Source organism: Carassius auratus, chromosome 35, assembly GCF_003368295.1.
Source record: "Carassius auratus strain Wakin chromosome 35, ASM336829v1, whole genome shotgun sequence".
NCBI lineage: Eukaryota > Metazoa > Chordata > Actinopteri > Cypriniformes > Cyprinidae > Carassius > Carassius auratus.
Window position 1 is genome coordinate 8,973,509 of NC_039277.1, and position 144,179 is coordinate 9,117,687.

Genomic DNA, 144,179 nt, shown 5'->3' on the forward strand with positions numbered 1-144,179 from the left:
CAACATCACTGTATGTGTGAATCGGTTGCTAAACAAAAAGTGATACTGTACATGCAAGCTCCACATTACAAATTATATATAAACCAACAAAAAAAAAAACAGTAAAAACTTTGGCAGCTGAGGGAAGTTCTAGAAAACCTCTAAAGAATGGCAGGTCATCTCAATTATATGTAAATGTAATATATTTTGTAAAACAGCTACCTTATTTTTGCAGGTGAAGACTGTTATAGGACAGACAGCTTTCACCTGCAAAAATAAGGTAGCTGTTTTACAAAAATATATTACATTTACATATGATTTAGATGGCCATCAATCGCATAGTGCATTAATAACCATAAAAAAATCCCTTTATGTTTTGGATGGTTGTTTGCTTGATTAAATCACCTCACCCTGCTGAGATACTGAACACCAGGACCCACCACAATGCTGTTAACCTGAGGTTTGGACACAAACTCTGACCTCTGGCCTTTTTTACAGACATTCTCAGAGCATTCTGAGTGGGAAGCTGTGAGAAAGAGTTTGAGAGTGAGTGTGTATAGCTGCTGAGTGAAATGAAAGAAATAATAGAAGGACTGGGACAGAGTTTATTTTATTTATTTAAATGAAAAGGTCTAAGTGTGTGGAATATTTTTGCATAAATGTTCAAATAATATCATGAACCACCCTGTTTAAATGCATTTAAATTCTTATAGATTTTTTGAGAGCCACAAAAACTAAATAATAGACTTTTAATATTTCACTAGTAAAAATATTTTGTGAATGTGTATTTTCTATGTACAAAAAAGAAATCTAAACATCTTTGATATTCAATTCACATTTATATAGCATTTTTTTTTATCAATAACACATCGTTTCACTGCAGAAAATGTATATTGAAATGGATAATGAAATTTTGGCAAGATAGCAAAAACATAATTAATACTGATTCAGCAAATCTTAAAATCTCGACTTCATTACCATTACACTGATTCAGACATCTGCATTTTTTTTCAGTATCCATTATGTTCATGATATGAGCTTCTGATATTTAATGCCTGCAAATCATATACATACCAAACAGATTCTCATTTGATAGAACACATTTAGCAATTTGTATAAACTGAGACGATGACTGTACTTGTGTACGATGACTGTGTCTGAGTCAGTAGGCCTAAGTGAAAGTCTGAACAACAGTGCTTTAGGACAAAACACTTTCTTGTGGTCTGTTAGTGATATAAAGATGAAATGTGTCATGTTGTTTTTGTCTGCTACTGCAAAAAGATTAGGTTTATTTCACTGACTTCTCCATTCCTTGTGCTACAGGTCATCAGAAGAAATGAGTCAATAGTCATTGAAACCTTTTTTTCTTGCGCTTTTCCTCTTACTGCCCTGCCTTGTACTGCCACCCTCCGATCAACGTTGCTGGATCTAGTGGTTTCTTGTGTTATTTCTGCGGTCTTACTGTTGCGGTTTAAAAAATAAAATCTTAAATCATTAATTTTTAAGTAAATATTTTAATTAACTGTACTACAGTAGCCTTCTGCTGGGACAGGTGCATCGTCTCCTCTCTTCCCTTCTCATCATGGCTTCTTCCTCGCGCTAGCAGCGTGTTTCAGTTACACGTCGACTAAAGGAAGGTCGTCGTCTGTCGTCAGATCCGCAAAGCATTTCGGGCTACTGGAGGCTGATTCGCCCAACAATACAAACAACAAGCCGCTGGACATATAGTGGAATCCGCTGCACATGCATTGACATAAATTCACCCCCCATGAATGCATGCTTATTTCCTCACTCTTTGGGAAGTGGCAGTATATAATCGCGAATGAACTGGGATAAAATATCCATCGCGCGCGACAAATAGCTAATCCTAAAATAGGAAATACACAGGTAAGATAAACATTTATGTCTTGAATTATGTTTATGTAGTCCTTATTACTAAACATATGTTGAATTAGCGTTCATGTAGTGTATACGACGACAAAAATGTATTTGTGGCTTTAGCTTGGGATTGCTACTCAAGTGTGTGATATTTGTCTTGCATGAAAACGTGTTCGTTTTTTTTTTTTTTTTTTTTTTTTTATTGAAGGCCCACTTGGACGGATGCTGTCAGCCTGACATATTATAACAAATTTTGCGTTATGGGAAATTAAATGCGTAACTGTTTCACGGCTGAACGTGCCATAATGTGGTTGATGTAGTTAATAAACGTTTATATTTAAACGGAGTAGAAATCTCGTGCTTAAAATGAATTTGTTAGTAAAATGGAATGAAAATAGTCTCCGTTCACCTGTCCCACCTGTTCGCCCAGCAGGTAGTTAACGCCACGCATATCAACGACAGGTTCACCACTAGTTTAGACTTCTTAAGTGCGCGTTTTACTTCACCTCCATGTACTAAAACGTTTTTCTTTGAGCTCATGGCTGCATTTATATTTTCAAAACGACACGAGCCAATAAAAGAAGGCGGCACTTGTCTTCCCTAATGCTGAAATATCATCCAAATTGATCCCAGATGTCCTTCTGAATAACAGCATTTCTACATTGGATGTTGGGTGTCATCCTCACTGCATCTTTCTGTAGGTGTTGATACTGACCACCATGCAATGTATTCACCAGTAAGAGGGAATGTCATTCACATCAAAAGGTAGCTGGTAAATCAAAGGTGATACTGCAAGCCACAAATTGAAACGCTGCTTTCTGACATAAGGACTTTGCCATAGTTTGGTTCTGCTAAGTAAATGGTGCTTAAATTTATGCCTTCAATGAGGTCACATCATCCCACATCCTGTGACCATCTATCCCCTCCATTCCATTATTATAATAAAGAAGCCCTTGCACTTGCTCACCGCCATAACCACGGCTCTCTGAGTGCAAATTATTAATACCAGTTTTCCATTCCTGTGGTTTAGATTTAAGACCTGTACCATTAGCTTTTATCCTGCCCAAATTTCATGCTCTAGCACTCAGAAGAATTAAATGGCTCTTCTGTGAAGGCAGACTATGATTCCTCCGCTCAGATCAGCCCTCTGAGCACCGAGCCTCCCTCCCTGAGCTCTGTCTAAGGCTTGAGATTAGACCAACTTGCATGAGTCACATGACTCTAACATAGCTCCCAGCATTCCTATATTTTCCTCTGCCCATTGAGGAGGCTGAGCTTTATGATAAATAATAATGAAAGCCTGCTTGAGAAGTTGCACACTCAGTGTGGTGAAGTTCTGCAGGTGTGGCATTGGGCTCTGAAGGAGTAACCAAAGTAAGTATCGATGAAAACCACTGCAAGTTTCTAGATATTTTTAAGTAGTTTGAAGTGAAAGATCTACTCCTTGAACTCCATGGCAGTTCCTTTTATGGTGACGACTGGTTTGGGCACTGTCAGATGATCTGATAAGTGCGTTTGAAAAGAACATTCCTGAGTAAACGCTTTTCAATCTACAGCTTCCGGCATGTGTATGTGGAGTATAGAAGGTCTTGTAGATTTTACAATTAAAGGGATATTTATCCTAAAAATACACTGTCATCATTTATTCACCATCCCGTTTAATGCAAACGAATGTGTTGGGTAGAATGACAGCAGACCTTGGTTACCATACCAGTGACTACGTTTACAAGCTGTTAAAATTCGGGTTATGGTCGGGTTAAGGTCACTATTCGGGTTTCTGAAACATTCGGGATAACACGTTTACATGCGTGAGCAGAGAGAGTTACTCCTGTTTACATGGAATATGTAATCAGTCGCCAATATCCCGATGTAAACGGCGACGCACGGTTAGCGTCTGGACGTAAGACGCAATATGTGTCATTTCCGATTCTTCTTCCTGTATCCAAAGACTCAAAAGACCAAGATTCCTTTCGAATAGAACATGCGCAGAACACACATTTTGATGGGGATATGCCGAAACGCATTAACAAGACCAAATATTCGGGTTAGAAAAGGGTATATCCGGGTTTTTGCCGGTGTTTACATGGCTGTTATTATTGTTACACGGTGTTATTATTGCTAATATGAACGGGTTATTGGCTGCATGTAAACGTAGTCAATGTTTGTTGTCTGAATAGAGGTCTGGTCTATATTGTTAACTATCAGCAGTGCTTTTATGAATATATTATTCTGAAATGTCACAAACAACCTTTTGTAACGTATTGAAGAGCTCTATTTTATTATCTTATCTTTTTTCTTATCACACTCGCTCTTTCAGTAACACTCCAGTATGGCGGACAGTATGATGAGTAAAGCAGCCACTATGGAGATTCCTTTTAACAGTAATGGGGACTCTAGGAATCTAGCAGAAGATGACAGCCTGGAGCAGGTGAGCGATATATGGTGATTCAGGTAAATTCAGGTGCAGTTTACCTGAACTCCCCCTATTAAGTTTGTTTGCAAAACTGAAGCCATATCAAATCAATGACGTTTCAAAGCATCAAAATGTGGATGGCTGTTGTCTGGTTTTCATAGCTAGAGTAAGGTTTTAACAGAGTCTAAAATATAGCTGTCTGCCCAGTTGGTTTAGTTTTTTTTGCAGGTTTCACAATATCAGTCATGAGAAAAGATCTTAAGGTTGCACCAGGTGATGCAAACATTGCAGTTTATAATTGTTCAGCTTTTTCTTGAGGACTTGAAATCATTACAAATAAGGTTGTCAGGCATGTTAATAAGTAACAGTAATATGCATTCATTTCGTAAAAATGGCTTGTGGTGAAACTTAAGTGTAAGTCTAGTTTGTATCTTGCTTGTCTTTGCCTTTTAAGGAGTAGAAGGCTAATTCAGCCAAGCACAAAGTGTTCAAATCTCCCTATTGTTGAAACCATTGTAAAGAAAATATAATGTTGTCTCAAGACACACCTCTGTTAGACAACTAATCCGTGGCACTGGATCCGGGAGAAGAAGTGTTAGGCAAACAGACAAGCAGTGAGCTATTTGCTAGGATGTTGAATCATTCCTGTAAGGAGGTAAAGGCTCTTTGTTTTAATTTGTTTAAAATTTTCCCCCACTAATATTCTCATGTTATGTCCTATTTAAAAAGCCCATCCTAAAATAACAGTAGCTGATCTAGGGATGAAGAGTTTACTGATTTGACGATAAATCATGATAAAATTCCCCACGGTTAGTATTTCATATTTTAATTATCATTAAAACAGTTTTCGATAACTGCAATTTGAACCAATCAGGATTTAATAAATACTGTCTAGCATAAAGCAAAGTGTTTATGAATGGTCTCATGTGCGCACAGCATGCAGAGTAGTTTTGTTTTGTGTGAAAACATGGCAGGAAGCTGGGATGTTTTAAATGAGTGCTAAGGGAATTATATGAATGAATGAGTTGTATAATTGAACCTCTGAAGGTTAAAACTGTTTTCAGAAAAGATTTGATGGCATTTGGTTTTCATCTACACTCCATGTAATACCTAATAAAGAAGGGTTCTTATCGCAATGCTTTGTCCACGGAGTTCTAATTCTGCTGTTCCATCAGCGCCACCTACTGTCAGAGTGTGAATTTACATTTAGATTCAACCTGTGCAAATTTGCATGGCCTGCTGTAAATTGACCAGTTGATGGAAAAACAAGCTTGCGACCTTCAATGCATAAATAATACTTTAAATAATTTATTAATTGAATGTCATTTGGATCTAAACGTACTTGTCTTCCTTTACCAAGACAGAGAAAGAGTGGGATCACTTTTTGTAACTTTATATTTCTTTTATTGTCAAGCCTGGAAGCCTGCCTTTATTGTATTAATAGGTGCTTATCGGCCCTAAAATATGGATTCCATTGTGTTTGATAGTTTTCTTCATCATCACTGTTTTCAAGTCTGATTTTGTTTTACATTGTGCTTCATTTTCGTTCGTTTATCTTTGTTTTTGTCTTTTTGTTGTCATGTTCTTCCCTGATGTCTGTGCAGGCTGCAAAGAGTCAGTGGCGCTTAAGAGAGAAGGTAGGGAGTCCCGCAGGCCTCAGGGTGAGGAGGAACACTGGGAAGGGTGGCAGAGTGTGTGTGTACTGTATGCCTGCACGTCTATGTCTTACCATAGATAATGATTTTAGTTCTCCCCATAACCGGGTCACAATGGACAGGATGTTTTTCAAATCACATGCATTATTTTTAGGCTTTTTTAACTCAGTTAAATCAGTTTTTGAGGTAAGATACAAATCCTAATACAGATAGTGTTTGTTTATTTTGAAAAACATCCTGTTTTGTCCCTCTGTAGTATTAACCATTGGCTAGCGACCTTGTATTATCTATTAACTCTATATCGCATACAGTACAGAACTTACTGTACATCAGTATCCTATGAGCCTAAAATAGTATTCACTATCACTGATTTTTTTTTTTTTACATCAAAAGTCAGGGTTTACGATGATTGCTTTGGAAAGCGATTTAAATAATCATTAGTGATAGATCTAGTCATATACTTGAACATTACTTTCTAATTTGACTTTGTTACTGCCACATTTTAATGTACAATGATGCATTTAACTAATCTTTCTTAATTATCTTTAGTCAAAGCTGACTTAATATTTTATTTAACAAATAAATATTTTTTTTTTTTAAGAAAGTTGATCACACCATTGCAAATTTGCAGATGTGTGAAGACCCCTGTTTTATTAGCAGTTTTGTTTATTTGTGAGAAAGCTCTTTTTCTTTGTCTCAGATGACACTGGTGTTGGTTGTTGAGAGTTTTTAAAGTCACTAATGTGACTTGTTTCAGATAACATACTTTTTTTTTTTTTTTACTACATCAAGGAAACTTGGATCTTTTTCAGAGTGTTTGTTTTCACAGGAAATTAAATATGAATGTTTGTACGTTATTCATAGACACGTGATTCATAATAATTCTGGGTCTAGTGTGATTCTAACTCTTAAATGTTCTTTCTAACATTTTATGACACTTGCCATTGTATGTAGAACTTAAAGAATTGGCTCATTTTATTAAAAAGAATGCCTAGGTTATAATATTAAATTCTTAAGATCTCCTCATCACTTGTTTTTTATTTTTTTGCATTTCTGTAGGACTTACAGCAGGTCATGGTGTCCGGACCCAATCTTAATGAGACCAGCATCGTATCAGGTGGTTATGGAGGTACAACAGAAGGCATCATTCCGACAAGCTCCATCAAAGGTATTACTCGCACAGAATAACATTTCATAATTTTTCACGTTCATCTAAAACCCAAGTGCTACTGCAATGTGCAAAACTACATCATTTTTTTAATTATTAAATCAACTGGGCAAAGAAGTCTGTGTATAATTATTCTAGTTTTAGATTCACTTGAACCCAGTCCCAAGTTGTTTAGTTGTTAGTGATATATACCATGTTTGGAATGACTTTGAGGACCTCTTGTCTTTCTAAAGTAAATGCATACTAAAATTGTACAGTATGTTTTGCATAATTTCCACTATGGGTTTTCCCACTTCTTTCCTATGGTGCAATCCAAATGAGATCTAGGGCCTCCGGCGGCATTGGTCATTATCTGTATAGGTATTCTGTGAGTCATGCTAAATGGCTTTAAAGTTTGATATTAACCAGAGTGAAAAGGCCACAGATCTGAAAATGCAAATGAGCTTCAGCTTTGTTTTTTGGTTTTAATAAATCTCCTCTACAATGAAAAAGTATGCAAAGTTATCCAGCCAAAATGAACTGCTTTTGATTTGGATATGTGATTGTAAGGTGACCATCCTGGCCCCTTAAATCTATTCACTTGTGATTCAGTGAGGACTTTCTCTCTCTTACCCTTTCTCAGGCCCTGCAGTCCGTCTTAACATTGACTTTTTGGGCAACAGACGCATTCCAAATGAAGGGCAAGGTCATTCATGCCTCAGTCGTAACCCATCTCCCTTCTTTCTAGTTTTCCACCTTCACATTGGTGCCTTGAATTATAATCTTGAATTATATCCTTTTCAAAACTGTTGTTGTCTTTTCCAAGGGTATGGGATGCTGTACTACAGGAACAAATTTAATTCCCTGGCTTTTGTTTTCTCTCTTAGCAGACTGGACTTTCTCTTCTTTCTTGCAGGGTTACGGTTGCTTTTTTTCCACTAGCAGGAATTTTTTAATGGGAAACCTTTTGTCGTTTTGCTTCAGAAATCAGTTTTGAAATTGTAATCTGGCTTTAATCCTGCTGACTTTGCAGAGGAAATATTTAGAAAAATCTGCTGCAGAATGGATGGGTGTGTAATATGTTTGTTAAATCCTTTTATTATTTTTAACTTCTAGTCAGTCTTTTTCTGTGTAAATGAATATTTTACAAAAATAAATTAGCAGACATATTGGGGTTTATAATAACAGTTGTGTGATGTTAAGTGAACTGTAAAATGTCTCCATCTGTTTGTCATGAGGCAGCAGATTTAGCAAAATATCAGTTGTGGGCTTTCCTGTTTTCATTTCATCTCATTACATTATCACCTTCTCTCTCTCACCTTCCCTTTTTCCCCTTTCCCCTCCCTCTCTCCTCTTGCTCTTCCTTCACATTCACACACATATGCACTGGCATTACACACTTACATACACTTTACTTATTTGGTACAACCCATTCCATTGTTAAAAAAAATTCCACAATTGCGTAAATAATTTTAAAACTTCACACTTTCATTTATTCACTCTCATCTCATCTGCTTTACATATAGCTGATACACCTTCAGAGCTATGATGCAATTATACGAACAATATCAAAAAATGGTGAGGAAATAATGTGGAAGTACAGACAGTTGTAGACTTACTTCAAGCATTTTGCGTGTATCAGGGTCCAACATGCATCACTCCAGTAGCAATTCCTCCACGACAGCAGAAGAGGCCACAAGAGGCATTGCTGTGGAGAAGTTTGACATCATGAAGAAATGGGGTCTGAGCACGTACAAGGTTTGTCAATTAACGGTTTGTCTTTTCTAAATAGATGTCAGGTTGTCAACCACTTCTATTTTGAAGCCATTTGTGTATGTTATCTGTGTCTCCCTTAGTGCACCAAACAGATGATCTCTGAGAGGTTTGGCCGTGGCTCACGTACTGTGGATTTGGAGCTGGAGGCTCAGATTGAGGTTCTGCGGGAAACCAAACGGAAGTACGAGAATGTGCTGCGTTTAGCGCGAGCGCTAACCAACCACTTTTACAGCATGGTGCAGACCCAGCACGCCCTTGGAGACACTTTTGCCGACCTCAGTCAGAAGTCTCCAGAACTTCGGGTGAGGCAGCATGGCCGACATTTGTTGTGACTACCATGCATAATTAATTACTTGTTGAACTGCTGTAAACATACACATATATTTCATTTCATAGTTCAAACTGTCAGGGTTTACAGTGAACACTGATAGGCCATAATTGTTTTAGGGTTGTTATTGTTCAAGAATGTCTAACATTGCTGGATGGGTCTAAAACTACTTAAACATGAAGGCTGATTGTTATGATGTAGCGCTGTCACTATCACTAGAGTGTTATCTATTATAGTATTTAGTAATATTTTGAATTGGCTTTTATTTTACCTTTTTTCAGTTTTCATATTAATGTTATATTTTTATCTGTTTAAATTTATTTTAGTTTTAATCATTTCAGTACTTCAACTTATTTTATTTCAGTTAGCTGCTAAGACGAAAGTTTTTTTTTTTTCATCTAATATTTATATTTTAATTGATTTCCACTTTATTTGGTTTGTGGTATTGTTTATGCGCAGGATGAGTTCGGATACAATGCTGAAACACAGAAGTTGCTGTGCAAGAATGGAGAGACTCTGCTCGGTGCCATCAACTACTTTGTGTCCAGCATCAACACGCTGGTGAACAAAACAATGGAAGACACATTGATGACTATCAAGATGTACGAGAATGCCAGGTAAAGGCTACTCCAGCTCTGTAGTCTTTAGTATAATAGCCTTCATTTGTTTTTTGGTGCTTGAGGTGTTCCACTCCTGACTGCAGATATGCAAAATTCAAGCACTTTAATTGTGTTCTAGGTTAATTGGCCTGTGGTGCTACTGTATGTTTGAGAGTTTTCATTATACGTTACAGTTGTCTGAGTTGAATATTCCTTTATGTGCAGACGAGATGGTATTGATCGAATGAACCCCGAGCGTAGCACCAACAGGCTTTGACACTGGCTGGTCTTCTTACTCAGTCTTTTGATTGAAAAGAGAAAAAGGAGTAGCATATCCTCTATCACAGTTATTTATTTTGTGTGGTACATACTGAGATCTCTGAGAAACCTTTGATGCTTTATGCTTTTATCTGATGCAATACAAGCTTCCATTAATGTCAGATTTCATCATAAATAACTTTCAACATCACATTGTATAAAATTACGCTTATGTGCCATATTTATGGTGTTTCTCTGATCTCCTATAGGCTAGAGTTCGATGCACACAGGGCAGATCTGGAAGAGTTGAACATGGGCCCACGGGATGCTGTTACTATGGCTCGTATCGAGGCTGCTCAGCAGCAGTACCAGATCCACAAGGAAAAATATGAACGTCTCCGCAGTGATGTCAGCATCAAGCTCAAGTTCCTGGAAGAAAACAGGGTGCCCGACAACCCGCATAACTTCATCTTTAAGTCACTCAAATAGCCCTTAATCAATTTATTGTCTATATCTTGTCATCTGACACGACTTGTGTGTCTCCCCCTCACAGGTCAAAGTGATGCACAAGCAACTTCTCCTGTTCCATAATGCTATCTCTGCCTACTTTGCTGGAAACCAGCAACAGCTGGAACAGACCCTCAAGGAGTTCAACATTAAACTCAAACCACCAGGGGCCGACAAACCCTCTTGGCTGGAGGAACAGTGAAAGTGCCCGTTTACCCCTGGTTTCCTGTTATGTCTTTATCCACACAGAACAACACAGTTAGGACCACAAGAGACCAGCGTTCTGAGATGCTAGCAGAGACAGGGGCTTCAACAGGGCCTCCTTCACACTAACTCGCTCTATACTTCTCTTCCTTGATTCTTCTTTTCCTCCTCCTCATCCTGTTCTTGCTCTGAGACTGTTTTCAAGTGTCTGAATAGTCACATGTAGTATGTAACTGGTCCCAAAGGTTCCAATCAAATGTCAGTTTAAGCTTCATCCCTATAAAATCCTTCTGATGTGTCATGCAAAACAGCTGTTCTTTCCAGATTATTCTCAGTCTTACTCGCACGTTCTCTCTCTCTCTCTCACTCTCTGTGAGTGACCACATCTTGAGGAAATGTTCCTTTTGTTTTTCTGTGAAAAGCTTTTTATTTTGCTACTACTATCTTTTTTCTGTATTGTAGATTTGGTCTTGTAGCTAATGGGGGGGTCCAGATTATTCCTGTCACAGAGTGTTGGTGGTTCTAACAAAAAGTCATTTTATTTTGAAAAAAAAAAAAAAACAGATATAGTTTTATCTGATATTGGTATTGAATAAGGATGTAAATTTGTGTTTACTATTCCATGAAAGTATGGTTTAGTCAATCCTTCCAGGTGTCTTTCTTTGAAATATTTTGAATTAATGAAATATTGCATTTAATGTCTTAAAATGAGGTACTCATTTTAAGTTATTTAATCTCAAATTAATAATACTGAAACGTGATATGGACTGAATTTCATCTGATGTGGGTGTATAGTTTCCTGCCCGTTTAACAAAGCCCAGCAAGATAAATCTAAAAATCAGTTTCTTTACCGTTTTGAATTTCTGAAGCATGATTTTTTTTATTGTTTATTTTGACAATTATAGTTTGTAGTATTATGTACCAGTGCATAATGCTCCAGAAAGTTAATAGGTTTATTTTTAAGTTAAAAATAAGTTAATCAAGGAAGTGTATGTATGAGTTGTTTTTGATTGTTTTAAAACAGGCCAGTTACTAAGTCCCACCTTTATCTGCCTCTTTATCTACCAAAATTTGCACTAATATTTATGTTCTGACTTGTGTTCTGTTAACGTATATATTCTTTCATTGTTCATTCAAATTGCAATTGGTTCTGATGCACCCTGTGCTTAATTACTTTATCTGCCTCGGCAAAAAAAAAAAAAAAAAAAAAATTCCCCCAATGAAAGATTTATATTAATATCACAGTAATTGTTTTTTCTTTCTGTGCCTTTATTTGTGATAAGATGGTATCATCAGATGAGTTTTATTTCTTTTTCACTACATAATTTTTCACAGAAAATATCTACATAATGCTCACTGATAACCTTTATTTTTATTTTTATAAATTACTTTTTTTTTTTATTTCTTCAGTGAGTTCAAAACACACTTTGAAATATGCTTTTGCTGTCTTAACACATTTGATGCAGTGATAATGGGGTTAAAGCGCAGACTGTCAGATTATGGTTTATGTCAGTCTGGTTTATTTTGGTAACACTTTACAATGAGGTTCATTAGGTAACATTAACAAATTACATTACAATAAAATTACATTAACAAGAATTAATAAATTGTGTAGTAAGTGTATTGTTTATTGTTTGTTCAAGTACGTTTATACATTAACTACATGTTAACAAATGCACCTTATTGTAAAGTGTTATCTTAATTTTTTGATTTCATTATGTAAGCCTGAAATAACAACTATGATCTAATGTTCAGTACTTTTGAACATTGCACTAACTCTTTCTAAGCTTGAGACAAAGCAATACTCCAGAAGATGTTTCTAGAAAGTATATTTCATGCCTGTATTGTCTGTCCCTTGTGTGTTTCTGCATGGCAGGTCTGATAACATTAGTTGTACATTTCCATGCATTGTGATTCAATCCTTTTCAGTGTATCAGTAAAACACTACCGGGGTACTACTGCAGGAAAATGTTTCTAGAAAAAACAAAAGAGAAAGGGTTCTTCTGAATGTTAAAGGATGCTTGAAATTTAGATTGAATGTCAACTAAAGAAGACTGTACAATGTCTATTTTCTTTACTTTTTTTTAATACAAAGTATTGTGTTTTATGTCCTGGCACATTTGTCAACATGTTGAGATGGTAGGGTGTGTGTTCTTTCATCTTGAGAGATGGAGAAAGGGTTACATCTTGAGCCCCAGAGACTGAACTGATTCATGAAGTGATTGACATTTGTACCTGACCAATGGGATTTTAACTTTAGACCCTTCTGAACACACACAAATACATATATGTGTGTGTGTGTGTGTGTGTTTATTTATCCCCCCAGTAGATTTTTTTTATTTTTTTATATCAAATGCATCTATTAAGTTTTTTTTGTCGTTTTTTTCTCTGATTTTTTTTCTTGCTATTATTATTTTGATTGCTGTCAACAGAAATGTTTGGCGTTTAAATGCTTACTCCATTAATAGGCCTAGTTTTAGAGCATAGCAGAATGAAAGGGTTATAATAATGAACTTATTTATGTACAATCAATATTTAAGGCTGCTTTGTGGTATTGTAGTGTATAAATGATTGTATATATGTAAAGATAAGACAGATTTTGAAACTGGAAACCCATGATGTTAGACTTTGCTCCTGGCTTTGACCAAATGTTTGACCAACAAACGTACAAGAACCCACCAGATAAAATTTGAAAGGTTTGCAAAAATGGTCTTTGTGTCATTTGTACTTATGTTGTTTTGCTTGACTCTGCTTGTCTTTTAAATCGAACAAATACTTCCAGCAGATGAAGTCAGGCCATGCAGAATGAATGATGACCACTAGAGGGAAATGTTGAATATTGTACTACAGATGTCTCTAAAATTTGAGGGCCAGTGCTGCAGTGGTCTAATTAAATCTAATGATGATTAATAAAACTATTAATACACACCTGTTAACCTTCACACGATTTCTGTTGAATATAATTGTAACGGAAAAGATAACCAACCTTGTCCCTCAAGTCAAATGCAAAACTATTTCTACCCAAAACATTTAAATCTGTTTCTGAGCAGGAAGAACTTTCTCTCAGACTATATTCCAGTTAGATACGCTGATTATACAGACAACCAGAGAATTTGACTGGATTTAAATAACAAATTCGGACTTTGTATGTTAACTGTTTGTATCTCTTACAAGCCGATAGAGGGTAATATAACTACATTTTTAAAGATAGCTACATACTGTTTTATACATTTGCAAAAAAGATATGACTTACCTTCGACTGACAGTATGAAGCCTCGGCTTCTGTCAGTTCCCAGACAGTGTCTATCGGCACACATCTGGGCCACATCTGGCCGGCATGGATTTCACACGGGCCAGTGTTATGTTGCTGGATGGGTCACGACCGTTGCGATTCAAACTGTAGTCACATGACCTGTTTTAACCCAGCGGCGTGCCGTTATACTAAAACTAATTTAACATAAAGACCCAATGATGTGTACATTTATGTAATTATATTCTTTCTGAAGAACAAGATGCATTCTATCCATACCTGTCAAGTTTTGGATTTGAAAATAAGGGAAATTTTCCAGCGCCCATTGCGAGCAGTCCCACCACCCCAACAAAGCTCCAGTATCCCTTACATTTTAAGACAGGTGTTATAGCCCAAATTAAAACACAAAAGGGTATATATGAAGAGCATTTATTTAAAGGCTTATTTGCATATTTTCTGTTAATTTAAAATTGATGTCTTTACATTTACATTTTATTTTAATTCCACACATTCTTTTCATTTCATATTGCTTTTCTTTAACAGTTTTTCTTTTCATTTCACATAACTTTTCTTTTACTCTTTTAGTGAGTTGTTGTACCAATTTGTTGCAGACTTTGCATTCTTTAAAAAAGTAAATTCGCTGTCCCATTTATCACGGTATTTACACATGGGTTTTGGTTTTTTGGCAGGTGTGCCTTCACTCTCTATTGTAGCATCCATCATCCGTCTCTGTTTTTTCTTTTGTTGTTGTTGTTTTTCCCACGTTATAACTCATGTCATCTGACCTCACACACCCCTCGCGACAGGCTACTACAGGTGGGAGTAATCGCGAGACTAGTGACAGAGCTCAGATTGGGAATGTTTTTATTATTATTATTTTATTAATAACGCAGGTAAAAAAAAAATAAAAAATAAAAAAAAAAATACGGGAGATTTACGGGAAAATACTAATACGGGAGGACGGCGGGAAAGAAGGGTAAAATACGTGACTTTCCCGGCCAAAACGGGATACTTGACAGGTATGATTCTATCAGCCCAGGTGAGAGAGGATGCGGCTCCGGAGCGCGCATGAGGGGGTGTGGCCACTCTCATCCATTATCCAAGTGCTTGAGTTGATGGCGTTTGGCATGCGGATTGTCTGTTGACTATCTCCAGCAATGGACATCAGTTGATCAAGCGTTCATCAGCACTGACCTTATATTATTTACTTACAGGTACGTACATGCAGAAATAAATTAATTTTCTGTCACTTTCTGTTGCTTTCCTCATAGTTTTCCGATTATCATTGATGTTTGACTGGTTTTTAATTAATCCCTCGTTTGAGAGTTGCACATTTCAAAGTTTTATAACTGCCTTGTCGATATATTTTCACCATCATTTTCGGAGTTAACTATTTAGCTTAAAAAGGCAGTACTCGAATAATGTAGTGATCTCTATCATTGTATTTGTTTGTATTTGTTTGCTCGGCCTCTTTAGTAAACATAGCCTACATGTGACTGCTGTAAATAAAGCTGTAATGTACTAAGCCATTTCGTACTGTAACTGTATGCAGAATAATTATTTAGTGAATCATTTCGTATATAAAAGATTAATTATATTAATTATAGTATTAATGTTTATATTAATGACATTTGTATTTTTATATAAATTAACAGAATTATCAAATTTTTAAGCTATACATAATGATAACCAAGTCAAAAGCATTACTTTTAAATGTTGAAATAAATTAAGCAGCGTTCAAAAGTAGAGAGACCAAAGTACGTGTGATATGCAAAGTTGCCTGTATGCTTGATAATCTTAATTAAATAGTTTGTTTAACTGCCTGTTGAAGTCCCTGTGCATATTGGACTTGTAAAGTATAATCTGACTTTGTGGTTTGCTCACACAGCCACCTTTTTAAATATGCAACCTGCTCTTCCAGTGTAAGTGTTATCATTGGAAATTCATATGTTGGCTATTTAAAATTCTTGACATTTGGTTGTATCCAACAGTAAACCATAACACTTAACGAATGTTATTGATGATACAAATCTTGGATGCATTGAAGCTCAAGGTTCATTTCAACATTCTTGTTTGTGTAAGAATTCTCAGTCTGCATAACACATCATTTTGCCTCTCATTGTTTTGTATTTTTATATGTATATTTTATCCTAATATGTCTGTCAGATCCCTCCAGATTTGTCCCCTCTGTGTCCTTCAATGGATGGAGCTCCAGTTTTAACCACAGCACCTCTACCATCTTTTCGTTGTGACCCATCTGAGTGCTTTCAAAATGAGACCTCACCCCTCATTCATATTGCACAGCCCCCTCCCATGGGTCCGCCCCCTCCACTACCACTACCACCCCCACTTCCTTCATCTATGGGGGACCCTTTCACCCGGACTGTCCAACGACGCTCCAAAATGCGCAATTTCAACTGGGACGCCATCCCCAGGCACAGCGTGTTGGGAAAACGCAATGTTTGGACAGCCCAACGCAACCTCGAGAACTTTGAGTTGGACACTAAGCGAATGGAGGAGCTTTTCAGCCACAACGAGCACCACAGTTTGACTCGTCAGGGTGGGATGGTCAGAAAAAGTGTGTGGGGACTTTCGCAAATCACTACAGAATCCAAAAATGTAAGTGGTGCTGCTTAAAATTGATTCAAGCTGAACTTTGCAAAGCTGTTACAGGTCATGTAAAGTATACCTACAGCTGTACTTTCCAGTGAGGGCCTTTTCTTGAGACAGTACTACAGGATTGAAAGACAGCACAGATGACATCTCTAGTTTATTAAGATTCAAAGTGCAGGACAGGAGCAAGTGGGTGAATGAAACATTTAATCTAGTGCTCGCTAGTGGTCTATCAACCCAATCTATTGCTCATTTGTGAATCTCACTTTTTAAGCATTCTGGCTAATGATCTGGAGAGGTGACTCCGGTACCGGTGCTCTGATAAAGCTTGAGTATTGGACATACTCTCTTCTGAAACACATAGAGGTGGAAGTACAACTTCTCAAGTCTTGAAAGATCTCTAGCTTTGCTCGTTTTGTTTTCCTTCTTGTGTAACCTTCTTGTCCCAAAGGCAATAAAATGACACACTTCAAATGTCCTCAGTGAAGACATTTATATTATGTGGGGAAATCCCAGGTATTAAACATTAGTGAACACACTCACATTGTCTCTTAAAATTGCTTAAGCACATTCAATATTTTTCAGAATTATTATTTTAAATGCGCAGCATACTGTGCTCTAGGACTCCAAACATTAAAAGGAAAAAAAAAACTTAATTTTTAAGTAAATGTGACATTTAATTTAATTTTCTATCTCACTGTTAATCTTAATAAATATTTACCAGTGCTCTCTGCAAAATTCATTTTCAGGAAGACACCGTCTTTTATATTTTACTGTTAATTGCACAAACCTAAGAGTAGACAGATGATTTATGTTCTGGTATTGTCACTATTGTTATCTAAAAACATATGTTGAACTATTCGTAACCATGTAGGCATGTCTTTTTGATTCTACTTTCATCTTTTCTTATACAGAGAATGATGTACTTATCTTCATGCTTCCTAGATTTAGTTTTTAGTTGCCGTTACTGAATATATAATACATGATATTTTCAGAAGACTTTCCCAGTTTATGAGTAATTGACACTGTATGTGTATGTCTTTTTAGGTGTCAATTCTCAACTCCAAGAAAAGTATGAATATTGGGATTTTGCTAAAACAATTTAAAAGGTAATGTACACAGTATAAAATTAAATAAGTGACTATTTAAATTTTATAAATCTTTTTTTTTTTCTTAAGCGGATCCTATTTTGATTGCCTCAAATCGCAAGGCAACGAATCTTTGAGTTCGTAAAGCATTTGCGTCTGTCTTCTCAGTCGGCACTTTCATAAATAAATCTATATATCTATATATAGCCATGATTTCCTGTTTTTGTGCAGTGCTTCATTTAAAACCATTAAGTTGTTTTTTCTCTCTCAGGGCGTGAGGTTGTAATTTCCAGTAGAAAATGAAATGAAAGCATGCGGATAAAAATCTCAATCTAAATTGATTTGAGTGTCTCAAAGAACATTCAAGCACTCAATTAAGTCCATTATAAGTAATATGTGTGACAAGCTGCTGAGAGCACACAAAGTAACTCTCAGGTAGGCCATTTAAAAACATCACGTCTCTCTCATCTGTGTTTGATGCACTTTGCAGGCCACCAAAGGACATCGTGGAGGCTGTCAGGCACGGTAATCTGTGCCTTTCTTCCGGGAAACTGAAAGAGCTCAGCAAGCTGTTGCCTGATGACATGGAGGTGAACTGATTTTCTCTATATGACCTCATTGTGCTGTTCTATTGATCGGCACCATGATCAACTCTGTTTTTAATGTTCTTCTTGTTTCTACACGTTCCAGACAAAGAAGCTGATGTCATTCAATGGAGATCTATCTCCACTAAACGAGGTTGACCGTTTCATGGTGATGCTAGTTCAAGTGCCAGGGTGTGTTTTCTGGTCATGGTTCAAAGTGTTTGAAGGGCCATTTTCTGTGCAGTTTTGTATAAATGTGCTCCACAGATTTTTCCCACATGTTCAAATGTGTTAATCAGCTGACTGAAATGGGATTTGGCTAAGAAGCAGCTACAAATTCTTTCACTTTTATTTGTTTTCAGGTATAAAGTGAGGATAAAGTGCCTGCTCCTTAGAGAGGAGTTTTTTCCCTTTATTGAGGAGATCAAACACTCCATTGCTGTCATGACAACTGCTGCTAATGGTACTTTTTCCTTTTTACATAGGTTGTTATACAGTATAAACTATCAAACTTATTAACTATATATATATGCTCATTTTGTGGAAATGTTAAAATTCAATAAAGGTATCAGACAATCAGGCCTCGAGTACCTTATTGCTTTTATAAAATGGTTATCACACAATAAAAAATATTTAAACCAAAAATGTATGTATTCAAATGTTACTTTATTATGTGTTATTACAATATAAAATAATGCTTTCTATTTTACTATCCTTTAAAATATAATTTATTTCTGTGATGCAAAGCTGTATTGCCGTCAGCCATTACTCCAGTATAAAGTGGAGCATGATCTTTTAGAAATCATTCTAATATGCTAATTTATTATTAGAATTGCCAAATATATATATATATATATATATATATATATATATATATATATATACAGACATATTTATTATTAATTTTTTTTTGGAAACTGCAATAATTTTTTTCAGGACTCTCGATGAATAAAAACTGCATTTATTCAAAATATAAATAGTTTCTAACAATATAAATTTTTGCTGTCACTTCTTATCAATTTAACACATCATTGCTGAATAAAAGTATTAATTTCTTTCAAACAATAAAAGAATAAAAAATATTATGACCCCAAACTTAAATTGTTAGAAAATATTTTTTTCACAGTTTCCAATAATAATAATAATAATAATAATAATAATAATAATAATAATAATAAGCAGTTCAACAGTTTCCAACACTGTTAATAAATCAGTATATTAGAATGAGCTCTGAAGGATCATTTGACACTGAAGACTGGAGTAATTATTTGCATCACAGGAAAATTAAATTTGAATGTATGTTAAAATAGAAAAATGCTATGTAACATTGTAATAATATTTTTGATCAAAGAAACTTGATGAGCATAAGAAACACCTTTAAAACATTAAAAATAATTCTGATTCTGATTCGGACACACACACACACACACACACACACACACACACACACACACACACACATATATATATATATATATATATATATACATATTATTATTATTATTATTATTTTTTGCAAAATATAAGTATTTATTTTGTTTGTATATTTATTTTTAAATCTTACTTTCTCTACCCACAGAGTTGCTGGCATGTGATGACCTACATTCAATCATCAGACTGGTGCTGAAGGCTGGTAACTACATGAATGCTGTGAGTGTCACAATGTCTGTTTTGTTTGTTATTAATACACTATTCCAACATGTGAACTAGAGCTGAAGCAGATAAATGACTCTGGCTGTATCTTGTTCAGGGTGGCTACGCAGGGAGTGCTATTGGCTTCAGGATGACATCATTGCTCAAACTGGTGGACACTAAAGCAAATAAACCTGGCATTAACCTTATGCACTATGTGTCCATGGTAGATGAAGTGATCACTCTTTCCAGTAGTTTTTATTATTAAATGTTGATTCATGAATGTATTACTATAATTTTTTGACATTTATTATTTTCTGTTTATTATAGCAAGCCCAACAAATTGACGAAGCTTTGCTGCATGTCGCTGAACAGCTTCAACACATTGGGATTGCAGCAAGGTAGATATAATACAGGTTTTGTATTGTTTAGGAGATGCATTTAGGAGAGATAATATTCTGCTTCATCTGAAATAGGATCCAAAAGCAGGAGGTGGAGATGGACTTTCAAAGGGAGTTGGAGAAAATTAGGGAAGCAAAGATGGATGCCAGTAAACAGCCTGATTTACTACATCAGATGGAAGCATTTCTTCGTGTAAGGAAAATGCATTGAAAATCCAGTGTATTGTCTGGTGGCTGGTTTGAAAAAATATCCAGGATTAGCAGTATTCTGGGAGTAATATATGTCTGCTCCTGTACAGATGGCAGACATTAGGCTTGCAGACGTGGAGGCTTCCCTTCAGGAACTGGAAAACATCAGTACCTCTGTGGCAGAGTACTTCTGTGAAGACCCAGCCACGTTTAAGCTAGAGGAGTGTTGCTCTATCTTTCATTCCTTTTGTGAGAGGTTTGAGAGAGCTACACAGGTACATTTTCTTTTCGTATAAAGTAAAAAATGCAGGAAACTTTATAAGCAGATATAGTGTTACGGTTCAAATACTTGCATCAAATTTCTGTTCCTTTTTTCTTACAAAATGTATTTTGGTTTTATATATGAACATTTAGATAGGATTTGTTAGCCTAGGATGAATTGAAATCAATTTCACCACACATTTACCTATATTTTATTCAAACATAATGTTGCATTTCATATCAGTCATGCCTTTCAGTGACACTTATTGACTTATTGGTAAAATGGTGCATTAACAAACATTTTCAACATCAATTTTGTTATATGCAAAGTACATTTGAACAAATGTAGACAATAATAAATTAAAATACATTTGTAACGTCTAAATATTTGTATTAAGATTCAATAACTGCAACATAAACTGACATTTTTACAGACATTTGACAAAAAGAATTGGAATCAGTCCCTGAAAACAAAAACATTTTTTTAATCTGTCGCACGTCTGTGCAAAAGTTAATGAAACACCCACACCAACTTTTATGTCCTACAGGAAAACCGTGAGCGTGAAGCAGCCGAGACTCGCAAGCGACAGCGAAGAGAAAGAGAAATGCTGAACAGAATAGCCAAGCGCCGATCCACCTCCACATGCACCAGTCTGGATGTGACAGATGAAGTCTCCGCTCTGGAATCTGTCCTGACCAGCTTTCTCCACCAACGTCCTTCTCGCAGGAGGCCCGGTGGGCTCACACCTGTCACGGACGGCCCCATCAGGAACATCCGCCCTCAGGTTGAGGAGCGTGAGGGCAGAGGGGATCTGGACAGCCCTGTGGAAACCAACCAGGAAAAATTCTCAAAGTTGGAAGAACCAGAGAACACCTGCCTGAAGGAGGAGGTTCCACCCAGCACCGTTAATGACATTCAGCGGGAACGTGCCGCATCAAAAAGAGCACAATGCATTGATGATGAACTTATTCCAGAAAGCGACGACCTCAAAGAAGTTGGGCGTAGCAACATCTCAACTAAAAAAGAGTTTGAAGATGGAGAGATGAATAAAGAAGTTGAGGTGATTGGAGACATGGATAAAAGAGAACCAAGAGTGGAGGAGGACAACAAGAAAATAGCAGAAGCAGACAAAATACCCGAGCTCTCGAGCAAGAGCTACCACTTTCAGGATTGCGTTGCTGGTCTGAATGGAACGGCTACACCTGATCGTTCCCAAGGCCCTGCCGTGTGCACCTCCGCTACTCTAAAGAGGAATATAAAAGAGGTAGATCTGGCCTTGCAGGATGCACTGGGAAGTCTAGGCTCACCGTGGACCATCCTCAGCCCTAGTATCTCTCCCTGTAACACACCACACCACAGACATTCCTACTCCTTCTCCAGGGTGGACATCCTTGATGATGGGGTTTGGGCATTACCTGACACTCCTGTACGGGACAAACCCTCATTCTCCCATAATGCAGGTGTGGGGACTTCATCCTCATTACCAGACTGTCCCTCAAAGCGAATTCCAGCACAGGGGACATTTATAAGGTCTGCATCACTTGGTGATGAAAAAGACTTGGCTCCTTACTTCAAACTGGGACAGACCTTTCAGAGACGCACTGGACAGGCGCTTCCTCCAGATAAGAGAACGGAAAGCTCAGGACTTGTATCTTTCTTTCGACGCTTTGGGGAAAGAAACCGTGCAGGATCTGTTGGTTAAGATGGCATGGAATGTTCTTCAAGGATTTTACTTTGACATGAAGGGTATGATGAATGTAGACAAAAGGGAACTTGTCTTACAGCACTCCTGATGCCTTTTGAGCTCTTATGTAAATCTGGGGTGATGCATGCTGATGCTTTAAACTAGCTGATGCTAGTTTTTAGTTCAGTTATTTCTAAAAAGATGCTTTCATTGGTTCACAACATTGAATTTCAGGGACTGGAATGTCTTATTGTTGTTCTTTGTCCTTTAAGGTCTGTCTCAGTGTTATGCAATAAAGTGTGGACCCCACCTTATGAAGCATTTGTAACGCGTGTCTTTTTTTAATGTGCTTACATATACAACAGCCCCAGAAAAATTTGACATTGAAGCCTTATTTAATGCACTGTGGTTTTCTTGAAACAATGGTGAGGCGTTTTGTAACATGGGAGTGCTTATTAAAGCAAAAGTTCTGAGCTGAAGGCCTCTGTATTGTAGAGATGTAGTACAAATGCTCATTTCAAGCAAAACTTTTCACAGATGGAGGTTTGTTATGGGTTTAAATGCTGAAACAGTTTTCGCACTGTTCGAAATTAAGACAAAAGGTATCTGGACTACAACTATTCAGTTAGGAATGACAGAAAGCAAGAAGAAGTTTCCACTGAAGCATGAGGGACTGTCAGTCTGGCCAACCTGACGATTAGCCTATAGGACGGCCATGGTGTTGATGTCACTATTCAGTAATGTGGTATGATATATATATGTATGTAGGCCTATGTATCTGTGTTTCCTTTCTATATGATTTCTGCTACAGTCTGAATTGAACACATTCTCTTTGACTGCTCGTGCTCATCAAGATGGAAAAAGGAGAATTTGCCATGTTGTCTTGGTGATGGTGTATGTTTACGGTACATGATCTCACTTGGCTGGTGTCTCGGTGAAATAATACCCCCTGGAAAAAACCAGAACACAGACTCTTCTTTCATCCAGCCCTCAGCGCTCTCACTATCAAGGCTGATTTTGTTCCTGAAACTAGAACATTTTCCAAGTTCTTCTCACATATTTTTAGACTGTTTAAGAACCTATTTCCACAAGAAAGTTACAATAAATATGATCTTGAATATAAAAAATTATTTGTTCTGTTAGAGTATCCCACCATTAAGACAACTAGTTAATAATAGTATGATTTTCTATGCAATCTGTTTTTATCACAAAGTAAAGCATGTTGTGTGGAAAAGGCATGATTAGTGTGCATTTATGTTTGTGCGAGAGAGGGAGAGAAAGAGAGAGAGGATAGAAAGGAAAAAAGAAACACAGGGAAGAAACCCGAGCTTTAGAGAAGGAAAGGAGGTCAGGATCACTTTGTTGGGGACTCAACACTCTCCTTTTTGCAAAACGCACATCTGGAGTCTGAACACTACAAACGTGTGATATTTTTGAGCCATCTAAAGTAAGTAGGACTACACTATTTATTTGACAATACTTTAATTTAATATTAGAAATGGAGAGAAAGGTTTGCATATTGCATGAATCTTGAAATCATTTAAAAATTATTATGCATTATTAGATTATAAGCAAGTTTAAGATTTTACTCAGCAATATTTGAGTTTGTTAGTATGCCTAACGTCCCAATCTACGTTATGTGGACCAGCCAACAGTGTGTGTGCTTATTTCAAATTATTATAATATATTTAAAATAGCTTGAATGTATTGATATTGTGACGGAGTATAAACTCATTAACATGGAATAGCCTTATGTCTCATAGTAAGCAAGAAAAGCAGTGGAGCGAGTTATACAAGGATTGCCTTTGGGTTGTTAAACAATTAAATAGTACATCTCTGTTTACGTTTGTAATGAAATGTTTTCTTAGTGCGCTCAGTTGGGCTTTTCCCACACCAAGTCATTATTTGTGTTATCAAAGTGACCGGCAGATGTCGCTATCGTTTAGTCAATTTTGACTTCGTACTGCGTGTGAGGAAATGGGGAAAACCTAGATTAAATAACAAAAAGTTAAGTTGACTCCTTTCACTATTTCGTTATTTTTATACTCGTGGAACCGCTAGTTAACCACTCATTTCCAAAGCCTATATGTATTGTCATGTCCTGTGTTAAGAGTGATTTATTAACTTTTATTATGTTTTGTCCTTAATAGATCAGTTGGAATGATGCCACACTCTAATTCAGCTTGATCACTGAAAGCAGCAAAATGTTGTGGTGAGTTGGTTAACTCCATTATGATTGTTTGTGTTGGGAATCCTCCAGTGGATAAAACGTTGCATTTTGGGATTCAAACCTGTAATTGCGATTATCACAATTTGCTTTTGTCAATAAGACTTCTGTTTGTGGCTCAGCATGAATCCATGGTCCTTTAGGTATGCATGCGAGGAAGCTGAGTAAGATTGCAGCTGATAGCATTTCCGCGTCCATGTTTGCCGGAAACGTGTGAAAATAGATGTGACCCTGTGAAGTCATTCACCGATTATTACATGAGTCATGAGTAAAGCTGGATATTACCTGTATTTGACCCCCAACACAGATCAAAACACTAACACTAAAGACGTACTAACAATGGTGACCAAATGACTTACATTCAATATCATTCAACCTTGAGCGTCACAATGAATGGGTTTAGGATTTAAAAGAGATGTTGAGAAGCTGTCGCAGCAATGTTCTGTTTCAATAAGCCAAGAGGCAGAAAGTCTTTTGAATATTTCTTTCTTCAACAGTCTTATGTTGGCTATTGAGTGTGACAAAGAGGAAAACCATGACTCAACATTTATACGTTCATCAAATCAGGATGCGTCTATCGCATCCAGTCATAATGGCCACTCAAGATATTTGTCCATTTAAGATATCCGACTATGTCCCCTAGATGTATTAAATGCAAATAATTTTCTTAGTACCTGTGGCAATGCTGTTGTCGGGAATTTAACCCAGCGCCAACTATGGCAAGAAATATAGACTACGCCACCCCGGAAACTGGCCGGGGACCTACCGGTATACAAATGTATCACCAGCACACAGATACGTGGTGGCTGAGACAGATATCAGACACAGTACACAGAATTCAACAATTTATTCAAAATCACTAATTTATATATACACACAATTTATTATTTTAATAAGCACTAAAAAAAGGGATAGGCATGGATCTTAAAAATATGAAAGACAAACAATTTTCCGATTTCAGAACTGGGGGACTCAAGTTACTTATCCAATGAACACAGCAAACACTTGTGCTCTAACCACACAGCATCACCCACGTTGTGAACACCGCAAACCTACAGCCGCACCACCACCACACACGACACTGGCTAGGACTGGTACCCCAATTCTGAAGGGAAAGGAAACAGAACAACATAAGAGACAAAATACCCACATTCATACACAGTCACATATGCACATCAGGTTATTATTTGTCAGAAACACTTATCACTCGCTGCCTGACGGAAACAAGGACACCAGGTCACTGGCAATCCTCACTCACTGGTACTCACAGACTGTGGGCAACACAACAGGTTGTGACATGTCACAGTATGCATACAAACAAAATAAAATAAAATACAATCTTAAGTAAAGCAATTCAAAAGAAACTAGTCTGACAGAGAAACGGCAGTTAAACACAATGGTTGCGTCAAACACTTAATGATTCGTCTGTAATTACCCCCCACAAAGTTAAAGTCAAATTAGTTTGAGGGCGATGAGTCACTTCAGGCCGGGAACGCTAGCGGTTCCGGTTGTCACGGTAACCCCCCAGTGCGCTACAATTAAGTCGGTCAATTTGATCAAAGTATGCAGTACCACAACATTCACCGTCCAGTAAATGGCAGAAGAGTAGTTGAAAGAATTAGCAGGCACAATGAAGGACAGTCCACCCCGCCCAGAAGCTCTCCGGGGCCGAGACTGAAACGCGTGCAAATACTCTCAAATAGACCACAAAAGCCTGCTGCAACACCTCCTGGCCCCCCGTGTCACTGCAGATAATAACTCACACCGACCCGCGCACTCACTGGCGTACGAGTTCGAGGTTTGTAGAGAGAGAAGTTTATCCGCATCCTCAGCCACACTGCTGGACATAAACACGGCGCACACAAGATGACGTCATATCCGTGACCCCCAAATGACATGCTACCTGGATGTCAATCACATCCCCTTTTATACAGGTGGAATGTACCACTTTCCCAAAAAAATGGTTGATCATATCACTACAATCCACCCCCCCATTAGTCATCGTAGTCCCAACGATGAACAACTCTGCTAATCCCAAGGTCTAAACCAGGCCACCACGGAGTTAGCACCCACGGTAGACGTGACAGAGATTTGATTAGCCTCACTCCCTACAGCTCGTGGTAAGCGGTAGAGGTTTGAATGCTGGCCTGCCCCTACACGTCCAGTTCGTCTTGGGGCCCGTCCAGATATATTGGACATCCCCAAAGCAACGGATACGGGCTCTGGATGTAAACTTGCACTACTCTCCCCTACCCCTACTGCAGGCCTGATAGCCAAACTCTCGACTCCAGAGGCAGGAGTTAATCGCCCTTCGGAAGGAGCTCTACTCACCTCTGCACCCCTCTCACTTACTGGTGGCGCTTCCACCACATACGCTACATCGCCATCCTCCAATTCATCCTCCATTTCATCCTCCATCATCAAGGGTGCTGATCGTTCAGACTGATCCCCCAGAGATTCCGTCAGAGTCGGACTGCCACAAACACAGGGTTTTAAAGAGGTACGATGAACATGGCGGAGCTTACCAAGGTCATGTACAGGTGCTACCGTATACACGGACCCACCCCCCCGGGGTGCCCGAACTACCTGATATTTTATCGAGCTCCATAAATCCTGGATTTTATGTCGTCCCAAGAATCCATGCTCTCGCAGATAGACCAATTGGCCCTCCGCCAAAGGCTGCTCTCTAACCCTTTGATCAAACTTGGCCTTACGATTTAGAGCTGCTGCTTGCAGCCGCTCTCGGGCACCCTCAAAGGCCACTTGGAGACGAGCCTGATGCTCTTCCACCCAATGGTGGATTCTACCAGACACTGGCTCTTGCACTCGGCCAAGCAAGAAATCCACCGGCAGTCTCGGCTCCTGCCCAAACATCAAAAAGTAAGGGGTTTCACCCGTGGCCTGGTGGGGAGTTGTATTATAGCAGAATATCACCTGGGACAAACAAGAAGCCCAGTCCCTCTTTCTCCCAGTGGGCAACGTCCGCAATAAATTGTGCAAAGTCCGGTTAAACCGTTCGCACTGGCCATTACCGGCTGGATGGTATGCCGTGGTGCGAGACTTACCCACCTGATAGAGGCTACATAACTGCTGAATGAGATGGGATTCGAAGTTCCGGCCCTGATCAGAATGGATCCGCCCCGGAACTCCAAACTTATAAAACCACTCTTCCACCAAAACACGGGCCACGGTTTCTGCTCGTTGATCACGAGTAGGTATTGCCAATGTGAATTTACTAAAAACATCCGTCATAACCAGCACATTTTCGTGCCCAGAATGGGAAGGCTCCAAGACTGTGAAGTCAAGGGCCACGATCTCGTTTGGACGGGAGGACAGTAGATGTGCCATGTAACTCCGAGCAACTGGTGCAGCCTCCTTGGCTTGCTGACACCGCTCACATCGCTGTACCCAATGTGCTACATCGGCCGACATCCCTGGCCAATAGCAACGTCGTCGCACCAACTCCAGGGTTCGTTCAATGCCTTGATGCCCATGACACTGATGTAATTGGGTCAGTACCTCAGTCTGTAACACAGCAGGCAGCACCAGCTGTAGCACCTCTTCACCGCCATCGGGACGGCAAACCCGTCGATATAACAGGCCGTCCTGTTCCTCCAGACGGTCCCACTGCTGAAGCAGCACCAAGATCAGCTTGGACAATTGTCGTCGCTCTTGAGGCCCTGGGCCTCGCCCTTGACGCCAATACTTAAGGGCTGCACCAATTGTGGGATCCTCCTCTTGCAACCGCAACAGTTCGGGCCCAGATCGACTTGGCAACGCCTGCACAGCCCTCACAGTGGTGGGTAAGGCTGAACTTACAGTGGTGGTCCGCCTCAACAGTTCAGGGACTAACGTTCCTAACTGACTATTGCCTTCCAAAGGCTGCCCTCCTGAAGGCAACCGTGATAATGCATCCGCATTCCGGTTGGACATACCGGACCGGTACTGCACCTCAAAATCAAAGGCTGCCAGCTCAGCCGCCCACCGCTGTTCGGTGGCGCCCAATTTTGCGGTTACCAAATGACTCAGCGGGTTGTTATCTGTGCGTACGATACAATGATGTCCCAATAAGTATTCACGAAACTTTTCGGCCATGGCCCATTTTAAGGCCAAAAACTCCAGCCGCATGGAGCTGTATGTCGCAGTATTACGCTCCGCTGAACGAAGACTCCGGCTAGCATAAGCCACTGGTCTCACCTTGCCATCAACCTCTTGGGACAGCACCGCACCTAGCCCTACATGGCTGGCATCGATCTCCAAGATGAACGGAAGTTTAAAATCTGCATATGCAAGGATGGGTGCGGTGGTAAGTTTTTGTTTCAACGTCCGAAATGCTTGTTCACACTGTTCGGACCACAACGCCCCCAACTCCTGTCTACGATTACTCACCTTCCCTTTACCTGCCTCGGTCACTAACCGATGCAACGGCGCTGCTATCTGGGCAAACCCTTCTACAAATCGCCTATAGTAGCTAACAAAACCTAGAAAGGTCCGCAGCTGTGACACAGTTTTGGGACAGGGCCACTGAGCTACGGCCTCGACCTTACCAGGATCTGTAGCTACTCCTTGGGACGATATTACATGTCCCAAGTACTGCACCTCTTCCCTAAAGAAGGCGCACTTTTCCAGCTTAACCTTGAGGCCAGCAGCTCTTAGGCGTTCCAGTACCATCCTTAACCGTTGCAGGTGGTGTTGCACGGATGAGGAATAGACAATGATGTCATCAAGATACAACAGGACAGACTGGTGTCGCTGATCGCCAAAGAGCCGCTCCATCAAGCGCTGGAAAGTGCCTGGGGCATTGCACAGGCCGAAGGGCATACGGTTCCATTCGTATAACCCAAAAGGTGTACAAAAAGCAGTTTTATAACGATCAGATTCAGCAACAGGGACTTGATTATACCCGCTGGCCAGATCTAACGTGGTAAACCAGCGAGACCCTGTTAAAGAATCTAGTGTCTCTTCAATTCGCGGCAATGGAAAGGAGTCTTTTCGAGTCTTAGCATTTAGCTGACGGTAGTCTACGCACATGCGTAGGCTACCATCCTTCTTCTTAACCAAGACAACTGGAGAGGCATATGGACTGCAACTTTCACGAATCACTTGCGAATCTAAAAGCTGGCTGATATGGGTCTTAACCAACTCATATTCGGATGGAGGAATTCGTCTATAGCGTTGTCGGACTGGAGTCTCGTCAATTAGCGGAATTTCATGAGACAGGAGGTCAGTACCCCCGACATCCCGCTCACCAGTGGAAAACACACTCTGGAATTCCAAGAGGAGAGCCCTTACCTGTTCCTGCTCCTCGTCCGACAACCCTTGCAATTCAACATTTTTAACCTGCCCTACTTCTGACGCAACGATCGTGTCACAGGTCGTTATCTGAGCATTTGCCAGCGATACCTCGGTCAGCCCAACAGGGGAGTCAACTAGACACACTTCCCACAACCTCCCAAGAATGGTTGTGGGATATAAAACAGCATCAAGAACCCCAACATTAATGACAGGCACAGAAACTGTCCCACCCTTAACACGCACTAAGGATGGGGAGGCTAATAAGCCAGCTGGCAACCCAGTCTCAAGGGGCTCAAATAACACAATCTTATCACGAAATATGGATGAGCACGTTGCGGTTATGAACTTTAAGGTGCCGCCTGGAAGACGACACACTCTACGACCCCGGACTTTTACATTACCCCCGCAAGTGAGAACACCATCAACCCTTTGGCAAGTTTGAAAAGCCTGAGACAATTCCACCTCATTCGTCATTAATGGCAACTCAAACAGGGTGGATCCATACTGTCCGAGAAGCTCCCTGTAGCAGCGCCCAAGAACATTCATCCCCAGAATACCAGGGATGCTAGAGCTGCCACCTGGAGGATCACGAACCACAAGTATTCCACACTCTGATACCACGTGACCACACAGCTCAATGTCCAGTTCCATGTACCCAATGTAAGGAATTTCGAGTCCATTGGCGGCTCTGAGCTGCAACCAATGGCATGACTGTAATCGATCCTGGCCCCACGGTTCAAACCAAAGCCTAAAACAACTTTCTGTAATGGTTGATACCATGGAACCAGTATCTAACAAACAGGGTACTGAGACACCCCCCATGGAAACAACAAGATGTGGGCATGGGGAGACTAAACGAGACACGGATGTGTCATCCTGTAAAACACGGGAGCCACGCATACCCCCAACCGAACTGTGACTCTGCAGCACGGTGGGGGCTAGTTTCCCGACTGGTTCGGGAAACTAGACCTAACTGGCCTTGCGTCGCTGGACGAATCAGCCTGGGAACGAGTAGGCGGGCCGGGAGAATGATGTCGCCAATTACACTCACGGGCAAAATGACCGGGCTGCTGACACCGTCGACAAATCACAGAAGTGGGACGTGGCGAATGACCACGTAACTGGGTACTTTGGCTTCGGGTTATAATTTGAGTAAGCTGGTCAAGCTGCTTTTGCTGCTGATTAAACATTTCCCGTAATTCAACCAATTCAGATGGGCGATCCCCATGCTCTGAACGAACCCCAGTATCGCCTTGAACCCCACATTGAATTCCCCGCACCAGTGGAACAGATTGACTTCACCCCCTGGCACCACCCGGCATCCCCTCTCGTTCCCAGCGAATAGCTTCCCCTCGCACGTCCAACAGTGTTGCAGCAGGCTGACGTCTAACCAGTTGTTTTAATTCTCGACGTAATGCATTATCTAACACACCTTCAATGAATTGGTCTCTTACTACACTGTCTGCATTTGGGATGGTATGTGGGGCTTGTCGTTTAAGTCTATCAAATAGACCCAACAATACCAGGGAGAACTCTTGTAGTGTTTCTCCCTCCAATTGTCGGCGCGAATAAAAAACTTCCAGCAGAGCAATATAGGATTCTGCACAACCATATAACTCACGCAGTGCTGAAATAATTCTTTCTGGATCATCTTTATCAATGCTGGGTCGATATTTGATTTCATCCCGAGCCTCTCCTTCGAGATGATCAAACAAAAAGAAAGCTTGTTCAGCAACAGTCATGGTTCGCATACGCATACACGCCTGAGCTTCTTCGACCCACTCTTCAATGCCTACACCAGACCTACCATTAAATTTTGGACAACGCCGTTCACGGGGAATAAACACAAAGCGCTCAACGGTACCGACATTTAGGTCGACAGAACTAGGAGTTACCGGCCGTGACACACTACTAGAGGCTGCGCCAGGATCAAGCAACTCAACCGGTGCCCGTTCCTGTCGCAGTCTCTCATTATCAGCCTTCAACTGAGCCACTAGTTCTCTCATTTCCTGTAATTCAGCCTCCATAGCTAAATTTGATTAGGGGTACTTACCAGACGAATCTCCACTGTATTGTCACAACTAGAAAACACAAAAAAAAAAACAAAAAAAAAAAACACAATGTCTCTGAATCTGTACAGCAGCCACAATACCCTGCCGACTATACGCCAAATGTGGCAATGCTGTTGTCGGGAATTTAACCCAGCGCCAACTATGGCAAGAAATATAGACTACGCCACCCCGGAAACTGGCCGGGGACCTACCGGTATACAAATGTATCACCAGCACACAGATACGTGGTGGCTGAGACAGATATCAGACACAGTACACAGAATTCAACAATTTATTCAAAATCACTAATTTATATATACACACAATTTATTATTTTAATAAGCACTAAAAAAAGGGATAGGCATGGATCTTAAAAATATGAAAGACAAACAATTTTCCGATTTCAGAACTGGGGGACTCAAGTTACTTATCCAATGAACACAGCAAACACTTGTGCTCTAACCACACAGCATCACCCACGTTGTGAACACCGCAAACCTACAGCCGCACCACCACCACACACGACACTGGCTAGGACTGGTACCCCAATTCTGAAGGGAAAGGAAACAGAACAACATAAGAGACAAAATACCCACATTCATACACAGTCACATATGCACATCAGGTTATTATTTGTCAGAAACACTTATCACTCGCTGCCTGACGGAAACAAGGACACCAGGTCACTGGCAATCCTCACTCACTGGTACTCACAGACTGTGGGCAACACAACAGGTTGTGACATGTCACAGTATGCATACAAACAAAATAAAATAAAATACAATCTTAAGTAAAGCAATTCAAAAGAAACTAGTCTGACAGAGAAACGGCAGTTAAACACAATGGTTGCGTCAAACACTTAATGATTCGTCTGTAATTACCCCCCACAAAGTTAAAGTCAAATTAGTTTGAGGGCGATGAGTCACTTCAGGCCGGGAACGCTAGCGGTTCCGGTTGTCACGGTAACCCCCCAGTGCGCTACAATTAAGTCGGTCAATTTGATCAAAGTATGCAGTACCACAACATTCACCGTCCAGTAAATGGCAGAAGAGTAGTTGAAAGAATTAGCAGGCACAATGAAGGACAGTCCACCCCGCCCAGAAGCTCTCCGGGGCCGAGACTGAAACGCGTGCAAATACTCTCAAATAGACCACAAAAGCCTGCTGCAACACCTCCTGGCCCCCCGTGTCACTGCAGATAATAACTCACACCGACCCGCGCACTCACTGGCGTACGAGTTCGAGGTTTGTAGAGAGAGAAGTTTATCCGCATCCTCAGCCACACTGCTGGACATAAACACGGCGCACACAAGATGACGTCATATCCGTGACCCCCAAATGACATGCTACCTGGATGTCAATCACATCCCCTTTTATACAGGTGGAATGTACCACTTTCCCAAAAAAATGGTTGATCATATCACTACAGTACCTAAGAACAAAATAGCATTTCTCATGCACACACACACACACACACACACACACACATTAAATATACATCCTGTTATCTCTCAGTTTATCACAATCTTTAGCATATTGATGAAGCATTCTATAGAGGAAAGAAAACAAAGCATATCTGATTAAGAACTGAGCTTTAAAATGTTTTTTAATCCCTTTGGTTTATTCTCAGTACAATGAACTCATGAAGACAGTGGCAACTGGGAGTTAAATCTCTTTTTAACTCTAGTGAATATTAAAGTTCATTAATACCAGGCAGTTATTAATTAAGCAATGGTATTCCTTGTTTGCACATACTGTATGAGGATACTGGATATAATAAAAGACCCTGATAAATGCTGATGAGTATCACAGACATCAGACATGTAAGTGTTTGTTTACTGAGCTTAACATCATTGGTTATTAAACTTCTTTACTCTAAAAGGCCCCCCTTTGACCAGGACAGTATTTGGAGGTTCTCATATGTTCCTCTGGTACTTCTTTTGAGATAAAAATTATCAGTTTAATATTGTACATGTTTATTTTTAAGTGTCTTATATAAGCATTATATGAGGATTATGTAAATATAACTAAATGTAAATTATTGTAAGTCTTTTTGGAGCCCCCTGGAGTTTAGCTGAGGGCCCCTAATGGGGACCCTGTCCACTTGTTAAGAACCATTATTCTAGATGGTTAATGAGAAAAAGGAAAAGAAAAGGTTTTAGAATATGTTGTGGTGGACAAATATTATACAGTAAATATATCAATATTTGATTTTCCCATGAATGGGTGTTTCTTTAAGTATGTGCACTTTTATGTCTCATCGATTGATTTCAACTTTTTTTTATGTTATACAATTTTTTTTTAGAATTTTTTTTTAATTAGGACTTCATCATTTATTTATTTTTTAATTTATTATACTTTAAAAATTACATTTATTTAAAGATTTTATTTTACCTGCTACGCCTAATTTTGGATATAAATACTTTCTTAACCACAATCTACTATGAAACTATGAAAATCCATCATAAAACAGTTTCATTTTAAACTCATAATAAATGATTAAAATTATTAAAATAAGCACTTTTATTTTTTTTAAATAGTTTAAAATGATTATATTTATGCAAATTGCTGTAATTTCCAATAACAAACTTTCTTCAAAAGTTAGTATGCTTGGTTACCATGGAGACGTGAAATTTAAGACATGTAATGTGTGAAAATAAATAAATATATTTGCAATGTCATTTCCACCACACAATGCTATCAAACACAATATATCAATTGAGATATGGTGAAAATAAAATTTGTTCATAAAAATAAAGTCGGCAGCATCACCTGCCTCAGGCCTCCTGAAGAAGAGTACCACTAACAGAGCACAGATGCACACTCTCACACAGTGCTGAGTGCTGGCGTTGTGTTGCAGTCCCATGCAATTTACAATAAGAGCCCTGCAGGTCTGTACTCTTCCTGTATGAATCTACTCCAAGCTGCCGAGGAAAGAGAGAGAGAAAGAGAGGGATGAGGAGGAGGAGGGGGAATGAGGCACTCTGCCATCTGGATTCTGCTCCACTGGATGCAGTCTCCATGGTAACATCGCTCTCTCATGCAATCAAATCAAAGAATGAGATCAGGCCTGGTCCACCCCCTTTAGCATGGATGCAGTTGTCACTTTTATTAAATTAAGCCACGCCCCCAGCAATTTGTGTCCACCTATTCTAACCCTTATGTTGGTACTTGGTAGTCCTTAGATGTCACCATGTGTTTTTCTCCTTGGCTTGACATAAAGGATATTTTTAGCTTGTCTTGGAAGACTGATTTAAGTGACTTAAGTGACTCGTGTTGCCCAAGCTGGAATTTCAGCACTATTTTATTTTTTTTCCATTCTGCTCTGTTAGGTCTTATTATATGTCCTGTGTACTGAATATCTACAGTTATAGCCAGTCTCTCTCTCTGTCTCTCTCTCTCTCTCTCTTTGCCTCTGTAGTCATTAATCTTCATTAGGTCTCATGCAGTTACTCAGTCATTATCTTGTCCCCTTGATTTTTCTCCTATCATGTTGTTTCGTGCTATCTCTTTTTTTCCCATTATTTCTCCTGATTGTGAATACAAACAAGCCCTCTCCCTTACAGTGTACTGAGGGAGAAAAAAAAAGAATGCCATCATGCAATTTCGTCACACAGGATAGTCATTGGTTTTATTTTTTGCCTCTCAGATTTGAACTCTAGTTCTTTCTCTTTCAGATCATGAACATGTGACATCTATTAGTGTGCGTGTGTGTGTGTTCTGCTGCTTACTGCAAAAAGTTTTAATAAGTATTTAGTATTTTTGTTTGTTTTCCAGTAAAAATATCTATTCTAAAAACATCCTGTGTAAAGACTTCTACATTAGGAATAAAACTTGAATATAGTTTTTCTTTTTTCTTTTTTTTGATAATTTAAATAGAAATGTATTTGATTTGCCCATTTAGAAGTTTTTATGCATAAATATAATACTTCATAAATGACATACATGAGTTATATATAATTCTGAATGTGTTGTGCTAACAGATTTTTTTTAAAGAAATTCTTAATACTTTTATTCAACAGGGATTCATTCAATTGATCAAAAGTGAAAGTGAAGACTTTTTTAATGTTACAAACGATTTCTATTCCAAATAAATGCTGTTCTTTTAACCTTTCTATTCATCACAAATTCCTAAAAATCATGGTTTCCACAAAAAAAATTGTTTTCAGCATTGATAATAATAACAAATGTTTGTTGAGTACCAAATTGACTTATTATTATGTAATCATAAAATTATGTAATCATAAAAACTGTGTTTTTTTTTTCTTAGAATGTGTCAGATCAAATGTTCAGTTTGCTGAAAAATCTAATTAACTATTCGGCTATAAGTGTGATCATAATCCAATGGCCTGTGCGGCCTGAGTGGCATCAGCAGAAAATGAAAGTTGTTCCACAGGGAGAAGTCATTACATTTAATTGAAATATAATAACATGTACCAATGCATGATTCACAGTAAGATCAGAAACATGCATTAACAAAATACATTTCAGATTCATGCTGACTTTAAGTATGTTTAGATATTTACAAGACAAAAATAAGTTTTTTTTGTTTTTGTTTTTTTGCAGTGTATGTGGTACAGTGCAATACTTTACGATAGAGTAAGAGAGAATCCTCTGTATCTAAAGGATGTGTTCTTTCTCTGCCATTTTTCTGTTGCCTTGCACCTTCACTCAGAGCATAGGCTGAGCACAACCCCACCTCCCTTCCCTTCAGCCAATACACTTCCACTATCCACCCTTCCCTTCCTTCCTCATCACAGTCTCTCTCCCTTCTCTCACACACACATTATACACCCTCGCTTGCTCACGCCCTGCTGCTGCTTCTCTCCTGTCTGCTTGTCTTTCCTGCTTTCTGGATTTTCTCCTTTAATCTCCGTCTCCTTTGGGATGAGGGGCTGTAAGACTGGACGGGTCTGTGCTTGGATGCTTTGCTGAGACCTGTCCATATCTTTCTTTTTCCTTTTTCATCTCTCTATTTCTGTCAGCTGCAAGAGCCCACGTGAGTATGGCATCGGGGAGCTCCCCTTTTATCCCTCATTCTTTCTCCTTCGTGCCACCATGGCTTTCATTCTCTTCGTTTACCTCTCCATTCATCTTGTATGCCTTTGTGGGTTTAATCACAGTGTCATTCATGTAGCTTTGAGAAGGTCTTTCTGTGATGAATAATTCACTGCAGTGTCTGGCCTCTCCCTTTCAGCCAGCTGGGCATCTCTGACACACGCATGCACAAACACACACACGAGTGACCAGACATGATCAACAAACACCCGACAGGATCTCAGTGCTTATGTAAAACAATAGTGCTTGTGTGCTGAGAAATGTATAGATGTAAGATGGGTGTGTGTGTGTAAGCACAAGTATGTTAGCTGTCACCTGTGACATGTGTGCTTTGCAACCTGTACTTTGCATTGATCCGAGTCACACAGGGGAAACATTAAGATTTTAAATGGATGGCTTCATATTGAATTCATGAGTCAAATCATGATGAGTGTGTTTGGTGTGACAGCTGTATTCTGTCTCTTAGCAATGATAGGAACTGAACTGTCTGTAGATTAAAGGTGTGTGATACATCTTAATGATCCAGCAACTGATCATCTGATGTATTCTGGAATAAAATCATTTTGTTTTTCACCATTTCATGACTTAAATGCTGTACCCTATTATAGTGACATGATGTTACGGTTATAGTCATTGTAATCATCCAAGCAGGCAGCCATAAATAATGTAATAATGACAAAATAACAGCACAGTCAGGGGCATGACAGGTGACTCATTATAATATTGTTTTGTAGATGTTACTAAATTACAGCTGTTGATGTGCTATAAATGTGTGCTGTCTGTAATTATTTTAATTAGCACTGATGGTTCCCAAGAGGGAAATGCTTGTTGGTTAACCTTCATATATATATATATATATATATATATATATATATATATATATAATACAAAAGCTAATTTAAATACATTCTTTATTAGCTTATATATTTAATATATATAACATATTTTAATTTTAGCTTAATTATTGTAATTTTATAATGTTCTTTTTGGCATTTTTAGAAGTTTACATTTTTTTAAGCTTTAATTTAGTTTTATTTCAATTTTAGTAAAATTAGAACTTCATGTTATTTTCAGTTAGTTGCCAAAGCAACACTGATTCTTTTTGTTTAGAGAAAGATCTTTCAATTAATATTTGTTTAAAATCAATATTTGATATAATATATTCATATTTTATTTTAGCTTTTTAAATGAAAAAAAAAGGAAGAAAAGATAGGACTGAGGTATAAAGATCGCATCTGTGACAATGCTTTCACACAGGCAATTTCTTATAATTAAACATTCAATAGATGACACATTTTTTGCTCAACGATTTCACAGACATTAAGAGTCACAGTTTGCTATTGGAGTTATTTCTGTACTTTCCGTTCGGATCCAGCGGTTGATGTACTTTTAGAGGAACAAGATTTTAGATATTTTTAGATTTTAGATTTAACATATTTTAGATCCATATGTGCTAACACTGTACTATGGTCCAATAAAATCTGTAAAAACCACGTGAACAAGTGAATGGCAATTACATGCCATTATGTGTGCGTGTGTGTTGAAGAAAGAATTTTCAAAGAAAAACTATTCTTGTACAAAGAAGAATAACTCAGAGCTGGCATAGACGTAAAGACTCCTGAGAAAAATAAATAAGACTAGAGTGCATTCAAAAAAAAAAAAAAAATCATGAGTGATTTTTATTTTTGTTTTTGTGATAAAGCCAAATGAAATGCTTTTTTTCAGAATGATTTTACATTAGGTTTGACTGTAAAACTTCCCTTGATTGGTACTGAGAGGTCAAACAGAGATTGTCATGCTCACAAATGGTGTTTGACGTCCTTTGGTCTGAGATTACGATGGAGTGAAGGGCAGCTCAACTGACAGATGTCTCTGCTTTAGAGTAGTGACGTGAATTGCTATCCATGGCCATTGTTCATGTATGTTTGTGTGTGTGTATTCTTGTCCTCTTTCCCTTTGTAGGATCACATTAAATGCCTTGCCAGTGACATACAACCATTACTGTGTAGCTATAGCTGCCTGTGTGACCTAACCTCCCCCTTCAGGGTATTATTACGTGTTTTTGTCTGTGCATGTGAACAGGAGAGAGCAGTTCACTTGTGATGTGTGTTTCGTCTGCTGGGTGTGACATGTTTGTGATGTCATTATTACAGTCAATAGAACCAGTTTAGCTCATTCAACCTGGTTCATAGAGACCCAAGCAGGCATTCCAGTCGATAGTTTGATGTGACATTCATAATCATAATACAAAGACTGAGCAGTTTCTATTTAAAAGCCTTTGCTGATTCTTGTGTCTGCTTGTACCTACAGTATGTACACTATCTTTGTTCTTATTCAAAAGGAAAACAATTCTGCTTCCTGAAGTCTATTGAAATCAGTCCCAGTGAATGGTGGCAGATGTTATTTTAGCTTTCTTTGGCAGATGGCTTTAGATTTTTTCCCTCTATTATTCTTGAGTGTTAATATTAATAGAAAATTCAAGCATGAGAATGAAGTATAAATGACATTATGCCTATGTGATCGGACTGACTTTAAACAGAAATGTATAGCAAAGTTTAATATGCAGAAGTAGTTTGCTTGACAGGGACAAAAGAGATCAATGTCTGAACTTGTTAGTGCTAAAAATGTTAATTTTTTTTAGCCTTAGGATGGAAGGAGGTGTGATGTGAAGAACACACACCTAGATAGATTTGGCTAGGATAGTTAAGGAAATGTTGAGCAGTGCATGGATGTGTTTGCATAATGCATGTGTGTGTTTGATGTGATCAAGCATGCTATAATGCGATGAAATGAGCATGACAACGTGCACATCCTCTACAAAACAATCATTTGAAAGCATTCTCAAATCATCTTACTTATCTGCAGGCTTGTTTGGGGTTTATTTTGAATCTGAATGATTCCCAAGAGATGAGTGTGTTGTGTTATTTCTGTTAGTGTAAGGAGTATTAGGGAGAATTAGTCTTTCTTGGCTTGGTTTCAGATACTATTGACTATTGTTCCTTCATTATGAAAGTGTTTCTGAGTAAGAGGGAGTCGGAGAGAAATGGGGGAAGGAGGAATTAATGAAGGGTCAAAAGAGCTTGAAAAAATGCTGCCACACACAGCATGAACATACTGTTGAGTACAGTTTGGTAGCTCAACTCCTTTGCTAATTCATTACATTTATGCATTTGGCATATGCTTTTAAGAATTCAAAGTAAACATTAGTTCATGCATTCCCTGGGAGATGAACCTTGACATAAGTAGTGCCATGCTCTACAGTTTGAGCTAAAGGCATACTAAATCAAAGCAATTGGCCATACTTAACTTAAATAATATTTCATAAAACATGCTGACTCCCAGCTGTCAACATGAAACCACATTCGTAACAGTTTCACTTGCATAATGTGATGTATTTCCAACTTAATTTGTTATTCAATAGGAAAAAAAAGTGCAGCACCTATGAGAATTGGTTGGATTGGAATTGCACTACTAGAAAAATGAAGCCAGACCTGAAAGAGAGTTTTGTAATAATATTCTCTGAATAGCTTTCGGTTAATATATTATAATAGACTACTGTCTACAAGATGTCACTGGAATAGAAACTCATTTCAATTAATTTTGATTTGGACGAAAGATTACAAAGGCATTTCTTCTTAGGAATAACAAATTAATGAAACATAAACAATACAAACATAATGTTTTTAAAAAAAGTTTGTATTGAAAATTAGTCATCCATGCATGTTTAATTTAAGTTTTTAAAATGTTTCATCAAAACATCATAGCATGATCTTGCGTTCAGTCTCCTCTGTGATATCATCTTGTCTGTTTAAACCCCGCCTCCATCTAATCAACAACCAATAGATAGAACCAACTCCCCACCCTAATTAACTTTTTTCATTTTGGATAATGTTTTTTTTTTCTTTCTTGGATGTAAGTCACAATACAGAAGTAAAGATCTGTCACTTTTTCCGTTTCGTCATATGTGATCACCTGTGATCAAATGGAATTGCAGAAATAAAGATTCTTTCAGCTAGTCCCGACCCAAACTCACGCCATTGGTTGAGCCAGAAATTGATGTACAAGGTTTTTTGAAAGCACCACAAGCACACTATAATTGGCTTACTTAAAGCTGTGTCTGCATATTAAACTGCAAAAGCAGAAAATAAATAAATATAAATAAATATTACACACTTTAAATCCAAAGATAAACTGAATGTTTGCATTGAGCAGCATACTAATCGATGTATCTTGTAATGCCTTAAGTAGTTTTATTATTCCATATTTCCTCTGCTTTTATTATTATTTATTTATTTATTTAATTTTTTTGATGGATGTGTCAGACTCAGAACCCTCCAGAACCATTGCCCCTCTGAACTCTCTCAGAGTACAGGAGGGGTCTGCTCCTGTACTCACTATTCAGAAAACAATTGAGGACACTTCTGCATAATTTAAACTCCTGAACTGATAAACATATACTGTATAAGTGAGTTTTTCCAGTGAAGCGCAAAAGGCTGATCCGCAGGGTGACTCACTCTCCACTTTACATATGGCAAGTGCTTTATTAAATGGAGAAATATTTGACCTCTTTGTTGGCATTGTTTATATGCTTAAGGCATTAAGTGTTCTTAAGCATCTCCTCTGAAAACACACACACACAAATAAACATTAGTTATTTTAGGGATCAGATTATTTCTGACCCATCTCATGTACTGAGCTATCCATGCATTCCATCAGTACAGTACAGAGAGTGAGAGAGAAAGATAGAAAGAAATGATTAGGATATGCAAATGAGCTATTCATAGTCTACTGTCAGAATGAGGTCCAGTTAAAGGGATAGTTCACCCAAAAATGAAAATTGCATGCATGATGCATGATTTGCTTGCCCTCAAGCCATCCTAGGTGTGTATGACTGTCTTCTTTCAGATGAGTACAATCCGAGTTAAATTAAAAATGTCCTGGCTCTTCCCAGCTTTATAATGGCAGTGAATGGGGGTAGAGATTTGAAGCCCAAAAAAAGTGTATAAAAGAGAAACCACTGAGCAAAAGAAATGAATCTAGGGTGACACTAGTTTATGAATGTCAAAGTTAAAACAGTGGAACACTAAATTCCCAAATCTGTGTAATGACGACTACAAGACATAGGTAGAGCAAGATCTTTCTCTCTGTTTTGAATCCCTCTCTCTCTCTCCTGTGCCCTGCGGTATCCTGACAGCATTCTGTTGAGTCATGTTTCCTGCGGCATGATTACCTCTCCCTCTCTGCAATTGCAGTGACATGCTATATTACATAACTAGACACAGTAAGAGGACGGTGCCTGAAGGCTCCATCTGAGCCGAGTGGACTGGACATGGCATCTTATTGCACTTTATGTAAAGATTAATTAATGCAATCATCAGGAAACTTTAATTACGCTTCACTGTTTGTGCTGTGTGGGAGCGCTCCATATGTTTGGTTATTGCACAGCTGATATACTGTAAGGGAATTTGGAAATTCATTTCTCCAGCTAACTAGTATGACTGAATTTGATAGAATTTAACTGGAATAAATGGCATTGCAGAGTGGAACTAATCCTGGTTTGCTGTAGAGTTTCCCACAGCGCTATACCTATCTACTGGACACCTTTGACAGATGATATTAGCCTGCTAAGTATGTCAGGAAATTGCAGTGGATATGCATTTAGGATTTCAGTTGGCTGCCCCTCATGATCTGGTTAAAAAAATTCCCCCTTTTTTTAGTGCCAGTAAGTTCTGGGTACCTCTACATGGGAGCGAGCAAGCAATATTTATCATGTCAGCCCAGGTCATCAACCACAAAGCTACTCTGTCACAATGATCATAAATATACAAACAGGTTTCTCTGTCTTTAATTTCCCTTGCACACAAGTAACAGCATGTATTCTCCCATATACAAAAGAAATTCCATGATTAAAAAGTCCAGCTTCACTTATGCCTGCTGTGTTGGTGCAAGTTTGGAGCCGTGGCGTCAGTCAGAGGTGTGGGTGTTATCTGAAAACCAGCCACCGTGGGAGAAATCAGACAGTCAATCCTTTCAGATTAATGACTGTTGATGTTTTCCATTTAATCTCGAGCCGCTCTGTTGATGGATTAAAAATGCCATTCACTCAGAAAGTATTTTAAAATCTATCGTCAAACTAATAAATAATTACATTCAGAAATATGCAAAAGTATACGTATTAGATAGAAGTATAAGCCTTCATATTTTGATACATACATGAAAATATTGTGTATTAGTAAATATTAATGTTTTTTATTCAATGTTTGTACATTTTATTTTATTAATTGGTTTATTTGTATTAATATTTTATTTCTCATGAATCAGAGGTATTGAAATTCATAATCCTGCAATCTGGAGTCACTCCATCCAGATGTAATGACATCATCCCTTACATAACCATCAGCGATTTTTTTTATGACTTTATATGTCAGCCAGTTCACAAGCAAGCAAAAGCAGGACAGTGTCCAGAGTTAAACTAAGATTAAAATTCATTTTGATGATTTCATCATGTCAAAATAGTTGAACAATATAGGTAACATAAATAAACTTGCAGAAATTTAACACCCTACACTTTTTGTCTCAAAATAATTCACATTTACTCACTTAAAAGTGCATTTTAGAAGGTAGAAGCATTCACATAGAAGCTTTTTCCTTTAAAAGCAGTGCACTATGAACTGAACACTTTTGTGGTGCACTACAACTCGAATTATTGTCAAACTAAACAGAAAGTCTTTTTATATGATTGTTATCATGTTGTGTTTAACATAAGCTTTCACACACACTGAAGTGCTTGCAAGTAAAAAGCTAGCATTCAACTCAAATCCTCTCCCTTTCCCATCCCTCCTAATCTGTCAGAAGGAATTGTTTCTCTCTGAGGCAATCCATGCCTTTGGGAGGATAACACTGATCGGCCAATAGCAGCAGAGCTTGTGGGTGGAGCAAAGACTCTGCATTCAGCTTCAGCCAATGGTGTATCCTAGTAGACATGGTTTGGCTTTAGCCAGCCGCCCCTTTGTGACATCACAGCTGTTGCTCGGGCACTGAGAGTGCACTAGGCGTGGGGACAACGAGCGGTGCGTTCATCTGGGGAGGGGGTCTAAAGACAGAGGGAAGGGGATCTGTTATGCTATTCAGCCACCAGGCCCTGCTGAGATCTCAGAAAACAACAATGGAACCTGCCTGAGAAGCATCCACTTTGTTTTTGAGTGTAAGTGGGAGTCCCCTTTAACCCTCTAGTCTAGTGTGTTTGAGTTCTGGTGTTTGCACGTGAACGGTCGTCTGTGTGTTCACTGGAGCAGTGAAGAGCTGTGGCTATGAAAGAGAAGAATGCTTTTGTTTCTGTCTCCGGTTCCCTTTCTAAAGCTGGTCAGAGTTGGCCTGAGGTTTAGGAATGATTTCATGCTTTGGTTAGTATCATGTTCACACCTTGTCTGATTTTACCAGGTTTTTAGGAGATGATCAGTTGGAATATATGCTTTGAGGTTGTTCATGTGTAAAGCAGTATTTTTTTTGATAGGTTAAGCTCTAGTTCTGGAAGTCTATTTCATGAGTTCATTATCCCTTGGAAGCTTGATGGATGTCAGAAGCAGTTAGATTTGTGTTGAGTGAGTCTGAAAGGTGTATAGACGTGCCATGCTCACAGTGATGAGTGGGACTGCGTTGTGGGATCATTTTGTAAATGTCACAATTGTTGATTGTTGATGGCTTCATTTTTTGAACAGTGACAGCAATGACACAGTGTTTGGTTTCTCAATTATGGCTGTATCTGGGTCAGGGTTGCTGACTGCCGGCCTGACCCCTAAGGTCTTGCAGATCTCGTTTTAGTGTAACAGGTGAATTTATGTCACCCTTCAGCGTTTGGAGCAAATCATTTCACTTGTAGTGTGTTGGTTGGCATGCATCTGGTTCGATGTGAGAATATATATATATTACAGTGAAAAATACATTCAAAGTAAATATAAAGTACTCTCGAATGTGAAACTACATTTCTTTGTTTATTGACACTGTTATATGTCATTGACTGCAGGAAGGTTCTGCACTTATTTTCAAATGTGTTTCTCATTTCCAGTAAATATGCTTTACAACATGTTTATTCACATAATCATGATTCTACATTCTACATTTGAGCCCCCGTCAGCCAAGAGACCTGCTCTGGCTCCTTTTCTGTGTTGTGCAACAAGAATCTCAGGCATCCACTGCTGGACATGACCCCTTATGAAGCCTACCCCACTGAGACATACATTTAAATATAGCCCGCATTCATCAACACACCAGAGAGGGTGAGGGGGTTTGGGGGAGGAGGGTAATAGAGAATGGGCAAAGGGAACTGGTATCAGCCAGGTTTAAAGCTCTCACGCTACCATCACTCATACCTCCATGAGAGCACATGTCAGTCGTGCAGAATTATCAGAGCAGCTCTGGGACCAGAGGCACTGGAGTACTACAAGACACTCACTGTAAAAACATGGCAGAGAGCAGAAGTGAAAGACTGAAAATGCGATAATGAAACACTTCTTGGAGAACTTTCCTGAATTAAAGCGCTTATTTTGTGTTTCTGTTGAATATGACTTGGAAGGGAGAGTGGGGTAAGAAGTGTCACCGCCTTAATCTAGTAAATTATGCATAATTTTAGATGGCACTTCTTTTTTTGAACCAATAATAGAATATCGCATGGATTGAAAAAACACTTTGCAAATCAGATTTGAGAACCAGAATGAACTGTAAAAAAATGTAAAAAAAAAAATTATAAATTATGTAGACATATTAAAAAAAAATTAAAACTGCAACTAAAAGCTGTATTATTATTTTTTTTACGTTTTTATCTTTTAATCATGTATTACACTCCTGATGCAAACATATCAATCACAGCTGGCTGTGACTGACAGATACACATGAAAAAAAGGTAAAATGCTATAACTTATTTATGCTGAAAATTGCATTTTCTACATGCCAGATAAAGTTATTTGTCAATGCAAATATATCCAAAAATAAAATACCATTTGCGTGTTGGTGAATTGTACATATGAATGATTTGACTGAGTGATTTATTGAAATACCCATGAATTGTTAATTGGACTATTTGTTCAAAAATGGTAGCTGTGGGGTAAAGTGTGTCAGATATGTTGAAACATGCCATGTCAGTGGATCATAATAATTTTGCTTCCAAATGCAGGAAATACTATTACAAAATGTTAAATAATTTCACCACATTCACTTTATAATGTGCAGCAAAATGAGACTTACGGAATAAATAGTATTGGTATATTTAATGTAGATTTGTCTCATATTATTTTTACTCTTTTAAAAGGTGGTTTATTTCTATGGCCTGATGTTAGACACTTTTTAACATCCTGAAGTAGAATTTATCCTGAAATATCAGTTGTACCTCTGTCTCATGTCTCTTTGCTTAGAGGACAACTAAATTAAAAAGTGGCACAGCATGTACCACCATCATCAAGAGCCAGTAATGGCCGCAGCACAGCAGTAGTTCATGTCCTTGTATCAGTACTTATCTGTCTGCCCGCTGTTGTTGAGTCTCATCTAGAAAAGTGGCATGAAAATTGACAGCGTCTATTTGCATCCAGAACTCTTAATCCAATTGTCCATGCTCTTCTCTTCTGATGAAATGCAGTGTGTTCTCTGGCCTGCAGAAAAACAGTTATTTTCCTATTTAAGTTGATGGTTTGGTGGCAGCCCAGCAGGCGTCACCTGCCATCTCGCTCTCATGTATTCCTCTTTATATGAAAGGTTGTCTTTTCATGCCATACTATGAGTCTCTACATCATTTCAAAATTAGAATGATAAAGCATTGTGGGGTTTTCTTTTTCTGTAACAAAGAATCTACTTCATTTCAGGTTAAGGTGCATCCTGGCCCCCGGCCATCTCTGTAGATGTCTGTCACCATGGCAAAGATTGAGACCGGCCGCACAAGTCCAGTGGTCCGCCAGATAGACAAGCAGTTCCTGGTGTGTAGTATCTGTCTGGACCACTACCACAACCCCAAAGTCCTGCCCTGCCTGCACACCTTCTGCGAAAGGTCTGTATTTGTTGATAGCACAGTCCTTCATCTTGAAAAACTGACAATATGCAAGTGGTTGGAAAAAGTGGAAATCAGAATTAGGCATAAATGAATGGCTTCAGAATCATTCAATGTGGAACTGAATTTTTCTGCTGATTAATGTATGATACAAGACTTTTTCACCCTTTTTCAAAACTATTAGCACCCCAAATTAGTAAGAAACAAGCATTGGATTCCATTTAACAAAGAAGATGTGGTCATACAGTATTTGTATAATATACAATAGTTATGGTAGAGAGAGCACAGGAAATGATGCCGAGGAGATCCGGTAAAGACGTGAGACACATTTAAACTCCATTTCCCACATGAGCACCGTGGCATAACATGAGCAGCTCCAGCCTGAACATATTAAAATGAGTTAATGATTGCAGGATTGATCAGTTCTTAGCCTTTTAATAGGATTTCATATGAACTTTGTGTTCTTACTGCTGACATTCCTTGGCATAGATGTTCTGCCTTCTATCACAAACGTAGTCGTCAGTGAAACAATGAGACTCTCTGTCTTTATGTGTCTCTTTGGGTGTTTTGTGCTTTCTGTGGGGTTGTATGTCAGCGGAGTGTTTCCACTGTGATTGTTCATGTTGTGACTGAAATTTCAGCAACACTTGCCCTTCCTAGCCCTCTCATTCTCACTCTGTCTCAAAGGAGTAAATCATTTCTGGAATATGAGATACACTATCGTTCCCATGTTTGAGGTTGGTAAGATGTTCAAAAGTTTTTGAAAGAAGTCACGCAGAAGCTGCATTTATTTGATCAAAAATAGAGTGAAAACTTTTTCTCTCTCTTTTTTTAAATAGTACAATCTGTTTTCTGTTTTAATATATTTTAAAATATATTTTGTGATGGCAAAGCTGAATTGTCAGCAATCCTTAATACGGTCTTCAGTGTCACAATTCATTGCAATATGCAGATTTGGTGCCCAAGAAACATTTCTTACAATTATCAATGTTGAAAGTAGTTGTGCTGCTTAATAACTTGTGAAATTATACATTTTTCAAGGATACTTTAATGAATAGAAGGTTCACAAACAGCATTTATTTGAACAATTTATTTTGAATATTTATCTATTTGATCAATTTAATGCTTCATTGCTGAAAATAAATCTTACTGACCCCAAACTTTTGAAAGCTAGTGTATGTTAAAGGTTGCTAATATTAGTTTTTCAAGGATAATTATAAATTTTAAGATGATGTAAATTTATTTATTTATTTTTTTACGTTAAAATACATTGCCCTATGTCTGCTTAAAGGAATACTCCACCCAAAAAAACAGAAATTCTGTCATTATCTTTCACAACCTGAATGACTTTCTTTCTTCTGATGAACAAAGGAGGAGTTATTCATAGCAGAATATTCAAGCTGCTCATTTCCACAAAATGATTGTGAATGGTGATTTAAGTTTCAGTTGTTTCCTCACACAAAGCTATCGTATGACTTTAGAAGACTTGAAATATAGTGCGTGAGACATATGACTTACATTTATAATGGTTTATGGTGCTTATTTGCCCTTTTTTGAGCTTGACCATACTTGTTTCCCATCTACGGTTAGGAATATATAAGTGGGTACATTCTTTAAAGCGTTCCTTTTGTGTTCCTCACAGGTGCCTACAGAACTACATTCCTCCTCAGTCCTTGACGCTGTCCTGCCCCGTGTGTAGACAGACCTCAATATTGCCCGAGAAAGGTGTGGCGGCACTACAGAACAACTTCTTCATTACAAACCTCATGGAGGTGCTGCAGAGAGACCCAGAATGTTCTCGGCCGGAGGCCTGCAGCGTGCTGGAGTCTGTCAGCGCAGCAGCTGCTGGGAAACCGCTCTCCTGCCCCAATCACGAGGGCAAGGTAAGCCTCTTTCCATCTGATGATGGCAGCATTTGTTGAGAACATGAAAAAAAAAAAAATAATAATAATTGCAGCCAAAATGTAGAAATGTCTGAATGGGAAATTCCTTCCATCACTCAATTCTCTTCATTTGAGCCAGGTTTTCATTGGCAGAGGCTGCTGTGTGGCTTTCTCATTGTTTTTGCTCTTTCCTCTTAAACACACCTGAAAGCTGCCAGCTTCTTTCTTTTATGTGTCTTCAAAGTCATAATACATCCGCTGTTCAGGCCTGTTAGCGTACATTAGCGCCCTTTGATAATCCATTAGGATGCTGAATGAATGGGTTGCTCACTGGCGCCCCTGCAGGTGATGGAGTTTTACTGCGACTCGTGTGAGACGGCCATGTGCCTGGACTGCACGGAGGGGGAACACAGGGAGCATGTGACTGTTCCACTGCGGGATGTTCTAGAACAGCACAAAACAGAACTAAAGAACCAGCTGGATGCTATACGCAACAGGTAAACAGTAAGCTGTTTTATATACAGTTCATCACTTTATTAATAATAAAAACACTCTACATACATATATGCATACTGTATATATATCGTTTTATATGTATGTATACATATTATAAAATAAAAATATTATATATATATATATATATATATATATATATATATATATAAATGTGTATTATTTTCTTTTAAAATGTTTCATTAAATAACAGTACTAATATAATAATGATAATAAGTATAGTGAATATATCACAGTTTTATATAATTCATGTATACACATGTATATACAATATATATATATATATATATATATATATATATATATATATATATATATATATATATATATATATATATATATATATATTGTTATAAATACTCTCTCTCTCTCTCTCTCTCTCTCTCTCTCTATATATATATATATATATAAATACTGTAAATGTGTGTGTATTTTTTGTGAAACTATTATATTTGTAACATAATATATTCCTAAAATATTTATAGAAAATAATATTATGTAATAATAATTATTATTAGTCTTATTTTACTAGTGACTAAATATAGAGCAAAATATATAATTGTTATTAGTTAATTGTTGTATAATTTATATAATATATGATCATTATTAAGTCTCCTTTTAGAAGTGACTACACAGAAATAATAATATTATTGCAGACTATGCAGATTATTGCATAATATTACAGTTCCAAATTATTGATCTCTTTTTTACTTAATTATGTTTACATAATTTGTTCTTGTTTTTTGTTTGCTCAGACTGCCTCAACTAACAGCTGCCATTGAGCTGGTGAATGAAATCTCTCAACAGCTGATAGAAAGAAAGAACGAAGCCATTAATGAGATCAGCATGACATTTGAGGAGCTCGAGAGGGCATTGCACCAACGCAAAGCTGCGCTCATCACAGATCTGGAGAACATTTGTTGCACCAAGCAGAAGGTCAGAAAAAATCTCTTGATTGGTTAAAAAGGTTGTATTCCTTCTATTTCTCTAACGCTCCTTTCTGCGGTGTCCTCTGCAGGTGCTTCAGGCGCAGCTATCGTCCCTTCTGCAGGGAAAAGAGCACATCCAGAGCAGCTGCAGTTTCACTGAACAGGCCCTGAACCACGGCAGTGCCACCGAAGTCCTGCTGGTCCAAAAGCAGATGAGCGAACGTGTGAGCGCCCTCGCCTGTCACGACTTCCCCGAACGGCCGCATGAAAATGCTCACTTGGACTGCCAGATAGAGACAGAAGGCCTGCGACGCTCCATCCAGAACCTGGGCGTCCTGCTGACGACGGGTGCCGTGGGACACACCAGTGTGGCCACAGGAGAAGGCCTCAGGCATGCGCTGGTCGGACAGCATGTGACTGCAACTGTTACCACTAAAGATAAGGACAGCGAGCTTGTGCGGACTGGAAACGCCGTCCTCCGAGCAGAGATAACGGGGCAGGACGGAGTGCATGCGACAGAGGTGGAGGTCGTGGACAATAAAAACGGAACGTACGAGGTAGGATACACACTTAAGAGTGAAGGGGAGTACTCGTTCTCTCTGATGCTGTACGGACAGCCTGTGCGGGGCAGCCCATTCAGACTGCGGGCGATAAAGCCTTCGGACGTGCCTCAGTCTCCGGATGATGTGAAAAGAAGGGTAAAATCTCCCAGTGGAACAGGGGGACACATCAGACAGAAAGCCGTACGGAGACCCTCCAGCATGTACAGCACTACCAAAAAGAAGGAAAACCCCATTGAAGATGAGCTCATTCATAGAGTAGGTAAGTAACCCTGGTGTACGCAATATGTTTGACATTGAATTGTTGCGAAATATCATTTGGATTTTGAATGGCAGTGAATTTCTTTTGTCTGACCCCCCAGGCTCTCGTGGACGGGAGAAGGGAGAGTTCACCAATCTACAGGGCATCTCTGCTTCCAATAATGGGAGGGTCATTGTAGCAGACAGCAACAACCAGTGCATACAAGTTAGTCAATGCATGGAAATATGAAACAAAATTATAGACTTCATTTTATCTAAGGCATTTTAATGGATACCGATGGATATTGATGTCCCAATTGATTACCCAATGTGTCACTTGGGATCAATACAGAAACATTTTCATTGCATTTAGTGCAAAATTGGATTTGTTGGTTTTTCTGAAGGTGTTTACCAATGATGGGCAGTTCAAAGCACGCTTCGGGGTCAGGGGTCGTTCTCCGGGACAGCTGCAGAGGCCAACAGGAGTGGCAGTCGACACAAATGGAGATATTATAGTAGCTGATTATGATAATAGATGGATCAGCATCTTCTCCCCTGATGGGAAATTCAAGGTCATTTTTAGATCACAATTTACAGCTTATATATGTCTCTACACTACCGCTCAAAAGTTCGGAATATTTATGCTGTTTATCACAGCAATAAATTACATTTGAAAATATTTTTAAAAAGATTAAATAGTAATAACCATTCACAATATTATTGTTATTAACTGTAATTTATTGTGTTTGTGATTAAAAAAATGCAGCCTTAGTGAACATAAGAGAAAAAACATTGAAATATCTCTACTTAACTGAGTAAATATTAAAATTATACTATTTTCTTACTCAGTGACACGATTGAATAATCAGAATCTAGAATTTTTAAGAGGCGTTTAGTAAGGTCTTCTCTCTCTTTTTGTCTGTGCCTCATGCAGAATAAGATTGGCGCAGGCCGTCTGATGGGACCCAAAGGAGTGGCTGTGGACAGGAACGGTCATATCATTGCAGTGGACAATAAAGCCTGCTGTGTGTTCATCTTTCAATCTAATGGCAAACTAGTAACCAAGTTTGGAGCCAGAGGCACCGCAGACAGACAGTTTGCAGGTACGAGGTGTAGAAACTGCAATGCAATGCCAACAGATGAACAATGGCATGCAGTTGTGGTGGTTAACCTAAGCACTGAAGGATTGCAGAAGTGTTGTTAGCGGCCTGTGTTGTGTGCACAGTGTGACGGCTTGTCTTCTAACATCTCTTCCTAATACCTCATTTGTCAGCTCAGGAACTCTTCTTGTGACCTAAAATATTACATTTCATCAACAAAACTTAAAGAACTGTGATAAATGATGTTTTACTACAAAAGCAACAACTAAGAACCCTTCTGGGAAGACAAACACCACAAAAGGCTTGTGTGTTTTATACAGAAAAGGCCAGATTTACCCAGGCTTTCAGTTCCAGTGTCTGAAAGGATGTAAACTTGTGTCCGTTCTGTTCCTTTGTTTTGCTTTAGCAAAAGCCATATTTTCAGTTGCATTATCTGTCTGTATGATAAATAATTAAGGCCAATGCATGCACACATGGGAGAGCCTATATTCTGATAGATGCACATATATTAGTCTAGCTTTTTCTAGTTTATCAAACACTTTCCCTTCTGCTGCTTATTTTACTTTTTAAATGTATAATTTCATTTTCCTAACCCTTCTTAGGAAATTTATGAGCATGCGGACTGGTTTGAAATGCCCATCTCCATTGTTCTGGTCTGCTCCATGTTTGTTCCAGCACTTAAAGTTGCATCCTCACACTGCTTGAAATGTAGCTCCCACACTTTTTATTTGTGTGAACCCCCTCTACCCTGTCGTTTATTTGTCTCCTCTTATCCTTGTTTGTGTTTTTCCCATTCCTTTTTAGACAAAAGTGATGCAAAGTTTAGACTGGAGCAAAGGTTTAGTAAATCTGGCCCTGGGTTCAGTAAGTATTGAGTGAATTCTCATCCCGGAATGTGGTGATTTATCTTAGTGAAATGAATTAAGTTTCAGTCAAGTTGGCCAGAAATCAAATTGTCGAGCATCAATCTGAAATCTGTCTGATCAGTTTGGAGATCTTGATCACATCATCATACTCTCTTTCTCTTTATTATGTCTGAATGTTTCTTCTCCCCAACTTTTGTTTTCTCACATGCAGGTCCGCACTTTGTTGCTGTCAACAACAAGAATGAAATTGTCGTGACAGACTTTCATAACCACTCCGTCAAGGTGAGTGATGTTACAAATTTTCACCTAGTCGACAATAAAAGACCATGAAATTATTAGGAAGGGAACTGGACCATATCTGAAGATAAGAATATCTTAGAGACTTAAGGGACAGAATTATGTCACTTTCTCAAGTTGTTGTGTGTTTCCTATTTCTGTTTAGCACAAAAGAAGACATTTTGAAGAAACAGTTGATGGTAGCCATTGACTTCTACAGTATTTTTTCCAAACTATGGAAGTCAATGGCTGCCGTTATCTGTTTGGTTACCATCATTCTTTAAAATATCTTCTCTTGTGCTCAAAAGAAATAGGAAACTCACAAGTTTGGAGCAACGTGAGATATACATATTTATTTATGGATTAGCTATATCAATGGATCATTTAAAAAAATAGTTTCATTGTATTATTCATTTCTTACTTTTTAATGAGCAGAAAAATTACATGAACGTCTTGTATTTTATTGAATATGAGTGATTAAAATCGGTTTCTCCTCAGGTCTACAGTGCAGATGGGGAGTTTCTGTTTAAATTCGGGTCCCATGGAGAGGGAAACGGCCAGTTTAATGCCCCCACAGGGGTATCTGTTGATGTTAACGGCAACATCATTGTAGCAGACTGGGGCAACAGCAGAATACAGGTAATGAATCCTCTAAACGCCCACTTCCTCTTTACAAGTTCTCCAAGAAACTCAATTCAAAGTAAATTGTAATTATTTTTTTCCTCAGGTGTTTGACAGCTCAGGCTCATTCCTCTCCTACATCAACACAAGTGCTGACCCTCTGTATGGGCCGCAGGGTCTCGCTTTAACCTCCGATGGCCATGTTGTGGTGGCTGATTCTGGTAACCACTGCTTCAAAGTCTACCGGTACCTGCAGTAACAGCTCAGGTACTGTCACAAGGTGCCAAAAACTCTCCTACGACTTTGTTTCATCACATAGTCACATCAGCCAAATCCTCGGCCAAACCAGGGAGGAAGAATCGAATGAACGAAATGCACTGAAATCTGCTGATTTTCATGTTCCAAAACAAAGAACTGCTTCTCTGCTTAACCGGGAATGTCGATTGTAAATAACAGAAACCATATCAATAAGCACAGATTCTTATAAGAAAATCATGTAAGTTGTGTATAAATAAAATAAATATATATATAGCAAAACATTTTGTTAGTTGCCATCTTAAACCCTTGCAGAAAAGTCCTTTCCAAATCTCATTTCATAATGGTCGAGCTACCCATGACTGCAATATCTGTGTATTTTAATTGTTACATTCTGCATTTGTAAATCTACAAACTGTGTACATATGAACATATTTGGTGTATGCAACATGTAAATGACCCTGGCTTCTTGTATTGTCCTATGACAGCATTTGCCACTGAGATTTCACTATTCGGTGAGTGCTTTCAGTTAACTGGGTGTTCAAATCATTCAGATCGAACATCTGAGCTGATCATCCCTCACAGATATCAACATAACAGGAAGTGATGCGCATCCCTGCTGTGCTCTTTAAAAAGAAATCTAACCACTAAACAGAAGGAGCCAAAAAGGACATATTTTTTCCATTCCAAATTATTTATTTTTCTAAAGCACAAGGCTACTTTACTTGTATTAAAAATCCAACTGAACGAGGAAAGAGAAATATAATCAAACCCAAGTATTTCACGTACTGTATATTGCCTCTGATTTTTAATGTTCTCTAAAGATGATCAGCTATGAGGAATTATATCGCTTCTCTGTAAATAATCATACAGGTGTGTTGTGTTCACAGTGTAGCAACCAAATGTTGTCTTTAGTTGTCAGTATTATAGTTTATGCTTCGTCTATTTATTGAATGGTTTTTACACATTTTCCTGAATAATTCCTTTTGAGATTGTCCTCCATCACCAGCGAAAGATATCAAAAACCACTTCCCTTTAATTTTGTGGAGTTTTGTCTCTTTTTGAAGGTTATGTAACACACCACATCTCCTTAACAGCCTACTCTCTGTGATACTGTACAAGGTTAATGAACAGCAGCTCACAGTTGAAATGGTGAAAGTGTATCTTAATATCTGTGCAAAGAACACTTTTGCATGTTAATGATTTTACTAGCACTGGCACATGGTTTCTGCAGCAGCGAGATACCTGTAACGATAATGATTTGCTATCACCAGGCTGGAAATTATTATATGTAATAACCAAAAAAAAAAAATTATATACTGTATATTGATTTATAATATATGTGAATTGCAAGTTGACTTATTTAGTTGCTCCAATGGCGATAAAGGTCCGCTCACAATAAGAATAACTTTATAACAAAATTGCTAAAACGGTTGCTGTCAAGTTTACAGTTTTCGTGCGCAAAATTATTTACATTTTAAATCCACAAAATCAGGAATATTGCATGAGAGCAAAATAAATCCACATGCAGATTTCAACAATACAAGTTGGTCATAAGAATTTGGTGCGCTGACCGTCAGAAAGCTGCTTGTTTTGAAAGTGTGAACTGTGCTTCATGGATCACGAAACTATTGATAACAGACAATTAATTCCCCCCGGCAAAATTTAACTAACGTCACAACAATATCTTTGGAATCACTTTCAGAACAATTTCTCCCATCGATAAAAGCACTGTCCCCAATTATGTTTAGAATAAACAATGTTCATTGGAATAACTGCCAACATCGTTTTCATTCTTATTGTGAATGGACCTTAACTCGATCCAATGCATGATCTAGTGCTTGGACAGATGATTTAGCAAATGTGCGTCATCAGTTTAAAAACAACAAAGATCCTGTATAACCTGAAGAATCAACCATATGCTCATTCTGCTGGTCAATCATTGCAGTTTGAAATAAAACTGTAAATACAAGTCACTTGAAAATGACATTTGGTCTTTTTATTTAATTTCTAAAAATGTTATACACTGTGGATTTTTATATTTTATAAATGGAACTTGTGAAATACGAAATACTGAGGATAAAATAATCATAGGTTATTTATTTTTAATTTGACTATTACTCCACAGAAAAACATTGAACACACATCGCAGTGGTTTTTAACAAGTCTCCCAAAGATAAATGTACTTGTGGTGCCATCCAGCAGTTAGGCTCAAAGATGATGTAACCGTCCTCTCTTAAATCAGCGATTGAAAGGAATCCAAACAAATTACACATACAAAAAGTCAATGTGTTCTTAATTTCTTATGAAAAAATAGACTGCTCCTGATTATTATTAATAAAGTACTATAAATGTTAATTGAAATGTAGTTCATAGCTGGGCAACACAAAGTGTTTTGAGAGCATGTTCCTGGTCCGGCGTTTTCTTGTTCCTTCCTCAGCTCAGAAGACATTCTGTACAAATGACTGCAGTGCTTCTAGTATGTAAACTAGATCTATAAATATTAACATGAACAACAAACCATCTGACCTCAGTCTAAAGGTGCTGGAATGTCACTTTGTGCTCGCTTCAGCAAAAAAACTGAAACAAAAACGAGCATTTCCAGAAGCACTCTTTATCATCAGCCCATGAGATTAGATTAGACTACTGCTAAAACAAAAGTGATTCAACTATTTTTGAAAGTTACATAAAAATGATGCAACATGAATGGCACACAGCTTCAGGATGTACTCCTTCATAGAAAATCTCGACATAATTGAATGAACAGAAGGACGCTCCTCACAGCACATCTCATCTACTTTGTCACCGAAAACATGCGTACTCGAAGTTGCATAGCACCTATTGCAGTCTGAGCTATTATGAAATGTTCGAACATAGAGCCTTATATAACACTCTCATCACATTATGGGTTAGTTTGTCTAAAAAATACATCCCTAACAGACAACTAAATAAAAAAGTAAAATAAAGAAGAAAAAATTCAATACAGAGCAGTTAATAAAATAAAAAATTAAAATCACTTGACTAATTTTTCAATTTGAAACGTTATCAGCCATTAATCCATTCAATCCTTATTCTCACCTCTACATTGACATACAAAAGACAACACTGAGGTCTAAGACATAAGACGACACAGAGCAGCTAAAGTCGGCATGTGCGTAAAAACCTGCAATACCTCTCTACCTGAATCAGTGGGGCTACATCATAATTCAAGAGCAAGAGGAAGTCAATTCACTCCTTCAGATTATGGTGTATCAAAGCTCTACGCAACTAGTAAATTCAGATCAACTGAATCCGAAAAACCCAGCAGAGCTTAAGAACAAACATACTCCTGACTTCCAGGAGGGAAAATGCCCTGAAATGTTTACTAAAACACAAAAACAGGAGCATATCATGATTTGTTTTCTTTGTTGCAAACTGCACGTACGCATGGCTTGGTTTTCAGTAGAAATGACATATCTGTAGCCGGCTGCCCGGGTCGTTTTTTCCTGGGCTGAAGAAGGGGGAGACGGGCTCGTCGAAGTACGTGACAAAGTTATAGATGCGTTTCATTGTGACGGCGTCGAAGAACGTAACGTGCCCCCGGTCGTAATCTAAGAAGACACCGACGCGAGGAGAGTTCCAATAGTCTGCCACAGGCACGCGCGAGTCTTCCTCGTTGGCGTACAGTCGGTCTTGGAGACACAGGCTCCAGTAGCCAGCAGAGGGCGATAGGTTTACAAAACCTTTACGGTTGCTGTACTCGGTGGTGACGCCCAGATACCAGACCCCCTTGTCCCGCACGTCCACCTCCCAGTAGTGCTGGCCGCTGGAATACTGGGCGGTAGCGAGCACCCCGAAGAAACGGGTGAAACGCTGCGGCATGTCGGGCTCCTGGGAGCGCACCCGGCCCTCCTCCACCTTTGTGTCAAAGTCGCTGATGGCCAATGAGGGGTGAGCGGTGTCTAAATCCAGAGTCAGATTCTGAGGCACTGGAAAACAGGGAAGATCTGGTTAGCTGTTTAGCACATACCGTATTTTCCAGACTATAAGTCACACTTTCTTTCATAGTTTGGCTGGTCCTGCGACTTATAGTCAGCGCCCTCTCACGGCTGTAGACTATAATGTTTTCTCTTGGTTCTAAATAAATGCGACTTATAGTCTGGTGTGACTTATATATGTTTTTTTTCCTCATCATGACGTATTTTTGGACTGATGCGACTTATACTCAGGTGCGACTTATTGTCCGAAAAATACAGTAACTAAAAACTCACAAAAAGATTGTCACAAAAATTACAAATCACATGACTGGGTCCCACATATTTTACTGAAAATGTGGTCACAATAGTAGTATTTTAGCTCAATTTCTAGGGTAAAAAAAGTCCATTGTCAATAGTATAGTGACGTATGAAGCAACTTTCTTTCGTTCAATGAAACAAATTCACAATGACTAACTAAACCTGATGCAGAATCTGCATGGATAAATCTTTCCCGTTCACACAAATTCTCATAGATTCCTACTGGATTTTGCCTGTGACCACACTTAAACGCATCAACAGTACTTACTTGTGTGTAACACGTGCATCATCTTCTTCCACATGATGAGCTGAAATGGGCCTGTGAACTCCGAGAAGTCTGGAGGAGAGTTAGAGGCCTGGACGCCGAGGTTTACATGAGAGGAGCTACAAAAAAAATAAAATAAAAAAAACACATTAGAAACACAGAAACTCATAAAATATCCAGATTTGTAGCAGCGCAGATATAGCTAACAAGTTCATGAATCAAATGATTTAAATAATACAGATTCGCATACCTTAAGTATGAATTACTGATACTCTGGAAGGAAAAAAAAGTTAAACATTAATATTAAAATCAAAATAATGCAAAATATAAACAATTGAGAGATGTTGAAAGCCTGAAGAACATGGTAACAACTTCACTCTCATGTCATGTTCAAAAACAATTCCTTGTTCTTTAAAACAACAACATATGTAATAAAGAACATTTTATTTTATAATAGATGAGATGTTTCGGAATATGATTGCAGGTATGAAGTTCTTCACCTCAAAGTTAGCGCTGTCACTTAGTTGATTCTGAATTTCAGTGATGGCTTTGTCCACTTTGGCTGCCTCGCTCTCCACGCGCTTCAGGTTGGCATCGATCAGCCCGATAGTGGCCTCCGCTTCGACCTCCAGCCTTTCCAGCAGATCATCCTTCTCATCCAACAAAAACTGAACCAGAGCACCGACATCATCTTCGATCTTCTCCTTCAAGGCTTGTTTTTTGAGCTGTTGAGATGTTTGAGATTCAGCGTGAAGAGCTCCCCGTGGATAATAAATCCACAGCAGGTTATATAACCACCAATTTGGAGTCATTTGTATGTATGCAAAGTCAGCGTGGGAACAAGTGAGCTTTCATACCTTGACATCAGTTTTGGCCTGCTCGTCTGTGCTCTTTACTCGCGTACACATGGACTTCTGCCAATTCAGCTTGATGAGTCTCAGCTTCAGCTCACTCTGCATATTAAAACAAAAGAGAAACTTTCAACTTCAAGTATTAAAGCACCAATATTATGCAAAGTACAATAGAACTGGATCTTGTCAACATATATGGGTATATTACTGTAGCAGCACCAACAATGTAACCAAATAGTTAAAATACTCAAGTGCAAAAGGTTACATAATTTTTTTTAATGTGTTTATTCAACAGAATAATTTTCTAAAAACATTTTTTGTTTATTACTCTACACAAGAATCTGATGCTCACCTGTTGCTTTACGCTCCATCTAATATTTGAACATGTTTGACCTTGGGTATAAAGATAATGCAAAGGAACAGATAATTCATGCATGTGAAATGTGTCACACTTTACTTATGTGGAAGTTTCCAGAAAAGGATAAGAATTTTTTTGCCCACCAACCACAGTGACTGATGAACAATGAGCCATTTAGATTTTTTTTAATTTTGTTTTTTTAAAAGTGTTTAAATATATTCAAAATTCAAATATATCAAGTAAAATACAACACAATATAAAAATTAAAGACAGATCCACTTAACTTAATTTAGAGTTTTAATTTGGAAACCTAATTTAAGTTAACAAAAAACATTAGCCAATATATTTGGAATTATACAACTATGAAAATACATGTAACTAAAAATAATAATAAATAAAGAATAAATTTTAATAATATAATATAACCATTTAAAATATATATTATATAGTTTTAATAATATTATTTTAATAATATAAAATATAAATACCTTGAAAACGTGTTATTTATTTTTCAGTTTTGTATACAAATTATATTTAATTATATTACCCAATATATTTAGAATTACCCAAATATATTAAATGTATTACATTTAAAGTTAATAAAATTTTTTTAAATAATAATCTCTGAACACATTATTTATTACAATATATGCGTTTATTTATCAAACAGCATTTTAAATATTATTTCAATTATTATGAACAAAGTGAAAAAAAGTATTATTAATAAAAAAATAAATATAAAGAGCACTGCATTCACAATACACTTTAGATTCAAAGCTAATTAAAATTGCAAATGTTCAGGATTCATTTCTAGGACTACTCCCCTATGAGACTACAAATCTTCACACACATTTGATTATCAATCGGCCCCAGCAGTTGTTGGATGGGCAAAATTACCCACCATGGTACAATAGATACCCATATTTTTGGTGTTAACTGCAATCAAACAATGCCTACGAGTTACCTAAAGACATTTCCAAGGCTGTCTGGTAAGAAAAACACTTAACGTAAGTGCTAAATCTCACAGCAGTGTGGTGACAGATTGTTACCCCTTGTTCCAGCCCCAAGGTTAGCGGGCATTTAGACCAAGACAACAGGAAAAGAGGACAAGAAGAGAGAAAAAATAGACACCACAAAAGAGTAACAGATACAGAAAGGCTAAATCAAATCATTTACACAACAGACAAAAACCAAGCAATGTCGAACAAACCTTCATGTCTTCAACAACCTCGGGTACAGGAGCAACATCATGGTGTCTAGAAAAAAATAAATAAAACTATGTTAGATGCTTCAAGGCCATTTTAATTCATAACGCTAAGATGAAGTACACCTGGTTATAAGACAGAGGTCAAGCATTGAAACCTACTGAGCTGCAAGCATATAAGACCAAAAATGATGTCTAGGTAAGTAAATCAATAGGTTTTGATACACAACAGTTGTGTGTGAGTGTATAGACCAATTCAGAGTAAACGTCACAGTTACGTCACTTGCAGCTGCGCGCGCATACTGGTTGCAGAAAAACACTGGGAACAAGTGGAGGTAAATGGGAAAAATCCATGGAATAAGAGAAATATATATATATTTTTGTGCCTTTTGATGTCAAGATCTTAATGCAAATAAATTTTAAAGAATACTGTAGTCAAAGACGCCATTTGAAGGTAAAAGCTGATGTTTAAATGGACATTTTGGATGAAAACAGCTATGATTACTCTACTTTTAAAGCATACATTTGATTTAAACAATAGGTCTACATAATATTCAGATGCTGTTCAGTGATGTATTGTATTAACCCTACAGACCTTACTATTAACATTTTACATAACATTTATTTATTTTATCTCACAATTCTGAGTCATTTCCCTGGCAAATGGAAGTTTATATATCCAAATGAAGACTTTATAACTCGACTTAAAAAAAAAAAAAAAAGCTGAGTGGAAAAGAGAGAATGAAGAGTTGTTTTTTCTTATTAGAATTGTTAGATATAATTTCGGAACTGTGAGAATAAATTCAGAATTTTGAAATATAAAATCATTTTTTTATTTATTATTATTCTTTTATTCCAGTTGAAAACGTCATTTTCTGCCACTAGATAGTATCTGCACACAAAAAAACGCCATCCCTGTTTCGGATCTGTAAGACTATCCCACTATCTAACGTCAATTTCACTGAATAACAGCTTATCGCTGAGTGACAAGCTCTTGAAATAAGCAGAGAACATTTTGAAATTGACAACTCCTCAATATAATCGGCAATCTTTTTAAAACTAACAATTTGATTATGTATCCCTGTAATTCTCTATCCGCAAAGGCTATTCGCTCCCGGGTTTTCTGCAACCATGATGCGCGCGCATCCTGAATGTTTACAAACCTAAAAAGGTCTATTGGGGAACACGTTCAGGTGACTGCGCCTCACCTGTGGGCTCTGGACTCGCGACACACCACGCAGATGGGCTTCCTGTCCGTGTGGCAGTACAGTTTGAGCTCCTCGTGGTGTCGCTCACATTTCCCGTCCATCTTCACGGGTTTCGCGGGTGCTGAGGGCCTACACGTCTTCAGATAGTCGAAGTCGCTCAGTTTATCCACCAAGTTCTTTACTAGGTAGTTTTTGGTGAAACTCATTTTTGCGAACACCTGCAAAAAAGGACAAAGTTGCATGTACACGGCGCAGAAAAGTATCGGTGCTGTACCGACAAAAGGCTCGTGCGGTGATTTGTATCTTGTGACACAATAAACAGGTCGGAGAAATCAATCACACCTATTATCAACAACACAGTAAAGTCCGGTTGTTATTCAGACTCCCGGTTTAAGTCGCTCTGCATGATTTAGACGCGAATATATAGAAATCCCTTAAGTTAATTCAAGCAGCTGTAACCAGGCAACCCCAAAATCTAGCAACGTTTATCAAAACAAGCCACGCACCATCCTGCACTCCGGACACTGGTAACCCACATCATCGCCTCCATTTTCCTCCCAATGCATCAAAATGCACATGCGGCAGAAATTGTGGCCGCATTTTAAAATGACGGGGTCGTCGAAGTAATCGAGGCAAATAGAACAGACTAATTCCTTCTGAAGCTCTCCTCTCGAATCTCCGGCAGTGGCCATGTTTTCCCAAACAATAGTGTAACTGCTTTACTGGGCCAGAAAGGATTGTACACGGAAGAGAAAGAGCAGCCCATTCTGCACTCACTTCCTGGTTCAGTCACGTGGGGGCTTGTGGTGAATCTGATTGGTTACGTTTCGTGGGTCTCAAATCGGTTCTGTCGAACAGTTCGTTTGAAAGAATTACACTCTTCCTAAATATTATTATATTAAACTTATATATAATAATATATTTTTTTTTCTGACTCTAGTGATTTGAGCTTTCCATCTAAGTTTCTTGTTGTAAATTGATTACCATTGTTTTAGGCGGCCTGTATTATACATATTATGTTTTAAAACAGTTCTATCAAATAAAGTGGTTTTATTATGTTTATAGTGGTGAACAGCACATTTCAGGGCCAGGTCTGTCTATGTCAGGGCTTCACCATAACAGTGGACATAGGTCTTCTACATTTCGAGTGGATCTTGGTGGACTAACACAAACAAACTGTCCATCACCATCAGATAGTGATTTGATAGCAGCCAGAGGGCAAGAAGAAGGACAGGACTTCTCATTGGTTCACGCAGTTCCTGCCTTTCACCCACTTAGAGACTAATCCCTTAGGTTTTGGCCTAGCTGGCATAAAATAAAATAAAAATCCCTATACCTCCGAATGCAGCAGCACTGGGTGAAACTGAGAGAGATAAACAGATCTATCCAAATCCATTCATAACTAGGTTTTAAAATCTTAAAACTGATGCAAACTACATCACTTTCATTTTACTTATTCAGAGAAATACGCATTCTCAGTGCTGTGCAACACATAACACAAACTCAGTTCTTAACAGACAATTGAATGTATGTATGACAGTTCAATCTTTTTCCATTGTGTTCAGAAGGACTTCAGTTACATTGCCAAAGGTACTGTGATTGTGGGTTGGAAAGTGATAAATGCATTGGTAAAACTTTCAAGACTTCTGTGTTATTCATGCAAATGAGCTCCAAGGAGAAAGAAGAGTGGTCTACTCTGGGTGTGCTCTGATACCAGCTGTCCTGAAATGGAGAAGCACAAAAAATGTAATCTCTTCCCTATCCAACAGACACTTCTTGTCTCCCATCTGGTGAGACAAAAGCATATACACAGTGTTCTAAGCCTCCTAGAGACAGTAACAGATGCCCCATGCTCGGAGTCTCCAGCTTTTGACGCAGCAACAGATTCAACCACATTTTGTGCTTCAAGCCTGGAGGAAAGGGACATCAATAGATACATTAAAAGTCTTTGTACAGCGAGACATGACAGATGAAGCATGTCCCGAGTCTCTGGCCTAGAGAACCTTCACTTTAAGGTGCTTTTGTCTGTGTCCTCCTGATTGAGGAGCTTCTGCACCTGCTTCAGGGCCTCATCTGTGTGTTCCAGATGTTAGGACCCTTTGGTGCTCCAGGAGATCAACACCTCACAGCACTTCGTGTTCAAGTGTTGAAACAGATTTCGGATCCTTCTCCCACTTCATTGTTGCCTAACACGACAAATGTAAGAATTGATCGCTATCGGACTGCTGGTGTCAGTTAATTTGTTTGATGCATAATTCTTAAGCTCAATAGCTTCAGAGAAGCAACAGTTTATCTTTCCATAAGACGATGTGACTCTACCGATCTAAATCACTTGATTAACAGTTCCTGGTGGGAGTGATCTCATACTGATAAGGTACTGTAAAAGTCTGGTTTCCTGAACTCAATAGGTTGGAAAGTGGTTATCTGATGTACTCATAACTTCACCTTAAGTGACCTGTGATCCAAAAATCACATTATTGTGTTGACATGTTAACCAGGCTGTTGCAGTCTTGATTCTTGATCATTTTCATTTCATTTTGTTTACTCTATTTTGAAATGTCTGCATCGAATACAGTTCAATGAGAATCCTCAGTGACTATGAATTATCTACAACTGAACAGAACAAATGTTCAGTACACTTATAAGACATTAAAAGATTTCAAGTCTCAAGACTTAGTTTATTTTGTGCTTCAAGGCCCAGTACATAAAAATGCATTTAGTACTGTAAATATTTAGGAGTGAACCATGTACAAAAAACCCCCACAGTATCTCAACATAAATACCATTTCAAACATAATTAGTGTTTCATTGTGCCCAACATCGTGCTCATGTTTGTAACCTTTAAAATCCTCTGTGAATATGGAATCAATCCACTGATTTTATTGCATAGCACATTTCTTTTGAAAGATTATCAGCCTGATGAGGAATACATTTGTCAGGAGGTGAACTGGATTTGACTATAGGATGCTGGTTTTTCATGGATGCATAAAAAGTTTGATTTATCTAACAACAGAAGACAAAAAAGTAATAGTTGATAAACCATTGTCAGAGAAAAGTGAATCTGGTCTAAAAAAAAAAAAAGTTAGCTACAATAGTTAAACACAAATTTGGAAATCTGAAGATTTCCTGTGTCACAGTTTTTCTTATTTTAAAACGACACTCTGAGATAAGACTGCAATATTTAATACGTACAGTACAGCTCTCATGAATACAATGCTTAAATGATAATAAATAGAAACAGCGGCAGCAACATGAAATTTGACAACATCTGACAGACTGAATGTAAACTTTGTGACAACAACTGTTTGACAGTGCGATATGAAATGCATGTTCAGCATTTCTCCATTAAAAGCTTGGCACTTGCTGTTAAAAATCAGCATATCTGTAAAACACACTGAGCAACTGAGGAAAAGTCATATTCTCCAAAGCCATCACATATCCCGAAATACAGTAGCCAATACTGTAATACAAGCAAATATTAACACATTGAATTAATAAAGGGGTCAGTGTCGTGTTCAGTTCATTTGAATGCACATGACCCATATGAAACGACTTTTAACTTACTTTTCTTTTCATAATGTCTTTGTATATGCCTCTTTATTACCCATATGGTGTTACCCAGTGTTTAAAGTGATGGGCCCGTTACTTTTATTTTTAGACATTTTCTTAAGGAAACTTTTAATTACTGTACCACTTTGATTGAAATATTCTTTATTATTATTATTATTATTATTATTTTTTAAATGTATTCACAACTAAAGTTTGGAAAAAAATAAGAGTAACAACAACAATAATAAATATTAACTTAAAAAATAATATTGTTAATAATAATATTAATTGTAACCTTCTTTGATTGTTTATTATACTTTTATTCACACTATAATTCTTATTATTTTCTTTTTGTTAATCAAAACATTATTTTTGGAATTAATTTAGGAATTTAATGAAACTAAAATGGAAGCAAACGAGATCTTGTTTCTGTTAATACATCCACTAGCATAAAATAATATTAAAACTAGGGGTGCTCCGATCACGATCGGCCGATCGTTAATGCGCATCTCGTCAGTAAAGCCGGTTCTCTAATCAGTGGTTAATTCCCTCAGGGGCGTGATTTCACATAGAGCAGCTGTTACTACACAGAGCCGTTGTTAACTGAGAAGATGCGCCAAAAAACGCTGAAAATGAAGTGGATTTGCGCATCTTCTCTATTAACAACGGCTCTGTGTAGTAACAGCTGCTCAATGTGAAATCACGCACCTGATGGAATTAACCACTGAATAGAAAACCGGCTTTACTGACAAGATGCGCATAACGATCGGCCGATCATGATCGGAGCACCCCTAATTAAAACTATGAATATTTCATGTATTAAAGGATGAATTCATTTATGGTTTATTTTTTTATTTTACCGCCTTTATTCAGTCACTCATTCACTCCATTTCCAAAAAATGAGTAGGACATTGTGGGGACTCTGAGAACTCTGAACACTGGGTAGACCTCAACAATCCATTACTGGACAAGCAAAAATTACATTACAACATAAAACATCACTAAAAATGATTTCTTTGGGCTGGTGATGAACTGGGTCGTGATTTCTCTGTAAGATAAAACTTGTCAGAGGCACTTGTTTAAAACAAATAAAACAAAACAAACGGATCCAATGTATGACAAAGCAGAAGTACAGTACAGTCTCCATCCAAGTAGTCCATTAGTCCTTTAGACCTCTGAGCTGTCACCATTTCCAATGCTGCTTCTAACTATAACAGGCTGCAGGCTGGACGAGACTCTTGGGGCCTTTTTCACAGGCGTCCGCCTTGAGCGAACCATCAGTGCCAACACCATAACCATGAGGATGGTGAGAAGCAGTCCCACGACGGCTCCTGCCACAGTCACCACGTCTCCTTCTGCACCTCGTCCACTGAGCTCCCGTGGAGACAGTCTGTCTGCGAACAGTTCCTCCACAGACACAGAGTGACGATGGCGGCGGTCCAGAGCGATGTGTATGATATTCGTTCCTCGGTTGCTCTCTGGTCCGATCTCCTCCGCCAGTATCGGGACTTCTCTGATGGACCGCCGGAAGCGTCCTCTGGCCTCCGCTGGTACAAGGTCACCTGATGTTATTGAGTGGTACTCTACACTGCGTTTGCCAATGCCACGCTTGGCGTTGTCTTTTGAATGAACAGTGTAGATGGTGTGAATGAACCACTCCCTCCCTACTGCCACCTACAGACAAGAAGGATTATAGAGGGTTTTAGCAAGACTGACATTGTAAATGACAGAAATCCAGTATAGGATGTCACAGATTTGCAGTACACCACTGTATATACAGTAGTCATTCCTTTATTAATAAACCATCAAAAAGATTAGACCTGGAAAAGAGGAGTAGAATCCAGCCTGAATCCATCAGATCCTGGCTGCTTCACCAAAGATAGAGCCGAGGGGTCATCTACAGCCAGCAGGGCCTTGAAACCCACGTCCCCAAAACTCTTGACCTGAGTCTCTGGCTGGGCTTTGTCCTAGAGGATAGGTGGAGTCATGAGATTTTTTTCAGACAAACTATTATTATTATTATTAGTAGTAGTAGTAGTAGTAGCAGTAGTTATTTAAATAAATGTATAATTTATTATCAAATAAAATACAAATATTAATATAAAAATATTATGTGCTTGCATTTTATTTTTGAAAACTTATACACAGTGTCATTTTGAGTATTATTTATATAATATTATAGTTTTATATAACATTTCTTATTTTGAATTAGCATTTAGTAATTTTGTTTTTGACATTTTTATTATTTTGTCTTTTTATATTTCTATTTAGCTTTAATTTATATTAATTTAAGTTTTCATTTGAGACATTTTTAGTTTCAGTTAGTTGCCAACATTGCAACTTTTTTCTATTTATGTTATTTTTTTTTACAAAACTTTGTTTCACTTAACAATGACTTCAATTAGTATACTCACAATAATTTTGAATCGGTACAGCAGGGATGGAGAGTCTGCAAAGCATCCAAACTCAGACTTGGCGGGGTTGTATTTAGGAACATATCCATCAGCGCCGGTGCACAGATACACCTTCTCAATGTTACAGTAGAAAGAGTCACCCAAGTTCTGCACAGGGTCCACCATCACCCGTCCATAGATTGTGTCACCTTGAAGAGAACCAGCTCAGTCAAACATAAATCACAAGAATGGCAGTTCTAGAAATTACACAATGACTAGATTGTTTAACTAAGATACATCTCGACATCTGTGCAACAACAGACAACAGATTTTTATGTTCTTAAGTGATGCTTATCCATGCAAAACTTCGTCACAACGCATATTGCAATGTGATTTCCGTGCGTTGATTGTATTCACTTGTTTAAAGAAATAGCCCCTTGAACTGATTAAGTTAGGTGTTTTAGTAGATGTACCCTTAGAGAAAACCGCATCACTCTCCTGGCTGAAGCCCATAGATCCATCTGACAACCACAATGCCTTCTTAGACAACAGGAACATCTGTGTGTTCAGACTGAACTCCACCGCCACAGGGTCACTCACCTCGAAAGTAAAGACAATAATACTTTTTTAGAAGAGCTTGGTTTAACTGATCAAATATTTTATTGCATTTTGATATACAAGCAACTGATTAATTCAGCAAATCTTATTTTATTTTATTTAGAACACACACACACACACACTGGAATCTGCATTTTTCTAATTTAATAAACAGTTTTCCTATTACAAATTCTATCAATAACAAGATGAATGAACATCTGAAACGAAAAGCTAACCAAAATTTGAGAATTTATTTCACTTCTGCTTTATTGACATATTTCTTTAGTATACCTGCTGTAAGCGGATATCAAGATGAAAAGTAACGGGCTCTCTAGGGTTGCAGACTGGAGGAAAGGTGTAGTCCACATTCAGCGCTGCTGTACAGGGAATCAGCTTCACTGTGTATGTGCCTGAATAATCACGAACCTGCAGGTCACGAACACACAGGATTCATGCAAGTTAGTCTTTTGCTTTAGAACCCAGATTTTACATTGGTCATCAAGTGGCGACTCAACACTGCCAGAACTGTTTATCTCGAAAAGTAAACAGCAATGTTCTTAAAACCACAAAGTGGGGAAAGAGAGATCAACTCACAGCAAAGTCTGAGATGAACATCCATTGCTGGACAGGCTGGCTGTAGGTCGGCTCAGTCCTAACCAGAGTGAGGTTAAAGGTCAAGCCTGGGTGGTATGCACTCAATACTGTGGACTTCACAGAGGATGCTGGGTAATCAGGGAAGATAGCAAAATAGCAAGTTAATTTAATCAAATCAAAGCAAAACAAATGTTTTATTTATTATTATTTATTACTATTATTTAGCAAGCCAGTATCTACCTAAATCAGTGCTTAAAAATAAAAATGTTTGCAATTCCAGGTAATTTACTATAGAAATATGATTATTTAGTTTTTACCTGTTATAGTAATACCTATATTGCAATCTCCATAAAAAATTGCCATGCTTCTTTAGAACCATATGCTGAATATGATGAAGTTTTGAGATTTAGTTTAGCCTTTTTCTAAATGACCCTGTTACATCTATCCAAAGTGTAAAGACAAATCTTTTTGATAATTATTGACTTCGAGAGTCCAGAGAATTTTACTGCAGTGGGTTTCTGAGTGAAAAACCTAGGACTAGTTCGCAACAATAGTTTTTTTTCCTTCAATATATATATTCTCAAATATTTAATGAACAATTTGATTGACAGCAATTGCACAGTTGTTCAGATAAAGAGATGTGAAATGTTGCGCAATATAACATTTTCAAGATTAAAAAATGTGATATGGCCCCCCAGTGCCCCGATTTCTTTAAAAAATTTTAAAGACCTTTAGGGCTGTGAAACAAACAGTCTCATCGAGTTTCGTTCTGCTCGGCCTCCATTAACCCCGTCTAATAGGTGCTCAAACTTCATTAGCCATTTGGACACAGACACTGGGTGTGAATTTTCAAACATGAAGCCATTTTCAGTTTGGTATAAATGTCTCATTCCGTTAAAAAGTTTTTGTAAAATTGACCCCGCTTCTTTCAAATGTTTTGGCATTGCTTTGGAATGACGAGTAGAAACCTCAAGGTGTTTTTGATAATTATTGATAGTCACCCTCCAGAGAAATTGTTTGGTTCAGATCGGGCAAAATACCTAGGACTAAATCACAAAAGTAGGTTTTTCAAAAAAAAATCCAAAATAGCTGAACACTTCACCTAAATTTAGCATTTTTTGTTCATCATGACCCATGGATTCCGATTATATGAGACACTTAAGTCTGTGACAAGTGGTTTAGTTGCAATTTTGATGTTTTGATAGCTGTAGCGTTCCATCAGGCTGATCAGGGCAATGTTTTGGTTGTGTTGCAAACTGGGGGATTACTACCATCCCTCAAAAGTTTCAGGTCTCTACGCCTTACGGTTTGGTCTGCCTGATCACTTTTAGGTCAGAATACTGATCTTTGAAAATTGTAATTACAACAGGGTTTCAGCACTACGTACTTAAACCCCTAATTAATAAGAATGGATATAATTCATAAGATTTCATAGATGCCAAAACTTACCATAATGTTCCGCTACAAACAACCCCCTGAAGCGAGCTTCTGTGCGGAAGTTCACCACAAGCCTTCCCTGCTCATTAATCCTCATGCTGGTTGGATATAAAGTTCCTGCAGAGAAAATGTGATTATCTTTTCATTATAAATATTGTATGACTTCCCACTAATCTTCTACATGTGACACTTGTATTCCAAGAATATGGGAATATGGCAGAGAATTACTCTCCATTTCCATGACAGTCAAATATAAAAGAAAAATGACAAATTGTACACATAAATAACACAAATGTATTGAAAACAGAATTTTATATTCATAGAAAAGGCACAAAATTGCCCTGTTTTTAACTCTTCCTAAACATTTATTATGGAAGGGAAATTAGAATGCAAAAATAGAGAAATTCTGGCCAATTTAAAATCAACAATGAAAAATGAGTGGAAAAAAATTATTAAAGCATTTATTATATTTCGTTGATGTTAGTAAAAATGTAAGTGTTTGTTGTTTATGTTAATTCACAATGTGTTCATGTTAACAAATACAAGTTTTGATTTTAAAACTGTATTAGTAAATGTAGAAATTACCGTAACTAATATTAATAAATGCTGTAGAACAATTTCTTATTATTAATTCATGTTAACTTATGAAGCTAACTAATTCTAAAGTGTTACCTTTAAAGCTATGTCCTATAAAGCAAGAAAGATTTTTTTATTATAATATTTTTCTAATCCTATGGGACAGAAAAGTTCTCCTATTTAATTTCCCCAATTTAAGTTTTTAATGGAACATTCTTTAGGAGATTTTCTCAAATTCATGACTTGCCTTGCAGTTCTGCCTGAGGGGGGCTGCAGACACCATCCCTCCACAGGATGGCAGTGTCATACACAAAGGTGAGCCGCAGTTCTGAATGCAGGTCAAAGTGTTGCCAGCCTCCTGCTCCCACAGGGGAATGAAACACGTATGAGACGTGGAGAGGAACTCGCAGGGTCATATATGACTGCACCAGGTTCAGCACCTTTCAAAAACACAGTCAAATGATACTGAAGAGGAACAGCTACAAATACTGCAACAAGACTTTTTAAGATTCTCCACTAGAGGTTGCTATTAATAAGCACTGGCTGTTTGACAAAGTAAATTTCATCAATAAGCCAAGATGCATTTTGTCAGAGGAAAAGATTAGTTGTCTCAAAGCATAATCTGCTTTGATTGAAAGAAACATTCGCTCATTTACATAGTCAATTATAATCAAAATACCAGGCTATAAAAATGTGCTCCTCGTTAATGAGGCCGGTCCGAACACCTGCTGGACTGGGTTTAATCAAGACGAGAAAAATCCCCATGAACATTGTCAAATTCCCATCCTGAGGGAAAAAAGATTCAGGCTTTTCATATTCACCCGGCTCTGTTCGATATCCTCAGCAGGATCCGACCACATATCTTTTAGATGCGTTTTGAATTCATGTCTCGTTTTACGGAGCTATTGCAGACTTTAAGGCTTATTTTTGTAATAACATAGCTCATTCAGACATTTAGAGACTGGATTAGAGGGGGAGTTATTTAAACATGACCTCAAATGCTGAAATGAAATGAATAAAGAAGCCCAATGGGTTACAGTGAAGTCAATCTCCTCTTCTACTGAGAACTATGAGGAATGTGGCAGAATTAAAACCCGAAAACAGTTATGGCTGTCACTAAGTGCTGTGCATAATAGATGAAAACAAACAATAAAAAAAAAAACTAAAAGAAGAAACCTACTTATATTTAAATATACTAGTTTTCACTCTTATACATAGTTTATAGTATAGCATATGAATGGTACCAAAACACATACAGTGAAGCCAGGAAATTAAATTATGAGAGAAAAAAAATCTACTTTGGGCCACTTTTACAATGCAAGTTTTGCTGTGATCTGGCTATAGTGGTGTAAATGCATCAACAGGAGTGAAGATATGTAAACAGATAAATGAAGAATATGAATATCTATTGTCTTCTCAACCCTAGAAATTCTTTTACATGGATTCTTTTAGCTCTAGGACTAGAACAGTTGCATGTGATGAACCACTAATCAATAGAATTCAGAGGATTCTAAAAATGGTTATGACATCTCACCTGCCCATCTGTTCCGATCGTTCCTCCGCAGTCTGTGAGCAGCTCAGACATGTCATAATAACTCACAAACTCCCATAGACAGGCCTCCAAGTTCAGGTTCTTGTAGAAGCGTAGAGTGCTCTGACCTCTGAGGACGGGGCTGTACTGATAAGGCAGAGTACTTCCGACACGGTCTATATTCCGGGTGGCCTTGGTTAGAAAGCCATGTCGTGTGGACACCTCATTAAAGTCCAGCAGATTGGAGCACCTGTGGTTTCCCACGCGAGTGCCATCGGGGCTCAGAGTCAGCTCGAAACCGGACAGCGCATGAGTGGAGACCACAGGGAGCATGCCTGGACCACACCGCACAGGAAATAAATGACAATTTACAAACTTAAATCACTTTCATAATATTGCCTTGGTTAAGAAGAATATGTCATACTGCTAATAATAAGACAAATAAAATATAATAATAAAATGTGAACCTGAAAAAGAAAATATGAATCTCCTGAGGTTTCGAAGCATAACCTGATAATATTTAAAGATGTAGTTCACCCCAAAATGACAATTTCTCATCATTTGCAAAGTTATTATTTACTTTAAACACAAAAAGGAGATATTTTGAAGAATGTGCATGCTTCTCTTTTCTAACAACATATCAGCAATCAAAACAACTTAAAAAAAAACCATAGAAGTAATTAGTACAACTTTTATGCACTATTTTCCTTACTGCAGACTTTCATCTTTTTCTTACACAAAGCTACCATATGGTTTTAGATTTGGAATATAGTGTATATTTATTGTAGTTATATGGACGACTTTTATAGTGTTGTTTTTTGGACAAAATCTTAAACACAACACTATAAATGAACATTTTATAGCTTTCCATTCTTGGACAATTCAAAAGTGTATCTTTGTGTGTTCACAAAAGAAATTAAGTCATACAGGTTTGGAACAACATGCGGGTGAGTAAATGACATTAGAATATTCATTTTTATCTGGAATAATTGTTAAAATGCTAATTTTTTCTGCAGTAAAGGGAGTTATTTCGGCGTGTCACTGTATTGTGGGAAAGCTATGGAAAAGTACAGTTACAAGCAAACGGCTTTTGATGAGTTAGGAAGGTAAATTTAATGCAACCATATTTAGTCAAATGGTCTAGATTTCTTGCATGAAACTTGTGACAATATCCCCCCCAAATACTTTAAAATACTTTTCACCCTTTTAGTATTTTCTTCCCAGACATCATTTTGATGGAAAATGTTGTTGGCAAATGTGTGACATGACACTTCATGTTTATGCATCATTCAGACTTTGATTTAGGAATTTTGAACAGAGCTGTAATATTTAGTTTTGACAGCAGACACATAAATCCAGCAAGAATGCCAGCATTTTCCCCAAGGGATATGTGAGAGGGGTTTGTCTCAGAGGGGCTGAACTAAGCAAAACAACCTGGCAGCCAGAGGGGAAATAATTCTCTCACCATCTATGTGGGGCATGGTGACAGCGAGCTTGATGAGATTGGCATATTCAGGGTCTTCGGCACCTGTATAACGCAGTTTGGCAGAAAAGGGCTCAGCACCTACTGTGCCCAATTTACGTGGCTGGCACATCCCTGCCCAGGAACATCAAAGACATGTTACATTACTTGAAGCATATTACCACCTACTGACAGTCTAATTCCACATTGCAAATGGTGTATTATAACCAGCAGCTCAGCAAAAGCATAATGTCTTTGGTGCCGGTATACAAAGCAAAGCATTTTTATATGATTCCTCTTAATGTGATGGTTTTGGGCTCACCTTCCTCCATGCTAATAGACACAATGGGGCTGCTCAGCTCCAACCCCTCATCCCCATTAGAGTTCACGGCACGGGCCGCACACTGCACTCTAGAACCCGCTTGGAAGTAAATGGAGTCTAGGGTGATCATCTTGGAGGAAGTAAAGAAGGTTTCAAAGTCTGCCTCTCTCAAGGGGCTGGTGACACCATTCGGACCACTAGGGGCGCTAATGAGCCATCGGTAACGAGTCAGTGTGTCGTTGATTCGTTCGCTAATGCAGATGGAGCCTGTTTTGTCATAGTCGTGATATTTGGGATTGCAAGCCTGGATAAGTAAGAGAAATAAACAAGCAAAAGAAAGAAAATTAAAACATGAAAATGAAAATTAATGAAAATGAAAACACTACATTTTAAAATACACTACAAAATACACTACATAAAAAAAAGGAAATACAACAAGTATGCATTCAATTAATCAAAAGTAATATTACAGAATATTCATGTTTCAAATAAATGCTATTATTTCAAACTTGCATCAAGTTTTCCACAAAAATAAAGTATTTATAATAAGAAAAAGTGTTTTTTGTGTACCAAATTAGCATATTAATAAATCAGCTCAATGATTTCTGAAGGATCTTGTGACACTGATACTGGAATACTGGAGTAATGGTGGCAGAAAATTCAGCTTTTCCATCACATTAATAAATTACAGTTTAAAGTATATTCAAATGGAATGAAGTGTAATAATATTTCACAATATTACTGTTTTTACAAAAACTTAAAAAAAAAACAAAATATTTACTAAACCGACACTTTGTAATAGTAGTAATTTTAATATAATATAATATAATATAATATAATATAATATAATATAATATAATATAATATAATATAATATAATATAATATAATATAATATAATATAATATGATGGTAATCACTGAATAGCATGGTACACATCAGGGAAGAACAGTTTTACCATCACTGCTCTGTGGTACCATCACCGTACTTCCACACAACAAACTTCTGTTTAAATATTTATCACAGGAAAAAAACACGGAGGATTTGAAGCATTAAATATTGTTGTTTGTTTCTGTTGCGATCTTTCTTAAGTCCTAATGGTGTAAAAAAAAGCACAATCAATGAAGCCTAGATCGCTACAATTTATATAGCTTAAGATCTGAAAAATCTTTATAATCTTATACTGTTTTACATTAAATTGTACTTAAAGGACCTATTAAAAACAAACACATAATTACCATTAAACTGCATTTAAAATGAATATATGAATGATGCTGGTCCCAAGTAAGTTGAGAACTGTTCTGAGGACCTTCTCACTTTTTCTTCTGACAAGCATACCGTGACGCAGATGACCGGGTATCCAGCAGGTGGGTGGGCATTTGCTTTGGTTCTTCTGACATCATCATAGTGAAGCAGTGACACAACATGAGGCAGTGAAGGGAACGTGACGTCAGCCATACTGTTGGCCTCCTCAATGTACACTATGGCTTCAGTCATCTGCCAATATAAGAGACATAGATTTTCAATTTACATGAACTGTGTATTAAACTCCAGATACAAAGAACATAGCACAGCGAACATTTCTCACCTGGATTTCAGCAACCATATTCTCATCTGGTTTCAGATGGAAAGTGAAGGACTCTCTCATCTCTCTTACACCATCAAACAAAACCTCCACTTCCACTACATGTTCAATCTCACCCGCTTTAAATTCAACATCTGCGCACACACACACAAAATATATGATTGCATCCACTAAAATAAATCACGTCTGACGTTTCTTCTCCTAAATGCTTCCAAACCTGATTGCATTTGTCATTTGCATCCTGAACTCTACATAACCTATGGAGATAAGAAATGCATGCATGTGGAAGCAGCTTGAAGCCACCTGCCAATCTACAAAGGATAAGTAGAATCGGCATATTCAAAATACAAATGACGCCAGAAGCCTCACCGAGGGAGACGGGATGGTAGTCTTCTCCAGATATGGCGGAGCCGTCTTTTGTGTGCACCCTCACCAGGGACACTTTCGAAACGTCTCCTGTCCTGTGGATGGGGATCTTCACTAATGTCATCTGCCCTGACTCTTTTGGCTCACTAACACTGAACTTTGTCTCTGCAAACTTGATGATGGGCTCTGAGAGAGGAGGATGAGAAGACACGAGAATTGAGGAGTTTTTGTTCATTAAAGGATTCTTAGCCAAAAGAGAATCTGTTTAGTCAGTTTACTGAAGTTTGACCCAAATTCTAGAAATCTGATCCTAAGTGTCAGGTATTTGTTTTAATATTCATCTTAAGTGTATTTCAAATGAAAACTGCTTTGATGAAAAATGTTGTTTTTGCTTCTTTCTTACCGTCAGTGTTGTCCTTGATCTTGATAAGCGTTTCATTCTGGCTGCCTATGGATGCTCCGTATGGAGAGTCGCTCTTCGCACTCCCCAGAACCAGTCTAAGTTCCTCCTCCTCCTCATGAATCGAATCATCCACCAGCTTCAGCACACATGGTTTTTCAGACTCACCTAGGGACCAATACATAGAGACCAAAGTCTGAACGAAAAAAAAAAAAAAAACATTTCTAAATTTTTTCAACGTTCAAAAATTCATTAAAGGGGGGCTACAATGGTGTTTCGTGTATTCAGAGTTGTTCACAGTGTTTAAAGAGATGGATTCTCATGCTAAACATGGCCAAAGTTCCAAAAAAATAATTTAGAAGAATGACTGAGAATTTCTGTGCCAAAAATCTTACTTCCGGGTTGGTACAAGTTTCGGCTGGTTTTTTTAGATTGTGGATATAATGACGTAGAAAAGAGCGGAACATAGAGCAGAACTCCTTATATGAGCATTTCTATCGGAAAAGCGCGCCCGCGCACACATTGGCCAGAGGAGAGTGAGACCGCGCACATTAACGTGCTTCAAAATCGTCGGCAGCGGTGCGTACGTGTGTATAAGTGTACGTATAAGTGCGTAAGTTTATTTGTTCATTTGTTTTTCATTCATTAATTGCTTTGTACATTTATCTGTTCCTTCGTGTTCATTTTTTTAATCAGTTCCATCATCCCAAAAGAAAGATTGGACTCTGATCAGCCTAAACGAATGGTCGGTAATTCAAATCCCACTTCTGTGATGGCTACACATCACGGGTAACACACTGACATAGTTCCTGCCCAGGGGCAGCTGGTCAACAGGGGGCGCCGCCCCCCTCAAGTTGGTCAACTTCAATATGTTAAAAATAAGTTAAATATATATTGTGAAATGATAACAAAATTGCATTATTTAGTCATGCTATTTGACTGGTAGTAATGTTAGCACCTATTAAAAATAAAAAAAATAAAAACTTTATTTAGTTTGTTGAGTGTGTGTGGGGCACTGGACAAAGGGGTGTCTATTAGGTCCATAAACTTATGAAAAGCATGTGACTTGAGGCTGAACTCTAATTGGCTTTGTTTCAGATTGACCCTCCCATATATATTGTATATACACATACACTACTACAAGTACATTTATTGAACCATTTTCAGTCTTTAAACTGAGATTTGATATCCTGTGGCTCCCTCGTGTCGACAACATTGGTATTATGGCTTTCATCTCTGAATCACATTAATATAAATGTTGATACATTTTTTTAATGATTACACATTTAATGATTACTTCACTAACAATACACCCACATTAATCTCAAATTCACAGATTTGTGGGATCTTATTTCATGCTTTAACAGTTGAATTTTCAACTTTCATGTTTTAGCCAAGCAGTAATGATACATTATTATGTCACTTTTAAAATGGTATTTAACAATTGCATTCAATCCTGCTGCCTACATTGATAGTGTGATTACGTTTGTTCATTTCAAATTCATCTTTTACACTGTACAGCAGTACAACCCCAATCTTTTTGTGTTCCCATCATTTTACTGATGATTGCTTCTCTAATCTCGGGAATTCACAAACGTTTGCTCTTGAAAGATGGCTCAGTACCCAGTTTTCTTTGGACCAGGTGGTTCAACTGAATCACAACCTGTAAGTATGATAATTAATAAATGTTTATATTTTCTATTACAGAACTATGGTAATGGGTGTACACTTCAGACACATGCTGTACGCGATAGCTGTAGCAGGCTCATGGAAAGGATGGAGACTGAATCTTACAACTGCTTCGAACAAATCATTGGAAAATGAAATGATATTAAATGCGTATTTTGAGAAAACAAAATTTTTTGACCTTGCATGCATTTAAACCTATTGTAAGAGACTCCCAAAACAATATTAGGAACTGTAAAAATGTCATAATGGGGGGGGGGGGGCATTTAATTCATGTGTTTATTAATTTATTAATTCATGCATTCCTTCATTCATTAGTTTGTTCATTTGTTAATTGGTTCATTAACAAATGAACCAATTGTTCATTCATTCATTGATCCGATGAATGAATGTTTGTTCATTCATTCATTAATCCGATCATTGATGGTTTGTTTATTCAATCATTCATCAATTAATTTGTTCATTGTTTGTTTATTAATTTGTTCGTTGCTCATTTGTTTATTCAACTATTTCATTTGTTTCATCATTCATTAGTTTGTTTGTTTATTAATTTAGTTGTCCTTCCCTCCATTCTGCTTCCCATCTTACAGTATGTAAAAGGTTATTTACCAGGCAAGAAAGTTAGGATGGAAGTGTCCGTGTTGGGTCTCTCATCAAAGTCGGACACCACCTGTGCAGAGCCCTGTCTGGTGTAGCAGCGTACAGTGGACTTGTGTCTGATGTCTCCGCTGCGGTGCACCATTGCAGTGATGTGACCTTCACTCTCCTCTGCAGTCATCACAGCCTGTTTAAACTGCACTTTTGGCACTGAAGAAAGAGAACAAACAAACCCTGATGCTCTGATATAACAGTCCTCCACATAGTAGACAAAAACTAGTAATAATTGGGTCATTCATTCTGTGGGAGACAGACAAGTCTATGAAACAGTATATACACGTGTGTGTGTCACAGACACAATTTTAAAGATTTTTTTCCCCAAAATACTCACGGTCTGAAATGGAGTCATTGATTAAGATTGTGACTTTTGCTGGCTCTCCCAGGATTCCACTGGAGGGCATCCGGAGAATAAGCTCAAATCTCTCTGTTCCTTCCAGAACAGGCTGGTCTTGGTCATCCAGGATGGTGACCCAGACCGTCTGCATGCTCACACCCGCTGCAAACTCCAAGTTTCTGCTGATTCCCACATAGTCCACCCCCGCTAGCAAGATGAACACACAGAAAAAAGGCTCAGAGAGAGGTCAGACGATATTTAACAGCAGAAGCACAGGATCCTCACTTTCGATTAATCCTTTCATCAGAGAGACTGCTGTTATGGCAGGGTTTTTTTTAAGGGATCGATGCACAGTACTGAGTTTACAGCTTAGGTTTAGGTTGACTGCACAGAGGACACAGATGAACAGATTTTTTTTTTCTGCTTTGCTGAGAGCTCCAAACTGCATTTTTGATGCCACACATAACTTGTTCAAGGACCTAGTCATAATATTCAATAATGCTAGCTGATAACTCTCACATTGATGAAATACCTTCGGCCAAAAAAACAATTGGAGATAAAGGAATTTTTTTAAATTTGAAGCATTTACATTTTCTAAAAATTCAAGGTCAAACAAACAATTTTTTTTTAATTACAATTAATTCTACATCATTTACTTTTATAGGTAAATTAACATATAATTTCAATTTGTATAAAATGAGTAACAATGCTGGTTGAGGATGGGGAAAAACAATGGATTACTGGGAAAACCAAATGGTATCACACACCTTCAGCAGAAACAGGGTCTGTTTTGCGGGATCTCACGGTGACCGTAGCTTTTTTAGAAAGATCTGTTCCTGTCCTCCACACATGTACTTCAACGTGACCGTCGCTCTCATCGACGTGATACTCCTGGTTGCTGAAATAGAACACAGGAGCTGTGGGGGAAAATAAGCCGAAAAGGAAAACATAAACTTCCATTAATAATGAATTTTAATTAATTGGTCATTCGTAATCACTGAATAAGAATATTGAAAAAAACATTAGAATTCAACTTTAAAAAAAGTTTTATTCATTACAGAATGTTAATGGTTTGACCTTTAAGATTTTGTTAATTTAAGTGATATTTTTAGATATATATTCCATAACCACAGAAACCCTGTTGATTGCAATTATTGAAATTATAATACGTGTACCAACCCTCAAAATCAACCTTCCTCCTCTTCTGTTCTGTGGCATAAAAGAACACCTTATCATTTACAATTAATTGTAACGTTGGAAAAAAACCCTTGAATAAATCATGTACTGAATAGGAAATCAACCTTCTACCATGTAATAAAAATTGTATGACAGTTAAAACCAGCTCTATTTCATAACCAGCAGCTTCACCATCTCAACACCACTGTTCAGTTTGCTGACTAAACAGTGGACACCGCTTTACAAGACAACACACTGACACCTTGTATGGAAGTTTGTGTTTTTCTGTATTTAAGAGCAGAGGTCCCCGGGAGAGGATTCAACAGCTGCCATCTCGCATTTTCTACAGGAAGCCACTTAAAAAGAAATGCCTTTAACCTGTCTGTAACCTCTCTGTTCAGAACACACTACAAATATAAGATCAGGTCACACATTGCAGGGTTTAATATGAATAGATTTATCTTCATTCAGCATAAAAGGAATAAATACCAGTAATCCTTAACCTGAATTAAGATTTTGTGGATGTTTCTGTATGTCTGTGAAAACTAACAGACCAAAGCACTTTTTTTTATTGAGCTACGGCCTCTTAAAAATTGTTTTCATAACTGAAACAAAGCCGAAATAAAATATAAATATTAAATGAAGAGCTTTAATGTAAATTAGAAGTGTTGACTTGGTAACAAAAATGACTGAAATAATAAAAATAACTGAAATAAAAATTAATGCAAAACTGTGGAAGCTTGTTTCCGCTACCGAATAAAAAAAAAAAAAGGTAACTGCGACTTTTTAAACACACAATTGTGACTTTTTAATTTTTTCTCAGAATTGCGTGATACAAACTCAACTGACTTTTTTTCTCAGAATTGCGAGTTATAAAGTCAGAATTGCGTGATACAGTCACAATTGCATTTTATAAAATCAAACTGAGATATAAAATCAAAATTATGACTTTTTCCCTAAGGATTGTGAGTTTATATCTTGCAGTTCTGACTTAATAACAAACAACTGCAAGTATTGTGAGATAAAAACTCGCAATTCTAAGAAAATAGTCAGTCTTTTTTCCCTTCCAAATTGAACTTTCAAAACTCGGAAGGAAGAAAAAATAAAAATAAAAATAAATAAAAGCCTGAATTGCAAGGAAAAAAGTCAGAATGGTGAGTTAATATAAACACAGTTGCCAGTTTATATCATGTAATTCAGAGATACATTTTCATGATTATCTTTTTTTATTTAGTGGCGAAACAGAGCTAAACAGAAATATAAATAAACTAAACAGAATATATATAAAATGATGTCCATCTAAACACAAATATAAACAAAAATAACAAAAGCATTAAAAATACAATTAAACTGACTGAAAATATAGCTTAAAATATCAAAATAATAGCTAAAAAGTGCTTGAAATTTGTAAACACTGACACTATTTCTTGTAATTGCTCATGAAATGTATTGTGAGGGATTTCAAGGGCGTTGCTATTTGGTTGCTAAGGAATTCTGAGCGCTTGTTGCCATGTTGTTGCTAGATGAACTGGCCCGGTCTCTGAAGTATTCTCGTTCCTGGCTACAGCCTTTTTTTTGTAAGCATAAACATTGTAATAAAATTGTTTTTAAATGATTCAATTGTTGAAAATGAGGGGAAGCATTAAAAAAGAATTAGTGTAATGAAATATTCACAGTCACATGAGATGAAGGGTGAAGCTGAAGGTTAAAGCCCCTCAGGAGAAAATCTCAAGCTGTATTATGTTTTGATGCACGGGCAGAAGCTTCAAGCAAGCCTATTTCAGGACTTATCAGAGCATACATGAACTGTGCTGAATCATCCGAGCGTTATCATACTCAGCAGGGCTCATGCACAAAGAAGATGAATGATGGCATCTGCACCACAGAGAGCAAACTTGCACAAGATTTAGTTTTATGAAGAAGATACAATTAGACAACGCTCCAAATTATCAAGTCCATATGGATATAGACACACGGGGAACATTCATATCCAGATGTCCAATCAAAGAATTGATTAGAGGGGTACATTAACACCTGAACTATTAGAGTCATATTCCAATTATCAAAAGTAGCTTGTGGTTATGCAAAACATTCATTATTTTGGCAAATATTTGTGACTATCTATCCCGAGATGTCCTGTTCCAACCAAAATCTCAGCAGGTCACGTCTATTTCCGGGAGCCTGTTCTCGGGAACGAGTCTGTCAGAGCTTCTGTTAAAGCTTCAGGTGACTGAGAAAAAGTCTGTGTGTTCTCCCATTCTGGAAACTCATGTATGAACTCACAGCTAGCGTGTCTGTCGGTAGCATGGAGTGCGGATGGGTTTATGCAGTTTTGACAGCTTTGTTAAACATCTTTCAGGAAACTAAGAAGGAAAGGAGATGGGAAGCATTGAGATTTGTGTGGTGTTTAGTTGTATCTGTCAAAAACTGAAGCTATTTTTACACTTCAAGGGAAAATAAGATTAGAAAATTACTGTTAACAGGGAACTGATTTTCAAAAGAGACATCAAAATGGTGCTATTGGCATGTAGAATCATATTAAGCATAGCTGAACTGTGGGATTTGTAGTGAAACCAACAGAAGGAAATCATGAGCTACTCCTCATTACTGAGGTTAGATCAATAGATTCAGTTTCTGAAATTAAACTAGAACATTAGTTGTGAGAAAACAATAGCCCTTATTTCTTCTAAATAACAGCTACTAAAAAAAACATTTAGAAACTAACAATAACTACCATAGCGATGAGTAAAAAAGAACACAATATAATTGGACTATTTTACCATAATTAGATATCTCTCTCTCTCTCTCTCTCTCTCTCTCTCTCTCTCTCTCTCTATCATTTAAAATGTATATTTATTTTCTCTTGAACTGTAATATATATACAGTGTGAATCTACAATTTTCATAGTCATGAAAATAAAGAAAACTCTTTGAATGAGAAGGTGTGTCCAAACTTTTGGTCTGTACGCACACACACACACGCACGCACGCACGCACACACACACACACACACACACACACACACACACACACACACACACACACACACACACACTTCTATGTTACTAAGAGGGGACTCTCGCTCTACACTGACCAAGAGGGGACCAGTGTTTCTGGTCATTTTTAAGAAACAAAAATGACATACAACATTTTCATTTAAGGTCTTTTTTCATAATATAACATAATATAAATAAAAAATTTAATAAAAAAAAACAACATGCCAAGTGGGGTCCTGAAGCTCTGAGTGACATCTACCTATCCAACAGAGGACCTCCATAGACTGCACTGCAACTGTGTGTGCAAACATAAGGGGAATTGTACCAAGTATTTATTTACAATCTAACTATATTTAAATGCAACTCTAATCTTTGAAACATTCACACTATATCACCATTGAAGAAATATTCATAGTCATGAAAATAAATAAAACTCTTTGAATGAGAAGGTGTGTCCAAACTTTTGGTCTGTACTGTATCTCTCTCTCTCTCTCTCTCTCTCTCTCTCTCTCTCTCTGTGTGTGTGTGAATGCAAACACACACACACACACACACACACACACGTTTGTTTCTGTGAAAAGTGGCGACATCCCATATGTGTAATGGTTTTTATACTGTACAAACTGTATATTCTATGGCCCTATATATATATATATATATATATATATATATATATATATATATATATATATATATATATATACAGTATTGTTCAAAATAATAGCAGTACAATGTGACTAACCAGAATAATCAAGGTTTTTAGTATATTTTTTATTGCTACGTGGCAAACAAGTTACCAGTAGGTTCAGTAGATTGTCAGAAAACAAACAAGACCCAGCATTCATGATATGCACGCTCTTAAGGCTGTGCAATTGGGCAATTAGTTGAAAGGGGTGTGTTCAAAAAAATAGCAGTGTGTACCTTTGATTGTACAAACTCAAAACTATTTTGTACAAACATTTTTTTTTTTCTGGGATTTAGCAATCCTGTGAATCACTAAACTAATATTTAGTTGTATGACCACAGTTTTTTAAAACTGCTTGACATCTGTGTGGCATGGAGTCAACCAACTTGTGGCACCACTCAGCTGTTATTCCACTCCATGATTCTTTAACAACATTCATTCACATTTCTTGGTTTTGCTTCAGAAACAGCATTTTTGATATCACCCCACAAGTTCTCAATTGGATTAAGGTCTGGAGATTGGGCTGGCCACTCCATAACATTAATTTTGTTGGTTTGGAACCAAGACTTTGCCCGTTTACTAGTGTGTTTTGGGTCATTGTCTTGTTGAAACAACCATTTCAAGGGCATGTCCTCTTCAGCATAGGGCAACATGACCTCTTCAAGTATTTTAACATATGCAAACTGATCCATGATCCCTGGTATGCGATAAATAGGCCCAACACCATAGTAGGAGAAACATGCCCATATCATGATGCTTGCAACTCCATGCTTCACTGTCTTCACTGTGTACTGTGGCTTGAATTCAGAGTTTGGGGGTCGTCTCACAAACTGCCTGTGGCCCTTGGACCCAAAAAGAACAATTTTACTCTCATCAGTCCACAAAATGTTCCTCCATTTCTCTTTAGGCCAGTTGATGTGTTCTTTGGCAAATTGTAACCTCTTCTGCACATGCCTTTTTTTTAACAGAGGGACTTTGCGGGGGATTCTTGAAAATAGATTAGCTTCACACAGACGTCTTCTAACTGTCACAGTACTTACAGGTAACTCCAGACTGTCTTTGATCATCCTGGAGGTGATCATTGGCTGAGCCTTTGCCATTCTGGTTATTCTTCTATCCATTTTGATGGTTGTCTTCCGTTTTCTTCCACGTCTCTCTGGTTTTGCTCTCCATTTTAAGGCATTGGAGATCATTTTAGCTGAACAGCCTATCATTTTTTGCACCTCTTTATAGGTTTTCCCCTCTCTAATCAACTTTTTAATCAAAGTACGCTGTTCTTCTGAACAATGTCTTGAACGACCCATTTTCCTCAGCTTTCAAATGCATGTTCAACAAGTGTTGGCTTCATCCTTAAATAGGGGCCACCTGATTCACACCTGTTTCTTCACAAAATTGATGACCTCAGTGATTGAATGCCACACTGCTATTTTTTTGAACACACCCCTTTCAACTAATTCAACTAATTGCCCAATTGCACAGCCTTAAGAGCGTGCATATCATGAATGCTGGGTCTCATTTGTTTTCTGAGAATCTACTGAACCTACTGGTAACTTGTTTGCCACGTAGCAATACAAAAAATATACGAAAACCTTGATTATTCTGGTTAGTCACATTGTACTGCTATTATTTTGAACAATACTGTATATATATATATATATATATTTTTTTTTTTTTTTTTTTTTTTTTTATTCTTGCTTTAAATATTTCTGTTTTTGCATGAAACCTCCTTTTTAATGATTTAAAACTGCTCATTGTTTTTATCTAGAGAAACACTGCTCTATTAAATTATTTATATAAAACATACTTTTAAAAGCTTTTGAAAGAAGTCTCCTATGCTATCTATTTGTTTGGTCAAAATTAGTAACAACAGTTATATTGTGAAATGTTATTATAATTAAGAAACTAATTTTGAAATGTCATTACAACTGCTTGCTTTTTTAAAACCATTTAGAATGTCATTTATTATAGTGATGTCAGTCTTAAATGATCGTTCAGAAATCATTCTAATATGCTGATTTGATGCTCAAGAAACATTTCTTTTTATTATCTGTTAAAACTTGTTGAAACATTTCTGAGTTTTGTGGAAACAATGATAAATTCTCTCTCTCTCTCTCTCTTTATCATTTAAAATGTATATTTATTTTCTCTTGAACTGTAATATCTCTCTCTCTCTCTCTCTCTCTCTCACACACACACACACACACACACACCTATAGTGTGGTACATATAACACACAGCAGCATGTGTACACTGGTCCACTATTCACATCTGAACATTAAAGTACGTACTGATTTAGTCTGGAGCTACACTGGTGGTTTTCTCATGCAGAGGCAGTCTTTATGCCCCAAGACTTCAACAGCACTGATTTAGCACTGACAGATTTATGTTAGCAATAATATCTGTGTGTACAATCCACACAATAAATGGCAGCACAGGGAACAGCACAAAGCATTTCTTTAGACAGCTGGCTCTCTGATGCTGCTGATACTGCTGACTGAGAAGACAGTTTTAGCTCAGTGTGCAGCAGTTCTTGATGACCTACGTGGGTTTGCTGTGCATCTTCACGCTGCATTCATATCGACGCCTGTGAAAGCTAATGCACGAGGGGGTGGTTCAGTGTACGTAACGTGAATGTAATACTCATTGACAGGCAGCGCACGCCGAGTTGTGTTCTAATATTTGAGTTTCTCTAGACATAAACATTAGTTGTTCTCTGACAATGAACATCTGTCAAACTAAAGACAGGTGTCTCTGTAGATATATACAGTCTTGTACGTATTCTCCACTCTCAGGGCTACACTGTCATACAAACAATGCTAAGCAGGAAGCATCATTTCTGAAGGATCATGTGACACTAAATATTAAAATAGCATTAAAATAGCCAGCAGTTGTTTTAAATTATATTATTACTTGCACTGCATCAACTAATAAATACATAGACTTTAGACTTTTACATGTTGTTTCCTGTCAGATGTTAAATAGACATCTATTTTGTTTTATATTATATTTTATTATATTGTGACAAAAGAAAGTAAACACATAGATTTACTATAGATGAGCAAATGCTTTTTTACTGGGATAATATATTTTATGGATAGAGAGTTCAAAAGAACAGCATTTATTTGGAACAGAAATCCTTTGTAACATTATAACTATTTACTGTCACTTTTGAATGCATCCTGTCAATTTAATACACCCTTACTGAAATATTATATTGAAAAAAAAAATCACATACAATTTTCTTCTGTTTTACAGTGTTTGCAGGATAACCTTTGCCAAAGACCATTGGCACCTTTGAATTAATTTTCCTATTCAAATATATCATTATAGTAAAATCAATTTCAGTAACTCTACCGCTAAATGGCACTGGTTATGTCTGAATAGTTTCCACTAGTTTTTGTTGTACTCTTTATCTCTGCAGCAGAGTATCTCTTCAGTTTTAATCTACAGTGTGCTCAGTCGCTGCCGGCCAAACAACACTGAGCTTGGCATCCGGACCGTGTTTGTTTTGATGCAGTTCATTAGCTCTCAGAAAGAGACAGCAGTATGGAGTGTTCCACTCCTGACTCTGTCCACCACACGGCTCAACCAACAGACTATTTTGAAAACAGCTAAACTACCATCACAATACTGAAAAACATATAGGTTTTTGCTAGTTTTAATTTACTCTCCAATGCTGTTTCACTCATACAGAGGCAGCAGCAAACCAGTTCTCATGTTTAGCATTTCTATATTTTTCTCTTTGTGTCTGATCGTTTGAGGGAGGTGTTGTGTTTTACTTTGCGGAAGTGATGTTTATCTCTCCATCTGCAGTTAACCACTCAACAGAAACTGCTTAAATTTCACAGACTCGCTTCATTTTGAAACCTTGATAAACAGAAAAATAAAAACAGAAATGATACACAACCTACTTGAGCAGCCCAACTAGGGCCACCAGATCAATAATTCATATGTATGTATGTGCTAGTGTGTGTGTGTGTGTGTACAAGACAGAAATAGAGAAACAGAGGAGAACGGGATGATACAGATTTTTGGAGGTATGCACCATTTCATTTTTATTATTCATAGTGTGTAGAAAAGCAACTCTTCACACACATACATGCTATTTTTCAGCATCTCATTCAAGTGGCGCATTTTTAACATTTAAATTCAACCTTTAAAAGCACATCAATTCCCCAAAAATGTGAAGTTGGCATGATACTAAGCTAATGACTCTAACACGCAAATTAAATACAAATTGTGCACATAATCACTACCATTCAAAACATTATTACAATTTCAAAAGCACCATTTCCATTTTAATATATTGTAAAATGAAAAGTGTTCCTTTGATGGTAAAGCTGAATTTTATGCTACATTACTCCAGTCTTCAGTGTCACAAGATCCTTCAGAAATCATCCTAATATGCTGATTTGCTGCTTAAGAAACATTTCATATTATTATCTGTTCATAAGAAGTGGAAATGTGGATTAATTTGTTTTTAAGGAATCTTGAATGAATATAAAGTTCTAAAGAACACAATTTAGACATTTTTTTTTTTTTTTTTTTTTTTTAGCAATTTAATGCATCCTTGCTGAATTAAAGTTTTAGTGTAGTGTATACTATTGCAGGTCTTTTTTTTCTGTTAGATTACTTTTGTTATTGATATTTCATTCCATAATAAAATGCAAGTACATAAATCAAAATGTTGGTCAACTTAGTCTACCATTTTGGGTGATTTGAGTTTGTTGACAAGCAATGCAATGAAATGCAAAAAAAATAAATAAATAAATAAATACATATGACACTGCCTTAGAATTGCTTCCTACCTTTTGGTGCTGTAATATTGCTTATGATGCCTTAAAAAAGTTGTATACACATGTAACTGAAAGTTTTTAACTCTTATCTTGAGATAAATCCAGATATAAACAGGCATATATTGTACAGAGGACTGTATCTTTCACAGTTTATGTTTTCGATTAAATTAAAATGTACTACAGTTACGCTTATCTTGTAATATTATACTAAGTAAATGATTAAAGCCTTAAGGAAGCTCATATCCTGCATATATATGCTCATTTGAATTTAAGGAGTGTTGCAGGAGGCTGATTGATGTTTAGGTGGTTTAAGCCCAGATTTACTGAAAACGGCTTCAGATAGAGCGAGGTACGATCTAATACCCTTAGGATATTGTACCATAGACAAGAGGATTGCCCCAGAAAAACTTCAGTAGACTGAGGTGTACTGCGTATGTATGTGTGTGTGTGTGAGAGAGAAAGAGCGGCTTTAAATGGAAGAAGGACGGGCCAAAACAAAGCACCAACAACACCCTCTAATTACACAGTCTCTCGCTTAAACACACTCACACAAACACACACACACACTATTTATGCTTTGATAAACACTATTTGTCAGATATACAGAATGGAGCACACTCAGTTGAACTTAACTTGATAAAAGCTTTCACCTTTGCGTCACATGAGAATTAGCACTAATCCACCTTCAGTGTTGAGCAGCACAGCGATATACACATATGTGCATGTACAGTTTCCCAGCCAAAGGATGAACTCGATCCCTTCCAGCTCTCTCCTGAGTGCAATTTCACGCTTTCTGTCGGAGGTGGGCTAAGCCAGCGGCTCCTATTTTCCTCAGCAAACTTTTGAGAGGTGCCATAATAACAGCAAAACAGAGATAAAAGAAAAAAAAATCCATTCGTTTCCACTGAAAAAATAATTAATTCTCTTGCTTTGAGGAAAGAAGGCTTTGGAATAACTCAACTTTATCTGTGATTTCAGGCCTCATAACGCTGGAGGAGAAAGAGACTGCAGTGCAAACTTCAGTGTTGCCCATTTACATGTGCATTGTGTCTATTCTAGGTTCATCCACTGGCTGCTGAATGTGCATGAGACACAGAAACTCTGTCGCTATACGAGGATTTGGAGAAAGATATATGGCTCTTTAAATATCACAACAAATGCATATCTGTCCAAGCATGATATGGTCTGTGAATAGTATTATTTGTATGGTTCATAAAGTGAATTGTAAATCATAAGATTTTATTTTGTTTTATAAGAAAAATATTATAGTTTATTATTTGGTACTTTTTGCACTTTTATTGATTTATTGGGGAAAAAGTGGAAGAGGAAATGACGCGAGCCAGACTCAAACTCACATTTTCCACATTCGCACTACACCACTATGCCACAGCTCCGACCAGGTTTATTATAGCAAAAAGATTTAAAAATGACTTACTGTTACTTAATATAAAATAAACCTAAATAAATATAAATAATAAATTAAATATTTTAAATAGCATTTTTTATATTCCATAAATATTTTATATGCAATATTTGTCATTTTCTTGCTACAAAAATTGGTACTAAAATAACAAACTGAAATAAAGTTAATAAAAAACTATAACTATATAGACACAGCTAAAATAAAAATAAAAACAGAAAATATAAAAATAAAAAAGTAGTAATAATTTTTTTTATCTGGCAATAATAATAAAATGACACTGGCTCCTACTTATTTAGTCTGTTCATGACACAGAATTGCTTTGTTCAGGTCATGTGTATATTATCATCAAATCATCAATATTACAATCAATATTTCCTGGAGTGAAAAGTTAATTTTCCTGTGAATGTTTACTTTTTTAGTTTAACAAAGGCAAACAAGCCCTTACCGTCGTCCTGGTCCGGCAGTATGCGGATATGCGCAGTGGGGTATTCTGGCCCCAGACGGCCTCCTATAGGCATACTGAGGGTCACATTAAAGCTCTCCTCTCCCTCATACAGCGAGTCGTCAATGATCACCACGCGACAGTGATTCTCCGTCATGTCCTTATCAAAGTGCAGAATGCTGGCCTCGTCCTCTGGACGGGAGATGTAGTCAGAGTAGGACAGAACAGAAGTGGGGACAGTTCCTGTGGCGGAGCCTGCAGAAGCACAGAAAGGACTCATGCAGGGAATTCATTCAAATCCACATAGAGCGTTGTGTGGAAAGAGCTGCACAAGATTTCTTCAGAACCATTTCAGTAATTTCATTTTTGGGTGAGCTATATCATGGTGTAAAAATGAGATCTGAATTTCACCTTGCTGAGTGTGACAGACCACCATCAGTTCCTCACTGACATCTCCCCTCCTGTGCACCGGGATCAGGAGTTCTCCATTATCTTCTTCCACAGCAAAGCTGGCCTGAGGAAAGAACACTGTGGACTCTGTCAAAGGGAAAAGAAGATATAGCTCAGTATTAGGACTGCTGTTCTGTTATATCAGTCACAGAGGGATTTAGCGGCTCCCTGTCAGAAAGACTATTCCCACAGGGCTTTAAAACACTGCAGGCGGCGGATTGACTCTTCAATATATAATTATTTCAAATCATACGCCGCTATACTGGGCGTGTAATGCACATTTATCTTGCACAAAGACAAAAACACATTTTGTATGAGAAAATAGATTTTTCATATTGAGCGCTTCATATTAGGTTTTTAATGGCCTTTGGACCGAGTGGCATCGATATCTGTCCGTACTGGCTGTGTATTGCGTTGTGCTGCAGAGTAAACCGACTGAGTGGGAGTTTGTTCAGGCATTGCTATTTTCAAATACCGCAGGTCAGGATTGAGTCAACATCTAAACATATTTTTTTATAGCACTGAAAGAAAAAGGAGGGGGAGAAAATGATCCAGTCAGAAACGGAAAATCTATAGAAAAGACAAAGCAAGGGAAAGACTGGTGATGTTTCTGAAATGAAGCCACAAAGGGACAAATAAGAAAAAAAAACTGATCCCTCTCTGCATGGCCTGTCCTGCCCCAGATCATTCAAAAAAATATACATGATCCTTTACAAACATCTCCAGTGACAACTTTAAATGATAAAACAAGAATATAGTACACTGGTGTCCCAGGATTGTTTTTTTATTTTTTATATTATATTTACAAAAGTTGTGCAATAAAATTAACTTAACATTATGATGGACTATATATATGTGACATATTTTTTTTATGCATATATATATATATATATATATATATATATATATATATATATATATATATATATATATATATATATATATATATATATATATATATATATATATATATATATATATATATATATATATAAAATTAAATTAAATTATATTTATGCATTTAGCAGACACTTTTATCCAAAGCGACTTACAGTTCTTTCAGGCTATCAATTTTACATATCATGTGTTCCCGGGGAATCGAACCCCCGACCTTGCGCTTGCTTGCTTGCTAGAGCAGTGCTCTAACAGTTGAACTTTTCATGTTTATTCAATGTATATATCGCTATAAAACAACATTAAATTAATGATTTTAAAATCTGCAACCCTGTTACTTACAACTCGCAATAAAACATTGTTGTCTCTTTAGTTTTCATGTTTATTTAATGTATATTCCTAGAAAACAACATCAAATTAACATTTTTAAAAACAGTACAGCTCTTCCTTGCAACTCTGCTACAAATTCTGCCCCCTCAAATATATTATTTATTAATTGCCTCTTGACTTTTCATGCTTATTTAATGTAAAAATTGCCTAGAGACAACATAAAATCTAACATTAAACTGTTTAAATGTGCATTAAGACTAGCATGGTAGCAGGGTTGCAAAAGATTCACACCTCAAAGAAATCGCATAGAAAATAAAACCGCTCATATACTATTTGCAGTAGTTTGACCACCTGATTTTGATGATTGATTTAGACAGCAATTACTATATTTAGTAACTATCTATTAACCACAGATTTCCTCAATCACATGACATTAGCAAGAGAGTGTGAACAAAATATTCTTTGCAAAACAAGAATGTTGTCCACTGTTCGGGCTCTGAGCGTTGTACAGATTGCTCTCCTGATGAAAGAATGAATCTTATAGCCCTCAAGACTCAAACGCTGGCTGTGAGAAAAGAATAACAATGAGGCGAATCTATGTAGCCTCTCAGGTATAAGGCTTATGTATTTAGACCATCTTTTACCTTCACACAGGAAAGTTTCATGCATGGGGGGCCAAAATAATGACCTTGTTTTGTAACGATCAAAAACAAGGCCGATGAGAAAGTAAAATCCTGCACATTTATATTCAGTATAGAGTGCTCTGTCGTTTGAATTATTTGTGATTTACAGCATTGTATGGTACATACATGATTTATTTTAATCATATACCAGTACTTGCCAATTAGAACAGATTATTTAAAATAATAATTAGATTTTGGGGGGATTATGACACAACAAAATAAATAAAATCAATCAATAAATAAAATAAACAAATGAAAAAACTCTGAAGCTCTCATTTTTTCTTAGTTAGCATTAAAAGTGCACTAAGCAATATTTGAAAAATGCTTTTGACCAATGTGTCAAACCGAGTCAAAAGACACTTGCTGGCAATCAGCGATGGATATTAGATAATCGATTATAGATAGCGAGAGAAAAAAACAAAAACAAAAAAAGGTGTTACGATCAGACAAGAGGTAGTACGTAAATTTTGGATTAGCTTTCCCGCAGTGGAGAGAACTAGAGCCTGGAATTGGATGCAGAGGTTGCTTTGTTTCTTCTTGATATCTGAGTTACGTTGAGTTTGTTTTTTCACACAACTATTCTTTGTTGGCTTTTGCTTGAACATGCTGCAGCCGACAGGCATAGTAGATTCCGCTGCCAGGTTTGTGTACATACGTGTGGGGCGGAGTCATCAAAAAAAGGGCAAGGTTCTGTTGGGGAATGGGTGTGTTTGTTTTGGTGCTTTTAAATATCAACATCGCTTGGCAAAAAATGCTTTACTTTAATTTGCACCTTTAATTTAAATGATAATAATAAAGCCCTTAAACAAAATGCTTAACCACTTGAGAAAGCAAAACTGCACAAGATCCAGATCTATATCATCCATTCATCTATATCCATCCATCCATATCCAACCATCTACAGTATATCAATCCATCCATCTAAATCATCCATTCATATCACTCTGTATCCAACGATATATATCCATCCATCCATATCCAACCATCTACAGTATATCAATCCAGTGTTCGGATATTGGCAGTGGCTCAGTGGTTCATGTAGGTTGTTTACAAGCCGGAAGGTTGGTGGTTCAATCCCCGGCTCTACCTGACCAAGTGTCGAGGTGTCTTTGAGCAAGACACCTAACCCCAGCTGCTCCCGACGAGGTGGATGGTGCCTTGAATGGCTGACACTGCAGTCAGTGTGTGAATGGGTGAATGTGAGGCAACTTGTAAAGCGCTTTGGATGGCCATGTGGTCTGTTGAAAGCGCTATATAAATGCAGTCCATTTACCATTTAATATCAATCTATATCCATCCATCCATATCCAACCATCTACAGTATATCAATCCATCCATCCATCTTAATCATCCATTCATATTACTCTATATCCAACTATCTATATCCATCCATCTAAAACTATCTATATTATCCATCTATATTCAAATATCTCTATCCATCCATTCATCTTCATCATCTACATACAATACAAGTTAGAAAGTATCTTTGCAGTGTAGAGCTTTTCAATTCACATGATCTTTAAAAATGAAGTATTTTAGAGTTCATTCAGGGAAAGGTACAGCCTTTTAAACCATCATTAAACCCATTTCCAACATTAACCATAAATAAACAGAGAGCAAAGTTGAAGTAAGCATCTTTAAAATGCCTTTCCAGCCTCCCCTCTTCCTTTATTACTCCTTACACTAATGAGCAGTGAAAGGTTCTGGCTGTAAAGTAGGAAGCAAGTCACATCACAGCCGTCCTAGTCACAGATGTGCCTCCAGATGCAAGCTTTTGTCTGAGCCCGCAGGTCGGTGTAAGCCATCATGTGTGAATGGCTCTGTGGCAACTGGGTCAGACAGGTCTCCAAAGGCCCCTGTTAGAAGAAAACCACTCCCTCTCTCATTCAAATATTAATGCATGAGGAGGGCGACCTCATACTGCCACACACACATAAAGGCTAAAAGGATAATTAACCTGAAAGGAAAAAAAACTGCATGTGGAGCAACAGGACGGCAGCATGCCGACCGGCCAATCTCCCCTCCCTCTCGCCATTAAAAAGAGCAGCCAGACTCTGTCCCCTTAAACCTCCCATGGGGCATCAGTCTCAGCAAACAAACCCCACTGTAAGACTGATAATTAGCTCACTGGGGAAGCAGTGGAGTTTTCTTTCTCCTTTTTCTAAGAAAAATTACTTCGGCAAAGATAGCGAGGCTTAAGTAACATTCAGATGGAAACTACCGCATCGTTTGGGATTATAGATGAAAATTTTAATTACCCAGGGACCCCGAGGAGACGATAAAGACAAAAGCACACAGAATAAAACAACGTAAGCCTCTGGTTATTCACGCTGCGCATCTAAATACATTGGTAATGGTGAGAATATGAGATGATGTCGTGATGATGAACAGACAAATAATTCCGTCAAGGCTCTCGGCGAGAAAACCAAAAACAGATAGTGTGAGATGAACGCGGTTTGATCAACAGACTGACAAAGCTGGATTTTTGTGATGAGAGCTGCTTTGAAAAGTTTCTTTTTTATGCGCTTCTGTCTCATTACGGCTTTCTGCCGGCTTTCTTTTTGGGTCCTCCAAAATGACCTGCAACTAACTTTCATATGTGAACGATTTAATTACAGAGGGAGCCAGTGCACACACGTCAAACCTTTTTCAAATGCCGGTCGACAATTTACATGTATCGACAAGACGCTTTCTAAACAAGACGTGTAGATGTGCGCAGAATTCGAGATGAAAAGAAGGGTCGCTGAGATGCGGGGGTGGGCGGTGCGCTGGAAGCTCACAGGTAGGAAGAGATAGAAAATGCTATGATAATTGAGGTCCACTGAAAGAGAGAAAAAGGCATCTGCAGTATAGAGATAAGGCCTGTGTTTTTATCTGCAATAATGAAAATTTTTGAAAATGAAATAACCTGGGATGTTTTTAGCAGCTTTGTTGTGTTTCTGGTCTTGTGAACATCCTGCCTGCTTCTGACATCTTCACTAGATGTAATAAGAGTCTAGAATATTGAGCGGATGAAGTGGTGATGTTTGGATATTTTTGGAGAGACTGATCTCATATAATCTTAACATGAGTATGTATTTAAAAAAGCCAATGTGCATTAGATAAAATATGATGAACACTGCAGTTTGAAAGTTTGGGGTTGGTACGATTTTTGTAATTAGTTTTGAAAGTCGTAATTTTTTTATGGTTGTTACTTCATTTCAACACTTACTTGGAATTAAAACATAAAATAAAAATCAGTTAATTTTCTCTGATTACCACTTGGAAAGGAGGCCACAGAGTTTTGTAACCAGAACATAAAAAACTGTTTTTGTTCAGAATCTACCAAAATAAGAAGCATTTTATTTCTAATCGCCGTTTTAATCTCCCAATTCCATTTAGTGATGCCCAGTGGTACTGAAATTCAACTGTAATAAAGTATTGAATTTTATAGATCTGGTGGGTATGAAAATGTAAACAAGTCAGTAGTTCACTTATAGTTTGATTCTCCTGGTTCTTTTAGTCTGGATCAAAAAGGGAAAAAATGATATATTTAGTCACGGTTCACTTAGTAGTTACAATGTCATTTTTAAACATTGCACATAAAGATACGAAACAAAGGACATAAGCATACGGTCACCACCTAATTGGACAGATTTATTACATATATTTTGCAAACTTAACTATACATGTAAACATTTTTTTTTCTCCATTTCTGTCACAGGTGGAGTTTGGGTGATCTTTTGGCTCGCTTAGACTTGATATTCTGCAATATTACTGACTTTAACTGCACAGACTGAACAGAGTTTGACAATGACATTACCATTCAGCTGGTTTATAAATTAATTAGGCTCATTCCATAATTGGCGGACATTAAACAGGTATTGAACCAAACTGAATCAACGGTGAACTAACTTCAATGTAATAATGATGGTTTACTCTTGTTTTTTTTTTTTTTTTTTTTTTTAGAGCTGCTATACAGCACAGTTAAATTGTGTTAAATAACTAATTTTCCACTGTAAAGCTGCTTTGAAACAATCTGTTTTGTATGAAGCGCTATATAAATAAAAGTGACTTAACTGCATATGGTCATGTTTTTACCAGCTTATAATTTACAAAGAGCATGTACTGAACTGTAACATGCAACAAAGCTCATATGGCCTTTATAGGGATGTACCTTATGACATCAAATCCTGTTTTTTGTTTATTTAGATGTCTTTGGTCCATGTAGTTTCAGATTTCAGTCAAACAGCACCAGAGTTCATTTGGAAATGGACTGAGACCCTCTGAAAAGCTGGGTTTCAGTCCGCTTATTTGGTGGAATTGAATTGGAATTAGGTGGAATTAGGCCAAACCTAATAAGTGTAAATGCCTTAAGTTGTGCATTGTTGCATGTTTATAAAAAAATGTTTGGTCAATTTCTGTTGGACTTACCATCACCTGGATCAACAATCTCAACTGTGGCTAATGCTGGTGACTCCAAAACAGCCATCACCGGATCAGTCAGAATAATCTGGAACGTCTCGGACTGCTCGTATTTCCCATCAGAGAGAAGCCTCACTCTCCATGTGGCTGTGGTCTGGCCAGGGTTAAACTGCACCTGCTTCTGCGATTTTCCCAGGAAATCCTTCTCCTTTTTGGCACTCCCATCCAGTGTACCAATCCCTTAAAATAACACAATATAACAATTTTGACAAAGTTTCCTGACTTCATATCTCCAGCCTCCAGATTTGTCACAACTCATGACTTTGAGAAGGATCTACTCAAAGAAGCTTATTATGAAATTTTTGAGCAGGCATTAGCTGAATCAGAATTTTACAGATTTTGAGCACAATAGCGCAGGCGTCTAAGCACAATCTATGCCATACAGAAAGAGATGCACTTTGTATAGAAGAAAAAAGGCTCAAGGGCTGTAAGTGTCTGATACTGAGAAGCTAGGATGTACGAACAAAATCAAGGAACATGTTGAAACTAAAGTACAGCATGTAGACTCAACATCCTCTCAACTGTAACACTGGTACGAAGCTGTGATGGGATTCCCACACATTGGGAACCTGCCCTGAAGCGTTTGATCTCTGATACATCAAGCCGAGACACTGTCAGGGATCCGTCGGCCAGAACCTCCCAAACAGATGTGAGTAATTAAATCACCTCAATATTTCAGATCAGAGCAGGATGACCGCTGATCTTCAATCCTCAACACTTAAGCTACTGCATGACATGGAAAAGCTAAATTGTAGAAAAAAGACTGCAGATTTAGGGAAATTATTCTATATATATATATATATATATATATATATATATATATATATATATATATATATATATATATATATATATATATATATATATATATATATATGGGCTGGTAATTTAATGCGCTAAGTAGATTAATTTATTACATGTAAAATAACGAGCTGAAATTATTAACGCACTTGCCCCACCTCAGAACTATGTGTGTCATATGATATTTCATACAGTTGATTGATGACAAATATGTTGCAGGGCAACAACTAACTGCATGATGGAGCCTATAGAGAACTTAGTTAGAATGTCCCTAAAATTCAAGATATGGGGCAAAATGCCCGTTTGACTTTTTGTCTCATATTTACATAGTTAAGGAATATCACTCGGGCAATAGGCTAAGTGCAATGTCACACCAGTGCAAATGTGATACTGATCTTATACAACAATTCAGTAAGTAAGAAGTTAATATTGTGTTATTTTAGACACAATGTTGTCTGTTTTGCTCAATTTTGCCAACCAGAAGATAAAGACAAAGCAGAACTGTTCGTCTCAGAGCAACCCACAGCAGCGTTTTATTTCTTAATCCACATTTTGAATGAATTGGGTGAACCATTTTGCGCATTGGATTTGAAACGGTGCTGCACAGATCGTTTGGTGTATGTTATCAAAGTACTGCGGTACAGTTACAGTTCATCCACCCAAAAATTACAATTGTGTCATCATTTACTCACCTTCATGGTCCAAAAGAGTATGTGTAATACATTTTATCAAACAAAATATTTGCTGGTGAAGCTATTTTTTGTAATGTCTTTTTGATGCTTCACACAACAATGACTTTATCTTTTGGGAGTCATTTATCAGCCAAAATTGATGTGCGATTAATTAGATTAGAAATGATCCTTAAATATTTAAAGTAACCTTGAAGATCTATAATCTCCTCAAAAATAAATTAGAAACATCATGAGTGAAGTAAATTAACACATATGTAAGTACTAAAGAATATAAAAAAAAAATAATAATAATTGCACACGATTTTTGTGATTAAAATATTTTTTTATATCACACTTAAGGGGTATGTGAAACCATATTTAGTCAGCGAGACATTCCCTCATGTGGCCATTATTTAGCTGTAACTTTCAGCAGAATATAACTCCAGACAGAAGAAAAGCCTTCACATGTTCCATCCAATCATGCATGTGGAAAAAAAATCTTCCAAGAAAGCACAGAGCACAGAAAAACAGAAATTGATTGAAAGATACAAGTTGTGTTCAAAACAAAAAAGGATTGAAAGAGAGAAAGAGAGTTCACTTTCAATTCCATTTCTCTAACAACAGGAGGGCTCATTTTTACCACAACAAGCGGCAAAGGACGCCAGCCACAGTGAGTGAGACAAGAGAAAAAGCAGAGAAAAAGGCCTAGCAGGCGGCTGTGAAAAAGTAGAAAGCTATATGGGGGGAAGAGTGGGGGTAGACATGTTTAGCAGAGAAAGCTTCAGGCTCCAGAGAGCACAGAGGCAGATGAAGCCTGATCTCAAACACTCTTCACTGGCTCTGAGCTTTACTATCACTATTACAATGTTGCTGTGAAAATGAAATACAGAACATAATGAAATACAGATCATAAACATTATTTTCATCAGCCACTACTCTAGTCTGTAGTGTCACATGATCGTGCATAAATCAGTCTAACATGCTCAGTCTAATCAGTCTCAAGAAAAAATTCTTATTATTATCAGTGTTAAAAACGTCAGACAGGAGAGGGCTTGATCACCCCATCGCCCCCTTAGTAAAGGCAGGGAGCTTCATTTATTTATATTTACCAGCATTAGTCTAGATCCTCATTATTTACACTCCATATCCTGCATTTCATTCTGACCCTTTCCTTCTCATCTCTCTTGTTGCCTTCTTGTTGTCTTCTGTTTTCCACATTCTCTCTTTTTAACCTCAACATCCCTTCAAGCCAACACAAGCAGCGTGAACAAAGACCCTTGTTTTCTTGAATACTGACCACATGTGGGGCTGTGCTGACTGAGCGCAGTGCAGGGAAAGATAAGCAGGTGTACGCTCACAAAAAGTGTTCAGACTGTTCTACCAATGTCAGAGAAAGAGCGGGGGCTTTCATCTCAGACACAAAGAAGCCAAAACCACTTAGAAAAACATCTCTAACAGCTCCCTGTTGATAAGCTTAAGTAATAACAGCTCACGCTGTGAACACAGACGCTACTGAATACTAATAATTCCCAGTTAACGCCTGTAGTGGTGACTTCTCGACAATCAATTCTGGATAACAGTTTGTTTGTTTTTTCAGCAAAAAACAGGGGATGGCGAATGGAAAATGTATGAAATAAAGTATTATGCTGACAGAAAATCAAATTAAGAATGATCAGTACTCTGATACTCACCAACAAAAGAGGTTTCTCCCAGGAAACCTCTACGTCTGAGGATCACCTCCAGAACTTTGTCCTGCTCATCCACCACATAGTTTGGTTTCTCCAGAGAAATCCAAGCCCAGTTCAAGCGAAACTGTTGGTTTTTCAGTTTGTTCCCTCCTGAAAACAACAATTAAAGTGTATACTCTCTTAATGCCAGTTGAAAGCATTGTGAAAATAAACCGAGCGCTGCAGTAACACTGTATTTTTGTCGAGCAACCCAGAAGTTTGCATTAACCTGCATCCCTGCAATAGGACTTTTCAACTGGCTTTTGGATTATTGCAGAAAATAAGTTCTGTGACCAACAAAGGTTTATGATTCCAACACATGTTGCTCATCATGATACTAATTACAAATGAACACAACTTTCATGAATTTTAAAGTTTAAATACAATTGCCAGAAGTAAAAAGCTAAACAAACTACACCATGGTTGTATGACTTCAATGTCACCACCAACAGCTCTTTCAGTCTTTATCTAAATGCAATAAATTGGAAAGTCCAAGTTAAAGTAGTTTTCAAGAGCGAATTAATAAACACAATGAGGCTGTAAAAGCGGACTAGTGAGCTTTCCTGTTCAGTGTGATGATGTTTAATGGCCCAGACAACCTCTGAAGTACCATTTTTCCACTAGTCCGCTTTAAAAAAAAAAAAAAAAAAAAGACATATTACTATTTTATGTTGTTGAATAAAACATGAAAATATCTAGCTTGTGTTAACCACCGACCTCATTTCAGGCATTCAACCAAAAACACATTCAGTTCGGGACGAAGGAACCTGAAGTTTAAAAATGTGAACTCGTTTCCGGTTATAGGATTCATTCCTGCAGCACTCTATAAAATACTTGTTTAAATATTTAAAATATCCACAGGCTGGAAACGTGTAAAACTTTAGGTCATTACAAATCTGTAGAGTTTTGCATACACATGTTACGAAACACATTACGAAAATGATCCTCATATAATCTACACAGAAGGGATTAATTAGTGATCATTTACATAAAAACAATATACATACCACCAGCTGTTTACTTAAGGGGTTTACAGGAAATAACTCTCATAATCCTACATCTTGCATGTTATTTCCTCCTTTTGGGAAAACTTACCTTATCAGGTTTTATAGCATAAAAACAGCACAGTTGACTAGTAGGGATGGTGCTTGAGATTTTGATCACTCACAATATCTCTAAACTTATGTACTCGAGCACCGGTCTTTTACCCACACAAACTAAAAATAAAGGTTTGTTTGTATAGAAAAAGAATGTACCGTAGTTCAGTGCAGAACAGACATAATGAAATATTTATATCTTGTGTATGCTGACTTTGCACTTCATGTGCTTGGTTTCACAATTCTTGGTTTGTCTCACATTACTTGTATCGTCTAGATGTTACTGAATCATCTAGTTTAAGTATAAAATGATAACATGATACTGATCCCGATGTAATGATTACCTCAACCGAATCAAGCTTACAGAAATGCTTTCAAAGGCAGTCTACACCTCTAACAGATTAAACAATTAGGGAATATCCAAAAGAGTATGGACTTCATTCATTGCAAAGCCTACAAATAAATCTTTGAAAAAAGTATGTGTAACTGTATTACAATTCATGCATACATACCTATAGACCAACTGCATCTCTTATCTATATTCACGCCATGATGGAGTCTGGCCTCATATTTGATAACCCACTTCACATGCATGCAAATCATCATAGACAAATTCCCAATTTCTCAACAAGATCGACCCTATATTCATGACTTTTCTATGTGCATTTCACTTGAATTCCTCAAACTAACCCCAGGCTATTAATAACTCACTCTTTAACCTTTCCTGATAGATGTCATAACTGGAAAAAATGTAAATGTTGCCAAAGTCACTGGATTTCTAACTCAGTATTAGCCTGTAATGATGTACGGTTGCTAAGGGATAACAGCAGGTGTACACAAATTCAGAATGAAGGAGAATAAACCATTTCACATGTTAAAGTGATTATATTTGACATTTCATGAAGATTAGCTGCATAAGCCCCATAATCAATTTATTGACTCTTATTTCTACTCCAAATATGTGGATTGCAGGTAAATTGTAAAAGGAATCTGTGATATAAATAGAATTTAAAAATAAATATAGTTACATAAAAATATATATATTTAAAATAAATACAAAATATAAAGAAATCAGAAAGGCTCCAACCACATCTGTAAAAACAAAGATGCTACTAATCTGAATTAACAAGTGGACAATATTTGATTTGATTTATTGTTTCACTATACCACTGTGAGTGGACATAAGCAAGCTAAAAGCGTTTCTCCTGTTATTTCTGCTGCAGTCAATGGCGGGGAAATAATGCAGCGCATTTTCCAAGCAGCAATGACACTTTTTCTTTTATCTTGTCAGGTTGTATCAATTAAAGAAAGAAGTGATATATAGAGTGTGGTTAAAATGTCGCCAAAATCCATTTGCGAGTAAAGTAAAAGCTCTCAGCTCAAGGACTCCACTATTCTGTTCTCAGGGTGTTCATTCAGGTCAATGAGCCGAGCAAACACAACACCATCAGTTACCACAAAGACAAACAAAATCCAATGGATTTTTACATTTTCTAAAGAACATCAGTGGTGTTTGCCTGTGAAAACCATATCACAGTGCTAAATAGCCACTGTTTACTAGAAAAAGAGGTTTCCTTTAAGACTTAACCAATCCAAAGTATTGTTGTAAAATATTCAGATGAAGGTAATCTAAATTGGCCATGCCAAATAAGAAACAGGTAATCTGCATTATCTTAAAAAGGAGTTTAATAAACGCTAAGCTAGTATGAGAAATGATGATATTGATTCTTGCCTACGAAAAGGCCACTGAAAATCAAGTAAACAAACGATCTAAATAAATGAGAAGAAAAGAGAAAATAAGCTATTTAGTCATAAATGTATATCACACATGTGAATTTAAAATTCCGTTGTATTTGTCCTGTTGTCAAGCTGAACAGTAACATGCTCTCATTAGCTTTGCCTCTGAAAAACAACATACTGACAGTTGCTTTGAAGCCCAGTGGATTTGTCCAAACCCCAATACTGACAGTCTCCATGAAGCTTCTCACACAAAAAGCCCCTATAGACTTTATTAAACAGTAGCGTTTCAGAGCCGGATAGTTCAGACAGAGTTTCCTACAGTAGATAGACGTGACAACACAACAGCTGACATTCACTCAGAATAACTCATTAAAAGCTAATCAGTGTCTGGTGCATCAGAAGCTTTACTCTATCCAGAAACTTTGAAGAACTTCTTAACAGCATCTAAAAATAGAGCTCACAAATAATTCATCAGATACATTCTCAATCCTCCTGAGTGACTGGATAAAGTTTAACAGAAGTCAAATGGAGATGACCCCTGAGGGGACTTAAAAACTACTATAGTGATTCATGAGGGTCTCATACTATCAGGGCTGGAATATAAATCTCAATATGAGAATAAGAATGAATGAGAAGAGTAGAGTATTAAGTGCCATAAAGCACAATGCCTTCTTTTTTATTAATTCTGCGCCAACAGCATCAACATCAACAAACCTTGAGGAGCGCCACAATCTCAAAACTTAGTTAAACACAAGTCATAAATAAGTGCTACTTTAAGGCCTGTTTATCAAAACTAATATGCATGTTACACATACTCATATTTCTATATTATTTCCCTAGCTTTTAGTTTATGGAACCAACCTGTGAACTGAAATAGCTGAATTAGAACTAGATCAAAAATACAGCATTACTGTGAAATAGTATTATGATTCAAAATAACAGTTTTCTATTTGAAAATATTTTGAAATTGACTTTAATTCTGTGATGGGAAAAATCTGAATTTTCAGCAGCCCTCATTCAAATCATTCTTAATCTAATTTAGTGCTCAACAAACATTTCTTACTATTAACAATGAAGCCTCCTCTTGGCTTATTTCGAAATCATCAGACTTTTTTTTTTTTTTTTTTACTTGTTTTTTGCTTCTAATTCATGACCAGCATTTTGTTGTGTTCTCTCTCTGTGTTCGTCACTAACCACACAGTGCTGATCATAGACTGTATAAAAACATGGACGTAGTGTCTGTGACCTCACCCGTAGACTCCTGAAGAGCATTTTGAAGCTCAAAGTGTGCCGAGCGGGTCATCGCCATCTTGGCAGCACATCACCGCACGACTCTCCCGGACAATCGAAAATGGGCAAAAAGGCTGGTTGCTGAAGCGACGCCCACCTAGCTCGATGGCAGTGACAGCAGCGGCAATCCACCTGTCACTCAAGTGGCCACACCCTTAATAATGCCGAAATTTGAGGCTTAATATAATCTAAACGGATGAGTTTAAAAAAATTCCACAGTTGTCACACAGGACAAAATCAGCTATTTAGACCAAAATCTATTAAACGCGCTTCTCTTTCAAAACACGCATCACCGGAAACACGGCATGTGGCAATCTATGACGAAACTGGCGAGAGCCAATGAGCGTTTGATATTGCTGCCATAAAACTTGTTGTAAACCTTCTTAACAGCATTTTTTTTATTGTTACTATAGCTACAGAGGAAAGATATGCATATCGCCGATGAATGCAGTTTGAATTTGGATCTTTTCCTCACACCAAGCATCACATGGATACAGAGGATTTGAAATATTGTATGTATCTTGTTTATCATAGGTCACATAATATGATGCTAGATCATAGCCACATTCCTCTCACCAACAATCAGCCCTCATATTGTTTGCCTGATCCACGCCGTGCCGTCATTGCCACACATGGCCCAGCTCTGGCTGAAAGGGTACATTGCTGACAGGAGGCCAGCAGTGCCAGCTTGAGGCCAAGTCTGGGCCAAGTCTGTTTGTTATGTGGGAAGGGAATACACAATCTTATGTCTAGGCAACAATGAGAAACCGAGCTACAAAAATTTTCTATTCCAATGTTATTTCTGGTTAATTTGAAATGGAAAAAATAAAATAAACCACACAAGCATGTGGTTATCTACATCCATGCTAAGAATATCATTGTTCTGTATTGTTCATACAGCGCTTTGGATCCTGTTCAACAAATCCCCTGCAAAAAAAACTTCACAATACAGTGTATACACTGGGGAAAACAGAGCCAGCAATGAGATTTTTTTTTTTTTAACCCAGACACAACAGAGCTTTAGGAAAAGCCTAAAAGGTGGTGGACAGTCTGCAAAATAGCTTTCCAGGAAATAAAAATGTTTTAAAATGGCAAAAATAAGCACAATTTTGGTTCCCAACCTGATGTCAATTGTCAAATAAACCAAGCTTTATTTTTAACAGTACATAGAAAAATATTTTTAAAGCATATAACGAGATTTTTGTTTTAGAGTGAACACTGTTATAAGTACACACTAATAAACCCTCAGTCCCACATAAGAAAAATAAAATAAAAAAAACACATCAGCTATGATGCATCACGTAAAGATTCCCTCTGTTCTTTGTAGCCTCTGTGTGTCCCTGAAGTCATTCCGGTCATATTCCTCTGAGGCCTGATTGCAGTGAGAGGTGTAGAGGATTCAGAATAAAGGAAGTGTAACCGATAAATCTGTCCTCTTTTACTCACTAAGTTTGGAGCCGCAAGTTAAAACAGTGTTTATTACTGTCAATCAGAAGGTGTTTATGAGGCTTTTTAAAAAAAAGGATTTTAAACTGATATAAGCTCTGTTCTCAAAGCTATTGAGCCACCACACTGACTAAATAAAGTAGGCAACACCCCTCGAAGGCAGAATCCTATAGGTATTCTTGAACTTCATAAATGTGTACAAATTTACCCCCTATACCATTATATTGTGCACTATTTAAGGGTAAAATAATTTAAAGTGTCTAAAAGCACTTCCGGCATATTTAGTGTCTGAATTTGTTCACTTGTTTCAATTTACACCTTTAAGTGCACTATATTAGTGGAGTAATGTAAGGAATAGTGGATGAGGGTATAGGATGCACTTTCTAGATATTAAAAGATGAATAATGCTTATTAATGAGTTTTGGTATTGAATGAAATGAAAAAAATAAATATTATCCACCACTTTTTTCCATGTAGCTTGTTGCAGCGCGTTATGGGAATACCTTTTCCCCAATAGATACATGCTAATCGGGTGGCCGATATTTGTAATTTTTTATATATATCGGCATCGGCCGATATCCATGTTTAGTAGCGCCAATTTAAAGTCAGGCATATCCATGGGCAGCCCTGTGTTATTGGTGCGGTGGAAAGTGCTGCTGCCGCATGTGAAAGACCCCAAAGCAAAACTTTTGGAAGATTTAACAACAGGTAAGGCAAAAATTCTGATATTTCAAAGTTCTATGGACATATATTTACTATATATTTCTAGTAAACTATGATGTGTTGCTTCACTTAGTGAAAGAAAAAACAAATATCATAGAACCATCGAGAACTGGCATAATGCTACAGCTGGTTAAAGGTTTGTTTACTTGCAGTTAACTTTAAGGACTTTGGTCTAAAACGATCAGCAGCCTTCTTGCAAACATATAACATTGGGGTTAATTAGTTCTGTTTTATTTTTCCTGTATCATGGTCGGAGAATTTCACTCTGTGCGTGGGGTAAAGGCAGCAACTCTCACAATTCTGAACAAAACAATTAATTTAACCACTCTGGAATAATACTTGTACTAAATATGTATATCGCAGACTAACAGAGTGTGTTAAATAAATGCAGCTGTTAAACACGAATTTGCTGTAAAATGGAGTTTGTGATGCTGGCTGTGGTTGTCAGGCTTTTTGGACGAGCACAAACTAAGATTGTCTAATTAGCTCAGCTTCTTCAGGCATTATGTGGCAAAGTGTTTGTAATCACTGAATTTCAGGCTGAAGCTGTATATTACTGCAAAAATGTGGGGAAAAGGGGTCCTAGGAGAAAGCCTTGAGGCACCTCATGATAAAAACGGATCAGCTGAGTCATTTTATGTTTGCACACTACATCTGTAAATGAGAGGAGAAAGATACAGATAGTCCCCTTACTCCTTGCGGTCTGTCCAATAAAATAAATGCCAATGGAGTGAATCTATCCACAGGAATGCAAAGAAACAAAACCAGTAATGACCCACTGGGGTCAGGGGTCAGACACCAACAAAGCTGCATACCAATGAGTCCCTACTTTTCAGTCTTTCCTGCCAGAATTATGAGATGACTGACAGAGGAACAAATGCTCCCAAAGTGTAAGGGAGGTAAGAGAAAAAAAGTGAAGGGAACAAATAGACACATAAACCAAAAACGATTCTAAAATCTGGTCCTGTCAACTGAATGTGTTAATGTGTATATATATATATATATATATATATATATATATATATATATATATATATATATATATATATATATATATATATATATATATATATATATATATATATATATATATATATATGTGTGTGTGTGTGTATATATATATATATATATATATATATATATATATATATATATGTGTGTGTGTGTGTATATATACATATATATATATATATATATATATATATATATATATATATATATATATATATATATATATATAATTTTTTTTTTTTATGATAGTATTCATAAAAATATTTTTTTAATATTTTAAATAAAATATACTATTAAACAAAAAATGAATTAGCATATTGTGCAATTAATTTAAAACTATCCCGATTTGATTATTAATATGCCACTGAATGATCCTTTCAAACAGTTAATCCCTCTTCACTTGAAGGTGCTAAACAGACTGTAATGGTTATCTTGTTTCATGCCGCAACAGATTATTTCATGAAACAACTGGTGATTTTGAACGTGGGATAGAGATAAAGCAATAATAGAGCTGTTTTCCTATAGAGTTAGTATTTTCTCAACTCTTTCCAATGTCATAGACTCTGTAATATTTTAAGTAAGCCTGACAAGGGGTGCAGCTTACACTCATGGCTACAGGCTCTAATTATGTGTCATCTGGCCTCAAGATTTATATACCAAACAGCCCTTTGCATTGCATCTATGCAGACCCTTCAATCCACAATATCCCTTTGTGCGGCACTAACCCAGGCAATCCACAAAGGCACTCCTGCAGTGTGCTTTATAGTGTGCATATCACACATATTTGGCTTTTCACAACAAAGTCTTTAGCCGCAAGCTTTTCCAGCAAAAGTGACGAAGTGACTGGTTCAACCTAATTTATACATGATTATCTATGCTCCACCAGATTTAATCCTACCCTGTTGAAATATGTTATTAGGGTCATTCTACCCCACACTAACTCACTTAAGTTTTCTTTGATGTTTTAAAAACTCATTTAAATGTATTAAAAAAATTGTAGTCAAAAAGGTAGCACAGCATGTAATAAGCTGCACACACACTGACAGTTTACCTACTGTGGAAACTAAAAGCCTAGTTAAATGCTAAATATCTAAATATATCCCTCTCTGGTCTAAGGGATCACAATTAAACATCTAAGGCTATTTCATATGCAATGGCACCTAAAATCAGAGGACATTATATCATTCATGAATTCAAATGATTTGTACCGTATTACTCATTTACATTCATTCATTTAGCAGATGCTTTTATCCGAAGCGGCTTACAACTGAGATTCTTATTAAATTAAAAATATTAAATAGGTTAACAAATAATTGTGCAACACATAATCAAACAATTAAATCCTGAAAATTGGCACATTTCATTTTCTTGTAAAAATCAATGCCTTTTTTTAATGTTTTTAGGACTTACCATTGTCCTCCACGGTGAAACTAAAGACATCACTGGTTTCATTGTTCTCGTCCTTCAGGATATAGCAGATCTTAAGATCATCTATGTCAGCTGAGGACACACACAAACACACAAATTTTACATTAATCTGCACAATGCAATTTATTATTCATTCAGAAGGATCTATATCTCAAAACAATCTATGATAATCATTTTTTATGATGATCTACAGACCATAGAGGATCTGTGAATATAAAGCTTTTTAGTTTTTATTAAATATAGGTGAGAATTTTCACAAAAGCAGCAGGGAATGAGTCACAAAACAATCAGCAAACAGGTGAAAAGCGGTTACATAATGACAGGCAAGAACAAGAATTTTAAATACAGACTCAGACTCCCCTACATCTGATTTCTCCCACCCCAAATTAGACCCCGTAACCACATCTGCACTGATATACCCTGGTTAGGTTATGGTGTACCATGATCAACCTGACTCTCTCTTCCCCTGGCTCTGACCCACTTCTTTAAAATTATTGATATCACTGGAAGAATCCTCATAAAAATGTAAACCTGTGATTCTTTATGCATGGATGAAACCGCTTTTCATATTGAAAAAAAAATGTTTTTTTTTTTTTCACCAAAAGCACAAACTTAACTTATCATTAAATATTTAGTAAATGCCAAAGAACAAGCGGTAGCAGAATATGGGGAAAGGGCAAAGTAAATAAAGAGAAGTGATTGTCCCTTCTGCTTCACTGCTCATACTGATGAGGTCAAGTCAGGTTTGCCGGGTCTCTCTCTCCATTCTGCCTCTTCCAATGTCTGGTACTACTGTATATGTGTGTGCAAAAGGACCGTTTTTTTTTTTTTTTTTTTTTTTTTATTAAAAAAAGTCCTTTTTGCAAATTTGCACAGATTTTAATAATTTAGGAGGCTAACCTGTTAAATTATCAGACTGATTGATCAGCAAATTAACAGAGAACACTAAGTGTTTCTTAAAATTATATACTATGAATCTATTTATATTCGATTAATATAAAGCTTGGTTTCATTTAAAGTTACATTTAATATATATATTATATATAATATATATATATTTTTAAATATTTATTAATTTGTTTATTGATTGGTTGAGAATAATTATTATAAAAATTGATTCTGAAGGATCAATATCAGTTGTTTACCATTTAATACTTTTTTACATACCATTTGTAAAATCTTCAATATCTTAAAAAAAAATGCCCTAATGAAATTATATGTTTATATACAAATTTAAATGTATTATATAAATGTACAATAGATGGGGGGACCTGTTTCTCTGAGCAATGGAGCATGAGCCCAAAACTCATGTTGCTGGTACAACCCAGTCAAAAAAAAAACAACAAAAAATACCAACACCTACATATTGCAGGTCTGTTTGTTATGGTTAGCAGCAGAAAAAAATACCCTTCACCTTTAGCTCTTTTTAAAATGTGGTTTGCCTGTAACCAGTTACTCCTTTCTCACTACAGGGAAGTTAGAAGGGAAAAGTATAAGAACTTAATAATTGAAAGGAGATGTGTGAACGCTATAGCTGTCTCATCAAGAATTTAAGCCGAAGGCTAAAAGACAGACACATCTTACAGCTTGTGCTCTTGGCAAAGGGCAAAGTGCCTGTTTTGTGATGGAACCTACATCATTTCAAGTATTAATGAGAGCAGGTAACCTGAACATGATGGGTACATAGCATTTTTTAAAGAGACAATGTTTTACAAGTGTATCTTCAAATTATGGTTTTACAGAGCTTTAAACTGCACAGTTTTAGCACAATGAATGGAAAAAGTATTTCAGGCAGGAACCAATCATAGATGGTAAGAAAATTTGGTGCTCATGGTACATTACCTTGTGTGAAGATGTTGATCGACTCATTCCCTCTGTCCAGGTCAATCAGGTACCCATGCTCTGGCTGTGCAGTGATGTGAAAAACCAAAGCCTCAGGGCTACTGTCACTGTCTACCACCTTCAGGACTTTTCTTGTGATCTGATAACCTAAGTGACCTGCGGACAAGACCTTTAAAGTCGCTGATCCTTTGTTAACCACAATCTGAGGCACACTGTTGTCCACTGAGACAATGGTAATCATCATGGTCTGAGGCCTTTGGGTCTCAAAAATGGTTTCAGGCAAGACAAAAAAATCTGAATGGGTGCCATCAGTGACCGTAAAAGAAAAGCTGTCCTTGTCCGACTCTGTGCCATCATGCTTGTAGCTGATCATGTTCTCATTCAGGTCCTGCTTTGTGAAAGAAGTCACTTGTCGACTGTTGTTGAAGAGCAGCTTGCCATAAATGGGTAGTTGGGTGACTGTAAATCGGAGAAGGTGCTCAGCTGTGTCTTGGTCCTCAACGGACAACTCTAAGGGTGTAATGAGTTTGGTCTCTCCCTCAGTCACTAGAAGGTCATGAATGGTCAGTACCGGCTTTTTATTGTCAACATCAACAATTGAAACACGGAATGTGCGGAACACAGGGTTGTAGCCATCGGTCACCTCAAACTCAAAGCTGTCCATCTTGACTTCATCATCAGCAGTATGAATGTAGTAGATCTTGCTCCCGGCCAGCTGTAATTGGGTAAAGGACACAATAGGCATACCTGGTGTATCTGCGCTTTCCAAATGCCCTCTCACGGGGGCTCTTGTGATGGTGAAGACTAAGTTCTCACCAGGGCTGTTGAGATCACTAGTGCCGATGAGGTTCGTTGTGAGTGTCACTTTGCCACCTTCTTTAAGAGACACTCCTTTACTGATGACATCAGGATACACTGTGTCAATGCTGCCCACGGTAATATAGAAGTATCTGTCAATTACAGGATTGATTCCATCTGTTAAATCAAACTTTACAAGGTCTTGAATGCCTGCCTGGCCATTGTGAGAGTAGAAAATGAGACCCTTGTTTACATCGTTTTGTGTAAAGTTCATGCCAACTGTTATGTTCTCTAGGGACCTAGCAGATCTTTTCTCCACATAACCTGCTGGTTTTCTAAGAAGGAAGCCGTGACCTGGGCCGTAGCGAATAATGAATGTAAGTGATTCATCGTCGGAGTCCAGATCAGTAGCTTTTAGTACTTTACTGTTTATCTGCTTTGTCTCACCAATCTCAATTTCAAGCCCATCGTTAATGGCAAGCCTTGGTGTTTCATCATCCACAGGGATAATCATGATAATGATGGTGGCCTTAGCTAAATGTTTCCCATCTGTAAGAAGAACATCAAACTTATCTTCAGTGGTTTCAGAATCATCATGCTCATAAATTATGCTAGAGGCTTCCTTGATTTGCTCCACAGTGAAATTTGTGACCGGGACAGAGCCACTAGGAAGCTGATGAAGGATGAACCCATGATTTGGGGGTTTGGTGATGATAAAAGTCAACTCTTCTGCAGGAACATCAGCATCGACTCCATTCAAGAGCGGTGTGTCAATTATAACATTCATGCCCTCCATTACAACAAACTCTTGTGTAAAGATCTCTGGTTTTTCATCATTGGTGGGAATAATTATAATTGGAAAGAACTGTCTTTCTGAGAAATTCACACCATCTGAACATCTAAATGTGAGCCTGTCCTCTACTGGCTCAACTCCTTTATGTATGCTTTGGACATAGTGAATATGACCATCATTCACATCTCTAATGGTAAAAGCACTTATCGCCATTCCCGACCTTGACTTTTCAGAGCCTGGTGCTGGAGAGATATTCTCCACATATCCTGATGTGGGCTGAACAATGATGGTGCACAGGATGTCCTCAGTAGGCGTGTCTGCATCCTCAACCATTATCTGATGCCTACTGATTGTGTTTTTATCCCCCTCAAACACGGTAAAGGTAGGGCCAACTGTGACCACTGGTGTCTGGTTATCTACAGGCAGAACAGTGACATGAACATGGACTCCGTTTACTCGGTTACCCCCTACATTCCACTCATCAGACATGTAAGAGAGGGTCAGGCTGAAAAAGTCTTCTATAGAAGTGAGACCAATCTCACCGCTGGTGTGAGCATACACAACCAGACCACTGATGACATCAGCTTGGGTGAATCTGCTTGAGGAAACTCCACTCAGCAGAATTTCTCCAAACTTAGGGGCTTCTTCCACAATAAATGTCAGCCTCAGGTCATCAGTGTCCTCAACTTTCCCTTGGATAACAAAGGCAGTCATTTCTGTGGCACCATTTTCCAGGATATCCAAGCGAGAGCCAAAGGTGCCCTTTGTCAGGCTGAGTGTTGGTGTCTCATCATCAATAAGCTTTACCCCTACCTTCACAGTGATTGTTACAACATGAACACCATCACTAACATCCAATTTAAAAGAGTCACTTGTCACTTCATCACCATTGTGGATATATGATACTTTTCCGTCAGCGATATCCTTCAAATGGAAACTACTTCCTTTTTTTAAGTTAGTAAACATATGCTGAAGATGGCCATGCTGTGGAGTTTGACTTAGTGTGAATGAAATTTGCTTACTGTCAGTGTCAAGGTCATTTGTGTCAAGTTCGGCACTCGTGATGACATGCAACCCTCTTTCAAGGACTGTGAATCCAGTGTTCGTTATCTGTGGGGGTTCGTTGTTCAGAGGCTGCAGAAAAATTGTAAAAACTCCATTAGCACTGTTTCCAGCAGTGTCCTCTACTGTGAAATGGAACCGCACCACATGTGGTGTGATGCCAAGCTCAAGGTCTGGTGGGCTGTAGGAAATCTTATGATGGTTAATTTGTGCTTGGGTAAATTCGGTTACATCACTATCTGGGCTGTCGGACAAAACAATAGACCCAAATTTAATGGGATTATTCTCATCAGTGTCAGTTGGCGGTTGAGTTATTGTATATTTCAGGTCACGGTCCTCTGTGTCCAAGTCAGTGTAACGAAGAGCATTCTTGTTAAAATGAGTCAGCTGGTACTCATGTACCGTCATCTGCAAAGTAGTGCCAGGGAACAGCACAGGTGGAATATCATCGATAGGTAAAATTCTTATAATAAATGAATTCTCGCCAGATTGGTTGGGAGGATCAGCATCATCTTGTACTTTGAAAATGAACTGATCAGTAACTGTCTCTGTGATGTGTGGACCCGTATGCCTATAGAACAGCTTTTCATCTGTGATATCTTTCTGGAGCCACTGTGTCACTACTTTCTCATAAACACCATCTTCTGCATTAAATTTCCAGGATGACGGGTCCTCGGGTGCTTCAGATTGCCTAACCACAACCTCGCCAATAGCAGAAAATGGAGGCTCGATTTTAAATTGAATGCTGGAATCTTCAGAGTCGATGTCTGCTGCACTGAGGCTGAGCTGTGAGATGGGCACCATCTGGTTTTTGAATACAATCAGCCCAATGTTTGCATTTATGATGGGCGGCTCATCATCTGTGGGTACAATTGTGATGGGGAACAAAAACTCAACTTCATTCTTGCCATCTGAGATTCTGAATATTATATTATCACTGTATGTGTCACTGCCATCATGCTGGTATACCACAATGCCGACCTCCAGATCAGCCAGTGTAAAATACTTCCTGTTGGTGCCCAGAACAGTTAAGTGACCGTGACGCAGTCCACCAACCACCGTTATCCTCACACTTTCCAGGTTGTCTTCATCACTTATTTCTAAATTGTTCTGAGTAAACAAAGACCTAGACTGGCCTTCATATAATAGCTGGCCGGTATTCTTAGTGACTACTGGCGCTAATGTATTCATAGGCTTCACAACAATCATGAAAGCAAAAGGATCTGAAATGCCACCGTCTGTGTCTATGACCTCAAACTCTATTTGAAAGATCCTCTCTGTATCCGAGTCCAAAGAGGGAGGTTTGTATGCGATCTTCAGATCTTTGAGATCCCTTTGATAAAAGGATGTGATAGGTAAATTCCTATCATCTGTACTCACAACATAGCCCTCTTCAAAGGACAGAGGAGAAGTGATGTTGAAAACGAGATCATTAGGATCGGATTCTGTGTCCTCCGCAGCCAACATGTCAGTATTTAAAGCTGTCATAACAAACTGATCAACTTCCATCATCATCATAGCCACAAAACTCGGTTTGGGGGGAGTGTTTTCTTCGCCCTCTTTTATCCGAATCATTACATGGAAAAACTCTTGTTTCAGCAAATAATTTTCTTTGCTCCGTAGCTCCACAACCATTGGGATGTAATCCTTATTTGGGGACTTGTGGGTAGACGTGTGCTCATAGCGGATATCTGATTTGAGAAACAGGTCACAGTCCATCATTTTCTCCAGTTTGCTCTCATCAACAACTTTACCATATTTAGGAAAAGCACTGCTGGCAGCCAGGGATGTTACCTCACATTGTTCTGAATCTTTTTCATATGTGAAGTCTAAATGCTTTCTGCCGATAGGATTACTAGTACCAAGCAGTTTATCAACATTAAGAGGCATGTTCTTAGTAACAATCTCCAACTGTGTGAAAACAACCTCCACCTCTAGCATAAAAGGGATGATAATAGTTTCAGTCTGAGTGTCATACCTGAGTTGCAGCTTCACCCTGTCACCCGAAGGGCTCCTGGAACCGAAATGAGAGTATTTTACATCGTTAGGACCAAATTCACACGGGAACTTTTTAGGAGAGACATGTCCCGGTCTCTGAGACAGCGGATCATTATCCAGAACGGTAATACTGCACCTGTCTCCCGGCTGAACTTCAATGACCAAATCGTTGATCGGATCTATGTAAACAGATCTCCCGAAAGGCACGTGAATGCCGTTGTTCGTCACCAGTATCGCGTCCTCGGAGAGTTCTGGCGTGTACGCGTACGACAATCCGTGTGTTTCAACTCCTCGCGCTGAACTACCTGTCAGTGAAAGCACGAGAATGAGAAATCTGTGAAGTTCCATGCTGAATGCACACAGAGCTACAGGAGGTCCGTGGGTAATTGAAATATCCAAATGGAGCTCGATGGGGTTCTCCGCTCTTTGTGCTTTACATCCACGAGGGGAGAGGAAACAAATCAGAAAGTAAAAAAAAATCCACACGCGCACCAGGATGCTCGAGCGGCATTCCCACAGACTCAGCGCTAGCTCAGTTTTAACTTGCGCGTGGATGACAGCAGGAGGACACGCCCACAGCTTCATTCTATTGGACGGAGAGTTGCGTTCCCACGTTCGCAGGTGATTTTCTCAAAGGATTTGACTGTCTTCTTTAACTGTGCTGATGATCTGATGTGGCGCGTCTGGATACAATAATTCTTCATCTAAAAATTAATAGAATTATGTATTCCGTTCTCAGTAAATCTATCTCATTTAACAAACACAACTGAATTGAAGTTTAAAAATTATTTTTCTGATGTCTAAAAGTGCAATTGAATTTAAACTTTTACCTATTTTATCTCTAGGTTGTTGATTTAACTCTTAAAGAGCAGAAACATAAAACAACATTAACTTATTGTTTTTACATCTTACATTAAGTATTTCCTATGTAGCTCAAACGGTAATGCTAAAGTCATGGGTTCAGGGAATGCAAGAAGTACAAATTTATGACTATTAGGTAAAAAATTTTGCCAAATGTATAAAAGTGAATAACATTTAACTTAATGCCAGATAAGGCGGATGAGTTCATGCTTGAGTTTTTATGTCTCTTGACCTGCCCCAGGGAACCTTTTTCAATATTTGGCCCACTGACTCACTCACTCACTCACTCACTCACTCACTCACTCACGGTTCTTCCCTCCAGCCTCTCAAATATCTGTAACCCCCCATGTTTAGATACAGAAACCATTCAAGAGTTAATATTAGCATCACATTCTCATTTCACTGGAAACCATAAAAGACTTGATCTTTAGCTATGAGGTCGGGGCAATGCTAGCTATGAGATCAAATTTATATGACTGAACTGAAGTATTGAATATTTAAAATGAAATGAACATTAACTCATTAAAGTGTCTGGAGATTAAAGACTGTTCTTGACTTCAGCTGATGAATATATTTCAGTATTTCAAACGATGTAACCCATTAAAAAAAAATTCTTGACAGTTTAAAGGAATAGGAGAATCATGGAGGATTTAAACTACACTGCAATATTAATAAATATTAATGATTTAGTATATAATACTCAATAAAAATGATATGTGCTCTCATGTGGGATAAAGCTAATATTGTCCCATTTAGGAGGGCATGGCAATAACTTCATGACTATTTGTATTAAATGTTTTATTTTAAGTGAATTTAAAATTATGTTCAGGTCTTTTATACTGTAAATATTTAAATGGTATTATTACTGTTAGGATTTATTTTTTCTAATACTAAAGATGGATTGTAGATGTGTATTGTGTGTGATCTCTGAGAAAGAACATTTTTATAAAAAAACAAAAAAAATAACATATGTTTTGCCTCTTCTCTACAGTTTTTTTTACAGAGATTTTTTGGGGCATGACACTTGGTTACTTCTTGGTTGAAAATTGCATAAGGGAGAAGCCAGGAAAGAGTTTTCGGAAGTTTGTTTGGGAAACATATGTTTTATAGTTACAGTATGAATGACTACAGTCAGTGTTTTCACGTGTGGTCTCTGAGAATGACTGTTTCTCAGAAACCTTCAAACCTGTAATCGATCATCTGTGCAGACACCATAAAAACTTCTGATGGCTCGAATTAGATGAGATACGAGTCTTGCTATTTTCTCTCACCTTCTCAGTTTTTCAATTGAATTTTTTGTCTGAATGTAGCCCTGGGAAAATACGTCCAATTTATTGGTGGCAGTAGACAGAATCAATCAGACCTCTAATCTCTGTGATCGAGAATATAACATACTTTGTCCAAAGGGACCAAAAGTACTTTGAGAAGTCTGCAGTGCTGCAAAAAGTGTGGCAAAATTGCACTTAAAAACGAGAAAAGAAGAAAAGAAACAAAAACTTGAGAGTGTTTATACTGATGTTTGAATTACAAGCATATTTAGGTATTAAAAATGATGCAATCGTGTCTTGAACTATCCAGTGATATAACTGAAGGAACACAACAATAAGTTTCAAAAACATTTATTTATTTATTTAATATACACTCAAATGTTTTAACAGTACATTTCGTTTTTATACAGACATGACATCATTGGAATACACGTGGGGTAAAAACAGAGCCCACTCATATTAAAGTTCACAGCTGCTGAAAGTCCATTCCCAGGTTCCTTCTGTATTCCTGTGGTGACAGTCTGTCTTCTTGCATGTCTGCAGACCGAGAAGTGTTCAGAATTACAATGGCAAATAGTACATCTATAGCAAGAGAAAATACTACCCAATTTAAAAAATGCCCACCTGTCAGACAGTCTCACTGAATGAGTCATGAATCAAAACAATTTTCAAACTGGACGTTAGAGCTAAACTTTGTCTGCAATTTCTCTAAATTTGTGACATTAACCATGTGATATTTTTGTGCAGATGATCAAATTCTCTTTAACCATGCTGGACAGAATGCTTATCAGGTTCTTCACAAAATTGTGGAGAACATTTATTTCACTTTATCTGAATAGCACGCAGTATAGATTATTAACAACACAGGTTACCCATAATGCTCCAGGTATCTAAAAGAAAACACTGTCTTGGTACTAGGCATACAGTACCAAAATATTACACTGGGCTTGAGTCAAATGAGACACAAATTTTCTCTGATGCCATTTTCAGCTGTCAGCAAGCATCCAACAATAATATAGTCTAAAGAAACAATATAATTAAAATGATATACATAAAACATAGCCATACTGTATAAATATACATTAGCATATTTAATATTTAAAGCATATTTAATGTCATACATCCTTTTTATAAAAGAGCACCTCCTCCATGAGAAAAAGAAAGAAAAACACTTTTGTGAATCTTAATTTTGAAATAGAAGTCATAGTTATGACATAACAATTCCAAATTATGAGATAGTAAAAGACATAATTATGAGATAAGTTGAAATAACAAGATAAACAGTCATGCTTCTGTCTGCTTCTTGTTCCTCATCTTTAATGGAAAATGTCAAAGAACAAAAGGGGGCAGCTAATTTTTAAGCATAATTTCACAATGGTATTATTAAATTCCTTTGTGTAGGCTACATTTTCTTTGAATCATCTGTTTGCTGAATAAATAACAATTTAAAGGAAGCTAATAGAACACAATATGGAGAGATACTGTGAAACTCTAGAAGTTACTGCAGAAGGTTTACATTTTTGGGAGGAAATCTATGCAGATATTCCATACACATCATTGACATTTTAGGCTAATTCTCTATTACGGCTGCTGATGGGAGTGAGGGGAGGTGTATTAAATAAATTGCTACCCTTTTTTGTAAATGTCACACTCCGTGGTAAATATTTACATATCTTTTTCAGACATGCCAGAACAACCCTCATTAGTGCCTCATTTGCTCTTTACTCTCTATATTACACTCTGTAACTACGTGCAGGGGAACAAACTACCATCTTGAACCCTTTCTGGTCACTATTAAATGGCAAGTTTCATATTTAATGATATACAGTCAAAAATCACATGAGTCAGTGAGGTATAATATAGGGTATATATGTTGGCAGCAGTGTCACCTGCTGCTATCACCGAGGCTAATTTTCAAAAGTAACCTGCAGGAGAGAGAAAACTTTCATATTGCTGCCTTTTTGAGGGATTAATTGAGTGTTACATAAAGGGTTCTGACTGCAGGGGTTGAGAAGTACAGACTTCATTAGCTCCATGCCAGTTATAATTAAGCATCATTACAGCTTTTATGGCAAATGTCCAAAATCGTAGCGCAATAAGGTTGATAATCCAGAAGAGGGCACTGCTGTATCATTCCAAATCACATTTACTGTACAGACCTCACTAATGAGCTAAAGAACTGTAATGTCTCAGCTGATTACACTATTGATCCGAACAATTGCATACTTTTGAGGGATATTACTGCTCTTGGTTAGAATTAAAGAGAAAGCTTGAACAAGAGTGGAGAAGAATCATGGAAGGTGAATGATGGAAATGTGTATTTATGTATATTTATTTAAAATGTGAACGAAAAGCTTGAGACTAAAATCTAAAATGTGATGTATAAAGAAAATATCACATAATATTTTATACTGTTAAAATGGCTGATATGCATTTTCCAAAAATTATGACTATCCCACACTATGCCCATTTCCATAACACCGTACAATTATCTTAAAACTATTATTTTATTTTATTTTTTGGTGTTGGTAAATAGCTTGAAATAAATGAGATAAATGATGTATGAAGAAAACAGAGAAATTAAAAGGTACATATGAAACGGCAGTCAGATGAAGTGCTCTGGTTATCCACCAGAGGGCACTCCATTATTCGTCATTGTCATTGTGTCATGGACTTCATTTCCTAAAAGCCACTGCCTGGACGGATGCCGCCTTCACACCACGTCATAATTACTGTAATTCCAGGATGACAAAAACATTAGGCTGGTCGTTAGAGCAGTATATAGACTTGGCTTTACTAATGAGCAGATCTGCTTTTACTGAGGGAGTTGCGGAAGAGTAATGCAGCATTCCTTCAGTAGACACCACACCAGATCCATGACATGTTACTGCTGTCACGTCTGCCAAGTCAAAGTCTGTTTAAGTCAAGAGACAGATTCTGTTCATGTCAAGTCAGAGTCTGTTCATGTCATGTCTGCTAAGTCAGAGCCTGCTCACGTCATGCCTACCAAGCCACAGCCTCTTCACAACATGTCCATCGCACCTGAGTCATCAACCGACATGGCCGCCACTCCAGAGTCTCATTCTATCATGGCTACAAGTCCAGAGCCTATTCACAAGATAGCCGCCAGTTCAGAATCACTTCAAAAGATGTCCACCATGCCAGAAACTCCAGTCGTCATGGACTCTATGCCAAAGTCTTCAGCCACTTCAGTGTCATGAATGAATGTTGCACTTGAAGCTACAAAGGTAGTGCCAAGGCAACCAAGACTGATGTCCAGTGTGGCGGAACTCAGAGGTTCCTCCGCCTCCCATTGCCCCTCAAGTAATGCCAGTTGCCATTTTCTGTCATGGCCATTCACACTTCTGAGATGGCAGTGTTGGCTCCAGTCCATGAATACACTCCAGAGTCTGCTCCAGTCCATTAATCTGCTCTAGAGCCTGCTCCCGTCCGTGAATCTGCTCCAGTCCGTGAATAAACTCCAGAGCCTGCTCCAGTCCATAAGTCTGATCCAGAGCACGCTCCAGTCTCTGAATCCCTTGTCTGCCCTGTCACAGCCAAGGAGGCCATCTCTGAAATTTTCCTCTGTCCTGTCACAGCCAAGGAGGCCATTGCTGAACTCTCTGCTTGCCGTCACAGCCAAGGAGGCTGTCTCTAAGACCATTGACTGTCCATTCACAGCCATGGAGACAGTCCTGTCTGCTCTGCTGTGTTGGTAATCTGCTCCACTGTGGGGATCTTTGGCCCTTTATGTTCAACAATGGTGGTCATCTGTTCCGTTATGGGGATCATGGTCAGATGGAGTGCTCTGGTTGTCCACCAGAGGGTACACCATTCTACATCGTGCCATGGACTTAATTTCCCACAAGCTACTGCCTGGACTTATGCCTGATTGAACACACCTGTTCCTCATTATCTTGTTTCCTCTACCTATATAAATAAGCCTGTTTGTTTCTGCTATTGATTGTAAAGTCTTAACATAATGTCACACTACTATCTTGAATAATGTTTCATGGTCATTGCTCTGTTTTCCTGAGCTCCTTACGTCTGACCTCATGCCTGTCTGACTATGATTGTGGATTCCCAGTCTCGTGACAGTATATCACTAGGTAATATTACAGAATATTTTTTAATCAATCATAATACATAATTGGATGGACTTGACATTACTGTAGAAATACTGTAATGTTTAAAAAACAAGCTTGTATCTTGAGTTTTTATGATCCCTTTTGACTATTAAATCAAAGACCACACATAATATTAACAACAGCTTAACAACACTTAAATTAATTCCTTGCTCGGAGCACCTGGAGGGTCAAACCGAGCAAAAATGCTTACAAATCACTACATGAGCCATAATCGAATCTTTCTGTGCATAGACAAAGTGCTTCAGCTGGATTTCAGATTGACCTGTGGTTTCCAGAATGCTTTTATGGACCATAATACATCAGTGGCTGCGGAGTGAGATGGTCATTAATGATGTTGACCTGGCTGGAGAGCCCTGCTGCTGCTTCAATCTCAAGCCTTTGCTCTCTGTGCAGCCACTAAAGAAAATAGTCTGTTATAATTGGTGCCGCCACATCATACTTTTCCTGTCCAAAGTAATGGGAAGAAAGCAAAGAAGGAGGAGTGGCGTGAGAAAGAGAGGCATGGAGGTTAATTATAGGCTGCATGCTGTAGATGGAGGGCCTGATCGATGCTTTAGAGTGACATGATGCTTTCATAAGTGTTAGCCTGCTGTTTGTATGCATGCACAAATCTGGTTCTTCAAATCTTAGATATCAAATTACACTTCTAACAGGGGATGATTAGGTTGAAATGCTTGTAACATTTGGTAAACAATTCTGAATTGAAACGTACACTGGATTAAATGAGTTATGAGAATTGTAGCTTACTGCCATCTCATTATTCGAGTTGCATTTGTATCAGATTCCCGCTTAATTGTGTTTGTTGATTAAATTATCATAAATTGCATTTATAAATCCAAACCAGAGCCATCACCAGGCACGGCTGCTTCCGGAGAAAACAAATCGTATTGTCTGTCCACATTTAGCTTTCTCATTCACACACACTTTTCTATTCCTTCAGAGACATTTTAGTTCCCAGGAGCATATCATCACTTGAACTGTCTGGGGCTTTTCATTTTCTTCAAGCATGCCCTGATGTTCACTGTGACATTAGCCTTGAGCTGCATGTGCTTTTCAAGCTGATCTATGACCATCTGAAGGTGTTTCCATGTCATGTTAATAGCCTGTTGCTTTTCCATTACACAGTCCATTTGTCTAGCGTTGTTGTTTATGTGTAAACATCACTGGGAATATAGTAGTGTTCTACCGCTGATGATAGCTGGATATTAGATTAGTTTGTTGAAAAATGAGTGCCAAATGTCTCGCAAAACATTCCAAATGAATCTGGATTTCAAGTAATGATGTAATTAAATTGCGATGCCTGATAAGATGCCTTTTTATAGCTAATATGTAATAGCCAAACACATTTTCACAACATAATACACTGAATCAACATTTCTTGGCATGTTGGAATTGCATTTTTCCATGAGCCGCTGCTAACGTCCTGTTCAGTCATTCAGTCAGTCACATGAAGTGTAAAATGAAACTGAGGCCAAGCTTTAAGGAGGTGCAGCCTTGTGCCGGCATGACATTTCATCGAATTGAATTTAAAGCAGGACAAGACACCTCTAGAATACGAAACAAAAAAATTAAGAGAGGTGCAAGGGTGAGGGGCAGATCTCATATCTAAGAATGACCTCTCAAATAATATGCTGCAATATGTCAAGTGGGTTGTGAAAAAGAAGAAGATTGTACATATTGTAAGAAGAGAATTCCAAGATAAATGTCTAGCCTTGACAGAAAAGTTAGATGTAGCATATGTAAAGTAGATCGTTCTAAAGAACAAAGCTAAATAAGGAGTATTTGAAATAGAACTATCAAACAAAAACCAAACAAACAATATATAATTGAATCAAGCATTTACTTTCAACACAAGCATGGAAATAAACAAAAAAATATTTTGTTTTGTGCTTTGCTTAGATTTTTTTGTTTTGTCTGGATTTTTTATTATTATTTTTTTTATCATTTTATTTTGGGCTTTAGATTTGCCTTTTGTTTATTTTGTTTCGTGCATGACCCTGCTTTGATTTTTTATTTATCTTTGACTTTGCTGCATTTTTTTTTTTTGGTTTTGATATGCCTTTTTTTTATTTTTTATTTTTTGGCTTTGCTTTGATTGTCGACTTTAGTGTACCTCCAGTTTATTGTTTATGATGAAATATTTTTTTGACAATTATGTTATTACTTGTAAAGTCAAATAATAATGATGCAGTGACAAAAAAAAAAAAAAAAAGTACATTTCATTGCTTTACAAAAATGTAGCAAATGTATTACTTCTGTGAACTCCAGGAAACCAATCAACTGCTTGAACACGCAAACTAAATCTAAATTCATGCCACGTGTCTTTTCGTTTGAAAGATACATTGAGTGAGAAGCTAAACTAACAGGCAGAGATAGCTTATCTGTAATACATGTTGTCACCATTTAGTCACTGAGGAGGTGGGGGAAAATGACTTCTTTGACAACAGCAATTCAGAGTGCTAGCCTTTGTGTGTTCAGTCTCCTGCTAACCTCATAGAATTGTTTGATCAAGAGTTTCTACAGAAATATGAGGAAAAACATGAACCCGTTTTTGCAGGCACATAAACCGTTCATACAAACACAAGACCACGGGATTGTGCAGCTGTTTCATAGGCTTAGCTGGCATATATCTCGGTACCATCACAAGAATTCAAGCTCTGATAGAAAGGTCGTCAGGTAATGCTCTGTTTAGACCCCTCAAATCACACAATCACGTCCACGACACATAAAATATCTGACATAAATATTCAACAATTCTGTCATTTGCTTGCTAAAGAAGGCTTCTTACAGATGGCACAGGATTGAATTTATGAAAATAGCAACATCACTGTTTGTCTTTGTACCTCTTTAAACCATAAATGAGACTTTTAAAGCCTGTCTTATCCACTCAAAGCTTTGAAACATAGTTTATGTATAGATACATTAAATGAAGAAATTGAAAAGACAAAACATCAATTCATGCTCAACATATTCAACAAAAACAGGCACTGTACAGTTTGGTATTTAATGATTTAATGTTTAAGACGAGAAGAATACTACAAGTGTAAATGTAACATTTGTCACACTGGCAAGCTCTTTCACAATTTCTTCCACAGCTAATGAACAAACCACATCATTTCCTGCCAAATGAGGCTGGAGGCGAGCAATGCCTTTTCTAATGTGATCCAGAGTAACATGTCAGTATCTGAGTAATGTAGGCCTTGCTGTATTTATAATGCACTTTTCCCCTTTCCCCAGTAATGAGTAGCATAGAAAGGGCACAGCATGCCTGCTCTTCTATTAAAACAAATGAAAGATCCATTTATGACACTGAATAGTCAGAACCTCCTTTTCCTCCTCCATTTCTGCCTGGCAGTAATGTAAGAGGAGGGTAAGTGGAGGATGTAAAAGCAATGTAGAGCCTGTCATTCATTAGCCTGATGTACTATTCAAGACAAACCATGATTTTAAGCCTTAATGTGAAAAGGCACACTAACTTGAGTGACCAGGAAAGTTACAAAAAGTGACTTTTAGGTGTAAAATTGGTTTATGTAACATTTCATAAAATTTATTTTCAACTAATTATTATTATTATTTTGACATAGTAAGCATATTATGAATTGTGTGTTTTATTATTTTATTTACAGCTTCTTGAATCATACTGTTGTATAGTTTTTTTTAGCTACACAGCTGCAGGAGTTTCATTACACTGACATTGTCATTTTCTGCCTGCAATAAAAGCTATATAACAGAGCTCAAAACAACCATTAATCAAACTCACATGAAATGTAAAGAAAAAAGACAAAATATGATGACTCATTTGCCTTGTCTTCTTAAAATGGAAAATGGGAATCATATTTTTAACAGTATTTAAACATTTAATTGGACTTGAAGTAGACATTATGCATTTATGACATGTAAAAATATGCATAGTGAACAAAAGATGTATGCGATCTTAAACAGAGCTGGAATATTTTGTGAAAGATCAGAAGATCTAGTGGACTGGGGCACAACAAATTGACAACATCCTGCAAGTGTGTATCTTTGAGAAGGTGGCGGTGAGATTTGTGAGGTCCTCTGACAGATTTGGAGCCGCAGCAGTCGCAGTTAGCGCAGCTGAGAGTGGACACCTCAGGGCCGGACAATAAATAAGCATGTTCATCGTCTGACAGAAAAGCACCGGATAGTCACATCCTGGCCTGGTGACATCCTCCAACCCGATCTCTGGGAATGATTCGTAGCTCCGAGCCATGTTTCAGGAACACATTTCCTGTAGAATCAGAGAGATCTAATATGTTACAAACTGCTTTTGATTTTTTTTTTTAAGCAGTTTATTGCAGCACAAAAAAATAACATATTAAAACACCACAGATAGGTCATATCTAAAACCATTTCAAAGCACTGGGAATAAAAGAAAGTTAATATCTTTTTGTTTTGCTTTTGGGCATAACATGTTCTCTACTTCAATTAAGTGAATAATTAGATGCTGGAGCGACAGTCAAGAAGCTGTGCAAATTCAATGAATTGTCCTTAAGTATGTTAGTGAAAGTATGTATAGCCTCATCATTGCTTTTCGCTTAATGAGGGGAGAGAAGAGGATAACTTATCAGACAACAACATTTTTGTACCCTCTCTAACTGGCAGTCCACCCCACATTGGGCTTGCACTCAACAATTGCCCATATGATAGCCAAGTATATTTGCATTAAAACATTGCATGGGAGACCCGGTCTCTTTGCAGCACTAAGATGATAAATTATTGGCCGTGATGTTGAAATCATTTACTTTATGTGTGCATCCCATGACAAATCAGATGTTATTTTAACTCCAAGCAGTTTAAGAGTGAAGACTTTGCTGATTACTTGTCCCGAAATGACTGGAAATGAAAGAGAGGGATGTGATCATCTCTCCTAGCACTAATAACCGTATCCATGGTCTTAGCTCCACTCATTGCGGAGTCCAAGGTCAGGTAATGATCCCATTAGAAGCTCAGTGATTGTTAGATCTTTTTTTTTTTTTTTACAGAAATTATAAAAGAGGCAGATATAAATCTAAGCTGTTTATACTGAAGACAAAGGGTACAGGGGATAAAAGACACCAGCTAGAATTAAACACAGAGACCCTCTTCACATTTTGCTCTCTTACTCAGGTAGCAGCTATTTACAATAAGCAAAAGTGGGCACTGGACATGCATATCAGCCAGAGTATAAAGTAAACGACATTGCCCAATTGTGTCAGAAGCTCAACAAAAACAATGTGAATGTCCATTTTGGGATTATTATTAAGTGCTTCATGCCATTAATCTTAATCTCAAACAGAGAATTGTCAGTTGATCTGTACACAATAAAGCCATGTTGTGATGGAGCAATCTTGGTGACTGTATCCTCCAGAATGGTATCTCTGATGATTCCTGCGTACACTTTCCCAGTTAACTAACGAAATCTGGCAATAATCTGCTGAAAAACTGGGTTTTGAATTTTTTGGAATAGTTTAACTATAGCCTCATTCCACAGTATTTTTTATATTGAATGCATGTGTTAAAGTTAACACATAGTACAGGTGTCAGTTCTTCATGAAAGGTCTTTAAGACCCATAGAGGGATTTAAAATAAGGTCCAATAGCCTACGCTGCATTCACTTTGCGGAGTCTAGCTGACTTCGCGGAGTCTAGCTAACTTAGGTATTCAACCATCTGACAGCTTACAGACGACATCTTCCTCTGAGGGAGAAGTGTGGATGACAATTGCAGCTTGCTGGTAGTTACATTCAGTGCTGCTAAGGTAATAATCCAAGAGCAGTAAGCGCATCAGGTTTGGCCACTGCTGAAGAAGGTGATGGAATGTAAAACACAGCAGCAATAATACAACTTAACCCATGAGGAAGACGACTGGGTCATAACAAGATTCACAAAGCTTCATGTGCAACATCCTCTAAATGAGCCAGTTGTTTCTGTGTAATGTTGTTACAGACATACATTGTAACTCTGCCCTGATCCTGCCAATATAGTGTATATCCAGGAAAATGAATCTGGAATGTCAACAGTTAACCAAGTCTCTGATACATTGTACGATTACAGCTAAACTATATCAAATAAAGGTCTTTTTGGTGGTTGATTGGTACAGCTGGTTTTCCTCGCATCAGAATTCCTGAAATTATACCAAAGCACTTGTACATTGTATATAAGCATAACCATGACTCACTTAGTTCCCTCTGATACAAATAACTCACTCAGAATAGGAAGTGAAATCTATTCAGGCATTTGTGCTATATATAGTATGTGATTGTATAACTTGCCGAAGGTACATGTCTCCATAATACAAACCCGCTGCATATTCGGGTCAGGCTAGACATGTTGCTACTATAAAACTAATGAATCACAGCTCACTTGACATTTAGGTCTCAACCCATGACATGTATGAAAAATCACCGGCCATTTTCACGTGATTAAATGGAGCACGACACTCAGGGAGGAAAACACTGACAGAACGCCATTGGGGCAGTTTATAATGGATTACAGAGAGAGCTCCAGCATTAAATGACAAGTAAAGCAGGATGGAAAACATCTGTAAAGAAACATTTAGTCAGGGGAATAAACCCACAACAACGGGGAATAGTATAATGGAAGCACATCATCAATATTCATTAGGTAACATGTGAAATTCACATGCAAAGCCTATTGAAGGGAGTCTCAGGAAATCATTAGATCTCACAAAAGGTCTCCAGGTGGATAAACATGAACAATATGAGGCCGTAAACTGAAGGATCTATCATTTGCATGCAAGTGATTATGAAGGATAGGTAGGAAAACTGCAGCCATGCAACTAAACAGTGAGAGAATGCTGCAGAGAAAAGGGATTTTAGAAAAAACATAGAAGGTGGACTAAAGCACTAACAAACCAAAAAACACGAACACAAATCTGACTATTTCCAGTCCTGTGGGACATCTGGATATATCTAAATAATTTATGGCTGACAAAATCACATTTATTACAGCCAGATGCTGCTGCAGAGGGCAGCCCTGATCAAGTGAAGGAGTGTCACCGACCTGCTGTCTGCGCCGGGTTGATTCCGATGCCATCTGCACAAAAAATAATCACAAAGAACATCAGCATTAGCATCGCAATGTGAATACATACACAAAACAATCATTCTTAAAGACAATCAATGAATTAGACAGATGGGCAAGAGCACAGAGAAACCCTTAACGCACTGAAATGCTGAACTATCACAATTTAAACAATCTAATTTTCAAGAACTCTCCTGTGCTGTGAGTGATGAGTTATGTCTTTATTCTGTTTATGATTTTTTTTTTTTTTTACTAATCACGACACAGCACAGCCCCTGTATCTACCTCTATAGCTATGTAATTACAGAAATCAGTTCATTTTGCGTGAATTCATTAAGTGAAGGATTGTCTGATTCACAAAAAACAACCAGTTCCTAAAGATTCAGTTGTTTGCAATTTGAGCTGATGTGTGGTTGTTTTTTTTTTATTTTAGTGCAGTTGACAAACACCCAAACCAATGAAGATGCTAAGGAGATGTGAGAATCTGCCAGGATGTTACTCTGTGGTTGCTAGGGTGTTCTGATGGTTGTTAGGTGTTTGTTTTGTAAGTTTGGCTGCTTTGAAAAGTAACAGCAAATTTAAATACTTTGGTTTAAAGAACTGATTATCAACAATGGAGCTGGAGCCCACTAGGGGGCATCAGCAAACTTCCAAGGGGGCCCAAAGATCACTCAAAATGATTTAAAATGAGACAAAATAAAATAAAACTAAAAATCTAGATTTTCTTCTCTGAATAAAAGAGGTTTCCCAAGGTCTAGGGAAACCTGATTATTTTAGTTTAATTAGTCAAAAAAAGGAGAGAACTACTGGTTTAAGGATTTGATCAAATAATAATAATAATATATACAACTTACCATTTGTAATGATGGCACTGGTGGCTGCTGGCACTTTAAACTTTAAAAGGAACAAAAACAAACATGTTTTATTGTTCAGTCCGTCAAATACATCCCATAAACAGCCCTGCACAGTCTCTCTGTCAGGCAGGGATAAGAAAAAATCAACTCGAGTCTGTGTTTGCGTCAGGTGATTTAAAGAGTCTGTCCTAGAGAACAGAAGCCTTCAAACGTGTGAAGAAAGAGCTCTCTGGGCTGAGCTTAGAAGAAAACTGTCACTGTCACAAAGAGCCACTGAAAGCTTAAAAACAACAAAAAACAGGCAAATTCGTTCTGAAGGGGCTTTGAAAAACTGTCCGGGAGACCTGAAGGCATTTCTACACCCTAGAACAGCATAAAACTGATGGGGACCAAGAAGCCAGGCTAGCACCAGAATTAGTGACTAGAATTTGCAAAATCAAGTGTTTATATTAGGTAAAAATGCATCTATAATTCATGGACTACAGAGTTCATTCAGTTTCTAATTCTCCTTTGCCGACTTTTTGTCAGTCTGTTTTGTCAGGAGGAAAAGAGACAACAAAAACAATGAATGATCAGACAATCATAACCTGAAGCAGGATTACAAAAAAATATTTTTGAGAGGGTGAAAAAAGCTGAAAATAAGCCTGTGCATTTTTTTTTTTTTAAAAGGCACTTATTCTTTCTGGCTTCCACTTGATGCATTACATCTTCCTATTATGAGGTTGGCAGATTTGGCATTTCATAATGTCAAAAAGAAGCAACAACCCAAGCTAATCTGCAACAGCATCCTGTCATGCTCTACGTCTGCGTGCTTTGAATACAGCCGTGAAACAGACCAAGACAGCCCACAGGAAATCAAGAGGCTTCCGTCAAATCTGACCCTAAATTCAAAAGATTTATGGCTAATCATGAGTGAAATCATATAATTGAACACATTGATATCAGTAATTATTTGTGTTTTTTTTTTATGGTATCAGGTCAGTTGTTGTCAGTTTAGTTGACTAAATAGGTTTTTAAATGGCCAACACGGATACAGCAAAATTGAAAGAAAGAAATCAAATGTATTCTATACATCTAAATATAATGTTATGGATGCAACTGAGATACAAAAAACTTATAAAATATAACAAATCTATTTACACAACATTTACTCAAAATTCACCTTAAAAAAATGAAAACAATGCTTACAATCCAATAACAAATCTACTGGCTATTAATATACAAAACTATCAATATTAAAACAAAGTTTTAGGAATTTTATAATACTTTACAATATTTGTTTATTGTTGTCTAATGAATAGCAACAACTGAATAGTAGTAATGAATAGTAATAAAATACTAATGAAACTTGTATGCCATTTTCTACTTAATAATAATTTATAAAATCAAGTCATAAATAGTCATATTGATTATCAGCAAAAATCTCATTAATCAAATTCTTGTAGTCTAAGTAACATTGGCCCTAGAGTTTGATTGGGGCTGCTAGCCAACTGTATTATCTGATTCTGCATGGATCCGGTTCTGATTTTAACACGAGAGGCTGCAGACACAGAGAAAAGTCTGAGTGTGTTTCAAAAGAGCTCAGAGAGACTCAAAAAGACACAACTGCTATAGGATATAATTGAGCTAAAGTTCAAGATCCATGTCAGTGTAATTAATTATTGATCGCACAGAATTGTAGAGACTGTAGAGAATTTGTTATCTTCAGTCAGAAGCACCTGAACTTGGCAAATGCTTAGTACTACATTTCAGCAGATCTCTGAAAAATGCATTTCACTCACCTCTTCTGCTGCAAATTTCAAAACTGCCGTGAACGGCGTGCTCTCAGGTACACTTAATCTGAAATAGAATTATGCTAATGAATCTTGGTGCACAGTAACACACACACAATGGGAACTACCATGTGTAGAAAGCATTAGTGAATGTTTTATCTCAGTATACCCATCAGTGTTGTATCAGGGGTTTTATGCATAATAGTAACCCTAGAATGTGATGAAACAGAGTTTAAAAGGTGTTTATAACTGGACTGAAATGTAAAAGAATTTTGTCGATGGCAGAAATATTTTAATTCAGTATACACATTATCACACTGGTCAGAATTGTCACTGACCAAAAAACATACACTTTTCTATAAAAATTTCTAAAATTCATTACTGATTATTTCAACTTCAAGAGATTCTTAACCAGCCACTCAATGAGGATCAAAGATATTTGCAAAAACTTGACGGGTGACCGGAAGCATTGCAGGTGGTCTGAGCGGAGCTGGTAAATCAGTCTGTCTGAATGGCCCTTGACAGACCACTCTCACCCACACAGAATGTGTGTCTGCCCCAAATCAGACAAAGTATTACATCCATAGATTACCACTCACGCTCTGACCACTGCACTATTACACTGATTGTAATCAACATAGAGATGAAGAACAGTGTTCCAGTGTTTTTTTTTTCTTTCTCTTTCTCTCTCTCTCTCATGCACTGTGACAGAAATCTTCACTTCAACTTCAGCAGCACTTACATACACCACATGTTGCAGTTTCACGGTCATCTATGTTCTGAAGGTTTTGACAGGTGGGTTTGTCCATTTATCACTCCCATGATTTAATTATGGATAATGCCTAATCTGAATATTTAATCCTAGGGTTTCAGAAAAATTGTAATACAATAAAAATGTCTTCATGTACTATAATTAATCAACATGGGGAAGTATGCTGATATCTAGCATTTAAAATTGACATACATTTACATCACACATTTCGCTGCGGACAGCTGTGCTAAAACTAGACATTAATACTAGAAGTGGCACTTTAATACCTCAGTTATTTATTAATTACTAAACAGAGAAATGAATGAATGAAAGAAACCAAGAGAAGCTTGACAGCTGGGCCACATAATAATAAATGCTCTTACTGAATCAATAAAATCAACCAAATTAAGTCTAATAAAACCGTTAAAACATAAATATTAATGTTTAGTGTGTGTCATGTGTTGAATGATGTGTCACTCACACTTTATATGGTAACCGAGGGTCCGACGTCAGCGTGATTTTAAACGTTACTTTCGACCTAATGCAGAAAGAGTCACATATTCACGGAGTTTAACTGGAAATACTATACATCATATCATTAAAATAAAGTGCTGTTATATTATAAATGGTTTACTTACATTTTACTGACTTGTATAACAGGACAGCACACTATTTACACCGACACGGAAGAAGCAAGGACCCGCTGTAACACGTCATCTGTTGGATGGACCTCTTTTTTTCCGTCGTTCTTTATTTTTTCCCTTTTAATGATCTAATGTTACATTTAATCGATTCGATCATATTTATGTATTTTATAGAATTAAAAAAAATAAATATATATATATATATATATATATATATATATATATATATATATATATATATACATGATAAGCAGATAAAAAAAGAAAATGTTGGGGCTTGTGCATTTCAGTCAGGCACGTTTCAAGCTGACTGGAGTGGGTAATATTACCGTAAAGTGAGTTGTTGATGCAGCTGAGCTTTTAAGAGCGTGTAAAATGAAGCGAACCGGTGAGGAGTTGCATATACAAAGGTTCAAAAAGTAATTTGACACTTTAAATGTGCTAAAGGAGTTAAATGTGTGCTTGTGTTATAGGTTGTTATTTATATAGGAAAAAACGAACCTTTAGAAAATACATTCAACACTATTTTATTGTTAAATCTATTTCTATTTTCTGTTCATTTTAAAGAACAGAATATTTTGAACATTTTGGACACACATACACTTGTTTTTTAGATAATAATTGACCATACATGTCTAATAGATATTATGACGAAAGCAGCATTGTCTGATTCTGTAATTTGTGCTTTTAGAATGGAAAGGTTTGGAATTGAGAATACTTTATTAAGACAGTAATTTAAATTGATTTGAATTTAATTATATTAGGTCTATGTACCCTGTTTTAAAATAATTACCATAATACCTTGCCTTTCAAAGATTTTGACTTAACACCAATTATAAATAAAGAGGAACTGGAATAGAAGCACAAAGCAACTATTTAAAACAAATGCATTCATTTTGTTCATACCCATTTTTGTATGTTATGAAAGTTAATTCACAGCTGCTCTGGGAAGCCTAGTGTTGTATTTCACTCTTTTTGAATGCATTATTTATTATCAGATGTTCAAAGGAGTCAATAAGCATATTAATTGTTATTCTTATATATAATCTCCAGTGCAGATGGCTGAACCAATGAGCCACAGGTTCAAAATAAACTAGAATACCCAGGATCAGCACAGATGTAAATACTGTAGGCCTGCATGTTATACTTACACAATATTTCATATGCAAAAAGCCCAATTAGGAATCGGGGGTGGACTGGTGTTGAACAATTGATAAATCATATTTTAAATACACATTTGCCATAATCTTCTGCCCAGAGGTGTATTTTCTGGCTGGTCTCAGATTGAAGCTTATAACGTGCTGGTGGCTGGTGGATTTAAGGAGAACTGTAAGCTAACTTGAGTCTCATGAGTCATCCTCATAAAGCCAGCCCTGCTTGTTGGCACCACAGGGCACACGGCCAACAGCTTCCCTAGAGGTACATGTGGGTGTTGAAGAAAAAAGACTTCTCAGTGTGACTCGAAACCCAAATTCATTAGACGCTGACAGTTTTTAGTCCATTTCGGTTTTGTCACAGGCTTACTGAAACCACTTAGAAAAATGGAAAAGTTGTTCTTCTGAATACAAACCAGAGAATAGCTCTTTTACTGTGTTAATGAAGCTGAATAAAGTTGTTTTGTATCAAATTCAAGCTACTTAGGCTGCTAATCTTTTATTTGCAAATTGCACACAGAGGCAGGAGCCATGACACCTTTAAAACACAAACATTCAATTATGGATACTAAGCCTTCAGCAGACATGTACACAGAAAAACCTTCGAACAAAGGCCTTTTCCTTGCTTTGACAAACATCTCCTGAAGGAATTTCCTGACTCTGTCGTCTAATCCAAGTCCTGTGCTGGAGCCCACAGTGAGTAATTTGTGGCAACAAGCAGCTGTGCGGTTCTCGTGGTGATGAGGATGAGATGCAAAAATCATTGCTTATACTGTCAGATGAACTTTTTTGTTGAGAAAATCTAACAAATAATTCAGCTATGGCAACAGATAATATTATACAACATGAAATTATATCAGGATTATTTGACTTTAAGGAGCCAGAACTGTTGGAAGAAATTCAAATAGCTATTTATTTACTCAATTTTAATGTATCTTTTTTAATGTATCTGTTAATGTGTTTTAAATGTTTTTATTTTTATTTTATTGATTATTTTTTTAGTGTAGAAAACCTCATATTTTTTGGCTGGTTGCTTACAAAATATGAAGCAACAATATATGCGACAAAAATGATTTGCACAGACTTATGTCAAATTATAAATATGATGATACAGATGTCTTTACATCTAAAAAACAATATTCAACAAGAAATATTAGAAATAATACTTTGGATTGAAGTTTACAAAGAAAAGCATTTTTTGCTGTCCATGGTGCTGAAAACGGAACCGTATAATCTAAAGCAAAAGACCTGAAGAACTTTTGTCAATATTATTAAATCAATGTAGCCTTACAGGAAATATATAGAGAAAGCAGTTAATTCATTAAACCTCAAGCAGTGACTGTTCAGGTTTTTAGCATCCTTAAACTTAATTTAACTTTTCCCCCTCCCCAATCATTCAACTGATTTCAACAAGTGAACAAAAGTGAGATATCCAAGCAGTGAAATTTGCAATATGTGATTTAAAATGAGTCATATTTTTGGAGGATGAGGAATCTTTGTTTGCTTTGTTTCTAAAAATAAAACCTTTCACACCTACATGTTTGGTCCTTCTGTACCATGATTTCATAGCCATTATGTTTGCATTTACTAGAACATTTTCATAGACAACCATAGGACTTTATCATACCCATTTCCTCTTTCATTGTCTTGAGTGTGACACCTCACCTGTGCTATAAATAACACACAGAGTCAGTTTGTGATTCCTTGGGGCTCGACAGCAGAATCTGCATAGCTATTTCAGGCAGAACTGGGTTGTTTTCAGGAGGAAGGAGGATTTGGACAGGTTTAGAACATCTGCTGGCTCTTGATAAGGGCAAAGGATTGTGGCATTCTCAGTGCAGTGGAACAGACATGCATTAAGGAAGCCCCGGACTGTCCTCAGGGATATGAGCTCCTAAATATCTCTACTTGCTCTTGTGCACAACGTTTCTTGTCTGTCCTTGATATAACAACAAAATACAGTGAACGTCCATAGTGTTATGGAATTCAGTAGTTCAGTTGTAAAGTTTAAATAACAATGTTAAAATTTGAAAATTTTATAGTAGAAAATGGTGGCCAGGTCAAAACCAACAGTTGTCTTTTTCACATCTAAATATTTTTTTCTGACTGTGCAAATTTTTTGTTCATTCTGGCTCTACTTTCTAAAATGTAGATGTATTTTGGCTGTATATGAAAGGTGAAATAGGTATTTCAAAAGGTTAAATGTTTAATTTAAGCCTGGAGAAGAGACAAATGAGCCATTTGAACATTTAAAAACTTGACACTTTTTCAGTGACTGTGACTGTTCAGTGACTTTTCCGTGATTGTTATTAGTAAGTAATTGACTGATTCAACAGGTTCGTTCAAAAACAATTAATTCGAGAATGAAACAAGTGTCTAAATGAATAAATTGTTGAATCATTTACTAAGTCAATTTAATCACACAGATTTATTAAGGAATGAAACACCACTACTGTGAGTTTCCTTGGTTAAATTAGCTTTCACAGTTGTTCAGTGGAACATTTTCACAGACTGTAATAACGTATTTCCGGTTATAATTTTTTTTTTATCTTTTTTTTCAATTTTAATGACAAGAAAAGACAAATAAGTATAAAAAGAATAAAATAGGATAAGTATATAGGAAATAACAATATACAAAATATGTGTGTGTGTGTGTGTGTAAATATATATATCTAAGGAACCCTTGATAATAACTGTGGAACACACTACACTATTTATATACACATACACTTATTTATCTAACACACATACATAGTGTATGCAACATTCTGTTGCACTGCGCTTCTGTCACGAAAACAAATTCCTCGTATGTGTAAACATATCTGGCTCTAAAACTCATTCAGTACTATAGTACTGAGCCTTGTGGTCCTACAGGACCACTCCTTTTCACGCTACACATGTTACCCTTGGGAGATATCATCAGGAAGCATGGTGTACAGCAATGTTTACAAATGCTAACAACTGCCACATCCACTTTAAAAAGAACAGAGCAGTGTGTAATTTAGTCTTAAATACATCAGAATGTACCTATCAAGTTTTAATTGGAGTTTTAAGTGCTACTGTTCTCTGCTTTAACTTTAATTGTTGAAAATTTGTTTACTCAAAAGCAGCCAGGCTAAAAATGATTTTATCGGAAGTTCAGTGTAAGTTTATTTTTAAGGTATTCTTACGTTGTACTTTCTCTCTAATTAAAGTGGCACTCTGCTGAACACCTCAGGTGCCTGTAATTGAGTTCACTATATGCTGCACAGAACATTGCATTGAACCAGTCAGAAAGTTTGAGCTACAAAGGAGATTCAATGCTAATCGAATTTACTTGGTCATTGTGACATTTTGCAGTGCAGCAGATTTTGTCAAGGGTAATTCACTGAGCTATAGACAAAAGTTGTCTTCGGACATTTTATGTAAAATTATGGATGCGTCCAATGAGTGTTCTGCACCCTCCATATAAGCCTGCCACACACACACCATCCTTGTCTGATCAAGACTTGTACTTACCTCATGTTCTACTCACCTGTATTACTTACCTCGACGTTGATTCTCCTTTTCTCCACTCCAGTGACTCATTCTCCTTGCTCCAGTTTCCAAGTGTGTCTCAGAAGTTTCTATCTAGAGGAGAATCTAAGTAAACCGTGGCACATCTTACCCCACTCTCATCTATTGTTCAGCATAATCCCCTGAGGAAGCTCATCCTGATTAACTGTGTGTTGAAGGTGCTATGAAAAAAAATATCCATTAAATTTATGAATTATTTTTTTATGGTAAGTGGTTGCAATCAAATTATTTTAGCTATACTTAAATAAACTAATTTAGTTGATTAACTTTCAGCAAAATTTGTTTATTTAAATGTAGCTAAAATAAATTGATTGCAACCACTTACCATAATTTTTTTTAGTAAATTCAATGAATCATTATTTTCAGGGAAGAATTGTGTCAATAGCTCAGAACAGATAAATGACAGAATGTGAAGAACATCAGGATGGTGCCCCATCAAGTGATTGATTTATTTCTGCTCATATGCATTGTTTTATCTGATTTACTCTGGTCAGGTCAACCAATTCAACTAGATTCACCAATTCTGTACACAATTAAACCTTATCTGTGCCAATATGTAGGACTGAATTGATTAAATGTATTTCATTTGGATTACACAATCATTTGTGTCCACTTGATTGGTTCTGTGGGCTGCAGTGATCTGCAACTCAGGGAACAAATAAGCCAAATGGTTCAGCAAAGACAACAGCAAACCACAGCCAATTATTTGTCTCTCCAAGACTTTAACAGTCTAGAACATAAAGTGAACTGTGCTAATCTAGGAGGGAGACACACAGTTGCCCATCAGGGCTTCTAGCCAGAGCTCCACTGATTTTCTACAACCTGTTTGTCTTTGAGAGAAATATATACACACATTTTGTTGACAGATCATGACATATTCTGTTTATTTAAAAGACAGCTCATTGAAAATTAAAATTCTGTCATCATATATTTTAGTGCATTTGAAATGTACCAAATAAATAGTTATTTGAAAAATTAAAATCTGCTGTAAATTTACTCACCCTCAGTCCATCTATGACGTAGATGAATTTGTCTATTCAGTGAAACAGATTTGGAGAAATTTAGCATTACATCATTTACTCATCAGTGGATCTCTGCAGTGAATATGTGCCGTCAGAATGAGAATTTAAACAGCTGATAAAAACATCACAATAATCCACAAGTAACCCAGTACATCAATTAACATTTTGTGAAGTGAAAAGCTGTATGTTTATGAGAAACAAATCCTTGCAATCTGTAAAGTCCATGCCAAATTCAATCAGAGATCTAATATACACTGTGGCAGCAAAACTTTGGTGGATCTAAATGTAAATCATAATTTATTTGCTAATTGATGTTTTCTTTCCAGCTTCCTCTAAAAATTATTTTAGAAACTGGTTTCGGAAAGCATATGTTTCTGGAGAGCAGCTTCTGGAGAGAAGAATTTTACATTTTTGCATGTTCGATCAATATGCAAATTGGTAATCATAAGCATGTCAAGGATGGCAAATAAATGTCTGCACACCTGAAAGCTGACATGCTGTGAGTCATTATGATTAAAATGCAATTCAGCAATCATAAATTCAAAATAAAACCACAGATGCCCCATTTTAGTAATTGTAAGAAATGACAGTTGATATCTAAACAGCATTAACATTGATAGAAATAAGCTTTACCCCCTTCATTTTATAAGTGGAGAGTCATGTTGATTTTCTTCAGTTCTCTTTTTATACCTCTATATTTAGCTATCATGATCAGGGTCTGATGACAAGGAGTCAGAGGCCTGAACCGCAATCACAGATTTGCTAATTAGTGCCTTGAGCTTCATTAAGTGCGTGGGCAGCTGAGACTTGCTCTGAAATAAGACAGAGGACTTATTTTGCCGCCATAATTGACTGTCCAACTGTTTTTGTATTCATTATAAAGTTTAGTGTGCAACTTTAATTATTGGTCCTAATAAGTTACATTACATTGTGAAATATGTAATAACACATGGGTATGCGCATATAAAAATAAATTTACCTGTTTTAATATTCTAGAAAATGATTAATTAGTTTATGATATAATATATTTTTTTCATATAAATATATTTAAATAATTTTTATTTTTTAATATGATATACTATTTAAATGATAAAAAGGTGTATTATTGAAAATAATATTTTATATATTTTAAAAAATTGCATCAATACAAAATAGTAAAATTTTCTCCCAAAAATGAACATTATGTGTATTTTCAAATGATCTAGTTTTGTTTCAATTTCATATATATAAATATAATATAAATATTATTTACTGACTTTCAAATCTTGGGGTCATGTCAATATTATGTCTGATTTTATACTTGTATTCTGGATGCTATCCTCTACATACAAATACACCCACTCCCTTCCTCACATTTTCAGGCATCACCCTTACTGAAGCTTTGCATCATCTAATATTCTTGTCATCTTCTTCAAACATTCTCACTTCGGTTATTGTTCAATGTCCAGTGCTGCCCCATTAGCAGATGCCATACAAGCAAAGACATATAGACACACACTGTGAGCTCAACCATTATGGAGTACTAAGCTCCATTTTTTCAGTGCTGCTACCAGAACACAAGTAGAATGAAATACATTTCTTATGCCTTGCAGTGATAATGAAGGTAGATGTACAGTTTATTTCAAGAGCAGAAATGAGGGCAAGATCAATGGATGTCTACTGGTTTTATTTCACATTTCATATTTTATAATCGACATCAACAGCAACCCAACCTTAAAAAAAAAAAAAAAAAATACTATTCAAATATTATATATATACAAATTAAAATAATATACAGGTATATCAAAATGATTGCCAATGGTTTTATGTTATAAAACACATCTTGTATTCTTTGTATTATGCATTTTTCATTTGAAAAAGTATGTCATATGTACATAAAAGAGTTCTGTTGATGATGTCATTCTCAATATGTTTGCACATGCCCCCTACATTTTTTAAATCTGTTGGCTCATGATCCAATCAGTTTTGCATGTTATTTCTTATCTGCTGGGCTGGAAAATGGAGGGACAAGCTAAATGAATTTTGTGTGAATAACCACTTAAATTTTGGTAAGTTTTTCAGACAAAGCACTTCATTGATTTAAGAAGAATGGAAATTAGGACTACTTTTATGGTAGCTTTCATGTGTTTTTCTTCACCTTGTGTTTCCTTGTTGAAAACGTCACAAGTTTGGGATGACATGAAGGTAAGTGACTTTTAGTTTGGGCAAACTGTTCCTTTCAAATAATTTATAAAAAGCATTTTCATTCATGTCATACATTTTAAGAGCCATGCTTGTATTATTGAAATGCAACTATGTTATAGTGGATATTCCAAGTAAAGCCAGGCACACAGCACAATTTAAAGTCTGCGTGAACTGGAAGTTGTTGCCGACTTTACTTCAGTATTGTGATGTATTTCCAACTGAAAGGGAAGGGGTTTATTTTAGTGCTCCTCCTTTCCATCTCCAACAGTTGGAGGGGTGTGGTTTAAGATGTTCTGTACAAGTTGTCAAACTGACATCATCAGAGAAGGAATGCCATTCCTGAGCCTAAGATTGCCGAAACAATTTTTATTTTATTTTCAGTGGTTTAACTTGCATGCAGTGTTGTAGTCGAGACCAGCTCATTCGGGTTGAGTCCGAGTCAAGAGAGGAGTGAGTCCAAGTCAAGACCGAGTCCAGAGAGGGTTGAGTCTGAGTCAAGACTGAGTCCAGAGAGGGTTGAGTCCGAGTCAAGAGAGGGTTGAGTCTGAGTCGAGACCGAGTCCAGAGAGGGTTGAGTCTGAGTTAAGACCGAGTCCAGAGAGGGTTGAGTCCGAATCAAGACCGAGGCCAGAGAGGGTTGAGTCCGAGTCAAGAGAGGGTTGAGTCTGAGTTAAGATCGAGTCCAGAGAGGGTTGAGTCCGAGTCCAGAGAGGGTTGAGTCCGAGTTAAGACCGAGTCCAGAGAGGGTTGAGTCCGAGTCAAGAGAGAGTTGAGTCTGAAACACCGAGTCCAGAGAGGGTTGAGTCCGAGTCAAGACCGAGTCCAGAGAGGGTTGAGTCCGAGTCAAAATATGGTTGAGTCCGAGTGAAGACCGAGTCCAGAGAGGGTTGAGTCCGAGTCAAGACAGGATTGAGTCCGAGTCAAGACCGAGTCCAGAGAGGGTTGAGTCCGAGTCAAGAGAGGGTTGAGTCCGAGTCAAGACCGAGTCCAGAGAGGGTTGAGTCTGAGTCAAAATATGGTTGAGTCCGAGTGAAGACCGAGTCCAGAGAGGGTTGAGTCCGAGTCAAGACAGGATTGAGTCCGAGTCAAGACCGAGTCCAGAGAGGGTTGAGTCCGAGTCAAGACCGAGTCCAGAGAGGGTTGAGTCCGAGTCAAGACAGGATTGAGTCCGAGTCAAGACCGAGTCCAGAGAGGGTTGAGTCCGAGTCAAGACAGGATTGAGTCCGAGTCAAGACCGAGTCCAGAGAGGGTTGAGTCCGAGTCAAGACCGAGTCCAGAGAGGGTTGAGTCCGAGTCAAGAGAGGGTTGAGTCCGAGTCAAGACCGAGTCCAGAGAGGGTTGAGTCCGAGTGAAAAGAGGGTTGAGTCCGAGTTAAGACCGAGTCCAGAGAGGGCTGAGTCCGAGTCAAGAGAGGGTTGAGTCTGAGAGGGTTGAGTCTGAGTCAAGAGAGGGTTGAGTCTGAGTTAAGACCGAGTCCAGAGAGGGTTGAGTCTGAGTCAAGAAAAGATTGAGTCTGAGTCAAGACCGAGTCCAGAGAGGGTTGAGTCCGAGTCAAAAGAGGGTTGAGTCCGAGTTAAGACCGAGTCCAGAGAGGGCTGAGTCCGAGTCAAGAGAGGGTTGAGTCTGAGTTAAGACCGAGTCCAGAGAGGGTTGAGTCTGAGTCAAGACAAGATTGAGTCTGAGTCAAGACCGAGTCCAGAGAGGGTTGAGTCTGAGTCAAGAGAGGGTTGAGTCTGAGTTAAGACCGAGTCCAGAGAGGGTTGAGTCTAAGTCAAGAGAGGGTTTGATTCCGAGTCAAGACCGAGTCCACAGAGGGTTGAGTCCGAGTCAAGAAAGGGTTGAGTCCGAGTCAAGACCGAGTCCAGAGAGGGTTGAGGTCCGAGTCTAGACCAAGACCAGAAAGATTGAGTCCTTAAATAATGTTTGTTTCATTTTAGTAGTAGGCTATGTACATTCTACTGAACAATAGTAATACATTTCTGGCAAATGCCGTGAATACCTTTGCATGTGATGTGACGTTAGTTATATTCAAATCGAACTGTCAAATGCTCATGAAATAACTCTCAGTGCAGTCCTGGAGATGTTGTTCATGTATTTACATCCTTAGTGAGAATGGAGACACTGAAATTATTAATAAATGAAGGCACGCTTCTGCGC

The 144,179-nt window shown here is 37.4% G+C and overlaps 6 protein-coding genes across 16 annotated transcripts; 3 read left to right on the forward strand and 3 right to left on the reverse strand.

The window, feature by feature from the left end:
* Positions 1-1,613: 1,613 nt before the first annotated feature.
* Positions 1,614-13,451, forward strand: LOC113054291 (arfaptin-2-like). Of its 8 annotated transcripts, none has more exons than XM_026219729.1 (10): positions 1,614-1,866; positions 4,175-4,285; positions 5,875-5,931; positions 6,985-7,093; positions 7,716-7,778; positions 8,715-8,830; positions 8,929-9,150; positions 9,636-9,793; positions 10,303-10,477; positions 10,587-13,451. In XM_026219729.1, exons 2-10 carry the CDS (start codon positions 4,187-4,189, stop codon positions 10,740-10,742), a joined length of 1,155 nt encoding a protein of 384 aa, XP_026075514.1. In that variant the 5' UTR covers positions 1,614-1,866; positions 4,175-4,186; the 3' UTR covers positions 10,743-13,451. The 8 variants fall into 8 exon arrangements, with proteins under 8 accessions (XP_026075514.1, XP_026075516.1, XP_026075520.1 ...); XM_026219730.1 differs by having other exon boundaries at positions 1,616-1,866; positions 5,875-5,907; XM_026219731.1 differs by lacking the exon at positions 5,875-5,931 and having other exon boundaries at positions 1,615-1,866.
* Positions 13,452-15,942: 2,491 nt separating this feature from the next.
* Positions 15,943-22,757, forward strand: LOC113054293 (FH2 domain-containing protein 1-like). Its single transcript, XM_026219737.1, has 12 exons — positions 15,943-16,071; positions 16,161-16,613; positions 17,655-17,716; positions 18,186-18,285; positions 18,386-18,471; positions 18,642-18,742; positions 19,859-19,929; positions 20,030-20,137; positions 20,242-20,312; positions 20,388-20,505; positions 20,612-20,776; positions 21,311-22,757. The coding sequence occupies exons 1-12, from the start codon at positions 16,006-16,008 to the stop codon at positions 22,463-22,465; spliced, it is 2,556 nt and encodes an 851-aa protein (XP_026075522.1). The 5' UTR covers positions 15,943-16,005; the 3' UTR covers positions 22,466-22,757.
* A 1,066-nt stretch (positions 22,758-23,823) lies between these two features.
* Positions 23,824-56,327, forward strand: LOC113054294 (tripartite motif-containing protein 3-like). Of its 4 annotated transcripts, XM_026219741.1 has the most exons (14): positions 23,824-23,894; positions 24,598-24,659; positions 46,929-47,110; positions 48,753-48,993; positions 49,339-49,490; positions 50,262-50,442; positions 50,525-51,257; positions 51,358-51,461; positions 51,640-51,807; positions 52,170-52,338; positions 53,140-53,199; positions 53,413-53,483; positions 53,976-54,116; positions 54,205-56,327. In XM_026219741.1, exons 3-14 carry the CDS (start codon positions 46,965-46,967, stop codon positions 54,355-54,357), a joined length of 2,319 nt encoding a protein of 772 aa, XP_026075526.1. In that variant the 5' UTR covers positions 23,824-23,894; positions 24,598-24,659; positions 46,929-46,964; the 3' UTR covers positions 54,358-56,327. The 4 variants fall into 4 exon arrangements, with proteins under 4 accessions (XP_026075526.1, XP_026075525.1, XP_026075524.1 ...); XM_026219740.1 differs by lacking the exons at positions 23,824-23,894; positions 24,598-24,659 and adding an exon at positions 36,800-37,018; XM_026219739.1 differs by lacking the exons at positions 23,824-23,894; positions 24,598-24,659 and adding an exon at positions 44,095-44,281.
* A 111-nt stretch (positions 56,328-56,438) lies between these two features.
* Positions 56,439-63,205, reverse strand: LOC113054295 (zinc-binding protein A33-like). The gene is made up of 8 exons (XM_026219743.1): positions 63,020-63,205; positions 62,514-62,731; positions 61,312-61,357; positions 59,750-59,845; positions 59,393-59,617; positions 59,143-59,165; positions 58,896-59,011; positions 56,439-58,321 (listed from the first exon to the last, which is right to left on the reverse strand). The coding sequence occupies exons 1-8, from the start codon at positions 63,203-63,205 to the stop codon at positions 57,792-57,794; spliced, it is 1,440 nt and encodes a 479-aa protein (XP_026075528.1). The 3' UTR covers positions 56,439-57,791.
* Positions 63,206-66,880: 3,675 nt separating this feature from the next.
* On the reverse strand, positions 66,881-117,298 carry LOC113054296 (FRAS1-related extracellular matrix protein 2-like). The gene is made up of 24 exons (XM_026219744.1): positions 112,116-117,298; positions 110,256-110,345; positions 101,503-101,649; positions 98,289-98,519; positions 91,930-92,055; positions 91,522-91,773; positions 80,769-80,918; positions 79,999-80,208; positions 79,620-79,817; positions 77,328-77,492; positions 76,928-77,110; positions 76,562-76,692; positions 76,312-76,470; positions 74,975-75,278; positions 74,656-74,787; positions 73,194-73,525; positions 71,907-72,099; positions 71,096-71,200; positions 69,647-69,774; positions 69,344-69,478; positions 68,929-69,055; positions 68,477-68,664; positions 67,883-68,029; positions 66,881-67,736 (listed from the first exon to the last, which is right to left on the reverse strand). Exons 1-24 carry the CDS (start codon positions 117,112-117,114, stop codon positions 67,230-67,232), a joined length of 9,339 nt encoding a protein of 3,112 aa, XP_026075529.1. The 5' UTR covers positions 117,115-117,298; the 3' UTR covers positions 66,881-67,229.
* An 8,735-nt stretch (positions 117,299-126,033) lies between these two features.
* On the reverse strand, positions 126,034-134,245 carry LOC113054298 (ubiquitin-fold modifier 1). Its single transcript, XM_026219745.1, has 6 exons — positions 134,102-134,245; positions 133,945-134,001; positions 132,722-132,779; positions 130,941-130,980; positions 130,066-130,098; positions 126,034-127,292 (listed from the first exon to the last, which is right to left on the reverse strand). Coding segments are annotated over exons 1-6 (273 nt in total). The 5' UTR covers positions 134,104-134,245; the 3' UTR covers positions 126,034-127,209.
* Positions 134,246-144,179: the final 9,934 nt, after the last annotated feature.

Coding starts and splice junctions, on each gene's coding strand:
- LOC113054291 (XM_026219729.1), top strand. CDS start 4,187: ATGGCGGACAGTATGATGAGTAAAGCAGCCACTATGGAGATTCCTTTT. Junction 4,286..5,874: donor AAGATGACAGCCTGGAGCAG/GTGAGCGATATA, acceptor ATGTCTGTGCAG/GCTGCAAAGAGTCAGTGGCG. Junction 9,794..10,302: donor AAGATGTACGAGAATGCCAG/GTAAAGGCTACT, acceptor GATCTCCTATAG/GCTAGAGTTCGATGCACACA.
- LOC113054293 (XM_026219737.1), top strand. CDS start 16,006: ATGTTATTGATGATACAAATCTTGGATGCATTGAAGCTCAAGGTTCAT. Junction 17,717..18,185: donor TTGCTAAAACAATTTAAAAG/GTAATGTACACA, acceptor TGCACTTTGCAG/GCCACCAAAGGACATCGTGG. Junction 20,138..20,241: donor TTATGCACTATGTGTCCATG/GTAGATGAAGTG, acceptor TGTTTATTATAG/CAAGCCCAACAAATTGACGA.
- LOC113054294 (XM_026219741.1), top strand. CDS start 46,965: ATGTCTGTCACCATGGCAAAGATTGAGACCGGCCGCACAAGTCCAGTG. Junction 47,111..48,752: donor CTGCACACCTTCTGCGAAAG/GTCTGTATTTGT, acceptor TGTTCCTCACAG/GTGCCTACAGAACTACATTC. Junction 51,462..51,639: donor GCAACAACCAGTGCATACAA/GTTAGTCAATGC, acceptor GTTTTTCTGAAG/GTGTTTACCAATGATGGGCA.
- LOC113054295 (XM_026219743.1), bottom strand. CDS start 63,205: ATGGCCACTGCCGGAGATTCGAGAGGAGAGCTTCAGAAGGAATTAGTC. Junction 62,732..63,019: donor AGTGTCCGGAGTGCAGGATG/GTGCGTGGCTTG, acceptor CCTTTTTTGCAG/GTGTTCGCAAAAATGAGTTT. Junction 59,846..61,311: donor AGGTTGTTGAAGACATGAAG/GTTTGTTCGACA, acceptor TTTAATATGCAG/AGTGAGCTGAAGCTGAGACT.
- LOC113054296 (XM_026219744.1), bottom strand. CDS start 117,114: ATGGAACTTCACAGATTTCTCATTCTCGTGCTTTCACTGACAGGTAGT. Junction 98,520..101,502: donor GGGAGAAACCTCTTTTGTTG/GTGAGTATCAGA, acceptor TGTTATTTTAAG/GGATTGGTACACTGGATGGG. Junction 91,774..91,929: donor GGTCTGTCACACTCAGCAAG/GTGAAATTCAGA, acceptor GTGCTTCTGCAG/GCTCCGCCACAGGAACTGTC.
- LOC113054298 (XM_026219745.1), bottom strand. Junction 132,780..133,944: donor CCTCGGTTACCATATAAAGT/GTGAGTGACACA, acceptor ATTCTATTTCAG/ATTAAGTGTACCTGAGAGCA. Junction 127,293..130,065: donor CAACCCGGCGCAGACAGCAG/GTCGGTGACACT, acceptor CTGATTCTACAG/GAAATGTGTTCCTGAAACAT.